This window comes from Tachypleus tridentatus, chromosome 10, assembly GCF_004210375.1.
Source record: "Tachypleus tridentatus isolate NWPU-2018 chromosome 10, ASM421037v1, whole genome shotgun sequence".
In the NCBI taxonomy this organism is placed as follows: Eukaryota; Metazoa; Arthropoda; class Merostomata; order Xiphosura; family Limulidae; genus Tachypleus; species Tachypleus tridentatus.
In genome coordinates this window covers 184,708,339-184,852,517 of record NC_134834.1, presented here as the reverse complement: position 1 = coordinate 184,852,517, position 144,179 = coordinate 184,708,339, and the positions used below count along the sequence as shown (strand labels likewise).

General features: G+C 35.0%; 3 protein-coding genes across 16 annotated transcripts in view; 1 reads left to right on the top strand and 2 right to left on the bottom strand.

Moving 5' to 3' along the window:
* The window catches only part of LOC143231107 (uncharacterized), a 58,131-nt gene extending 28,335 nt beyond the window's left edge, over nucleotides 1–29,796 (bottom strand). Inside the window, exons 1-5 of one of the 11 annotated variants that reach the window (XM_076465684.1) lie at nucleotides 29,440–29,796; nucleotides 27,509–27,705; nucleotides 24,636–24,890; nucleotides 11,963–12,091; nucleotides 7,736–7,861 (exon numbers count right to left, since the gene is read on the bottom strand). The gene's annotated coding sequence lies outside the window, so the exon portion shown is untranslated. Of the gene's footprint in view, nucleotides 1–5,990; nucleotides 6,117–6,537; nucleotides 6,618–7,735; nucleotides 7,862–11,962; nucleotides 12,092–16,616; nucleotides 16,766–24,635; nucleotides 25,208–27,508; nucleotides 27,706–29,439 lie in introns of those variants that run through there. The other 10 variants (XM_076465686.1, XM_076465683.1, XM_076465685.1 and 7 more) reach the window with 10 other exon arrangements.
* Nucleotides 29,797–33,368: 3,572 nt separating this feature from the next.
* On the top strand, nucleotides 33,369–54,368 carry LOC143228601 (tubulin-specific chaperone E-like). Its single transcript, XM_076459827.1, has 13 exons — nucleotides 33,369–33,606; nucleotides 40,905–41,021; nucleotides 42,465–42,555; nucleotides 42,802–42,993; nucleotides 44,893–45,081; nucleotides 45,519–45,621; nucleotides 46,145–46,320; nucleotides 46,466–46,595; nucleotides 47,951–48,138; nucleotides 49,580–49,725; nucleotides 50,067–50,126; nucleotides 51,682–51,773; nucleotides 54,276–54,368. Exons 2-13 carry the CDS (start codon nucleotides 40,925–40,927, stop codon nucleotides 54,366–54,368), a joined length of 1,557 nt encoding a protein of 518 aa, XP_076315942.1. The 5' UTR covers nucleotides 33,369–33,606; nucleotides 40,905–40,924.
* Nucleotides 54,369–65,902: 11,534 nt separating this feature from the next.
* On the bottom strand, nucleotides 65,903–127,237 carry LOC143231106 (neuroglobin-like). Of its 4 annotated transcripts, none has more exons than XM_076465677.1 (5): nucleotides 127,134–127,237; nucleotides 124,815–125,815; nucleotides 79,569–79,847; nucleotides 72,397–72,628; nucleotides 65,903–68,718 (listed from the first exon to the last, which is right to left on the bottom strand). In XM_076465677.1, exons 3-5 carry the CDS (start codon nucleotides 79,772–79,774, stop codon nucleotides 68,539–68,541), a joined length of 618 nt encoding a protein of 205 aa, XP_076321792.1. In that variant the 5' UTR covers nucleotides 79,775–79,847; nucleotides 124,815–125,815; nucleotides 127,134–127,237; the 3' UTR covers nucleotides 65,903–68,538. The 4 variants fall into 4 exon arrangements, with proteins under 4 accessions (XP_076321792.1, XP_076321793.1, XP_076321795.1 ...); XM_076465678.1 differs by lacking the exon at nucleotides 127,134–127,237 and adding an exon at nucleotides 126,508–126,623; XM_076465680.1 differs by lacking the exon at nucleotides 124,815–125,815 and having other exon boundaries at nucleotides 127,134–127,157.
* Nucleotides 127,238–144,179: the final 16,942 nt, after the last annotated feature.

The following is a 144,179-nucleotide window of genomic DNA, read 5'->3' as shown; positions in this document are numbered from 1 at the left end:
TTTTACTTCCTGTTTGATAATCTATTGATTTCTTTTGTATATATAAAAACCTTTATGGCTTACTTTCAAAGTAACAATGAAATGTTGATTAAACTTATATGGTTACTAAACTTTAGTTTAATCAGCTTTGTAAATGTATACTTTATTCTCATACTAAGATCTCTCAGATGCTGAACAAAGTACGGTGCTACTGATCTAATGTCTTATCCAGAAAAATTTTAAAATAAAACTTTATGACAACAGGAAATCATGAACCATGATAGTTCTTCATAATAGGGTTCATAAAGTAATTTCATAAAAATTATAATAGAACATTTGGTCAAAAATAATTTCAAGAAGCAGACTTGTTCTTTAAACAACACTCAACACTTCAATTTCAATATCTAAAGTTGCTAAAATATTGATAATAGCAAAAAACTTTGATTTTTCCAACTGTTAAACAAAATACAAAATTCATCCAGAGATTCTTATTATGATTCACTCAGGAATTTCACAAAAACTGTAAAAGAATGTATGGGAAAAAGCACATTTGTTCTTGAAACAACAACTGAGACTTTCTATCTCAATGGCCAAAGCTTGTAAAATATCAATGACAGCAAAAAAGTTTATTTTCCCATTGTTCGACAACATTCGGTTCTTCTACATCAAACATTATTATTCATCATACTATTCTTGTTTCATAAACATACATAAAAAAGACTATGAATATTTTATTCAAAGATAGTAAACCTACTAAAAACTTCTGTACAGGTCATATGCCTTTTTTTTATAATGATTCTTGAAAAAGAAGGAGAGATTTTATCAGTTTTTATCATCGCTACTGGCCAAGTTTCTCTTTAAAGCCATTCAAGCATCAAAACCTACAATGAAAACAGCTAGGTATATTGCACCAAAATCTATGCACAGCTACTAAACAAACTCCTGCAAAGATTGTAGGATTATTTTAAAGTTGATTCTTGAAAGTCGAGATTTTCACTCATTAAACGTTTTTAAGTTTTCCCGTCACTAGGTGGGTTGAGGCTTTCGACTCGTAATCTCAAGGTCGCGGGTTCGAATCCCCGTCGCACCAAACATGCTCGCCCTTTCAGCCGTGGGGGCGTTACAAAGTTACGGTCAATCCCACTATTCGTTGGTAAAAGAGTAACTAGCCCAAGAGTTGACGGTGGGTGTTAATGATTAGCTGCCTTCCCTCTAGTCTTACGCTGCTAAATTAGGAGCGGCTAGCGCAGATAGCCTTTGAGTAGCTTTGCACGAAATTAAAACAAAAACAAAACCCTTCACTACCAACATACGCTCTTCAAAGGCGTTCCAGCATCGCAGAAACGTAGAAGCCATTTAAGCACCATTATATCAGTTATAAATGCTCCATTTTATACCAGTAAAAATACTTCGTTTTGTAAGACTAAACAATGTGTATATTTATAAGTATCTCCTGCCTTATTATTACTGATGACAATTTTACAAGCTACTGCAAACAAACAAAAAACGGCCATGAATATTTTACGGAAACCTCGATAATATTAATGAATGCAGTACTGAATGTATCATTGGACAATTTTAAAATTAATTTAAATGCCTTTTCTTCTCACCCTACAGAATTTCTCGTTTTGTTTGGAAATTTCGCACAAAGCTACTCGAGGGCTATCTATGCTAGCCGTCCCTAATTTAGCAGTGTAAGACTAGAGGGAAGGCAGCTAGTCATCACCACCCACCGCCAACTCTTGGGCTACTCTTTACCACGGCTGGGAGGGCGAGCATGTTTAGCGCGACGCGGGCGCGAACCCACGACCCTCGGATTACGAGTCGCACGCCTTACGCGCTAGGCCATGCCGGGCCAGAATTTCTCGATATCGTTCATTTTTCGCCATTAAAAAAAATCCGGTGTTTTACACATTAATTTGAAAATAATTTGAGCAACTTATAGCACATCAACTGGAAACTTCCACGTTAAGAATTCATCATTTCTCGAGTTAGATGATTCATTTTTCTCTATATATGTTTCTGCACTATTTCATTGATGTTTTCAACAGTAGACAATTATCATAGCAGATTCTTCACTCACGTGAGCGTTGATTTTCGTACTTCGGTGAAATTGTGAGTGGATACTTTTTTGTTGTTGTTGTTGTTGTTTCACAAGCTTGCAGTAAAATTGGCTGGGCATTTTGCACCAAAAATCTAGACAAATATATTACATGAAACGCTGCGTATGTCCAATTGATTTTTTTTTTCATTTAAAGTTGATATACACTGCTGGCCAAAATCTTAAGGTCAATGAACATAAAGAAAAAATATGAATTTTGCGTTGTTAGACTCAACCATTTATTTGAGCAGAGCTTCAAAAGATGAAAATAAGAAAAGTGAAAATAAAAACAAACTTTTTAGCATTTAATAGGTTAAATGCGAACACTATGAAATTAGCCCAAATACTAGCTGGTCAAAAGTTTAAGATTATACCTAAAAGAAATCCTAAACATGGTAGAAAATGCCCAACAGGATGTCTCAGTAGTGAGTTGCACAGTAGTCATTGCAAATAACTGCAAACATTCACTTTGGCATGATCGATATAAGAGTTTGCAGAAGGCTGGCTGGAATGTTATTCCAAGTGGTGAAGATGGCTTCACGAAGATCATGCACTGTTTGGAATTGACGTCCATTTCTATAGACTTCCCTTGCCATTTACCCCCAAACATTTTCAATGGGGTTCAGTTCGGGCGAATACGCTGGATAGTCTAAAAGAATCACGTTATCCGCCATGAAAAAGTCCTTTGTCCTGCGGGCATTGTGGATTACAGCGTTGTCCTGCTGAAAGATCCAATCATTTCCACACAAGGGACAGCCTTCAGCCAATAGGGATGCTCTCTCCAACATGCCAGTGTAGCCAGTTGCTCTTTGACGCTCCTGTATATCCTGAAGCAGTTCCCTTGTTCCATGGAAGGAAAAAGCATTCCAGATCATGATGGAACCTCCTCCACTGTGTCGTGTAGAAGATGTCTCCGGTAGGATATCCTTATCGTCCCAGTAACGTTGGAAGCCATCTGGACCATCCAGGTTAAATTTTTCTCATCAGAGAACAAAACCTTCGTCCACTTTTATACGTCACATGTCTGGTGCTTCTCAGCAAAGTTTAACCGAGCTGTTTCATGGTGTGGAAGGAGGTGTGGCCATTGAAGACGTTTACGGTTTTTAAAGCCTTTTTCTCGTAGATGCCGTCTTATTGTTCTTGAGCTGCATTCTGCGTCCGTTAGGGCCTTAATCTGGTTCGACGATCGGCTGGTATCTTGCCGGACAACCCGTCGAATCCTCCTGTTCAACGCCGTCGAAATTTTCTTGGGCCGACCACTTGAAATTCTCGTTCCGTATCCCTCAGGGTCTTTTAAGAAATTTGCAACAGCAGTTTTACTACGTCCAATCTCACCAGCGATGGTACGTTAAGAGAGACTTTGCTTTTGCAGCTCGACAATTCAAAATCTGTCAACTTTTTAGCCTTTGCCATGTTTTTACCCAATGTAACACAGGAGATGTCAGTGGGAGATATTGACAACGCTAATGCTTGAACACAAATGACTAAATTTCGTTACGTGTTTACCGATTAACGCTTTCTTTCAATATGGTCTTAAACTTTTACCAGCTAGTATTCAGGCTAATTTCATAGTGTTCACATTTTCCCTATTAAATGCTAAAAAGTTTGTTTTATTTTCCCATTTCTTATTTTCATCTTTCGAAGCTCTACTCCAATAAGTGGTTGAGTCTAACAACGCAAAATGCATATTTTTTCTTTATGTTCATTGGCCTTAAGATTTTGGCCAGCAGGGTATATGGCTATAAATACGAAATATATACATGTGTTGTTGTCAGCAGCTCCCTTGTACACGACGCTTGTTAACCACGTGTTTACATGAAACCTTATGCATAAAACCACCTGGCTCATTAAATAATGGTTAGGTAGGAAAACGTAATGTAGCAATGAACTGCATAAATGCGTGTAACATTCAAATGAATGCATATGTATGTAGCTTAAAATGTATTCTCCGTAAGTGAACATAAGAACTTAAGAAAACTAAAAAAAATTAAATTGTTGATTTAAAAAAGGGGAATAGAAACCGTAAAAAATTATAGAAATAAGGAAAACAATAACAGAGTTTACTACATTAAATAAAAACTTGATATCACACACAATTTTACTCTTCACTGGTACAGAAAAAAAGTTCTTGAAGATTACCCCATGAATCCCATGGTCACTGATACATAACTTATCAAATATATATATATATATCACTTATCAAAGCATAACTAAGATATGTCGCTTCTTGTTTGTTTGTTTTGAATTAAGCACAAAGCTTCACAATGGGCTACCTGTGATCTACCCACCACGGGTATCGAAACCCGGATTTTAGCGTTGGAAGGCCGCAGACATGCCGCTGAGCTACTAGGGGGCGATCTCGCTTCTACATTCTCTTTCATATAGAGATAAAATGGCAGTGTCAAGTTACATTCCTTGCAAAATACTGTAGATACAGTCATTCAGTGTCACAGATATGATTAAGTCATGTCATATAGATATGTAGGTTTGGTGACAATGTAGGATTACGTTGTCTCACTTGTACAGACTTTAACAACTAGATACAATTTATCATTATTAAAATATCATTTAGCAATGTCACTTCTACGTATTTTGCCATACAGATATGTACAGTCAATATTAAAAGGTATGACTAACTCATGTCAACTGCACATTTGCTTATGTGTATGTTTTTTAATCTCGCGCAAAACTATACGCGGTCTATGTGCGCTGGCCATCTCCAATTTAGCAGTGTAAGACTATAGGGAAGGCAGCTAGCTAGTCATCACCCTACACCGCCAACTCTCGAGCTACTCTTTTACCAACGATCAGTAACATTATAACGCCCCCAGTGTTGAAAAGGCGAGCATGTTTAGTGTGACGGGGATTCGAGCCCGCTACCCTCAGATTGCAAGTTGAGCGCCCTAACTACCTGGCCATGCGACACCTATCACTTGTACATACCGTCACGTAGATACGTACTGACAACATCAAAGTATAACTAGAGCATACTGCGTTATAGAGATATGTACTGTCAGTATTAAGTTTGTGATTAAATGGTGTTACATACTGTGAGATACATATATATGTATGTATGTATTGTGAATACTAAAGGTGTGGCTAAATTGTTTCACATACATACTGTTAGTAACCAAATATGATTAAAGTCGTGTCAGTTATATGTACTCTGCCAAGATTAATGCATTTATGACTAAATTTTGAAATATGGCACACATTATTCAAGGAAAGCAAGTAATACGTCACTAAGACCGTAAGCTTACGATCTTTGCTATCGAATACTCTCGTAAATAGTTTAAGACACACTTCATATGATTAGATGATACCTACATGTGACATATCATGCATACACGTACGAACCATTACCCTTTTATCAGTAACTTCAAACAATGGTTGTATGTTTGAACTATTACTTCAGCACTCACAGTGGATAAACACAAAGGTTATGAATGTTACAAGGTAACAGGTGTGTATGGATACATCACGTGCTCTTTTCTATACTGAAACATTCACACCTCTATACTTTTACAATGCAAAAAAACAGCAACAATATCCACTAAAGTAAATGTGTTACTTTGAAGAAATAAGCTACTACAAAATTAAAGCTCATTTTATAAATACATCACACACACACACACACACATATATATATATATACACAAACAGTCATATATAGAGACCATTCTATAGGCTAATTTGAATAAAAAGATCTAATAAACTACAGCAGCTACACAACACTTGTTATAATAAAATGTAACTAAAATCATGAAAAGTTCAGGTGATTACAAAAGCCAGTGATGTGAATAACTTATATCTATGAATATACCGCTATAATTAAAGGACTGAGTGGATATACAGTACAAAAAGATAATTAATAATTCTTATCATACGACGTTAGTATTAGGTCTGATACCTTATTTAGCAGTACCTTAGCCCTTTAGGAATTTTCTAGAATTAGAAGGGGCCAGCATGGCTAAGTGGTTATCGCGATCGACTCACAATCTAAGGGTCGAGGGTTCGAAGTCCTGTCACACCAAACACGTTTGTCCATTCAGTCGAAGAGGCGTTATAACTTTACGGTCAATCCTACTATTACGTGGTAAAAGAGTAGCCCAAGAGTTGACAGTGGGTGGTAATGACTAGCTGCCTTCCCTCTAGCTGCTAAATTAGGGACGGCTAGCGCAGATAGCCCTCGTGTAACTTTGCGTGAAATTCAAACCAATCCAAAAGAATGCGGAGAGTGTACTAATGGTAGTATTTTAACCATATCGTTTTCACCATATCTATCGCTAATGGCATATTTAAATAATACTAGTATACCTAATACAAATGTCCTGCGACAAGTATAATTAATTACAGCTATCCTTCGCCACCTTAGGAAAGGTATTCATACCATAAAAACTACTGGAAAAATAAAATAACCTGAAAACCGTTCGTTATTAAGAGTTACATATTCTTACGTACGGTTTCCCTCACAAGGCCTAACTGACACAATCGAAACAATGTCGAGGCGGTCTCGGTTCTCCGCTGTTTGTTGAGGTAGATACGACAGACACGTTTATATCTATATCTACGTGTTCTTTCATAATACACCATAGTTTATGAGATAAGCTGCTAATCACGACAATCGTGACTGATAGTAACTAAATGTACAACAATTTCAAAAATCTAAATCAAAACAAGACTGAAGTGCATTTCATAGAAGTCCTGATAAGACTACAGAATGATGGCTTGTTTTTCATAATGGATTTTACGTTTTATATATATATATATATATAACCTGTTAAGTACGCGATAAAGTGAGAAATCGGAGAAGTTTAAATCGTCAATACAAACAAGTTCACGTTTAATTTAACTATCATGAGAACATATCTGTCTTCTTCTAGAGCACTGCCGTGTGAGTGTAGGATATGTAACATCCCGAAAAAATGAAAGTTCCGCTTAAAGTATCCCACAGTCTACCAGTTTCGAGTTTGAGATAAGTAAATGAAATATTAGAACAGGCCTCTTAAAACAAAACTATTCAGGTAAAATATTCGTGACGAACAAAAACTAAACGTGTAGCACATCCTTCGAAACTTCATCCATTCTACCCGAGTTACTTTTGTAGATCAGCCCTCAGATACTTTCTCTTCAGGTGACGCTCTAATTTAGAAGTGAAAAACTAGAGAATGGACTTTTTTACCAATAAAAAGTGGAATTAAACATCACGTTACAACGCCACAAGAACTGAAAGAATAAGCACTTTCGGTGATAAAATTCGAACCCTCGACCCGCAGATTGCGAGTCAAGTGCCCCTCACCACCATGTCACCATTGTTTGTTCAGAAATATTTTTATTTATTATTATTTATATAAAACTCAATTTAAAGGTTATCAATGAACGAACGGACAAAAGGAAATAATTTAAATGGATAAGTGAGGTGATAAACTTTATCATTACATCGAGGTTAACTGTAGCTCTGAATAATTAGTAACCCTTTAGTAATTACTTCAATTTAGCGTAACATTTATTTTTGAGCTTATGAAATCCTGAAGTAAAACAATGACATACGTACACAACTGTCTCTTATACGAGTATCAAAGCGATTTGTTGGCCGGTAAGCTTAATAGTATCACAACTCTCAAGAATATAACCCAAAATTCTAGCTTTACGAACCTTCACGCTACTCGCTGAAACCCCAGGATGGAAGTATACGTTCTTTTTCTGAGACCAGAATGTTGTACTTGCTGTCGGCATCGCTACCGTCAGTTTGTGGATTAATCTTCAAGAAGTTACTGCCATCTAGTGAATATTTGATGTTACTTCCGAACAACGTGATCTTAAGATTTTGAACAATTACACATAATTTCGGGAAACATCTTTAAACTAAATACAGTGATTTCAAAAGAACTATGACACATTCTCCCTTGTGTAATGTGAAAACTGGTCGAGGTTTCCACTAAACATTCACATTAACCAGAAAAGTATAATGTTCTATGTTTCTAAGGAAAGAGTGCAAAATCGGCATGTTACGTCACTAGTTTGTTGAGATAGAGGGCTGCTGAATAGTTTTTTAAACAACCTTCATTAACATTTCAAAGCTTCAAACTACAAACAAATACATTTTCTTTAAAAGAAGTAAACTCTCGTGTCAAATAAATCTAGAGACCAGAAAACCAGAGATCTTTGAATAAACTTTGCAAATACAGAGATATTGGAGCCATAACTGTTCAGAATACACATCCATTACAGCTGTAACATTGACAATATCAAATAACAAGTAGATAGCAAAAACCAGTTCATATAATGATTTCTGAGTATGATTAATAAATATGTGCACGTTGATCATTGTTAGGTGTAACCTTGACGACAATAGCTTATGACAATACAACTTATAGGTATGTAAATACATTGCTGAACGTGTTATCCTGACAATATATTCTTATAACAAGTAAATTCATTCCTGGACGTGTTACCCTGAAGACGACAACAACTTATAGGTGTGTAAGTTCATTACTGAATGTATAACCTTGATGATAACAAATTAGAAGGGTGTAATCATTCCTGGACGTGTTACCCTGAAGACGACAACTTAGAGGTGTTCTTAAGTTCATTGATGGATGTGTAACCTTGACGTTTATATACATGAAAAGTTGTCTTTCACTGCGAGTGATAACCTAGATAATATCACACAGTTTTTAGAAATAATTGTAAATTACAGAGTAGTGCACTCCTCTGATCACACGGGCATAAAACTTCCCACGTGCGCTGGTTCACTTGTCGGTCACTGTAACGAAATATGCTTCCATTGGAATGACGTAGTAAGGGCGATGACTTCCTTTAATGCCATTAAGAAAAAATTTAGTTTTTACACGTAACGAGAATCACAAAAAACCAAACCTCAATTTTAAAATATCAAGGTAATAAATAAATAATAAAAAGTCAGTGTATTTATTTAGCTTTTGATATTTAAAATAATTCGAAACTACAATTGTTCGAGAAACTTCACTCCCGATCGAGCGTGTCTTTGTATGCAGTCAACTTTCAAAACTGTATGCTTTTTTTTTTTTCTCCAACGATTCATGTTCTTACTTCTACATAACGCCCCCAGTGACTCAGCGGCACGTCATCAGAATTTCAATGCTAAAAACCGGGTTTCGATACTCGTGGTGGGCGCAGCACAGATGGCCCATTGTGTAGCGACTCCGTCGACATTTTCACTGCCACGTGAATTTAGATTTTTTTTATCACTAAGAAGCTAGGATATCCTCATCAAACTTTCGAAAGTGTATCTAGAGTCAGGTTAAAATTTGACGAAATATTAAAACACGTCTTTATTATAATTATTATTGTGTATCAAAAACCTGACTTATTCAGTTGTCAATAAAAAAGTTAGGCTTAAATCCATTTAGAGGAGCCACTGCACCAAATTAATTCTCTAGTCACTTCTGAGTTAGAACGACCAGACGTCCCGGGTTTTGGTAGTTTGTCGTCCCAACATCCCAAGAACTTTTCTCAGGACATACAGAACGTCTCAGTTTTATGATAAAGGGCTGTTGTTGTTGGGCTACCTGTGCTCTACCCACTACGAGTATCGAAGTCCGGTTTTAGCGTTGTAAGTCCGCAGACATATCGCTAAGCCGCTATTGGAGCTCTTATGATAAAAACATTAAACTATTTGTCATATCGAATCACAAATGTAATAGGCCTACTTGACTTGATTATTATTGTAGTTTATAGTTCCCTGTCGCCAAACCCTCTCGAAAGATCCGTTCTATACTTGGTGAGAAACCCAGGTCTGAATGTGAAGACAGTTAGTTGCTCATGGTCAAAACACATTTTTATATAATATGTACTGAATTTTATGACTGTTTATTGAAAAATAGAACTTCTACGTTCCATTTATTCTTCACAAAAAATATGACTAAAGGCTCTTAAGGTAATGTTAATCCTAAATGTATTATGTTAGAAAATATTATGGATTATTAAATAAATCCGAATATGAAGATGAAATGGATAGATAATTGAGGATTTCTTGGATATATAATTTTACAATTTTTTCTCATTTCTTTTGTGCCTATCATAAAAAAGGCATTTGAAATTATTTCAAAATGACGTCAGTGTTAATATATTCTGAAATACTGTAGAACATTTCAATAAATTTAAAGTAAATTAATCAAAGTTATTTCAAATTTGTAACAACCATTTTGAAATTAGGGGCAAGGGCTTGGTTTGGAAACTTGTCACCCTACGCTGAGTCGTGTCTTCTTTCCTTTTATCGCTACCAATTTCTTCTTCCTAGTTCTCAATGGTTTCACTTTTGTTGTACTTACAAGTCACAGCCGCTACATGTTCCTCAGTCCACTCTGATACTAGTGTCCAGTCTTTACCTTGAAAGAGGTAGCAACCCGAAAGCCTAGGAACAAGTTTAACCTTCTATTTACATTCACAAACAGATGTGATAGATGTAAGTTGAATTTCTTGTCTTTTCGTTCTTACAACAATACTGAATACTTCAACCGTATACCCATCAGTGTAAAATTTAGTTTGTGATTCAATGGCCTTTAAAAACATCTACTTCTGGTAATGCAAACAACAATCAGATTAAAGAATTTCCATTCATATCAGTCAAATCACTAGACATAAGTGTCACTGAGCATACTTCAACTGTCTTCTTGTTGACAAGACTTTGCACCAATCAGTACTCCTAGTTCAAGAAGGAATTCGACAGGTGGGAATGTAAATAAAACAACAACAACAACAAAATTTATTTTGGAATTCACGAAAAAATTTCAAAATTCGCTTTTGCTGAAACTAAGAGGTTTCAACTCGAACAGAAAACTCAGCTCAACTGTGGCGTCTTTTAGTCTCCCTCTACTCCTGAGGTTACATTACATGAAGGAAGTCCACAGTGCAGTAGCTGCTGGTGGACTGTTAACTAATTGCCGCCACTCCAATCTGTCACTTCAGAATTACGTAATGCTATGCGCATAGTCCTTTGTCTAGTTTTCCGCGACATTCTGTAAACAAACAAACGCGTTTACATGGCCGGATGTCTTATCCGGGCTCGTTCAGAAGTCAATGGGACTATGTTTGTTATGTCAAAATTGGGTTAGATAATTAACTAAAGAATTTGTCCTTATACGCCACTTGACAGTTGGTTTGATATTTCTTCAAGTAACATCAGATTTCACTGGATGCCTTCGGCATTCTTGCAGTTTTTATGGCTCTTTAGTAAGACAAAACAATATAACTGAACCGGCTACAATGAAACAAGATCTTAGGTTGAAATGAATAATCGATCAATGAACAGACTGGTGTGAATTTGTTTGTTTGTTGTGAAGCACAAGGCTGCACATGGATCGAGCCCCGAATTTTAGGATTGTAATCCCTCAAGCTTACCAAGATACTCTAGGGAAAAAAAAAGTTCACGCCCTTCTAAATAATTCTCAGTGAATCATCTGTTCTTTCTGGTGTAATTTAACCATTCCTCAACACAGGGATCGAACTCCGAATTTTCGCAATTTAATCCCTTAAGCTTACTGGGAGAAAGCTAGTGTTCAAATGTTTTTGTACATCGGAATGTAAGGGAAAAAATTGACAGTTATTAAATGACAAACTTGAGGTTGTATAGTAGTTTATAAGACGATTAGAATTATTCTGAACAAGTAAAAATCAAAACTAAGATCATGGCAGGACACCGTGAAGCTGCCAACTAAACAGATGTTTCAGCCAAATAATCTGCCACAATTCGAAACCACAACTATTTATTTATCATTATTATTTTTAATTTTAGGTAAATTCTGACTTCACTAGATGGCGTGTCACTCTTAACAATTTTAGTTAACATCAATATATTCAAAGTAAACGAAGTTTGACAATGAAAAGGGTTACAATACTTACTATAAATAACAGTTTGGTCTGTTTGAAATTAAGCCCAAAGCTATACAACGGGCTATCTGTGTCCAACCCACCACGAGTATCGAAACACACTTTCTAGAGTTACAAGTCCGCAGACATACTGCTGTACCACTAAAGCAAAATAAATAAATTACATCAATCCTAAGTGAATAACTACAATACACTGCTATAATAACAATAATTTAATAAAAACCACAACAATGTAAACATTAAATGAATAACAAACAAAATATTGTACATATTAGAAAATGTGCAATTTAAGTGAAGCCTGAATGTTGTTTTATGTGGATGGTTTGTTTAATCAGTAATTCCAGATCAGTGTTGGCCTTACAAAGGATATTAATTAAAAGTTGATAACTCATGTTCGTTTCCCATTTCTACACATATTGGAGTATAGAGGAAACGCATGAGTTGCTCTGACTTTTTTGTGTTTTAATGGAAACTTTTGTGTGTCACTGCTCTATCTTTTAGGTGTTTTGGTGTTTGAATAAATTATCGTTAACGTAACAATGTATTTTAGTCACTTACACATGAAATCATATCATGTATACCTTTGGTTTAGATACTAAACATGGAATGTTTATCTGTGTCCCTTTCTGTTTAAAAATAACGTTGTTCATCTTAAGTACCGCTGTCCTTTCTGTTTGTTTGTTTTTGAATTTCGCACAAAGCTACTCGAGGGCTATCTGCGCTAGCCGTCCCTAAGTTAGCAGTGTAAGACTAGAGGGAAGGCAGCTAGTCATCACCACCCACCGCCAACTCTTGGGCTACTCTTTTACCAACGAATAGTGGGATTGATCGTAACTTTATAACGCCCCTACGGCTGAAAGGGCGAGCATGTTTGGCGCGACGGGGATGCGAACCCGCGACCCTCAGATTACGAGTCACATGCCGGGCCGGCTGTCCTTTCTATTGCAAGCAGTTAATTTATAAATTTATTTATTTATTTTTATTTTAGGAAAATTCTAACTTTACGAAATAGCGAGTCACTCTTAATTTTTTTTTACAAAATACTCAAAAATGCATAGGTTTACAGTAAAAGACATATACATAGTTGTTGTTGTTGTTTTCAATTAAGCACAAAGCTACACAATGGGCTATTTGTGCTTTGCCCACCACGGGTATCGAAACCCGATTTTTAGCGTTGTAAGTCCACAGACATACCGCTGAGCCACTGGGGGGCCATACACATAGTAAACCCCTGTCTAATTATTTGTCATTATATTTTTATTTTAGGAAAAGTCTAACTTCACGAGATGGCGCGTCACCGTTAAACTTTTTATAAACTAATACTCAAATGTATAGGTTTTTAGTAAAATAACAAAGTTTGTTTGTAATTACGTACAAAGCTGCACAATGAGCTACCTGGGCTCTGCTCACCACGAGTTTCGAAATCCATTTTCCACTGGGGTGAGTCCGCAGGCATGCCGTTGTGCCACTGGAGGGCGTATACACAAAGTAAATCAACGCCTATTTATTTATCATTATTTCTAATTTTTTTATAAAGAACTTCCACTTTAATAACAACTCTATAAATAACAATTAAATGTGAAATTTCAATTGTCGTTACTAATCTGAATTTCTGTTAGTTTATCTTGTGATAAATACATAATTGATAGTAATATTATTAACATTAATTATACAAATACATATGACTCTACAATTTCAGAGAAGGCACTTTATAAATTTAAAACGTTTCCAGTCTGAAATAATGGCACTTTGATATTTCAATAATTTTGTTTATATGTTGTTAAGTTCAAAACTACATACTGAGCTATCTGTACTGTGCTCATCACCGGTATCGAAACCTGGTGTTTAGGGTTATACAACTTCGTACTTACCAGTAATCCACTTTGGAACTATTTTTACAATAATTTAATATATTTATTACACTACTGTCAAATTATGGTGGTTAGCTAGAGAATAGTAATTCTAGAATGTTACTACGTTACTTGCACTAATTACTTCATCCAGTTTTGGCATGACAAACATGCAATAACATTGACTTCTGGATGATCCCGGATCAGATATCTGACCACGTACACAAGTTTGTTTGTTTTCAGAATGTTGGGGAAAGTTAGACAAAGGGCTAGTCGTACGTAGTTCTAAAGTGACGGATTACAGTGGAGACAACTAGTTAGTTACACGAATGATTTTATAGAAGATATAAAAGTAAAAACCATGACACATCAGTGATTCAGAAGTTTCTCGTATTTCCGAGTCTTTCTCCACCCTTTACTCAGTGTTTCGTGCAGAAAACATTGTCACAACTGGTTGAAAAAATAACTTCAGACTCAGCGGGACAGTCTGACTTCAGACTCAGTGGTAAAGCCTCCATCAAAGACGAAAGCATGCCTTTAATGTTAATATCAATACGTGTAGTTCTTGTACATAAATTCCAAATACCCACAAATTCATACTAAGAATCATAGAAACAGCCCCCGAAACAAACATCATAATTATAAAAGTATGGGTCCTCAGTCGCTCCGTCACACTCGACTTTTCTGAATTTCGTGAGTTACACTCTCCAATTCAACTTTTTCTTCTTTAAATCTCCCCATTTTAATTGAATTCAATCGCTAACATAGGTGCAAATAACTCCTAAATGTTGGCACTTTTCCTGCTATAGTATATAAAAGCCTGTCGAGAAGGAACTTCCCAGGACCAGATCAGACATGGCGTTGTGTGTGTGTGATACCACATTGTTATCACGTCAAGCCAGATAGGATCTGAATAAAAAAAAATGGAAAGTCTCCCGTAGTCGAAAACATGGAAGTGCATTCGTACCCTATCCACACTTTCAAAAAAATATGTTAAGCATTTGTGCAAATTTGTGCTTAGAAATTATTACAAAAAATCCTTTGTTAACACAAAAGGTTGATACCAATTATCTGTAGGGAAGAGAACTACCTTTCTTCAGAAGAGGAACATGTGTGTATGTAAACATATGGTCATCGTATGTTTTAATCTTTCATCCAAAGACACTAATATGTAACATTTGTGCTCAGTTATATGTAATGGGAAAACTTTGGTTTGTTTGGAAGTTCGTGCAGGGCTACACGAGGGCTATCTGAACTACCAATCAATCTCTAATTTAGCAGTAAAGGAACAGAGAAAAGGCATTAGTCCTCACCACCCACCGCCAACTCTTGAGCTACTCCCTTACCCACGAATGGATTGACCGTAGTACCATTATTTCGCCCCACGCCTCAAAGGACGAGCATGTTCAGTGGGACGGGTGTTGGAACCTGCAGTCAGTCTGCGACCCGAACGCCCTAATCAACTGGTCATCTGGGAAATGATATTTCTCATTTCTTTTATTAATGTCCTTTGTGTATTACCAGTTTTGTGTAGAACAGTTTTGTTTTTCACTGGTCTTCCGTCAATTTTGACGGGTTTTTGCGTTTGTACATAATATTATTATACAATTACATATAACGTTTGGTTAGACAGGCAGAACAAGCTTCACAAAGGTGAATTACATTTTTAAACTTCGTGTTTATTACATATGATAGCTTTACAAATGAAATACTAATTTAAAAAAATTAACCAATTCCTTGAACGGCCATTGACCTATCTAGAACTAATCAATGGGAAAAAACTCGTAACTTCTCTCGTTTTAGGGAGGTTTAATTTCCAATCACATGATGAGCAACACACACTAATTTGACCCCACTTACTTTTACTGTGGTTCACTTATTTACTTTATTAGTTATTTAAACGATGACCCCTTACAGCATATGCACAAAATACCACATCCATTGTCCTCGCGGACTGTTTGTTGAATTTCGAGGGTAATTTTAACTGGTCGTCTCTAATTTTGAATTTGTAAAACATAGGAAAAGCAGCTAGTCATCACTACCCATTGTCAACTCTTGGGCTACACTTTTTACCAAAGGTACAAGCTGAAAGGGTAAGAATGACATATTCAAGGACCGAGCCATCCTCGAGGAAGACACTTATTTCAAAGTTTTAATTTGACTTTTATCACTTGAATTTGCAGAATTCTAATTTGATTTTTATCACTTGAATTTGCAGAAGTGTGAGAAACGTATTTTACTTACCAGAAAATACAGAATCTGACAAGCAGACATGAAATACAGACAAGTGTTATATCATTACCACCTTCTCTGGAAATCTTCGTAAACATGTCGTGTGTAAAAACAAGCTCTATTTCTCGTGTTATGGGCAACACGTGATAAGTTTCGATTACCAGTAGTTCAAGAAAATCTGTACGAGGTGGAGGGAGGTGTATTTTGTTTATTTGTTTCACAATTTAGCACAAAACTACACAATTTTGAGCTAACCCACTAGAGGGAAGGCAGCTAATAAATAAAAACCATCGCCAACTTTATTCATCTATTCACGTCTGATGAAATAGCAGAATTTCATCATTACTCTTACAGCGAATCCGCGACCTCAAACCATAAATCCTTGGATTTACCGCTCGGGCTTGTTAATCTCTAGGCAACGTCCAGCTCTTAAGATAGTGGATTATAGACAATAAGCCCCGACAGGTGTCAAAAATAACGTTACTAGTTATGACAGATACGCATGCTCCACTTGACAAGTCGTCACGTAATGAACAGTAAGACTGTATACCAGATGAGGACTGTCAATTTTTATTTATACTTACCTGGTGTCAAGGCAAGTACGATTCACCAGAAGCCAAGTCAGTGTACCATAGTCAGTTCTTGTTCGTTCTCTACACTAACAAGTTAGTACCACAGCTTCGAACCGCCACACGTGCTATGAAGCGTTGTAGAACCACATCCGTCTGGTGTCCACTGTTTGTACTATTTCATGCATAGTTTCAGCATAGTGGCTCATCCGCATAAAATGCTAATAATTAGAGAAAAACAGTGTTGCCACGTGACTACGAGGCCGAAGGTCAACGCATACGATAGCATTTTGATAAAATTCCGCGCAGTCAGAGGGTGTGACGAAAGGAGAGAGATAAAACTGTTTTTATACAGTCCTCGAATTCCTCAGTGCTTATCGTAAACATCACAAATGTGACGTAACACAGCTTAATGTTTTCAATTCGGAGACACTAACTCGTAGCCCGTAACACAGGGGGTCATGGTCGTCCCATACCCGATGATAGAGTCGGTAGGAAGACACAATTGTGTGAAAGTACTTTCCACTCACTCCTGGAGATAGTCTCAAACAATAAAGAATGGCTTCCGAGGACGTAGTTTCCGTTACTGTTATTTTTTCCGCGTTTATTTCTGTCTTCCCGATAAATACCACAGTCTTTGTTCGTTTGTTTCGAATATTCGCGCAAAGCTTTACGAGGATCATCTGTGCTATCCATCCTTAATTATGAACTAAAGGAACAAAGTCAACTGACCAACAGTACTCGCTGCCATCTCCTAGGCTACTCTAATCGAAGTGGGATTTCATTGTCGCACTCCAAACACACCCACAACTCCAGAGTGCGGGTCGCGAACCATATACATGAGTGTGTGAAATACAGTTGAAACTAAAAGTATAGTGAGTGCGTTATTTTCAAAAGAACATACAATTTTCTTGCTATTAAATAACAAAAACTTTGAATTTTATCACCTCTCGTAAATTTCTGTAACAACTTTCACGGTTGGAAATAAGTAACTGTCAGATAATGCGTTCTAATATAACCGGGAAATACCTTTCTGTTACTTTTCGCAAAAAAAATGGACATAATGATTCCAAGATATATATACTACAATTCATAAAAAATGAACTACCTTCACATCGCATTGTCCGTTAAAAATATATATAATGGGTTTTAGAAATATTTTCCTATACAAATATCTTCAGAAAATAAACTTAATATATACATTCTTACACTACTGTTAGTGCCCGGCATGGCCAGGTGGTTAAGGCGGGTTCGAATCCCCGTTACACCAAACATGCTCGCCCTTTCAGCCGTGGGGCGTACATAGTATGACGGTCAATCTCATTATTCGTTAATAATAGAGTAGCCCAAGAGTTGGCGGTGGGTGGTGATGACTAGTTACCTTCGCTCTTGTCTTACACTGCAAAATTAGGGACGGCTAGTGCAGATACTCCTCGTGTAGTTTTGCGCGAAATTCCAAACCAAACTACTGTTCGTTTAAAATGGAATCTAATATGTAAAAGTAACATTTTCATATTACTGTCCGTTCAGAATGAGTCTAATATGTTCAGAAGATACATTACTATAGTCCTGTCAATAAAAAAAATGGAAACTAATTGCTCAGAAAAAAACATTCTGTAGTCCTGTCTTATAAAGGTATGAAACATAATGCACTCAAGAAATACTTTATTGTACTATTGTCCGTAACCAATGGAATAAAACGTGCCCAGAATATACATTCCTATACTATTGTTCGTAAATGAAGGGAATCTAATAACTTGCCTATCGAAGACAGTGTGTTGGTCACGTATTCTAATTTGATTCCAATAGTCACAGGTAGTATAGTCTTAGATACATGCTATCAGATGAATGGTAATAAGTTGAAATATAACTGGAGGTAGTTAGTATCCTGATGAAGCTTGCTACCATTAAAGTGTTTCTTTGTTAATATTATTCGTGTACTTGTGTGTTATTCTTTGCATTACAACTTGTACGGGATCTTTGCAAAACATATATAATACGTATGTACTTTAAAACCTTATTCTTACAAAGTTATAAAGAAATTGTGTCGTGAGTAAAGCCACCAGAGTGAGTCGACCGTAGGTCATTTACGGTCAGCGTACCAGACTGTAAATCTCAAGAACAATGGTTCACCTCTTGCTGTAAATTTGTTTGATGGATACGTTACAAGAGTTATAGTTGAATTCCACTCTTCAACTGCCCCAGGCCAAAGCTGATAGAGGATGCTGTTGCCTCGCTGTCTTCCATACAGTCCCTTGGCCACGTATGGCCAGGTAGTTAGGGCCCTCGACTCATAATCTGAGAGTCGCGGCTTCGAATCCCCGTCACACCAAATTTTGTTCGCCGTGGGGGCGTTATAAACTATTCGTTTGTAAAAGAGTAACCCAAGACTTGGGGGGGGGGTGATGATAACTAGCAGCCTTCTCTCTAGTTTTACACTGCTAAACTAGGAACGAATAGCGCAGATAGCCCTCGTGTAGCCTAGTTCAGTTTAAGAAAGTGTTTTTATTTCTTTTACCAAACATTGCGATAGTTCACCGAGCGATAGGCCTAACTTCACAAATACCTTCAGTAGTTTATTTGTTTACTTCTCCCGTGTCTATAATTTCCATGTATATGTTCCTTATACATTTTCGTATACAACTAACATTCAATTTCTCAAATTTATATTATTGCGATGGCTGGTAAGGTTTTAATATCCATCATACCAGCCATCTTGAGAATACATTTTTACTTCAAGTGGGTTTCTCGTGACTACAAATTTGTCAAATTTACTTGACTTATAACTGTAAATATTGTTCTAATAATGGTTAATATAGTAAAAATGCTGCTTTTCATGAATTCTGGGTCATTTCTCATACATAATACAACTTGTAAGTTCAGTGATAATAACGCCACCTGTTGCATTCAATAAATACACAGCTAGCAGTCAAGCGCAACTGAGGTATTAGCATGTTAAACTGTGGAGCCGGAATCCATGATTCGAATTCCATTTCTAATACCTAGAAAAACCGTACTCCTCAACTAGAGACCAAGGCTGCATTATAGATACAACTGCCAAACCCCACTATCCAGTCTGACAAGAACAGTTCAGTAGTTGGTGGTCAGTGCTATTAACGAACTTCAATCTATCGATTCGAAATTAAGTCCCGTTAGCGAAGACAGCTCTTAAGAAGCTTTGCGCAAAATCCATTAAACAAAAAATTACGAAATTAACACGACAAACATCCAAATATCAACATTCTACATCATTTCGTTCATGCAACAAGCACCTTTCTTCACACACAGATATATATATTGATAAAATGTTATTCTTTTATTGGGCAGATGCTTTCAAATTTTAACTGTAAGTTCAACCTACTGTGTAGAAAATGTCATGTAATGCACACGGATTTCCTGGTCATAGACTGTGAAGCTATTTGATGGTAGCCTAACCTCGAATCTAAGTCCATGCATGAAGTCAGTTCTCAATACAGATTCTACCTCGATATCAATCCCCCACACATCATGAAGCGTAGAGAAACTTCCTACAGTAAAGGTAATTTCCAACTTTCCTCTTGATGGAAAGTTATATCAACTCGCTGTTTGCATCAATACATCTTTCTTCATCTATTGAGGCAATGGCTCACCTTTCATGACCAAGTTTGGTCAAACTATTGTAACTATAGAATTAGTGTTAATCAACATTGTACAAGATACATCAATACATCTTTCTTCATCTATTGAGGCAATGGCTCACCTTTCATGACCAAATTTGGTCAAACTACTGTAATTGTAGAATTAGTGTTAATCAGCATTGAACAAGCTACATGAATACATCTTTCTTGTCTGTTGAGGCAATGGCTCACCTTTCATGACCAAGTTTGGTCAAACTATTGTAACTGTAGAATCAGTGTTAATCAGCATTCTACAAGACTTCAAGTCAACAAACCCATAGTTTCGTGAACCCGTTTCTTTAAATAACAGAGGGAGTATTCTCGGCTAAAACAATATCTGATTGGCTCTTTGTTGCTTCCTTGATCTGGTTGTGTTCGAACCCATGTCCTTAGGGTGTTTTTCTTAATATATTAACAACTATTGATTCTTCACATTTTTGGCTGTAATGATTAAGTTTCTGACATCTATAATAGTTCCCTTTTATTGACATTCTTTGGAGGACGTAGTTGTTCCATAATGCTTTTTCACTAGAAGGCATTGTTATTTCGTAATGCCTTTTTATTAATTCCCGGCAATATAGCTTTTCAAGTTACACTTGTAACCTCTATTATTATATGGTTAATTTCCTTTATTTTGTGTAACTAGCTGTCTAATTAATTCTATCAGTTCTTCTAGAGGCAGTAAATATTTCATTGCAACCCAATAGGTTGATACAATAATATCTAGATGGTGAATTAAGTTGTTTAGTTGCAACTCTAATGGATTCAAGGTCCATCACCAACTGGAGAGTTTCCTTTAAAAATATAGCCTACTTGCTTCAATGTAATTCTTATTCTTATATTCGCGTCAGCTATGACATCTGTGAATTAGCCGTGTATCGATGAATCCTTTATTTCACATAGAGCATCTAGACAAGATGACTGGGCAAGCCTTTCCAAATATTTTGTAAGTTTGTATAATATATCTTTTTTTTTTTTTACTCTTTACCAGGTTTCAGAAATTTGTTGCTCTGGATCATTCCTTCTCGTGTGGCACTCTAACCTGCTGGATAGGCAGTTATCAATATTTGATAGTTGTTACAGCTGTCAACTGGAAGGCTACTTAAAACACTGGTATGATTAACTGGGCAGAAAAATTGATAGTTGATTATTCATTAACCCAACGCATCCACTCTACATATTACTTAGAACTAAATCTAACATGCCTATCATGGTACCTTCTATAATAATAAGTATGTTTCTCAATTGGGCAATGTTGTTGAAACAGCCAGCTAGATTTTGGAACTGGATTTAGTAGTAGTATGATTGGACTAGTCCTGAAAAGTCTTATAATAACAAACAGCACAGCTGTAATGTTAATATGTGTACATCAAATAGATTGTTCCTATTTAATATTTTGTAGTGAAAGGTTTTTGAAGTTGGAAATCTTAAGAAGATGCAGAAACAGATGTGTTTTTTTTTATCTTTACATTTACCAATTCATTTTTCCAATGTTTTATTATGTCACTGATGTTATTTTATACCTCTATACTGAACTTCTTCGATTTTGTTATTACAAACCTTTTTTGTATTTTTCAATCTTGTGGTTGTAATCTCTTTGTGTATATATATATATATATCTCAAAGAGTTCATTTGTAGTCTTCAATCCCTTCTTTTTAATTAACCCTTTTCTTAAACGTCTGTATTTCTTCTGACCTTCTTTTAATTGTTTTATCATGAATAGTTAAGCTTTAATTTCATTTCATGATCAGATTGTCATTTTGAAATTTAGACAAAGTTCTGTTTTATTCTAATCACAACAATTCGGGCCTGGCATGGCCAAGCGCGTAAGGCGTGCGACTCGTAATCCGAGGATCGCGGGTTCGCGCCCGCGTCGCGCTAAATATGCTCGCCTTCCCAGCCGTGGGGGTGTATAATGTGACGGTCAATCCCACTGTTCGTTGGTAAAAGAGTAGCCCAAGAGTTGGCGGTGGGTGGTGATGACTAGCTGCCTTCCCTCTAGTCTTACACTGCTAAATTAGGGACGGCTAGCACAGATAGCCCTCGTGTAGCTTTGTGCGAAATTCCAAAATAAACAAACACAACAATTCTATTTCTGACATCAGTGTTACAACATATTCTATCGTTTTCTGGGTCGTTTTTTTATTATTTAGTAAAAAAAATAATGGCATATACGGTCCCCATAATGATAAAAACTATATTAATAATTCAGTAACGTTTGTAAAGGCCACATTCACTTACAGGCCTAATTTCATAAATAAATTTTTCAGCATAAGTTCCGCAACTAGATGTAGGCCTAACTTTAAATACAATGTTTCAATATAAACTGCGAGACAGATAAGTAGAAAACTCACTGAGTAATGGAATAGCAGAATAGATGCAAGAATTCTCACTGTTAAAACGGAATAAATTTTCTGACGGTGTACTAACTCACTGATCACTCAATAACTTTTCGTTAAATCATTATTTCACTTATTTTCATATTTATAATCTAAACTTATTTCAATTGTTTGACTCATATATCTTATAGTATTTAATTATTAAAAGCAATACACTATTTAAACCACAATTACGCATTATTGTGAAAACGGAAAACAAAATATATTTATTTTGCAATAATAAATGACTAGTTTAAATAGTGTATTACTTTACCCTCATTTATACAAATTACAAATCTTCTACAATCTAAATGATTATATCACAATCGTCATCAGCTCCCTCAATGAAGATAGGTTTCGATACACGTGCTGGGCAGAGCACAGATAGTCCACTGTGTAGCTTTTTGCTTAACAAACCAAACTAAACTCTCAATGAAATATCTAAATTAATATCTTAAAAATACAGTTCACAGCATTATATACCGCAATACAGCATACACTCCACGTGGTCTTTGAATAAATGTTTACGTTACATGCCTGTGGTTGGGGCACTCGACTCGCAGTCTTAGGGTAGCGGGTTTGAATCCCTATTCCACCAAACATACCAGCCCTATCAGCCGTGGGGCGTCGGTAAAGAGTAGCCTAAAAGTTTACGATCAGTGGTGACGATTTGCTGCCTTACCTCTTATATTTTACTGTTAAATCAGAGAAGGCCGGGGAACCTTTGTTTGTAATCACAACACATACTGTACTCAATACATTTTATAATCTGCTTTACTAATAAAACGTTTAGTTTTGTTTTTGAAAAAACAAATAAATTACTAGTAATCTAGTGTCCTCAACAAACAAAATGAAAAATACAGGATTTAATATTCGTGTGGTTATGACATCTGACACTAACAATGTTAGAAGATAAGTTTTGTAATGAAAGTGTTAGTAGACGTTTATTAAAATAACTGATAAACAGAATAATACTTTGGTATTTTTACTGACCTGGATTAATAAGCACCAGGTTCGCCTATATAGCATACTTCTGAAAAGCAAACAAACTTTATAACACTATTTTCGCAGCTAAATGTATTAGTATAGAGTCCACACGCCATAATTTCACCATATTTTAATGTCACAACATATTATAACAGTTATGATTTTAAACCAACCGTGACCTTCAAACTTGACTAATTACAATGTGTGTTTTTATCGTGTAAAATTAATAAATGACTATCATTCCATAGTGTTTACCTATGCAGTACTAGGCCTACAGTATTATCAACAGGGGACACACTATGCATAAATAATTTCCGCCTCAGTGTCTGAAGTTAAATATTCAAATTATCTTTATCTTTTATTTAAAAAAAATATTTTACATGAAAATCCTGTTTTCTAACCTATCAACACGCCAAGCAAGCCAGTTAAACATGTATTTATTTAGGCCACGTTCCACAATCTGCTTTTTAACAACTACTTATTATTATTATTTATGCCAACACGAGTTTTAAGCTATACACGTGGAACTGTCGATTTTACTAAACATTCTGTGGAGTTGAAACACAACTTCGGTACAGTTTCTCTAAGTCTAATTTTTTATTTGAAAATTCTGTGATATGCCTAAAACTTAAACACTCATGTTTGTACGAAATGAAAATGATAAACACTTATTTTAGCTAGACTAGAATTTCATTTATAATATTTGTATAGGTTTACTGAAATTCACTAAAATTTACTACTTACGTCTTTCTTACTCATAAATCTAAATCTCAGTCAATACGTCCCGCCAGGGGACTGACAACGACCTATCGAAACTAATTTATTTTACAGTAGGTCTATAACTTTTACGATATACTATTTACACTTTATATTACCTTCACACTCTATAGGCCTACAACTGATATTAGCAAATTAATGACAATAAGTTACTTATTTGTTAAAATAGAACCCACGAACCAATCATTAATTGATATATTAATCTAAACAGGATATTACCAGAAACAACACCTACCAGTATCTAATAATTCAAAGCAAGATGTGAACCATCCAAGGCAGGAGAAGCTTAATGTTTGAACTCACATTCCACAAGTGTGGACTAACTCTGGGAGCCCACAGCTAAGTAAGTGCCAAGTACGCCAAAATTCCTGGAAACAACCTTGAAGAGATGCTTCTGTTGTAGGCTATAATCTGACAATCCTTTTCTAACACTTGTTTATGTCGCGAGTTTCCTCAACCAGGATGATAGACGTCTGGAATTTCCACCTGGCTTTAGAAGAGTGAAATTAGTTTGACACATACCCACACATCCTTGCGTCATCTGGGTCACAAACTTTTGAGTGACTGTGTGTATGAACATTAAACACGCATGTCAATACTGACTTACTTAAAGTTAATGATATAGTGTTAGGTTTTTGTTTGTTTGTTTTGCATACAGTAACTACAAAATACGCTTGCATGGCTTGTTTAATGTTTCCCGTAGTTATGATGGAGCACTGACATTAAGCACGGCTGTTCAAGTCCAGCGATACAGAAATAGCTAATGACAGTTATAGAATGTAGACGCAACACAGAATTTCAGATTCCTTCCTTACATGACCTTCGTAGAATGATGATTACATTCCCGTAGGCACACTTTTTACCCTGCTAAATAAGCCTGTCCCGCCCTAGGCAAATTCTGGTGCTGGCCACAGGCATGTACAAGAAAAGTATGCTAGTAGTAACAAAAGGGGTAAAATAATTTACTAAGCAAACGAATCTCAAGAACAGAAGTTAAGTTTAGTTGTAGTAAATGGGAAAACTGACGAATTCACACTAATGTTGCGTTTTGTCCTAATAATTGTAATTTCTATTTAACATATGAACGTACAATTGTAAAATTAAAACACAAAATGTCCACTTAACGATTATATATATATATATATATACATAAAGAAACGTTTTCTGGTATTCTCCGATTGAGTTTTCATTGTTAAGTGATTGTTTCCTGTGATTAAGAGTTTAAAATGAAAGTACTATAAGTCAGGCAGTAAATTGGCGCGTGAAGTTTTGCGAAGTAAAATAACATTAGTGTGTACTAATAATTAGACAACTATATACTATAAAAAACAGGAGTGCCTTTTAGTAGATTGAAGAATAGCTGCCACTGTGTAGTTTTATGTTTACAATGTCTTTTCAATTCTACATATTCAGTTGTTGTTGGTTTTTTTGTTTTGTTTTTGGAGGGGGGACATGAACAGGTTCGATTTTGAAACGCGACAAAACTTTAAGGACTTTCCCGAACTTGGTAGACCAGGCGTAGCTGAATGACTAGCGTGTTGAACGACTCAGTTATTAATGTAGTGATTTTTGTACAGTTTTATTTATCCCTACTTTGTTTATGTAGTTTTTGTCATTGTCATCTGTACATCATACACTTTGTTATTTCTTTATTACTTGTTATATTTTGACTTAAATAATTTGGTTTAATTCACAAACGTTTGCAATCATGTTCACGACATCGTTTTTGTTTCTTTCTTTCAATTTGAAATTTGTATGACTTTAAATAAAATGATATAATTTAACAGGTATGACAATTTATTATATATTAATTTTTTTCCGATATAGATAGCGTTTAAGCCAACTGAAAGCTTTTTTTCCCCCCGAAAGTGATTTCAGTTGGCTTAGAGTTATCTTAAAGTGTTCACACATTAATGACTTATTGTGTCATTGTTCAACTTAAGACACTGTTTTAAATGGTCGAATCACAGATCCTTAATACTTAACTGTAGACTAAAGAAAAAATAACCATTCGGTTACATCTACAGAAATTACTTTTAACCACATAGCGGGATTAATTTCACTCACATAACATTAATCCCAATCCCACTATTTGTTGGTAAAAGAGTTGCCCAATAGTTGGCGGTTAGTGGTGATGACTAGCTACTTTCCATTTAGTCTTACACTGCTAAATTAGAGACGGCTAGCACAGATAGCCCTCGTATAACTTTACACGAAATTCTGAAAACAAACACTCTTATAACACATTCATAGTCGAACATAGCGAAGTATGTTTGACGGCACCGTGTCTAACACACCAAATCCTCTAGACAATTCGATACTCTAACCACTAGGTTACGCTCTCGCTCGTCTATAAGTTAAATGGCATAATATTATGTATAGTTACGCGCTGCTAACAAGTAAATAAGTATCAGTTTGTTTGTTTTCTTATGCAAAGCCACATTGGGCCATTTGCTTAGTCTACCGAGGGGAATAGAACCCCTGATTTTAAGCGTTGTAAATCTGAAGACTTAGAGCTGTACCAGGACTTTTTTTATTAAACACAAAGCTATACAATGGCATATCTGTACTATTCCCACTAGAAATACCAAAGTCGGTTTTAGGGTTTTAAGCCTTAAGGCTTATCACTGAACCACAGGGAGCACAAGCATTTATATTGACAAAGAATTCGAACCCCATTTACAAATACTAATCGTATGAGTAGTTTCTCACTTCACCAGTTTGAAACAACTGAATATCTGTTAAGTAGTCCGCTTTGTATCTTAATAAATTTGTTTTATGAATAGTCTTAGCAAACATTAATGGTTTGGTTTGAATTTAACGCAAAGCTACTTGAGGGCTATCTGCGCTAGCCGTCCCTAATTTAGCAGTGTAAGACTAGAGGAAAGGCAGCTAGTTATCACTACCCACCGCCAACTGTTGGGCTACTCTTTTATCAACGAACAGTGGGATTGACCGTAACATTATAACGCCTCCACAGCTGAAAAGACGAACATGTTTGATGTGACTGTGATTCGACAAAAGTATATGCCTATATAATTTAAAATGTTTACTAGTATTATAACTTTATGAAAATATGTTTTTAAACAGAATAGGCTTAGTACTTACCTTCCCCTTTTTAGTGGCTCATTGTTAAGCCTGCGTGTTCACAACTCTAAAAACATGGTTTTGATACCCGTGGTGAATAGCGCACATCAACCAACATTATCCCCTTGTGGGTTAGCGAAACATTTCCGGACTTACAATGCTAAAATTCGGGATTCGATTTCCCGCGATGGCCAGAACTTTGTGCTAAAAATGATCATCTTAAAATAAGAAATATCCATGAGGCTGTTGATTCATTAGTCTATAAGAATTATCTTTATCGAGTCAATTTCAGTGCTTTAGATTCGTTTATTGACAATAAGCACCAAATAAAATATTTATCGTTTACGTAGCTTCACATCGTTAATTTAAAAAACAAGCAAACTATATTTAGTCGTCCAATTGTAGATGAAAATATGTAAAATTTATCTCGGCAAGAACGTGAAATTACAGTATGACGTATGTATGCTTGTCTGTCCAGCACACTGTAGAACGTTCCGTTACTTTGTACTGAGAAACGGGACAGACTCTGTCCGTTCAGTAAGCGAGAAGGTTATGATTGTGCTAAGATAATGTTTTCTTATTAAGCTAGCTGCACTTAAATATGGTGTCTCGTGGAATTGATGTTTATTAGTATTTCAAAAGGGGTTTACCTCGCCACCTCCCCATCCCCTCACAATGTCTCTACGAGAAGATTAGAGAAAGACAGACAATGCTACGGTTAAGGTAAGGGTTGCCAAGAGCAGAAGAGGAAGCCAGCGTCGAATGACAGTTTCAGAGGGGAACCAATAATGGTGGATGTAATTTTTATTTTGTTTTTTTTTTCTTGAAGGTGTGTTTTCTTATAGCAAAGTCACATCGGGGAATCGAACCCTAATTCTAGCCCCGTAAATCTAAAGACTTACCGCTGTCCCAAAGGGAGGGGGGGGAGATAGGGCTTTCCTTGAAGGTGTTGTTTGTTTTGTATTGGAATTAAGCACGAAGCTACACAATGGGCTATTTGCGCTCTGCCCACTACAAGTATCGAAACCCGATTTCTAATGGTGTGAGTCCGCAAATATACCGCTATGCCCCTGGGGGCTTCTTTGAAAGAGGACGTATAAGGACCTGTCTTGGAGTCCAAATTGCTCCTTGTTGTACGTATATTAATACATGTTCATTGCAGTAGGAAGCAAAATTGAGTAATCAAGCCATTGCCATTTGTAAGGGGGTCTGGGACATGACCCTCGGAATCGTTTTGAAAATTTAACGTTATGAGATTGAATCCCGAGCCATTTTAACTAAAAGTACTGCACATACACAACATAATGCATTTAATTTAAAAAAGCAAGTTTAAACGTGAGTTGTAGCTATACATGTCGTCAGGCCACGGCCAAACTGACATTACCCTTTGTTATGCTAGTTCCGACATAATGGTAACAGGTAAGTACAAATACGCTGAGAAAACACAAAGACTTACACTTCTTGTACAATCGCCGTGATGAAATAATAATCAGTGATGTCGAGAAAACCCACTTGTAGAGAAATATATATGAATTATACGTATATATGCAATAAATATATATTTCTCTACAAGTGGGTTTTCTCGACATCACTGATTATTATTTCATCACGGCGATTGTACGAGAAATGTAAGTCTTTGTGTTTTTCTCAGTGTATTTGTACTTATCTGTTACCATTATGTCTGAACTAGCATAACATGTGGTCAGCTTCCGGTTAGTTACCTCTGACATTACCTTTTGCTACCACCCTAGGCCTAATGCTTTGCATAGAAAGTCTGATATATGTTAAATTAACAAGATGTTACCTGGGTGACGCGTACAGTGAGCACCTGTAGTTGTTAGGCAAAATACAATTTTTGATAAAATAACACTGTGAAAAGAAAGGAGGATTTGAGTAGTTTATAACCTATTACACTACTGTTGTTTAACATGTTAGTACCTACTTGTACGTACCTAATAAGCCTATAGAAATGCCTCCGCAACTCTTTTAAATATTCTGCAGCATTTATACGTGCAAGTCACGTGCTTCGCTCGATGTTCGGCGAGAAGTGAACATGTAACGCAGACTTACTCCAAAATTTGTAGTTTACATGCCTGAAGATTAGCCTAAAAGTAAAACAGTCACATATCTTCAGAGTTTCACAGTGTTAAAATAAATAACTTATTAAGTTTTACTTTGGTTCACAAACAGAAAAATGTTCCTAAAATTCAGTCGCTACAACGAAGCAGTTACACTTCAACTCAACGACGTCACATCCTGTTTTCATAAATGCACGAACACTGTTTCCCGTGGAGGTTTTTATGCCATATAATGGCTACAGCGGTAAGCTGTAAACTAAGTGGCGGAGTTTTTACTTTCTGACCTCTATGAGCGACGGAACTAATTCAGTCATACCGAATTAGCTCGAGTTTAGTGAGTTTGGTTTTTGGACTATGTAGATTATAAATTCGTAACTCTAAAGTAACTTAATAAATGAACTCGCTAACATTAGGGTAGCAATAAGGACAATTAACAACCACCCTCGATGTTGGTTCAGACATCTTTATAATTCCTTCTGTACAGGAAATGTACAAAATTCAGAATAAATTTTATGATTTGTAGTGTAAAAAACTCTTTGGAAAGAAAAAAATATTAGTATATATACTTCATGCCTGAAAACGAAAGTCGGAATAAATTCCAAATGTTATCCTCTACACTTGTGTTTCTACAACAGGGAGTTGTCGTCCATTCAACTAAGTTTCACCATTAACATTCTACTAGAATAATGTATCAATGAGTGATATGTATAATATACATATCATGGTAATTCAGGTGAAATGTTTGAACTATCAGAAATACCTTTTGAATAACAGGAGATTCGGTAAGTTAATGTTAAGTAAAATAACGAAACTAGACAAAAAGTGGTACACAATATGTATAATCTTTATAACATATCAAACATCTGTTTGTTTTAATGCAAAGCCACATTCGGCTATCTGCTGTCCACTATGGGAGTTCAACTAGAATTTGAGCGTTTTGAGTCTGTAAACTTACAGTTGCCCTACCGGGAGAGGGGGAGGGTATACTAAACATTAGCACAGTACGTGCACTTGCAGCTTGCTTACACCAGACATCACTGACTACTGACAATAAGGTTCTAGTGGACAGTATTCAATGACGTTCTTTACTAATCTGCCAAATCCAAGGTTTCTTAGGTTCAAAGTAACATCGTATGTATCCAGCACGAAATGTAGTATCACGTGACTGGTCATTCACATTACATATAGGTGTGGCCATAATCTCTAGATATTATAAGAATAACTACTGAAGAATATTGCTGTCGACATCCATACACAAGATCGCATTAACACTGTTCTCCACGGGCGGTAACAGGTATTACTGACTTCCAGAATAACTACAAAACAAGGTTTACTTAATAAAAGAGCCATGTAATATTTTAGTTGACACGTATTATGTGAAACCAGCACATGCTGAACAAACAATAATTTCAAAACCCGCTATAATATTATAAAGAAATACAAACATATAATACACTCAAATGCTTTTATTGAGATTTTTATCACCTAAGTTTACCACTTTTTGAACAACATCCTAAGGGCCAAAAACTACAACAAAAATTAAATAATTTGATTTGTCTTAATTTTAAACGCGCAGGAGGTTTGGATCATTACAGATTGTAAGAGAATACACCTGTCATAAAGCGCCATTTTAGCGTAAGCATGCTCATTTTTGTGTTGTGATATTATTTTAAAGATATGATAATATAACACACTTCTCACTATGTTGATTATTCATGCCTAGTTCTTGGCACTTAAAACTCATAGACTGATATTTTCATAATCTTCGGTTTCGTTAGTATAACCGAACATGATATGGTTATAAAACTTTCAGAATTAGCAAGCTGCACAATATTTTGGTCAAAGACAAACCTCCATAAATCTATATCAAATAAAAATGGAGAAGACTCTTTATTTTTTAATCGATTTGTTTTACTTGTTTGTTTTGTTTTCTAATTTTGCGTAAAGCTACACAAGAGCTATCTGCTCTAGCCGTCCCTATTTTAGCAGTGTAAGACTAGAGGGAAGGCAGCTAGTTATTACCACCCACCGCCAATTCTTGGGCTATTCTTTTATCATCGAATAGCGGGATTGACCGTAACATTATAACGTTCCCACGGCTGAAAGGGCGAGTATGTTTGGTGTGACTGTGATCCGAACCCGTGTCCCTCAGATTACGAGTCGAGAGCCTTAATCACCTAATCATGCTAGGCCTTTTTCTTTTCTAATCGAAACAAAGAACATTTATTTTTACTATTATTTTGGATCATGACTAGAAGGTATAAAAAGAAGAAAATACGTGTATAATAAATTAATAACTTGATTACTATGCCAGTCAATTTTCTTTGACTTTATTTATTTATACGTATGTTATCTGACAGATAAAAATATCATATTCTTCCATGAAGACCACAAAGGATTTTGTGATATATGTTACTAGCGTCATCTATTGAATTGTTCAGAAATTTATGACATGAAAATAGCCGTATACTTCCATTCAATACCTGTACTTGTTTATTTGTTGTCAATTAAGCCCTAAGCAACAGAATGATCTATCTATTTGCGTTTTACCCACCATGGGTATCAAAACCAAATTTTTAGTGTAATAAGCTGTTAGATGTACACGACTGCTTCAGTTTAAATTTAATGCGAGAGTTATGATTTAAATAGTTTATGTAGCGCGAATGTTAAACTTCGTTATTTTTAGATGCGATAATTTATTGAAAGTTTGTTCACATAACTGTTTAAGAATCATACGTTTTATATCTCAATAGTTATAAACTGGTAATTTTTATATTATTGTGCTATGTTAACAGGAACTTCTGGATTTTTCTCGTTGTTTCAGTTGAAGTTTTTTTGAAGCACGATATCTAGTAGTGTGTGAAACATTTTATACCTTTGTCGGGGTATAAATATACGTCGAAAATTTAGTTTGATAGATAAATCTAAGCTGCTTGATTATGAGTTTAGCCATAAAGAGAATATAGTGTCGATTTTTAAATTGAATTATAATAACATAGCAGAGAATAATAATTTTTCTCAGTTGTGTTCTAAAGTAATTGAACAGGGTTTGTAGACCTTGACGAAACATATACAATCATATAAAGCTCTGGATACAACTGTGGTAACCAACAGTGTGACGAACATTTGTACAAACGACTTATTTTAACATATTATTGTAAAACAAGTGGATTGTGTGCTGTTTGTTTATTGTTGAACTTTATCACCAACAAGTCACAAACATTTACTGTAAATATATATATATATTAAAATCATTGCTAAAACCTGCAATTTCTTACAGAATTTTTCGGTAAGCGTGAACGTCCATAGGGAGGGGTAAAATGAAGCATTTGCTCATAATATTTCGCAAAAAAAAGTTGCATGTATTATGATGTAAACTTAAATTTTATTAAAACTCTAAATTTGTCTTTGCATTTAATCACATCACGTAGCACATACATTATTTTAGTCTGTTGACTTACACTGTATAAACTGTCCCCTTCTGTGAGCGTTCATACCAATTAGTCATTCATTATAATTAAAAATGAAATAGCACCAATATTTATATAATGCGCAATAAACATAGCTACATTTTATTTAATACAGGCCAAAGAACTAAGCTTATTTGTATTTATCACAATGCAACTAAGACTAATTTTGATCTACTACCTAGAGTGATCGCAATTAGTTAGCAATGCTCTACCACCCACCATCTATACTAAGAAGTTAACTATCACTCTTCTAGCAAAACCACAACTTAAAATACTGGGAATATTTTGTTTGAATACAAAAATTTAAACTCAAAATCCAAAACCTCTACCAGAGGGCGAAACCGCGCCCTCTTTGTGACGCAGTGTTACATAGACTTTTTGTAGCTTCGATTTACCAAAAGAGTAATTTAAGCTATCAGTTTGAGAAATCAAAATAACGTATTAATAATGTTAACAAATTATTATTGTATTTAAAAATAAAATTTCGCTGTGAGGTGTGATTTTTCATAATTGTTATCGGTTTCTGACAATCTTTACTGGATAAGGGTTAAAGTTTTTATCCAGTTTTTATGTAAGCATATATATCACTGCTCATTGACAGTGTCCTTTGTTGTTAAAAAATTAACGTTATTTTTTATTAATTAATTTTTTTTCGATTAGTAATATAATTCAGTCTTTTAGGATTTTGGATGAAATTAGCTTTTTATGTCAGTATCTTCTGTGTACGTATGTTAATACTCAGCAAATTATATTACAAATATAAGCAACTAACACCCACAACTTGCAAATACTGGTGACGTAAATTGTAACCCACTTCCTAATATGAACTAAGTATTACACCGATGTTTATCTCTTTTGCAGCATCAAAACAGATACTGTTTTGAGATCATTATTAAAAGAAATATATTTTAAATTTTACTGTTCCGTGATATATATAAAATCTTAATCACATGATTTGATATAAAATATCTTAAAAAGTTATTTTTTTCAAGCGTTTGGCTTTATATATGAAATGACTATATATAGGCTTGCTTCCACCTGAATATTTAATTTACTATGTGAACTGGTTCTACCTTAGGTGAAGTTCTATAAAGGGGATTTTGAGTCTGCGAAGTCTAAAAATATCTGTCAAGTCTGTTTGATTGACTTATAGATTAGCAGGTAAATATGCTAAACCAAGTTTATTAGTTCTTTGGATGCTGTAACAGCACTATTTATGCGTGAAGATATATTAATGTCGTATATCACAGCTGCTTTTAATATATAATTCGGAAACTTACCACGCCATCTTTTGCAGTTGATAACAAACGTTTGTGTAAATAAGTATGTTAATTAGCTTAAGATAGGCTTTACACTTTATTTATAATTATTAAGTAGTTTTAATTTGCACTCAAAATTAAGTCTTGATACATTTATAAGCCTTTCTTTGAAAATAAATGTTTTTCTGAGCTTACATTAATTCTTATTTCGTTGAATTGGACGGAAAACAGCGAATTAGCACGAAACGTGATAAGGTACGACTAATGGCAATACTAGCAATTGTAAACTCAGTCAGTAATGCAAATAGTATTAAAGGGACGAGGTTTAACTTTAGGGTTAAGGCTTTTTTAGGCCTACTTCTGTTTTTTCGAAATTAATATTTTCGGACTTATCTCTACGTAGCTCTGGTGAGAAATACTGAGTTTTAAACACTTCTTATTTTAAATTTTTAAAAGGATGATAATGATACTTTACAAAATAATTTAGATTATTTGATGATATGAATGAATAAGTGACATATGACTTACGATATTTTAACCATTGGCGTTATGTAAGTTAATACATGTGAAATATCAGATTTGAATTTTAACCATGGGTAGTTTTATGAGAATAATTTAAGAGTTGTGGAAGAAAATGATCTCTGTTTTCTATTTGATCAGTCTTTTAAGCAATCCAAATGTCTAAATAATGTGCTGTTGCTGTTGGCAGGACAAATTACTAAAACTATGAAAGTAAAAATGAAATAGATTTTGATGTTATATCTACAAAAATACTGAATACAGCTTACATGTCTAAAGAGGTTATAATATCATTAGTTAGGTCACATTTTGAACATTTCAGGATGCTTTACTAAGTAGAACATTGGATTGTTGGAAAGTGATCAAAGGGCTGCTAAGATACCTGGAATGGAAAGGTTATCATACAAAGACAGGTTAAGACTTATGAAATTGTTTTCTCTTTAAAAAAAAAGAGATAGTGGGGATCTGAATTAGGTGTTTATAAGATTATTAAAGGAATTGATAGTGTAAATCTGTCAGTTTTTCTTTTTTTGTATTTAATGGTGAGAATGGTAGGGCTAGGGGATGCAAATATAATTTTTGGCAAGATAGTTTTATTTTTCTGAGAAGGTAGTTGTGCTTATATGTGAAAACAAAATTGTTAAAACTGACCAAACAAGTGATAACCAACTGCAGACTACTGACAGATCTGTTTAGTTGTAAGACCAGTAACTATTCTAATTCTCTTCTTCACTCATTCACTTTTTCCATGTAACTTGTTTCCAGTTGGTAAGATTTAAATGTTTGGTCAGTGAATATTTCTTCTTTAGAGATAAGTAAGAGCTTAGCATGGTGACACGAATAGTTTTGTGTGATAAATAGGAAGAGAATTAGAAAAGTGTTATTGATGTTAAATTTATCCAATAATAGCTTACAGTTGATGGAAGGTTGCTTGGTCAACATTGTTTTTTGTGGATCCATTTTAGAAACACGTAATTTGTACATTTTGGTTTATACTATAAAGTATAGCTTGAAAATTATGTTTTAACTAGTCTGGTTACTGTGCTCACATTTATTTAGTAATTTTTGTTTAGAGTTGGTTGTGACTTTACAACTCACTAGTAGTACTACAAGTGCAATAGAACTGGCAATAGGTTTATATTTTGCTTTAATTTTTGGTTAATGTTGATTGGTTGTAAGTAATGATATAACAAAATTCTGACTTTAAAAGTTATATATAATTATTACAGAGACCACATCTGACGTGTTTTATATTAGACATTACAGGAGATTTGTGTGTTTTTATTCACTAGAATATAATGAGTCAAGTTAAGTAGGTTTTCACCTTTTACTAATATATCTTGAATTAGAACATCACTTTAGATTGTTGTTATGGAATTTCTTTGAATGTTAACAGTGATAGAATATAATTGTTTATAAATGTGATTAAATTAAAAGTATTGTGTTGAAAGAAAAAAAAATAGTCAGTTCAATTAATAAAATATCAAGTAATTTGTCATGTATTTCTAATTCATAAGATTTCTTAACATATACGAAAAGTTTTTTCCAAAATAACAGTAAGAAGCATAGCCACTTGCTATGTCATAAGTGTTAAACCTTACTTGGTAAGATAATTCATATTTATATATAAGTTACAAAATAGTGTGGATAAAAGAGTTTGTACATTTTGAATATAAGTATATTTAAATGAATATTAAGAAATGATTAATCTATAATAGAAACATAAATAATCATGTCTTTTCATACAGGTGATAACAACACAGTTGTCATTACAATTAATGTTGATTGGTTAGTTTAATATTTAGAGAGTGCAACATTTAAAGCTGAATTTATATATTTTTTCAAAATATGCATTGGTTTTGTATTTTCTGGCTTGTGAAATGAAAATTAAACAACAAAAAAGTTTATCATCCATTTGATTGACTTTAACTATAGAATTAGTGATTGGTCAAATGTAAACAATATTAGCATTTTAAAGAAATTTTTCTAAATTATTTATGTTCTAAATTACTTGGAGTTCATATTGTGTTGGTTAATGGAGCCCTTAATAAAATAATTCACACAATAAGATTTAGAAACTATAAATATTGTAGTCAATCTCATTAATTGTATTATTGTTTCCTGGGTATTATAAGTAGATAATGAATGTTATACCAAGCAAACACTAAAAATCACTCAAACAAAATACAGTATGTGGACCTCCCCAGTATTGAACAGTATATTATTAACTTATGATCAAAGCATATTACTAACCTTAGATTATAATACCTTGATTTGTCAATACATTATTCTTACTGGTAGTGATTAGTTTGTTCATAACATTTCATGTACTTTGGCTGATTTGAGACATTTAGGTTAGTCATTGTTATTCATTAACTATTGGTGATGCTTGATGTCAGATATGAAAAGTGTTGGTAAGAGTTTTAGTGCAATATTGTTATGTGTTTAGAAGCAATAATAACAAGCCTAAAACATAATGTTTATGACATACAAACAAATGCTAACAAATAGAAACACAAATGTTTGTGTGCATCCTTGGCAATGAACATATTAATCTGTATGCTAAGATAACAGTGCAGAATAATCCTCATAATAAATATGCAGTGAAACTGATATTAAAGAAGGAATAGAACTTACTAGAAAAACATGACAAAAACAAAACTAGTTTGTTTCACATACAATAACTAATTTCTTGGTCCCTGTATATTGGTGTTACACTGATACATTCCTCCCTAACATGTAGTGACGAATTGAAAACTTATTAAATGGCTGTGGCAATGCAACTAAAGTATCTTGACATGCAAGTTAAATTACTAGATGTTACTGTTTGAATACAGAGCCTGGTAGTAGAATGGTACGGTATAATGAAATTTGTACTGTCTTTATGGCAGTAACCATGGTTTACGTAGGTATTTAAATACAAGGAATATGGAGAAATATCACCAACTTGAGGAAAGTTCACTCAGAAAACAGAATTAAGACTCAAACTTTTAATAATAAAATCAAACATATTTGTTAATTTAATTTCTCCATAGTAATTCAGCTTATTTAATATTACTTAACTGGTTAGAATAGCTTGGTAATGAACTATGGGCCTCTTATCTATACAACTCATTCTAATATCTGTATGAAGGAAGTAAATATACAACAAGGCAAACTGATGAGAAAACATAACTAGGCTGGGTCAGTTACTGGTAAACCTCTGATTGAGAAATGCTTGTCAAAATCTTTATCATGTGCTTCATTTTTGTTATAATAGTTTTGAATTAAGTGTTAAGCAGTCAATTGTAGTTCCAAATTGACCAGAGTGGTGTAGAATCAATATCGGATTGATTCTTGTTGGTCACTTGTTTGTAGTTACAAATTCTAGTTCTCTTTTAATGTCTTCTTATGTTCTACATCCACATAGCTGATTTTCTGTGATTGAATTATGAGATTTTGCTGTTATCTAGTATCACAATATACAGAAATATGATTTTTTTTATTATTAATGGCAACAGAAAGTCTGGCCCGGTAATGAGTATCTTTTCACATATTCTCTATTCTCAGATAATTTAAAACTTTCAGTATCATACCTTCAGTTAAGTAATTACCGTGTTTCTCCGAAAATAAGACGGGGCTTATATTAATTTTCACTCCAAAATATGACACTAGGGCTTATTTTCGGGGGATGTCTTATTTTGATATATTAAAAAAATGAAGTTACAAAGTAAAACTATTAACCTAACTGATTAATACTTAAACAAACTAATTAACTAACTATTAAACTAATTAATAAATTAATTTTTTTTATTTCTTTCCTCTTCCTGCCACTCTTAACTAGGGCTTATTTTAAGGGTAGGGCTTATATTAAAACTATCCCCAAAAATCACACTAGGTCTTATTATCGGAGAAACACGGTATCTGTTCATTGTGAAACAATTATTGTGTAGTATTTGGTAAAATACATATTATTTTAATGGTACTTGCAATTAGTAACTTCTGAGTTCCTTTAATTAGAATAAGAACATTGTTATTACTGTCAAAATTACTTATTATTAACTTTAGTCAATCTTTTATATTTGAATTTACTTTGTAACCTAACTTCCAAGCTGGTAGTTGAGAGATTAAGTAGTACAATAGATGTATCATATTATCGTTTTTAATGAACTTGCAAACAATACTTCAGTGTTAAAACAGTAGAAGCATGAAAAAAATTGAGTGGATGGTGAAATTTTGTAGAACTTTTATTTATTATCTTCAGGTGAAAATGTTGTATTAGTGTTAATATAGTATGGAGAAACAAAGTCCTTTTGAAATTAGTTCAAATGTTGTATTAGTGTTAATATAGTATGGAGAAATAAAGTCCTTTTGAAATTAGTTCAAATGTTGTATTAGTGTTAATATAGTACGGAGAAACAAAGTCCTTTTGAAATTAGTTCAAATGTTGTATTAGTGTTAATATAGTATGGAGAAACAAAGTCCTTTTGAAATTAGTTCAAATGTTGTATTAGTGTTAATATAGTATGGAGAAACAAAGTCCTTTTGAAATTAGTTCAAATGTTGTATTAGTGTTAATATAGTATGGAGAAACAAAGTCCTTTTGAAATTAGTTCAAATGTTGTATTAGTGTTAATATAGTATGGAGAAACAAAGTCCTTTTGAAATTAGTTCAAATGTTGTATTAGTGTTAATATAGTATGGAGAAACAAAGTCCTTTTGAAATTAGTTCAAATGTTGTATTAGTGTTAATATAGTATGGAGAAACAAAGTCCTTTTGAAATTAGTTCAAATGTTGTATTAGTGTTAATATAGTATGGAGAAACAAAGTCCTTTTGAAATTAGTTCAAATGTTGTATTAGTGTTAATATAGTATGGAGAAACAAAGTCCTTTTGAAATTAGTTCAAATGTTGTATTAGTGTTAATATAGTATGGAGAAACAAAGTCCTTTTGAAATTAGTTCAAATGTTGTATTAGTGTTAATATAGTATGGAGAAACAAAGTCCTTTTGAAATTAGTTCAAATGTTGTATTAGTGTTAATATAGTATGGAGAAACAAAGTCCTTTTGAAATTAGTTCAAATGTTGTATTAGTGTTAATATAGTACGGAGAAATAAAGTCCTTTTGAAATTAGTTCAAATGTTGTATTAGTGTTAATATAGTACGGAGAAACAAAGTCCTTTTGAAATTAGTTCAAATGTTGTATTAGTGTTAATATAGTATAGAGAAACAAAGTCCTTTTGAAATTAGTTCAAATGTTGTATTAGTGTTAATATAGTATGGAGAAACAAAGTCCTTTTGAAATTAGTTCAAATGTTGTATTAGTGTTAATATAGTATGGAGAAACAAAGTCCTTTTGAAATTAGTTCAAATGTTGTATTAGTGTTAATATAGTATGGAGAAACAAAGTCCTTTTGAAATTAGTTCAAATGTTGTATTAGTGTTAATATAGTATGGAGAAACAAAGTCCTTTTGAAATTAGTTCAAATGTTGTATTAGTGTTAATATAGTATGGAGAAACAAAGTCCTTTTGAAATTAGTTCAAATGTTGTATTAGTGTTAATATAGTATGGAGAAACAAAGTCCTTTTGAAATTAGTTCAAATGTTGTATTAGTGTTAATATAGTATGGAGAAACAAAGTCCTTTTGAAATTAGTTCAAATGCTCAATTGGCTCTAATTGTAAAGTTAGATAGAAGAAATAACAACAGGGAAGCATAGGTTAGCACTTTGAGTTTTCTTTTCAGATCACATTTTGTAGTGTTTATTTATAAGTTCTTGTTTTAAAGGTCTGTAATTAAATTTTCCATTTCCTGATAATAGTGACTTTTATGTTTTAAGGTTATGTTTGGTGGTGTTTTCTACCATAAAAACATCTTGTTTATGAAGATAATGTAATTCTAAAATAGTTGGTGACTGTTAATATGACAAAGTAAGACTTTTTTTTTAATATTTTGCTCTTGAAACTTTAATGTTCACATGTGATATACTTATGTTTGTGTATCATGAATCAATCTTTACAAGTGTGCATGGAAACATATTGAATATGCTGTGAGATTAACTAAGAAAACTGGAACTTATTATTATAATATGTTATTTTAAATGTTTTCAGGGGAGAATAATCTGCCAGAAATGAAGGAAGTATTTACTGTTCGACCAGGATCTAGAGTTCTCTGTGATGGGGAATTTGCAACAGTTCGTTACGTGGGAGAACTTCCACATATTCTTGGTCAGTTGCACCTTTAAAGATTCTTATCTAGCTTTTCAAACTGAATAAATACTTTTTTTTTAACTCTTCAGAACAGAATAGTTGACTATTCAGTTAACTTCATGAAGTTTACAGTTTAAGAGGTTGTCTAAATTCACTTGTTCAATGTCCAGGACTAGCAAGTTGTGTGTTTGGACTACTATGAATTACATGCGTGCTAACCCAAGGCTGCTGTAATTCTTCTTGAATGAGATCTGAAGACCCATGCAAAATACAAATCTCTATTTCATTATTACAATTTATAAAGGTCTATGTTGTTTTATCTTTCAAATTTCTTTAATATCTACTGCCCTTGAAATCTTTTTGAGATCAGTATTTTTGAGATAAGTTTAATATGATAAACACATGCTTAACTCAGTTAGACAAGTAAATTAAAATTTAGGCCTGGCATGGCCGAGCGCGTAAGGCGTGCGACTCGTAATCCGAGGGTCGCGGGTTCGTGCCCGCGTTACGCTAAACATGCTCGCCCTCCCAGCTGTGGGGTGTATAATGTGACGGTCAATCCCACTATTCGTTGGTAAAGAGTAGCCCAAGAGTTGGCGGTGGGTGGTGATGACTAGCTGCCTTCCCTCTAGTCTTACACTGCTAAATTAGGGACGGCTAGCACAGATAGCCCTCGAGTAGCTTTGTGCGAAATTCCAAAACAAACAAACAAACAAATTAAAATTTACATCTGTTTAGTTTTATATTCATAATACTTTTTAAGTTCTGTAAGTATTTTTCAATGGGATTAGAATAGTTGTATGTTAATGCCAAGTTTTAATGATACAAGATTAAACCAGGTTTTCAGTACAATGACCACTTTGAACTCCATAGTCCTTTTCCTAAGTGTCACAGGATAGGGCAAGTTCTAAATTTTGGACTGCTATGGATTGTTTTGAATCTTTCATGTATTCTTGTTATACTATTTCAGAAGTTATTGGTTTGAATGTAGGTATATATATTGAAGCAAAACAAAATTTCATCTTTTTGTTTTTTCCAGCTGTTCTTGGGATTTTCCTAGAAAGTAAACCTTTAACATTCTTGTAACATTTTAATAAAGTGTGTGGTTTTTTTTCTTTGTTCATGACAATATTCTTTTTTTAGAAGTCATACTTTTATTTTCTATTAATGAATGTTTACTGAAAATATATCCAGTAAATTATCTTACATTTTTAAATTACTAAACATACTCAAAATAGTTTTAAAATAAATTACATTGTTAGCATACACATAACATTTCAAAGAGTTGACATACCAAGAGTGAAGAAAAATGAATTTAAAAATGTGTTCTGTCTGTTGCTTTTTACAGATTTGATATTGATAACTGAATTGTTAGCTTGAAAAAAATTTATACTTATGAAATAAATTATTTGTAACATTTTGTTATTTGAACTTATGTTTCATAGATGTCTTTTATTACAGGTAATGACATTTGGTATGGTGTTGAATGGGATAACGTGTGCCGTGGGAGACATAACGGCACACACCATGGAGTTAAATATTTCGATACAAGGTATTTAGTAGTTGGTTATAAGGTAAAGTAATTAATTAAAAATACGGGGATTACTTATTGCATAGTATCAACACATATAAGGTAAAATAAATGTACAAAAATTACTAATGATTCAACCTGTCTATATCAACTTGAGAGAAGTAGTTAATATCCTTTGTACAAAGTGGAATACTGTACTTCTTAATGCACTTATCTGTTTGTTAATACTGTACTTTGTAATGCACTTATCTATTTGTTTACATATAGCCACCCAACTTCAGGTTCTTTTATCCGGCCTCAAAAGGCTGACTTGGGAAGAACATGTCTTGAAGCCATTGTAGAGCGTTACAGGAAGGAGGAAAACCTCTTGGATGTAGATGTAATGCGACTACCACAAAAAGCTGGAAGAGACAGAGTCATAGAGTTGGTTGGAGCAGAAAAAGTTGGACAGAAACAAAGGTAGATGTCATAAGTGACAAGTAAAGCTGTGTTTATAAGATAAAGAAAGTTGACAAGAAACAAATGTTTACAAAACATCAGCATTTAAATCTGTGACTATCAGGCAGAAATAAAATGAATTAAGATAATAAGTTGATTTTAAAAGAAAGTTTCTCTTTGATTAATTTATATTTTAAATAGTGGTTTTAGTAAAAAAAGATAAAACCAAAAATAAGAAGGATATGATTGAAATGGATTTATAAATACCTACTGTTATGCAATTATTTGAAGTGAATAAGTTATTTTAACTGGAATATAGAAGTAAACAGAATGGTGATACAATAAAGCAAACTCAACAAAACTGGATGGCTAGAGAATTGATTGGCTGTTAATTTCAAAGTGTTAGACATTATAGTATGAACTTTCAAAATTCTATAGTAAGATAAGCTACAAAGACATAATTAAGTAAGTGACATTTTCAAGACATTGTTTTGAATTTGTGATAGGATGGGCATTTGTTTTCAGACATGAACTGGTCATTATGTGTTTCATGGTACATGGTATTATAAAGTGAAAAATTTAAGACTAAAAACTATTTAGAAAGTAGCTGGATGAACTAAGGCAGATACTGCAGTGAAACATTGTACCTCCGTATGGTCATTCAGGAATGTTCTTTGTCATAAGAATAACTAATGTAATGAAAGCCATTATTTAAAAGTCATTCTCAGTTGTTCATGATATGGTTTAATATTGTTCAGTGTGGCTTAATGTTTTATATTTAATTCATGAAGGATGACAAAGACTTGAGTGGTTCATCAAAATAGATAGCATTAATTTTACTCTTAATGAAAGGTTGTGTAATGTTGAGATTACTTAATTATTATTTGCAGGTAAAGTCAGCATAAAATACAACCAAAATATGATGTGTTCATAAAAACCAAAATTCATGGTTGTTTCACAAAAGAGTAGTTGTTTGTGTTGCCAGTGGATTAAGTGCATCACACAGCAACATGAAATATTGATTGTAGTGAAACTTGTTAGGACATAACATTTCATCATGTTACAACTTTCTTTTCACCAAAGGTAAGATAGAAAATATAATCTGTAATGAAGAGGCCTAATGCATTCTTTAACTTGCCAAACACTCTTGTGGATTACAATTTTACCAATTCATAGTTCATCAACACAGCTTGAACCAGTGAACCAAAGGATTATAGTTCAACGTATATTGATTATATGCATTTTAATATGTGGTGAGTGAGCCAGTGAACTAGAGGATTATACTTCAACCTCTTATATTGATTATATGCATATTAATATGGGGTTATTGAGCCCCTTTAAACTTGCTATATACTGTATTTTTGGCTTATAAGACACTATTTTTGTTTCAAAAAGGTTCTAAAAATTATTCTGTGTGACATGCTAGATACACTAGTCAATTTATAACAGATAATAATAACCCCAAGATAATTAGAGTCAGTGTAGGCAGGAAGTTCACCTGGTTCTTCAATGCTTAGCACTGTTTCTGAGTTCTCATGAACCATACTGTCTACAAAATTTACTATATGCAATGTGCAACACTTTTTTTTAGCTGTTATTTGGATAAACATTAAATGATTTTATACACTTAAAGTTTTTTCCATAAATATTCTTTGCTAAAGTATTGGTTTGTCTTATATACCTGTGCATCTTGTATGCTGTTAAAATAGGATAGTTACACATTGTATTTTGTATTTTATCTTCAGTGAAAAGAACTCAGTGATCAGTAAATATCTGGTTCACAGTATAATATAGAATAATAAATTAGGTGCAAGGCTGTAATATTATTCACATGCCTAAATTAATTTAGGTTAATATCTGTTGAGTTAAAAAAGGACTCATAAACACTGTAAATATTATAACATTTCTGTGTTTCTTCAGTCATTTAGACAAGTTGGAGGAAGTGGTGCTACGTGACATGAGAGTCAATGGTGCAGGCCAGCCTGGAGAATTACAAACTCTCATTCCATCAGTGACAGTTCTGGATCTTTCACGTAACCTCTTATCTTTTTGGTCGGAGGTTGCTCGGATTGCTGAACAACTACCGTGTCTCAGAGAATTGAATGTGAGGTAATTTGTTAAAGGCACAAGAAGTTGTGAGGCCAGAACTTTAGTACAGTTAATGTACATTAGTAGCAGTTCAATACAGGCCTACCTTCACTAATTTTATTACTGACAGTGTATTCTGTGCTCTTGGTGTGTTTTGGTTATCATAATGTACATTATAATGATTACTAATCCTTGAGGTAATTGTATCTGTTTAAAATCAACAGCTGAAGAAATGTCATAAGTTTTGTTTAAAAAAACAACAACATATATTCCCTAAACAGAATTTGTGGTACAACTCTAATTTGTAAAGTTCGTAACTTTTACTTACTTGCATGTATGAAACTATTTCAGTGCCCTCCAGAATCAAATTATTTAAAGTCTTATACATAACATAGGTTTAAGACTGTTCTGTAAAGATTCATATTTTAATTGTCATGTACTTCTGTTTTCTTTTTCAGTGAAAACTTGATTCCAGTTCCAGAACACTCAGAAGACTTACAGCCAAGTTTTCGTACTCTAAAAACATTGGTTTTGAACAAGATGAGCTACAGCTGGGAACAGGTAATATTCCTTGGGCTTTTAAATCAATAATTATAGTATTGAAACATGCTTATCTGAGCTACAGCTGGGAACAGGTAATGTTCCTTGTGTTTCCAAATTGATAATTATATTATTGAAACATGCTTATCTGAGCTACAGCTGGGAACAGGTAATGTTCCTTGTGTTTCCAAATTGATAATTATATTATTGAAACATGCTTATCTGAGCTACAGCTGGGAACAGGTAATGTTCCTTGTGTTATTAAATTGATAATTATATTATTTCAACTTGCTTATCTGAGCTGCAAGGGAGAACAGATAATGTTCCTTTTGTTTTTAAATCAATAATTATGGTATTTAAACTTTCTTATCTGAGCTACAAGGGGCAGCAGATAGTGTTTTTTGTGTTTTTAAATCAATAATTATGGTATTTAAACTTGCTTATCTGAGCTACAAGGGGGAATAGATAGTGTTCCTTGCGTTTTTAAATCAATAATTTTAGTATTTAAACTTGCTTGTCTGAAATCATTATTTTTATTTTACAGGTACTTACTTGTTCCAAAATGTGGCCACAAATCGAACGTTTGGAACTGTGGAAAAATGAAATCTCCTTATTATTTACTCCTGATTCAAGTACTTTACAATCTCTGAAGTATCTGAGCCTTGAAGATAATCCTTTGTATTCTTGGCAAGAAGTTTGTAAGTTAGGAAACCTACCCAGGTTTGTTGATCGTAAATGTTTCATTTCTTAATAAATATTTAAGAATAGTGTTCTTTTGTGAAAGCAAACAAAAATCATGTTATATGTTACTTTAAAGTGTAGTTTTATTTGTGTTGTTTTTTATATTCATTTGTTCTATATTTAGACTTGAAGTTTTGTGTCTGGGAAATACTACACTTTCAAACATCCAGTTTCCTGGAGTTAAACCTAACCAGAAAACAGATCTTTTTCCAGCTCTTCATTGTCTGATGATCACGCACAACAGAATAACTCAGGTGGAGTTGGTCTTTTAGTTTAACTTCTCTTTTCAAAGTTGGTGGAAAATGTACATATTAAAATGTCTTGGGATAACACTGTACCAGTGGCACCTGACTGTGTCACTTTAACCCAGGTTTTACAAGTGTTATTTTGGGATAAAAAAGATTCATTTACAGATATTTATTTTTAGCCCAAACTTTGAAAGAGATTTATGTGAATGTTTTATCATAATCAGAAATATATTAATTTGATAAAAGTGCAAAATATAGCTTGAAAGTAAAAGATGAGTCTTAGTAAGTAGTCTGAGCCGTTTTTCATTTTTTCGTGTGTTGTTAGTTACAGATTGGGTTAATATTTCATTATAATTTTAACACCACTGATAAAGACATAGAGGTTTTATCTGCACAGACTGTTTATATTCAGTATGTTTTATTGAAGCCTGACTGAACATATGAAGTTACTGTGGTATATGAAATGAAACTTCTTGTAAAATTAAATTTTGTTTCATTCTCCTGAAGGACTTTTTTATAACTTACAATTTCTGTAAAATATTTTTGCACTGTGGTGTTTTTATTAAGTACACCAAGTGGAGCTGAACCAAACTAATTAAAAATCCCAAAGGCAGATGATGTTTTAATTGTTTTTCTATAATATTTATTAAAGTTATTTAGATCCCAGCATCATAAGCATAGCTTATCACAAGTTTATATTTAGTAAAAAAAAAAAATCTAAGTTGTTAATGTGGAACATTTAAGGTTCATATTACATGCAAACCATTCGTATCAAATCAATAATATTCTTAAATTCTATTGGAAACACTCGTGAGGAAATATAAAGTGTAAAACAGTTTTCTAGTTTGTGAAACAACACAGAAATATACTATAATTTCCATTGTATTATCCTCCACGGCTGAAACTTGTGTTCAAGAATCTGAGAGTTCACTGCTTTATCAGGTTTTAATGTTCTGACTGTTTTCAGTTGGTTTACATTGTTCTGCATACTTAAATCTAGACAAAGATTAATATACATGTTTTTAAACTGAATTTAATTTTTTTTCAACACTGAAAACAAATTGAAGGTTGTGGCCAGATGAAACTCTGTTTGAACTTGTGTCTATCTAATTTGATGAAGAAGCATTATGAAAGAAAAGTCAAAGTGCTATAGTAGCATGCTACAATTTCTGTTTGAAAAGTGTCATTAAATGTAAGTGTTTATAAAGAAACTGAAGTACAGTACAGCTTTACTGAATGTTTCATTTAACCTGGATTATTTCTGTCAGCTTACTAGAGCAGTGTATAACATTTCAGAAATTGGATATATTGTGTGAGAGAATTTTCATTTTAAAACCTAATTACATTTTTACATTGTGTAGTGGAAAGACATAGCTGAATTAAACAAACTTGTACATTTGAGAGAACTGAGAATTTCTCATAATCCAGTGATGACAGAATTTACCCCAGAAACTTGTCGACAGTTGGTCATAGCAAAATTGGACTGTTTACAGCGGCTAAACAGAGAAGAGGTAAGGAGAAAAAAAATTTTAGGATTAGTTGACTTAGAGTAGATATGTCTTATGTAAATTTTGATTTAATAAAATAAGAATAGAAACATATCGGAAATAAAATATAAAGTCAATCATTACAATGATAATAAGTTTTTAAAAACTTTTGGTTGTAAAGCAAATGATGTCCAATAAATAGATATTTGATAATACCATGTGTAACTTTTAAACTGCTGTTTATAGGTGACTGAGACAAGAAAGACGTGGTGCTGAATTGGATTACTTAAAACGATACTGGCAAAGTTGGCTCCAGAATGGAGGACATTCTGATTTACAGAAAGCTAAACCTACTTTTGACTTCATAGCAGAACACCCCAGGTTTACTAAGTTAACTGAAAGTAAGTTATCTGTTCCAAATCCACAGAAGGTTTTCAGAAAATTGGCAAATAAGACCTGTTTATCAGGACTTGTTATTATGTGAACCAGAAAAAATGATAATGAAACAAACAAATAAATAAATTATTACTTTATATGTTTAATAATTGTCAATTATACTTTAATTTACTAAACATAAAGGATCTGTTAATTCAAATGCAAACTGTATTTAAACATTATTCAAGACAGATGTGAGACTTTAGTGTCAATGTATGCTATAAATTTTGTTGCTGTGAATAAGACTGTTAGAATGTCATTACTTTCTTATTGGTAACATGTTTTTCTGGTTTATTTTTTTTAGACAAAAATTTTTTTTTGTTTTTTAATGCATCTAGTCTATGGACCACTAGAAGAATCAGAGGTTCGACAACAACATTCATGTCTCAGGAACAGTTTGATCAGTATCCTTTATTAAACATTTATATTTCCTGTACAGTAAGATTTATAGAAACTTTATAACCACTTTACTTAGATATGTCAAACATTGAGAACAGTGAAAAAATACATTTAAATTTAGTTTTGTTCAAAACAAATCTAATTTACTGTCATATAAAAAATAATTGTTTTAACTCCAGAAAGTTGACATGATGGGTCTCTGTGTCTGGTTGAGGTTAATTAGTAAATGAAGAAATACTTTAAGGATAATATCTAAGTGTGTTTTTTGAGATTTATATTGTTTAAAGGATTTTAGAATCTGTAGAAATGTGTTCATGTTTAATATATCTGGATGTTTCAAATGTGAGCTACATTTACAAATGTAGTAAAGAATGCAGCTATTTTTTAAAAATATGTAAATTCATTTAACGTGGAGGTCAAGGTATACAGGGTGGCCCACAAATATGTATACAGTTGATAATTTATTTAACATGGAATTATAGGAAAGTTAATCCCACCAGTGTTCAAATTGGAACCTGTTGCATTCACACAACTCTGAGTCTGCCTGTCACACTTATGCAAACTTTCTGACATGTAGTTGTCTGTCCATCAAGTTCTATAAATGTGTCTTTCATTTTATCAGCATTTCATTATTTCTTGCTGTACACTTTGTTCTTGAATACTTCACAGAAGAAAAAGTCTGTACAGGTACAACGTGGTGACCATGGAGGCATCTTGTTTGTGCCTCTGTGACCTATCCACCTCCAAAGGAAATTTTTATCAAGACAGTGGTAGATCTCATGAGCAAAATGGGATGGTGCCCCATCGTTTTGAAAGTAGAGCTCTTAGGGTTGTCTGGCTGTAAATATAATTCTGGAATGATGCAACTGTATACATATGTTGGGACTACTCTGTATATTAACTAAGGAATAAGTTTGTAGACATGAGTACAAAAACAAGTGTAGCTACATTTTATCTTATGTTAAATTGATTAAATCCATAAAAATCTGAGTAGAATATGTTCAACATCATTTTATGAAATTTACAGGAGATGTTGTCAGATTTTTAAAGCATACAAGAAGATGTCACCAGATTTTTAAATGTATAGGTAACATCTAAAGCTTAATCATAAATAGAAATGCAACTAACAAATTGTTGGCCTTAATACAATTTTTAGCTGTTGAGATCTGTACCCCTAATGATCCTAGCTTCTCACCAGTGATTAAAAAACTTCCATGTAAGTCTCTTTATTTGCATTTACACAGTCAAATTGTTTAAAGACCTTTTTCTTATAAGAACCAAAGGTAAAAGATTCATAGAAATTCTTCATATAAAGGTATAACTGAAATAAAATAGTTTTTAGTAAAGGTTTTCTGTTTTTTGGTTGGAATTAAGCACAAAGCTACACAATGGGCTGTCTGTTCTCTGCCAACCACCAATATTTAAAACCATGTTTCTAGCAGCGTGAGTCTGCAGACATACTGCTATGCCACTGGGGGGACAAGTAAAGGTTCTTGTGGTGTATAGCAGCAGGTAGTTAGTGTTGTAATGCCATTGACATGCTAATCACTTACAAACTGTCAATTGTCAGTGACATCCATGAGTTTTACTTTAATCAATTTGTTAACCTTTTCTTACATATAAATACAAAATATGTGAATGCATGTATAAACAAAATTTGTGTATGAAAATATTTTATAATATACAGTACCATGTTCCATATTTTATAATATACAGTACCATGTTCCATATTTTATAGTATACAGTACCATGTTCCATGTTTTATAGTATACAGTACCATGTTCCATGTTTTATAGTATACAGTACCATGTTCCATGTTTTATAGTATACAGTACCATGTTCCATGTTTTATAATATACAGTACCATGTTTCATGTTTTATAATATACAGTACCATGTTTCATGTTTTATAATATACAGTACCATGTTCCATGTTTTATAATATACAGTACCATGTTTCATATTTTATAGTATTTAAAATATTAAATTGAGATTTAATGAAATTTTAACCTTTTGTGTTTTTAAACTTAATTTTGTCTGTTAAAGATGGGTGTTAGTATAAATGCCATTCTCTACCTGCCATTGAAAAAGACGCATTTTGTAAATGGTCAGTCAACAATTTGTCTTTGTGGAAAGTGATTTATAGAAGAAATTCCTCAAAATTTCTTGAAATTACCAGTTCATATGTTAGCTGACCTGTTATTTTGATCATTGGGACATGAGTTAAAATGGTAAAATTTTGGAAAGATCAGGTGTTCACTGGTTGTCCTTGCAGTAACTAATGTGGATATTTAGTGTCCCAGAATGGTTTAAAATGCATCAAAGTGCATATAGATCACTTTTGTTTCAAGAGGCCTAGGTGAATTTCTGTGTTATGAACTAGGACAGAGATAAAAATCTCTTAAAGGCAGCATGTTTACTAAGAGAATTTGTGCCTCACCCATCCCATTTTGGGGGCCATGCTGAATCCTTCTTCTGGTCTGATGTAATCAAAGGCTTAGCATGAATCACAGAATATAATCTGGAAGCCAAGAGAAGCAGCAGAAGTTATGTAAAGAAACCTCCATGTAAACCAAGCTTGGTTTAAATCCTTTAGTAGGATCATTTTGAATTGTAATAGAACAAAAGTCATATATTCATTGTTAATCTATAATTTAGTGAATTCTAAATCATTGTACAGATTATAAATGTCATTTTCAGTGCTTAGGTTTAAAACATTGCAAACTATAGAATTCCTTCAAGTTGCTAAATAATTATTTTCTTTTTTTACAGCCACAATGACTGTTGGGAAGGTTAAAGCTTTGGTGAAACGGATGTATAATGTTGGTGTTCATGAAATGAGCTTAGGCTGTGTCAGCAGTCAGGTATTTTATCTCATTATTCATTGTATAAGACAGCTGAAACTAAACATCCATCGCCTAGTACTTGAAAAACAACCACAACTTTAGTCTTTAAAGTTCTATTTAGTAAATAAAGTTTTATAAATTTGCAACTATAAAACAAACAAATTACTCAATCTTCTTTCTAGAATGACTGCAGAATGCAGAAAAAATTACTTATCATAAGTAGTCTCAGGCTAATAACAGTTTAAACCTTTTCCATTTAATTATTACTTGATTGCTCATTTAACTATAGCTGACTATTAAACTTACATAACAAAGCTATAAATAAACCAGCAAATATATAGCTTGAGTAACAATAAACAAAGTATTAAATTATGTAACATAAGAGAAGCATATCTTGCTCAGAAGTATGGTTAATGAAACAGTTTTTAATTTAAGTTTTAGTTTCTTAATTTTAAAAGGAAGTATTCAAATTAATTTTCAATATTTACTTTTCTGTACCACATGATACTCGCTCATTCCAAATTGCCAATTTGAAATATTCATATTACCCCTGTATAATGCCCTTAGCTTAACATAAATTATGTATTCATACTCTGGATATTTTTAAGGCGAAACATAATTTTATAGTGTCCTGTCGTCTTACCTTGTGGAGATATAAACCATGCTATGCCCTCTTATATCGCATCCTTTTATGCTAAATCAATTTATCAATTACCACATCCGACTGACTCATTCTCGTAACATGTTTTAAATAATTTGGCCTACAGATAACATTTTAAAAATAATTGGAGTTACACATGACATATTTTAAATCATTTGTCCTGCACGATGTGTTTTAACTTGTTTTGCTCACACGTGTTTTAACCCTTTTGCTATGGTTCACAGGTCAAAGGTCATGTCACTGCATTTGTTGACTTTGTTCAAAATTTTATTGAACTACTATTTTATGAATTTATGTCAGTAAGTTTGGAATCAACTTGTAGATTGTACTTCAAAATTTATTATATTTGAGTTAATTTAAAAATAAATATTAAAAGAACACATTTAAATACAGGTTTTAGTGAGTCACATGATATGTTGAATGCAGCACTTTTTAAAATTAGATGTTTGTGATGTCAAGATACTAAGTCTATAGTATCATACAAATTCGGAACTCAAATTACTAATACTGAAAAGCTAGAATATGTTATAAGTTCCTCATATTTTTTTATTTTTCTGAGATATGATTTATGTACTGAATCAAACAATGTGGTTCTTTTCAACTTTTTCCAGTTTTTTAAACAGTTCCTTATATACTTTTAACTACTTTACTACAAGTCTATTAGATTTTGTGAAGCTACACATTGTATCAAAAGCTATAGTGCATGAACTTAGCATGTTCAGATGTATAGATGAACCAGTGTATGTTATATTGAGCCCGTAGTGAAAGGGTTAACTTATTTGGCTCACACATGACATGTTTTAAATCAGTTGGCCTACAGATGACATCTTTTGAATCTTTTGGCTTACAGATGATGTTTTAAATCATTTGATTTACAGATTCATTGTTGATATTGCTGAAATCACCTTGATCAGATAAGAACATTATTTTAATTCACTTATAGCTTAGTTAGAAAGTAACTTAATAGCATATTTTTGTGATAAGTAAATATTATTGTTCATTACTACCATTGTTACCAAAAATAGACTTGAGTTTTGTTGGAGGCTGAAAAACAAGAAACAAGTACTACATTTCTTGGTTTTTGTGATTTATTTATTGTTATAAAAGTAAGTAAAATGCAAACTTACAAACTCGTTAGGTTAGACAAGAGAACATAAATAAAATCATTTTTCAGCAAGATATGCATGTGAGCTACTTCACATAAATTAATAAATTGTAACTCAAGCTCGATTCTTTACAGCTTTGTTACACAGGTTTATTAGTTAGACAGGGTCCAAAGAGTTATAAAACAATAACACTAAATGAAAATAGTTATAAACTGTTATTAGCCTGAGACTATTTAGGATAAATATCTATAATTTTCTCTTACTGCCTGCTGTTATTCTAGAAGACCAGGTAATTTACACTGTATATATATATTTGTAGTCACAAGATTGGTCAAATGAACAGAATGCTCTTAGTGTTAAGGTAGAGACTCGTTTAGTTTTCATTTAGGAGGTTCTAGAGATTTTCAAAGAACTGTAAGATGAAAAATTTTTTTTTTCTCTTAATATGAATATCCAGTAGTGCTCAGACAAGTCAGAGTGAGTCAGACTGAACAAAATATATTCACAGACAAATCTTTAGTAGAAATACCTTCCTAAAATTACCAGTATTTTGTTACTAAAAGCTTACCAAATACCAGGAAGATACAAAAAGTAAATTTGGGTTATAGTAAATGTGCTTTATCCAGTGGCTCGATTTGATGTGTGTAAGGTTAAAATCATTGTCACATTTATTCGTAAGGCTATTGTCACATTACTAGAATTTTGCTTCACAGTGATATCTACATGTAACTTAGTTTAAAATTTGTTTTTCAGGCAGCAAACATGGAGATAGAATTGGACAATGATTTGCGTCAGTTGTCTTTTTACTCTGTTGGTAATGGGGATCGTCTCTGTGTTTACTGGTGAAAACTTCCCCTGCCCAATACTATGAGAGGGAACTTTCACTTTTATGTTAAATTTTACTAATCATCTGATGTTTTAGAGATGCTTTGTTACTTAAAAATGATAGAGGGCAAAGACAGCAGTGTTGTTTATGATTGCCGAGTAAATATTATGTTCAATTGAAAAGTATTTGAAAAATAAAATTATTTTACACAGCTCATGACATGAGGTTCTTGTGTTAATTATCAGAATTCAATGTGTTACATATTATAATTTATTTTGGATGAGTTTCACATTTATTATATTACTTGCATTAGATATTACAATTTCAAAGAGACAAATTTTAATTTTAATTTAGAAGTTAATTGAATCTCTATGTATCACATTTAGGATATTTGCCAAGAAGATTGATACACAGTTTTCTTTAACACAGATCTATTTTGATATACAAACAACAATACAACTTATAATAGTGATTATTACAAGTAGTTAATACAGGTAAGTAGTTATATACAATAATTTTGTAAATTTGCAGACAATACTGAGTTTTCTATCCAGTGTGTAACTGAATATTTTATCGATGGTCCAGGTACATGTCGAGCTAATTCTCAGTTGATATTGTTACACCTTACTGAAGCTAGCTAGCTTGGTTGGCCTCATGTTGCTGATCTTTTACCAATGAAGGTAATTAATGTCATAAGTTAATTTCAGTGAAGTTGAATGATTAGTAATTTTCAAAATCTACAATTGTTCCTCGTCCAGTTCTGCAGTTTTCTGATCAATGAGTGTTAATTGCAATTATAGCTTGTTAGGCCTATAATATACTGAATTCAGTTGACCAGTAATAATCTGTCTCTTGGAATGATGATTTATATAGTTTAAGACAAGATTCTTGAAAGTTCAACAACATATAAAAATGCATAAACCACATATTGTTGACTTTGCTATTGAGCATCGATACAAATTTATAGAACAGGCAGGACTTGATTAATACACATCCAGTAGTATACGTCACATGCATCAAACTGAAACACACATAGGTATTAAAATAAACATAACAGTTAAATCCATTACAACTTTTACCCACAAGTATAACAGAAACATAAGTTAAATGAAGTGCAGAAGATTTGTTAAATGTTAACTATTGGGTAATAATAACTAACTATTAGCTTGGCTTTAGGTAGATTAAACAATTTTACTGTGACTAGGATAGATATTTGATAATATTATAGGTGAAAACTTGGAAAAATCTCCGGTTTTGTTTAGGCCTTTTTTTTTCTTCTGTCCAAATCATAGTTAAAAAATTATAATATCAAAATTTCCCATTTTGTCTTTTAAATCCATTTCGAAGAGTAGAAAAAACAATGTTATAAACTAATTTTTGTAACTGTTATTTTAATGTACTTTAGTATAAATAGGTTTATTGAAGTTAATGCAGTGTATAAAAACTGAACAATTTAAGTTTCTACTGTAATGTTTAAGCCCCCTTATAAAACTTATTGCTATTGAGTAGAAATTTACTTTAAATTACTTTTTAACAGCAATTATGCCCAAGAAACTGCCATAAAATGTCTTATGAGAAACAAAAATTACAAAGGCAAATGATTTTTTCTTTCTTTACTATTGTATCATCATTGTTCAACAGAGTTAACTATGTGACATTCCTAACAATAAAAACATTCTTTTAAAGCATTCTTGTATTTCTTTTATTTGAATTTAATACTTTTGTTTGATTCTTATGAAGTTTAATAATAAATGATTTTCACAGAAAGCTTGTAGAAAAGACAAATGAAAATATAGAAAGTTTTTGTTTTTACTGGAAGATTGTAGAAAAGAAGGGAATAGAAAAGTAGAAATCTTAAGTGATTTTCTCTGGTTTGTTATAAAGAAGGATTTGTTCAAGTAGAATGTTTGATTTTCACTAAAACATTTTAGAGAAAAACGAATTAGAAAAGTAGAAATCTTAAGTGATTTTCTCTGGTTTGTTATAAAGAAGGATTTGTTCAAGTAGAAAGTTTGATTTTCACTAAAACATTTTAGAGAAAAACTAATTAGAAAAGTAGAAATCTTAAGTGATTTGTTATAAAGAAGGATTTGTTCAAGTAGAAAGTTTGATTTTCACTAAAACATTTTAGAGAAAAACTAATTAGAAAAGTAGAAATCTTAAGTGATTTTCTCTGGTTTGTTATAAAGAAGGATTTGTTCAAGTAGAAAGTTTGATTTTCACTAAAACATTTTAGAGAAAAACTAATTAGAAAAGTAGAAATCTTAAGTGATTTTCTCTGGTTTGTTATAAAGAAGGATTTGTTCAAGTAGAAAGTTTGATTTTCACTAAAACATTTTAGAGAAAACTAATTAGAAAAGTAGAAATCTTAAGTGATTTGTTATAAAGAAGGATTTGTTCAAGTAGAAAGTTTGATTTTCACTAAAACATTTTAGAGAAAACTAATTAGAAAAGTAGAAATCTTAAGTGATTTGTTATAAAGAAGGATTTGTTCAAGTAGAAAGTTTGATTTTCACTAAAACATTTTAGAGAAAACTAATTAGAAAAGTAGAAATCTTAAGTGATTTGTTATAAAGAAGGATTTGTTCAAGTAGAAAGTTTGATTTTCACTAAAACATTTTAGAGAAAAACTAATTAGAAAAGTAGAAATCTTAAGTGATTTGTTATAAAGAAGGATTTGTTCAAGTAGAAAGTTTGATTTTCACTAAAACATTTTAGAGAAAAACTAATTAGAAAAGTAGAAATCTTAAGTGATTTTCTCTGGTTTGTTATAAAGAAGGATTTGTTCAAGTAGAAAGTTTGATTTTCACTAAAACATTTTAGAGAAAACTAATTAGAAAAGTAGAAATCTTAAGTGATTTTCTCTGGTTTGTTATAAAGAAGGATTTGTTCAAGTAGAAAGTTTGATTTTCACTAAAACATTTTAGAGAAAACGAATTAGAAAAGTAGAAATCTTAAGTGATTTTCTCTGGTTTGTTATAAAGAAGGATTTGTTCAAGTAGAAAGTTTGATTTTCACTAAAACATTTTAGAGTAAAAAACGAATTAGAAAAGTAGAAATCTTAAGTGATTTTCTCTGGTTTGTTATAAAGAAGGATTTGTTCAAGTAGAAAGGTTTGATTTTCACTAAAACATTTTAGAGAAAAACGAATTAGAAAAGTAGAAATCTTAAGTGATTTTCTCTGGTTTGTTATAAAGAAGGATTTGTTCAAGTAGAAAGGTTTGATTTTCACTAAAACATTTTAGAGAAAAACGAATTAGAAAAGTAGAAATCTTAAGTGATTTTCTCTGGTTTGTTATAAAGAAGGATTTGTTCAAGTAGAAAGGTTTGATTTTCACTAAAACATTTTAGAGAAAAACGAATTAGAAAAGTAGAAATCTTAAGTGATTTTCTCTGGTTTGTTATAAAGAAGGATTTGTTCAAGTAGAAAGTTTGATTTTCACTAAAACATTTTAGAGAAAAACGAATTAGAAAAGTAGAAAAATTGAGTGATTTTCTCTGGTTTGTTATAAAGAAGGATTTGTTCAAGTAGAAAGTTTGATTTTCACTAAAACATTTTAGAGAAAAACGAATTAGAAAAGTAGAAATCTTAAGTGATTTTCTCTGGTTTGTTATAAAGAAGGATTTGTTCAAGTAGAAAGTTTGATTTTCACTAAAACATTTTAGAGAAAAACGAATTAGAAAAGTAGAAAAATTGAGTGATTTTCTCTGGTTTGTTATAAAGAAGGATTTGTTCAAGTAGAAAGTTTGATTTTCACTAAAACATTTTAGAGAAAAACGAATTAGAAAAGTAGAAATCTTGAGTGATTTTCTCTGGTTTGTTATAAAGAAGGATTTGTTCAAGTAGAAAGTTTGATTTTCACTAAAACATTTTAGAGAAAACGAATTAGAAAAGTAGAAATCTTAAGTGATTTTCTCTGGTTTGTTATAAAGAAGGATTTGTTCAAGTAGAAAGTTTGATTTTCACTAAAACATTTTAGAGAAAAACTAATTAGAAAAGTAGAAATCTTAAGTGATTTTCTCTGGTTTGTTATAAAGAAGGATTTGTTCAAGTAGAAAGTTTGATTTTCACTAAAACATTTTAGAGAAAAACTAAATAGAAAAGTAGAAATCTTAAGTGATTTTCTCTGGTTTGTTATAAAGAAGGATTTGTTCAAGTAGAAAGTTTGATTTTCACTAAAACATTTTAGAGAAAAACTAATTAGAAAAGTAGAAATCTTAAGTGATTTTCTCTGGTTTGTTATAAAGAAGGATTTGTTCAAGTAGAAAGTTTGATTTTCACTAAAACATTTTAGAGAAAACTAATTAGAAAAGTAGAAATCTTAAGTGATTTTCTCTGGTTTGGTATAAAGAAGGATTTGTTCAAGTAGAAAGTTTGATTTTCACTAAAACATTTTAGAGAAAAACTAAATAGAAAAGTAGAAATCTTAAGTGATTTTCTCTGGTTTGTTATAAAGAAGGATTTGTTCAAGTAGAAAGTTTGATTTTCACTAAAACATTTTAGAGAAAAACGAATTTAGAAAAGTAGAAATCTTAAGTGATTTTCTCTGGTTTGTTATAAAGAAGGATTTGTTCAAGTAGAAAGTTTGATTTTCACTAAAACATTTTAGAGAAAACGAATTAGAAAAGTAGAAATCTTAAGTGATTTTCTCTGGTTTGTTATAAAGAAGGATTTGTTCAAGTAGAAAGTTTGATTTTCACTAAAACATTTTAGAGAAAACGAATTAGAAAAGTAGAAATCTTAAGTGATTTTCTCTGGTTTGTTATAAAGAAGGATTTGTTCAAGTAGAAAGTTTGATTTTCACTAAAACATTTTAGAGAAAACGAATTGGAAAAGTAGAAATCTTAAGTGATTTTCTCTGGTTTGTTATAAAGAAGGATTTGTTCAAGTAGAAAGTTTGATTTTCACTAAAACATTTTAGAGAAAAACTAATTAGAAAAGTAGAAATCTTAAGTGATTTTCTCTGGTTTGTTATAAAGAAGGATTTGTTCAAGTAGAAAGTTTAATTTTCACTAAACCATTTTAGAGAAAACGAATTTAGAAAAGTAGAAATCTTAAGTGATTTTCTGGTTTGTTATAAAGAAGGATTTGTTCAAGTAGAAAGTTTGATTTTCACTAAAACATTTTAGAGAAAACGAATTAGAAAAGTAGAAATCTTAAGTGATTTTCTCTGGTTTGTTATAAAGAAGGATTTGTTCAAGTAGAAAGTTTGATTTTCACTAAAACATTTTAGAGAAAACGAATTAGAAAAGTAGAAATCTTAAGTGATTTTCTCTGGTTTGTTATAAAGAAGGATTTGTTCAAGTAGAAAGTTTAATTTTCACTAAACCATTTTAGAGAAAAACGAATTAGAAAAGTAGAAATCTTAAGTGATTTTCTCTGGTTTGTTATAAAGAAGGATTTGTTCAAGTAGAAAGTTTGATTTTCACTAAAACATTTTAGAGAAAAACGAATTAGAAAAGTAGAAATCTTAAGTGATTTTCTCTGGTTTGTTATAAAGAAGGATTTGTTCAAGTAGAAAGTTTGATTTTCACTAAAACATTTTAGAGAAAAACTAATTAGAAAAGTAGAAATCTTAAGTGATTTTCTCTGGTTTGTTATAAAGAAGGATTTGTTCAAGTAGAAAGTTTAATTTTCACTAAACCATTTTAGAGAAAAACGAATTAGAAAAGTAGAAATCTTAAGTGATTTTCTCTGGTTTGTTATAAAGAAGGATTTGTTCAACTAGAAAGTTTGATTTTCACTAAAACATTTTAGAGAAAAACGAATTAGAAAAGTAGAAATCTTAAGTGATTTTCTCTGGTTTGTTATAAAGAAGGATTTGTTCAAGTAGAAAGTTTGATTTTCACTAAAACATTTTAGAGAAAAACTAAATAGAAAAGTAGAAATCTTAAGTGATTTTCTCTGGTTTGTTATAAAGAAGGATTTGTTCAAGTAGAAAGTTTGATTTTCACTAAAACATTTTAGAGAAAAACGAATTAGAAAAGTAGAAATCTTAAGTGATTTTCTCTGGTTTGGTATAAAGAAGGATTTGTTCAAGTAGAAAGTTTGATTTTCACTAAAACATTTTAGAGAAAAACTAATTAGAAAAGTAGAAATCTTAAGTGATTTTCTCTGGTTTGTTATAAAGAAGGATTTGTTCAAGTAGAAAGTAAAAATTGAGTTATTTTTTTCTGGACTGCTGCAAAAAGAAAGGATTTAGTCAAAGTTTTTCCAGGATGGCTATTAAAAGTAAAGGTTTTGTCAGACAAAATTTGGGTGATCTTTGGAAGTACACAAGTTGGAAAAAGCATCTATTTGAGAAAACTGGATGATTTCATAAGAAATATAATATCCAGATGGACAATTGATACTCTTCTGTGTTAATTTAGTAAATTGTGTTGTTTTTTGAAAGTTTCTGGGAGGAAATATACTAAACCAGTGAGTGCAAGTTTACAATAACTTGCATAAAAGCTGAGTTTTATTCTGGTTTTTTAAGACTATTTTAATTTTTCTCAGAACATTTTGTTAGAATAATATTTTGCTACTCATCCATAGTTTTCATTGTAACATTAGACTTTTGTTACACTGATTACTTTTAAGTTGAAAAAAAAAAGTTCATTTTGGTATTTTCAACTTGAATGGGTTTTAATGTGTCAACAAAAACATGCAATGACCATTAAACATTTTGTACAGTAACATGCTTTTAGTTTAGTGAAGTTTTCTTAGAATCTATCTTTGGTCTATGCCATTAATTAGTTGTTATTTTTCCATTCTAATGCAATAAGACTCTCTAACCTCTCATCTTTCAGTGTGAAATGATAATGTGGTTTTTGTAAAACTAAGTGTGCTGAAGGTTTATTACAGGATCTGTTAATAGCATTGGTACTCTCCATGTACAGGTGACAAATTAGTTTTTTTTTTCTAGTGATGAAAGTACTTGCTTCACAATTTGATCTAGGGTGGTTATTCTGAACTTGACAGGTTGCCATAACCATATCTCAGAGACTAAGACTGGGAGAACTTGTTCTGTAACTCAAACTGAGATAAAGTATGAAAGGAATAAAACCTGCATCAAGTCATATCTTAATTGTAGCTCCAAGAATTTGTTGTCCACTCACCTCAAAGCCAAGATGGAAATGAACTCGATAAGTATCCTTAGTGATGCTGTATTATAACATGATTGTTATCTGATCAGTTTCATGGTGAACCACATGTACCAAGGTCTCCACCCTGTCTCTGTTATTACTGTAGTATTGTTCTACAGGTCCATGGTGAATGGTAGGATGCACATTCCCTGTACCACAGTCTAAATCCTATCTTTATTATAACTGTAGTACATTCTTCAGGTCAATGGTGAACCATATGCACCAAGGTCTCTACCGTGTCTCTGTTATTAATGTAATGTTCTCCAGGTCCATGGTGAATGGTAGGATCTACATTCCCACTACCAAAGTTTCCACCCTATCTCTGTTATTACTGTAGTACCATTCTTCAGGGTATGGTGAAGGGTAGGATCTACATCACCTGTACCAAGTTCTCCACCTTATCTCTGTTGTTACTGTAGTACTGTTCTACAGGTCCATCGTGAAGGGTATGATCTATATCACGTGTACAAAGGTCTCCACCCTGTCTCTATTATTTCTGTAGTATTGTTCTGCAGGTCCATGGTGAAGAGTGTGATCTATATTACCTGTACCAAGGTCTCTACCCTATCTCTGTTTTGTACCAAAAGGCAAGGTGAGAGTTGGGTTGGAAAACAATGAATTTTTATGTATAATGTAACTTGTAAACATTACAACACAACTTACCTAAACCAGTTCTAAAATGTCACATCTTGGCTCCTTTGGGTCATTTTATTCCTTACTGTTCCAACCGGAACCAGACAAAGGAGATTTTGTTGATGTTGGGTTTGATGCTGTGGTTAAGTCGTCAATTTGTATGATATATAAGTAATAAAAACGCTACGTAATTGCTGTAAAGTTTGTCATTGTATTTTTTTCCGTAGGCGTCGTGGAAATATTTCTTACAAAGTAAACTCTTGTACCTTATTTTAGTATTTCTGTTACTTTTGAATTGTTTAGTTAGCATCATAATTGTCAGTGGAGTTAAGTAATGGATGTACCAATAATCTTTAATTAATTATGAAAGAAAATTTCTCTTCTTTAAATATAATTTTAAAAAAAACGCCCATAAAAACAGCAAGACACAAAATGTGAAAGCTTCATGCTAAATTTGACGAAGATCTATTAACGGGGCGAAGTAATGGTTAACAAACAAAACCGGAAAAACACCAATGTATCAACACCTTACGAAATATTTACACGAACATACAACAGACATTAATATTATGCTTGTATAGATGGCGTCAGTGTATTAGATCCGCGTGAAACGTATTCATGATGTATCTGCACCCTGACAATGGAGAAAAACAAGGTTCTCCGTGACGGGAAGTGGAGGCAAAACTATTGCAAATCTACGTTACACGGGATAAAACTTTTCGCGAAGTTGGTTGTTGCACATCACATAATAGAAAGGTTTTTCCAGTATCATATTTCCATTATAACATGATGATTTCAACTCATTAAAAGTTAATACAGCTCGTGCATCACGTAGTCAGCTGGAAAGTAATTCAGGTGTATAAATCTTATAATAAAATATTTCCTCTTTGTTAAAACCTGTGAAAATATGAATAATACGATTTTGCTCTGTTGGTTGGTAATGTACTCGATCGATCTAAGAATGTATTATGAAACACTCAAGAATCAAATGGGTATATAATAAATTTTAAACTGGACAGTATTTTTGGATTTTTCCTTTTACCTCTACTACCACTCCCACTTAGTGGTACAGCGGTAAGTCTTTACTTTTAAGCGTGATAAGTCTACAGACAGCCTGTTGTGCAGCTTTGTGTTTAACAACAAACGAACAAACTATATTGTGATTCATCAGCATGTGAAGACAAACGGATAATTGGTCAGTCTAGCAGCAACCGCCCATCAAAATGGCTTTGCTGAGGTTTTTAGAACCGAATAACAAGATTTCCTATCGCTTTTCTAATACAACTAAGGGTATAAAGTGTAATTAGCAGTATTGATCTCTAACTTAGACCCGCCGATACGCAGCCCGGCATGCCAAAGATTGGGTCCAGACGTTATTTTATTTGTAAAGTCACTTATAGTTGTTGATTCTCTTTTGATAGAATAAATAGCCCATCAAATAATAATTCAAGTCCTTTTTGTATAAATATATGCAATAGGAGTTAAAAGCTCGTTTTGACATTTGAAAACTTGATAAATTAAGTATTTGTAAGGGAATATATTTCATTAAATGAAGCATTATGTTTTGTGTTAAAACACATTTATGTTTTCTTTATTTTACATGAAATCATTATATTAGTCATATGCCTTTGTATGCAACTCAAAACTAAGTTTTCTTTCGATGGTTATTAAGAGCCCCTAATTTTATTGTTGTAGACTCTCCAGTTAACTTACTGGAGACCTTCAACGTAAAATATTGTTCAATGAATAACTTTTTTTTTTTTTCATTTCTCTATTATTACTGCCATCAAAATTCAACATTTATTGTCACGGGACATTCCGAGTTTCAATGCTCTGTAATAATCATATCTTTAAGTATAACTTATTACTTTTGCATAACTATAATTTTATAGGCAAGCCTAAACTCCACTAAAAGTGGTGAGGAAGCTACTGGTCTAAATAATTTTTAAAAAATCCAAAAACGGCAATATTTAAAGTTGGCAAATTTTGATTTCTAATTTAATTCCTACCTGAGCGTCCAATACTGTGGGTCGAAGTTGTGTCTAAACTACATGATTTTATACTTATATAGTTTCGAGTCATCACAAGGTAAAACTGGGTTATTCAAACATCAAAACATGCATACGTAAAAGTTGCTGTTGTATGTTTTAAATTATATTTCAACACAGTCTTTTTTGCTGTCCATTTTTCACTTTATTGTTCCGTTAGAGATATTTCCCATTCACTTTCTTTTATCATAATCCTCTGAACTTCAAGTATATTATCTGGGAGTTTTGACTTTATCTGCATGTACAATTTTTACATCGCACTTTTGTTCCTTTGTTGTTAAGTTATATAAAGGTATCGAAACTCGATTTTTAGCATTATACGCCCTCGGTGGGAGCTGGAACTTTTAATAATGAAAATCTTGATTTGTTTATTAATTAGTTAAGCTGAAATTTTCAATGTTATCCAGACAAATTACATGTATGTATATACGGGTGTGTGTATGTATTTTAGAACATCATATCCTCCGTGTATTTGAAAAAAAAGAAAGAAAAAAAGTAGCTACAATAATGCCTTCGTTGTCCTAAGCCTAAATATTTGAAAATTTCGTAAAAGTTATTTAAAGAAATCAAATGAGTTTACAGCACATATTGAGCATGTCAGATTATCATATTTTCAACGCTAAAATGCTATTTGTTTTTTGACGTCTAAAAGATGCTACATGGACTGCAGACTCGCACTGCTAGAAACTAGGTTTCAATACCCGTGGTAGGTAGAGCACATATAGTCCATTGTGTAACTGTGCTTAATTCCAAATAAACAAAATGTTAGGAATATGAATAGTAAATATGTATACAAGTCTATTCTATATGTCTTAAACAGTAAATAGTAGAAAAAATATAATAATTATTTTTTAATTATTATTTTCAAGAGTACTTAACAGGAAAATTATTTTTTGTCATTCCTAAAATTTCACATTGATGCCTTTATCGATTCTTCAGTCTTTGTACGTATTGTATCGTCAGTCTAAGAAAAAAAAATGCTTATTTTCGTGAAAGAAAAATAGGACTCGTCAGTCGACTGCCTGAAATAATTATTTCGAAGACAGGAGTTTTAACACACAGATGTTTGAGTATATATATATATTTGTTGTTTTGAGAAGGGTTTTTTAACACAACAAGCTAATCGGTGCAGCTTGCTTAGGGGGCTAGGCTGTAGCAATGTATTTATTTAAATTCCTTTTGGGTTCCGCCATATGAGGAACCCATCGGCGTGTTTCTTCGTCGTACCTACGTTAAATACACCATTACATTAGTTATTATTCGGCTTGAGCGAGTGTGTGTGTGTGTGTGTGTATATATCATATCGAATAAACTGTTTTAAATTGAAAATCTCTTCTTTGATACTGATTATAGAAACTACAACTGGCAAAAATCGCCCACTTCGTTAGCGGTCTTTCATTGCAATCAGTAAAACAACAACATATGCTGGCATCCAGCGGTAAAACGCCCGAGGCTAATTATAGCACTCGAACACTTGTTACGCTGGATTCCTCACTGCATATAAACCCAAATCTTTGTCACAAATGCGTTGCAGTCAGATAAACGCAATGCAACTTTCCTTAGTGAAAAAAACACAAGGAATGACAAAATACGGTATTATAAACGGCCAACTAGACAATCACATGACATATACCCTCTGATTCGAGAGATTAGGTTGGCTGCACATTTTCTATTTATTCATCACCAGTTTAGAAAAATGAACGTTTCAACCGCCCTCTATTTATAATAAAATAAATCTGGGTACCTGCATCCAGAGCCTGATTTTATTCTTAAAAGCCATTTTACATTTATAAAATGTTGATTGTATTCTAGCATCACTTATACAGATTGTAACTAAACACGGGTGTGCAAAATCCGATAATACTGGATATATACATTTTTTAATTGAGGCGATATAGAAACATAATGGCTACAGTATATTGTAATGTTATTTACATTATGGATCTCTGTTGCTTAAATAAATTCACACTTTCAAGTTTGTTATTATTTATTTTAATACATGTAGAAAATATTCATTTTTTAATTCACGTACTTACACACTAAAAAAAAAAAAAAGAGACAAATAGCGGGATCATGGATTTCTCCAGTTATGTAAGTTTCTTTACTCAGATGGTGCTTTCTGGTTTTAGAATATTGGAGAAATCTGGCGTAAATAGTATTTTGAAGTCATGCAATTTTAGAAACATCTCAATGACAAGTGAAAAATATTTTACGAAAAATAAAAAAACAAATGATCATAACTGTGTTTTTGGCTTCTTATTTTTTTAAATGGAAGGTCAGAGGTTGTTAATACAATTTTAAAACGTGTTGTTGCAGGGCATTCGAAGACAAAAAATGTAGGCCTACTGGAGAGCCGGAATAGGAACTTTGAGCTATATTTATATTTTTAACCATTAGAAAACGTAAGTCGTCCAATTGTTATATCAATATTATAAAATATTACTACAAATACATTTTCACAGAATAGATAATAAATACTACCCTAACACAAAGTGTATTTAAGTATTCTGTGGTTAAAAAACTCGACAGATACCAACACTAGGGAAATTATGAACAACTAAGAAGCACGTCTTTAAAGTATGGAATTATGTACTTCACGACTATAAACAGCGTATCTAGACATACAGTTTGCAAGTACGTTTTTCGGAAAGTTAGCAACAATTTATCTAGTTTCTTTTAACCAAAAGTTGAAATGCCAACGACACGGACACAATGACTGAAGTAGTTGTCAAAGTATTTCCAATTAATAAAACAAATGTTATTGTGAATGTAGATGCATCATTATTTGTTCATAACTGTCACCCAAATTCAAGACGGCCTGTCTTCGTACAGCTCGTAACATCCACCGGATTTACTAGAAGGAAGACAACAAGTCAACAGCAGCACCGTTAATTATTGGGGCTGTTGTTGTCCTGATCGAGTAATGGGACTTTACGTCACTCTTGTAGAGTATCTAAGATTTCAAAATAGATGCTGCATTTCTGTGGGAACACATCGCGAACTCATGATCCTCAAACTTACAGTGTGGGTACGTTAACCACTTGGCCGTGTGGATAAACGAGTTACGAAAATCTGAAGATGTTTCTGGGAATTGTTCACGTACACTTAATGTTTTAGATGAAGAAATGCTGTAAGGTCAGTAATAGTAGATTAGAATAAAGCCATGCTTTAAGGTCAGTAATAGGAGGTTAGGGCGAAGGTATGCTTTAAGGTAAGTAATAGTAGAGTGGATGAAGGCATGCTTTAAGATCAGCAATAATAAGTTAGCATGAATACAAGCTTTATGTGGTCAGTAGAAATAACTTAGGGTACGGGAAATCTAATTTCTGTGGTTAGTAACACGAGGTTAGCGTAGGTGATTGTAAAATAGTTTAAATAGATAATTTAAGATTTTGGATAGCTAATGTAAGTCCGGGTTGACGGTTTCCAAGATGTATATTTCCGTTAAGTGAAAGTCGGACAGTTTTAAGTTTGGTACCAAGTTTCTTTTATTTGAAGTAAGCCTTGTTTCTGTGTTCGTTTGTATTTTTCTATTATGAAGGTTTTCGGTTTCACTTTGACGAAAGAAATGGGGAATTAACTTAAAGCTACATCATGCAACTAGAAGATATCCACGATCCCCACTCCTATAAAAAATAGTAAATGTACTATCTATCAATATTCGGAAATAATACAAGTATAATTTGCTATCTAGTTTATTTTAAATACAATCTATACATGTATCCAGTTAGAAAATAATTCGTTTTAAATGGCACTCAACCATTTTATGATCAAAACTCCCTCTGTAGAACTTAGTGTTCCCGATTCCGAAATGTTTTTTCCAGCCATGATAAAAGCTGTCAGCATTAAAACGAACAATCGAACGTTTTCACGTGCAATTCAGACTTCGAAGCACATCGACGACACAAAGCACCAATATAATAGATGAATTCTTTGTCTTCATATTGAAATCAACCTTAGAAAATTTGAACACACGTTCCTTCTTGAATATTGCATCCGTTGAGCTAATCATACCTTATCGTGCTTTTAGTTTTGACACAGCACCAACTTTTATACAACCCTATATTAAACTTGAAACTTAGTACCAGTTTCTTCTGAACACGCCACAATCATGGCACTTGTACACGGGAAAGAAACAGGCCAATAGTAAACATTTACTTGTGAAAGGTTACTCTATCTTCCCAGAAGCCTATTTATAAATCTACGTATCTTACATAAATCAGAAAACACTGCACGTTATTTTCATGTAAACTATATGATGAAACTGTAAGTGGACCCACGAACTTCAAGTTACCATGGAGACGTATCTTGCTAAAAGTCAAGTTATCACATGTTCCAGATGATCATGGATAAGATTGTTTGTTGCTCCCTCTGTTCACCATCAAAGACTGTCAGTTAAGGTATCATACTGTTGAGTTGTTCCACCATCTGATAAATCAAAACCTTCGCTCAATGTCTCGAGGATAAAACGAATAGTGATTTTGTAGATGTTTTCCATGTTTTCGGTGTAACGATCTCCGAGAGTTTCCTTGACAGCCGTCAGGAAAGGATCCTCTATGTTCTGAAATAAAACAGATGTTTCAATTATATCCAGAAACTTATTCTGTCATTCTTTATGCTTGTTTCTACTAAAAATAAAAGGTGCCTTATACAAAAGGGTGACGCTACATTCTGATCCTGGTGTCAAAAAAGGGGGTTGATTACACTGTATAATGAAATGGCTTATAGAATTTTGCGCAAAACTACACGAGGGATATCCGCGCTACTTGTCCATAATTAAGCAGTGTAAGACCAGAAGGAAGACAACTAGCCATCATCACCCACTGCCAACTCTTAGGCTACTCTTTTACCAACGAATAGTGGGATTGACAATCACATAACAACGCCTCCGCGGCTGCAATAGAGAGCGTGTTTGGTGTGACGAGAATGCAAATCCACGACCCTCAAATTACGAGTCTACCGCCCTAACCACCCGTCAATGCCGACCCCTCGCTGCGGGCTGTACGTCTAGGTTCTATATATTTGGTCATCTTTGCGATTCGGGTAAAGTTTTAATTTTGAGTTGCTGTCTGGAATAATCAGTCTTCAGCGTCCTCAGCCCAAAACGGCTACCCTTAAAAATGCAGATTGATTAATTCTTATGACTCTCCTCTAAGTGTGAAGTACGTGTGGTAGCATCCCGTCTTAAATCTGAGGCTCGAATCCCATATTCAATACTCTCATGTGTTAGACCATAAACCTCGTTCTCAGCGAATTTCCGGTTGTTAAGAAACACGAGTTATAAAGTGTAGGTTCGTAGCCAGATACACGTGCGATATTTTAAATGAATTACAGACGAGGATGGCGAAATCCATAGAATGGAACCTCCTCCATGAAGCGGCAAAATAATTTTTACCGAGGAATTTGCTCGGGGCGGAAAAAAGGCTCCAAAATTACTCCCCAGAACTCCCCCCTCCCTCAACCACAAAGTGAACGCCATAGTCATGAATGGAATTCTCCTATGCAAAAAGCAATTATAACAAAATTAGGCTTATTTACTTTTACTGTTAACAAAATAATGAAGGAATTGAAGTTAACTTAAGGTCACTATCTTACAGCCACATCTCGGAAATCAGCAAAAAGAAAGATGGCCGAAAAACAACAAACCCACTAGACCTGCCCAATCATTGGAGGGATACATCTTCAACAAGCTTTCATGCTTCTGGTTTGCTGAAAGTGGTCCTGAAAGCTGATGAGCACATTACAGAGAACCTGTTGAGAAGCATATAGTTGAAAAAACACTCATGTTTCCAGAAACGTATTACAATAGAAGATGCGGGGTCGATCAACTGTGTACTTTGTTTGTTTGTTTGGAATTTCGCACAAAGCTACTCGAGGGCTATCTGTGCTAGCCGTCCCTAATTTAGCAGTGTAAGACTAGAGGGAAGGCAGCTAGTCATCACCACCCACCGCCAACTCTTGGGCTACTCTTTTTACCAACGAAAAGTGGGATTGACCGTCACATTATACGCCCCCACGGCTGGGAGGGCGAGCATGTTTAGCGCGACGCGGGCGCGAACCCGCGACCCTCGGATTACGAGTCGCACGCCTTACGCGCTTGGCCATCAACTGTGTACTATCATGGCCATGTTAACATTTCTAGATACATGTAGGAGCAGTCAAAATGAAACTATTCAACAAATACAATAAACAATATGTTGTACCTGAAATCTAAAGTAATGAAAGATCAAGTGAACCGGTTTCTCAGGTTTCCATCTTCGGACCTCATTAACTCAGCATGAGTATGGATTGGATCATTTTAAAATTTACCGGAAATCGATTGTGAAGACCTTCAAACAACAGTATAACAGATAAAACGTTTGTTATCAATACAAGAACAGTTTACCTATGTTAAAACCTGTGAAAGTTGTTTCATATGACATCTTAAAAGCTGAAAGAATAGAATGTGAAAAAGTGGCACTCTTTCAGTCACGTACCCTCACGTACCACGCAGTTGAAACTACTGAATTGAAAATGAAGCTAAACCCTAACATTAGATGTAATATTCAAGGAAGATAAGGGATCGTTTGGTCCATCCAGGTCAGTGGTTCCCAAACTCTTTTAGTCTGAGATCGCTCCCCCACAACTTATAATTTTAGCATGGTGATTAAAAAACAGTGGCAATTAATTCAACAAAAAAACGTTTCATGGCTTCCATTGTGGGAAACACTGATATACAGGTCATCCCATTTACTGTACTAAACAGTAAAATGAAAATACGTAAAAAGTTAGCCCTTATCATTCAAATAGCTATAAAGCTTTCACTTAAGCTTATTCCAGTCACCAAATCTGAAGGTAAGCTATTAGCCTACGCCGTAAGAAAAATAAAGTTCTCTTTGCTGAAGAAGACTTCTTCCCTGTCAAACTTTGCATCCCCTAGTACTACTGTTCTCAGTGTTAAGACTGATTAAAAATGATGCAACAACACTATCAGTTCCCCTAACACTCTTAAACACCAATTCAGATCCCCTTAACTCTTCTTTTTACAAGAGATAACAATTATAGAGATATTAACCTATTCTCATAACAATTTTTTTTTTTTATAACGAGTATCATCCCAAAAGTCCTCATCCAAACCCTTTCCAACAATTTGATGTCTTTTTGAAAGAAAGGAGCAAAACAGAACAGAAAATTTCAAATGGATCTTATCAATAGTCACTTCAAGTACTTCATAACCTATTTACACTTGTATTCAATATTTCTGGAGATACAATCTAAAATCCTATTTGTCCTACCACTGGCAGCATCCCATTGCTCGGCAGGCTTCAAAGATTGGCTAAGGCCACTTTTCTTCTATAACACTGTTAGTAATTATATTTGCATTTCAACTTGGGATATCACACAAGTATTGCGTTCTATTTAAGTAAAAACAGCCTGCAATTTATTCAATGGACACACCAAATAACCCACGTCTTTTTGTACGACAGTAGCATCACCTTTACAACCAGCAAATCCCAAAACTTTGTCCTCAGTAAATTTAAATAAATCACTTGACCATTTCTTCCTCTGTGTCGTTGTTATAAATCAAAAAGCAAGTGTTCTAACACTGAGCTCAGAATTATTTAGTCAGACTATTTCTTACAATTCTCTGATTTCTTCTTTCTAATCAGTTTTCTGTCCATTGAGCCGATATATTCCACAAATATGTAAAGATACCTTTTTAATGAGCTCTTTATTTGGCATCTTGTCAAATGCTTTCTGAAAATTAGTTACAATCTCCAAATCTACGTTTACCTTATCATTAACCTCTTCAAATAATGTTAAAATATTAGTAAAGCATGACTGTTCCCCTACTGAAACCTTGCTGGTTAATAAACAAAATTTTAAAGTTTTTTTTTACAAAACTTAATATCAAGTTAACCGTGTAACATCATATATCTGGTTACAAAAAACAAACAGTGGTGACCAAACTCCACAACAATAAATTATTATATCATAATATATTCAGAATATTCTAACCCAAAATAAAGGAGAAAGAAAAGATAGAAATGTTACAAGTAAGAAATATGGTGCAACACTCTCAACACCAGCATCCTCGTCTGCTACACAGCTGGGACTACTGAAATTAAAAACAAGCACATTTTCACACGGCTGAAACTCTTTAAAGTAAGAAGGTACCATAACACTTCCACACCAGCGTCGTCTGCTACACAACTAAACCTATTTATGTTCATCTTTATTTGATCCACTAAAATAATACCCAGAAATATTCCTTCTTGAATCCAGATATCTTCCTATGGAAATTTCCCACAGAGTGCAAGTAGTCTATGAAATAATCCACTTTGTCCATGGATCGAATTGCTTCGTCCAATGTCGTCATAACGATAGACGCATGTTGAGCTAGTTCTGTACTCTCCATCCTAGACTCCTGTGTTTTAAGATACTGGAACTTCTCAAACAAGGTGATTAAATCTTCGTTTTCTTCAAACAATCTGAAATAATCAGTTACATAGAGAGGGTAAAAAAAATGACTATGAAAACTTGATATGAGAATATGCGACGCATTGTTGCCTGCCAAGAAATGTTACCAGTTGTTAAAAATAGTTTCTAGCCATATTGCATACTATACGTTGGTGATATAATCAATACATAACAGCACTGTAAGTAATACCATGAAAAACAAAAGTTTAAATAAATAAACCACAAAGTTACTGACTCAAACAGTAGTTTTTTAATAAACTGAAATAATAATGACTAAATGAATCTCAACGTTCTGTTCATGGTTTAAAAAAAAACAAACAGTTGTGACTACGCAAGTTTAACGTAGCGATAAATTGTTACATCATTATATACGCAGAGCATTCTATCTAGAAATGAATGAGATAAATAATAGAGTTTACTATGTGGTTAAAGCATGAATAATTTGTAAAGATTACGTGTTGTGTGTAGAGGTTACATGTTACGAAAAGCTTTTGTAACGGATTTATTAGTACGTGTTTAACGTTAACATACATAATATAATAAATCGGAAACTCGTCCGAGATTAATTATAGTTCGTAACATAATAAATTGGGGGCGTGTTCAGGATTTGAATCGGAGATGGAATTCCTCCTAAATTCAAATCATAATTAAATTTATATTTCAAACAAGATTTGATCATGTCCGATTATCAAGGTTTACTTGAATCACCCTTCCACGAACAACTAAAAAAAATATAATGATAGTGAATTGCTCGAAATCGTCAAAAGCTCAGAATTAGAAGTTACAAAATCTATGAGAAAAATGAACTAAAAAGTGTACTAGTCGATGACGGTTTGTTGTTTGACGAAGCATTAATGGAATACTCCAGTGTCTCAACTAGCCAATCAGATTTAAGTAACAAAGATAGGTTAAAAATCCAGTCAAAACTCGAGTTTGAACAAGCCCGCATTGACGCTGAAAAAGAACACACACGTATCGAAGTTCAAAGAGAAAGTAAACGTTTCGAGGTTGAACAGGCCCGTTTCGAAGCTGAGAATGAAATTAGGCTGAAAGAAATAGAACTTAGAGTAAACCAAGGCAACAAGACAACTTTGAACTCAGCTGATACATGCTAAAGTACTTCTGGTTAACGAAAATAATAATAAACAACATATTGAAGTTGCTGAAACCATAGAATGGCCCATCGAAATATGGTCATTACTACAGTGTTTTCACTGGTAAATCACAAGAAACTTATGCTGCCCTCTCTCTAGAAGACTGTACAGATAAGATTAAAACTGCTATTCTCAAAGCATAGAAATTAGTACCAGAGGCTTACTGCCAAAACTTAAGGTTATCGCAAGCGAGATAATCAAACTTGTATAAAATTCGCCCAGGAAAGAGGTTTATTTTGATCAACGGTCTAATTCTGTATATACTGGTAACTGTTTCAACAAACTAAGACAATTATATCTAATTGAGAAATTTAAACGCTCTATAAATGACGACCTCAAATTTTACTTGGATGAAAAGAAAGTTGAAAGACTACAGGAAGCAGCTGTTTTTTCCGATAATTGCACTAACACATAAAACCACTTTTCATAAAAATAAATTCCGGGCAGCTCAGCAAAAAACCTGTACTTTATCAGTCCACTAAAGTTTAGTTTGTGTGCGCGTTTCTTTTATAGCAAAGCCACATTGGGCTATCTGCTGAGTCTACCGAGGGGAATCGAACCCTTGATTTTAGCGTTGTAAATATGTAGACTTACCGCTCGACTAGCGGGGGCCACTAAAGTTGAGGATTTTTATTAAAAGATCCAGCTTCTCTAGTGCGAAATCATGTTACAGATGGAATAAAACTTCATCAAAACCATGAAGGCCTGTCTTCCACTTTTGTAAGAAACCTAGTTTTGTCCGACTGTTGGTGTTTGAAAGAGGAAAAAGTAAGAGGAAACACCTAGTGTGTCTGTGTCCACATATGGATATAGTTCCACCATATCACCCGATGTTGTTTATTTGGCCACTGGTAAAAAGGCTGATGTAGTTAGGGAGGAATTTAGACCTTTTGTGTCTGTTGATTCTGTGTCTTTGACATAGAACACTGCTAATCCCACACCCATTTTACGTGATACTGGGGCGACTCAATCATTATTGTTAGAAGGTATACAACCTTTAGACTCGCATTCTGCCACTGGTGAGTCTGTTGCTCAAGGTATTGAGTCAGGCTTGGTTAAATATTCATCTTCATAAAATTTATCTTCAGATCTCGTTAGTTTCGGGACCAGTTATGGAGTAAGACATACTCTGCCAATTAAGTGTGTTGAGAAACGATTTGGTTGACGAAAAGTTGTTGCATAAACAAAAATGGTTAACGAGCCAATTACTGTTTGATATCAGGATGTTGTTGTCACTATTGAAAACCTAGACGTGTGTAGGTGTGCTTCCCTCGTGTGCTATGACTCGAGCGAAGAAATCAAGCCCAAAATAACTGATAGACATATCTTCAGAGGACGATATTACAGATTTGTCTCGGACATTTTTTTAATCCAATAGGGATCTTGTGAATAATTGTCATACTGACAATTCACTGGTGAGTGACAATAATGAATGTGAGGGATTTGGATCACTTTGTGAAGATCCGTTTGCTAGAAGTAAACTGATCGATGAGCAAGATGATCCACACATATTTTCATTATTTAGATGTACACTTCTTCCATCTGCCAAAAATGAAGCGGAGAAAGTTCCAAAAATGACTACTTTTCCAAACATGGTGTGCTTATGATTAAATGTAGACCACCAATGTACCAGCTTCAGAGGACTAGGGTGTAGTTTATCAAATCGTTGTTCCAAAAGTACATCGTTCTGAAATATTAAAAGTTGACCATGAACTCTGCGCTAACCGTCCCTAATTTTGCAGTGTAAGACAAGAGGGAAGGCATCTGAGCAAAACTAATGCTTCTTTTGCTTATAAACTTGCCTAAATATATACATGTTTATAGAGTAAATCAACATTTCTCTATTTCAAAGCATTTTCAAAGTAAGTGACTTTCCAAGACAAGCGTACAAATCAAATGAACCTCATCACTAATTATTTCACAGAAATCTTCCATCTGGGGTCCCAAGGATCCCTTTCTTGTAACAAAAGGATAGTAGTGTATACATTAAAACAAACGATACACTACATTGGACACTGAATATAATTTGAGTGTATGTTGGTAAAGGTCTCGATAATTAACAAAATATATTTTTGAGTCGGGTACACGTGCGCCCTACGGTTGGTACTACTGGTGCACAAAAACAGCTTATGGAAAGGAAACAATATACTCGTATTTAAAAAAGGTTAAATATCATAAATATAAGTAGAGATTGATATACACGTAACGTCGCTAGCTAGAGTAATATAAAACTTTTAATGTTGCAAAACGTATCGAAACAAGAAAGCCTACAGTATGAAAGCAGTCACTTGAAATTAATGTTTTTTTATTCCTATTTTTGGCTCACTGAATTACACGGATTTGTGAACATAGGGATAAATAGGTTACTCAGCTTTTGTGGTTTTGACTGTCTTCTTTAAATACTTTTTGTAGCAATAAAACTTTATTAGTTAGCTAATACTAATAGTTAGCTGGGTTACTTATATATCAATCCCTACTCACACATATATTTATTTATTATACTTGTACATACTTTAAAACTATTAGCCTACCTAGAAAGATAAGGCGGAACGCCACCTATCTTCAAAACTGAAATGTTACAAAAATAAACAATTTTCTCCATCTGTATTAACGACTACTAAACAGTCTAAAACACGCGAGCTATAATGGTGGAAGACAAAGAGCACTAAGTACCGACACCAAAGAAACAGTTGGAATTAAAAGAGCCTTCAGTTTCACACATTTCAAGTAGCGGGCCTTTACCAACTAGAAATGTTTCAGCTTTATTTCCATTACAAGCTTGTTGTTTTTCTTTTAAGTGTGCTATTTTGCTTAAGCATTGACGAAAATAAACGTTGCGCAGATGGCTTCAGGTAATAAAACGTAACAACATGATGTAAGCTAGACTTACGATAAGACTATGCAAGTACAACTCAGTGATCATTGAGTTGAGCATGACGTGTGTTGGATGGCGGGAGATATTTCGTTGACAAATTGCATATAATATCTTAGATAAAACCATAGAAACAGCATCGGATATACAAGAGATTTTTGTTTTTTGAATTTCACGAAAAGCTACACAAGGGCTATCTGCGCTAGCCGTCCCTAATTTAGCAGTGTAAGACCAGAGGGGCGGCAGCTAGTCATCACCACCCACCACCACCTCCTGGGCTACTCATTTACCAACGAATAGTGGGATTGACCGTCACATTATAATGCCCCATGCTGAAAGGGCGAGCATGTTTGGTGTGACGGAGATTCTAACCCGATACAAGAGAGAAATTTACTTCTGGGAAGGCTTTTTTTTTCTCTCTCTCTCAAACATTTAACAACTTGCTTTTCAGTTCTAATGTTTTATTATTCGTATATAATCGAAAACATCTTTATAATTACATAAGTTGGCACTTAATAATTTTAACCTACGCCAGTTACATGCAAAATGTGTGTAATTTTTATGTAATTCAGTCCATTTTGTAGTTTTGTGCTTAACTACAAACAAACAGTCCAATTTATAACCAATATAAACTAAAACAGTATTCATGAGGTGCCGTGAAAAATACTGATTTTTCCATTTTCGCCAATAATACTTTTTCAAAATAAATGGGAGATTTGTGTCGTAAAATATGACATCATTACAAGAACTACCAACCCAAGAAAACCGATTGTTTCAGAACAGTTTATGTCCCAGATTTATAATTTTGTAGATCAATGAAATTCCGAAGACCGAATAAAAGTTCCAATAACACTTGGCGTGTTTAAAAGGACACGCAATAACTCAATCATGGAGTTACACATAGTTCAACTTCTGACGCTTTGATTCTGGTTCAGACGTTGTAGGTCTACTTTGTTTTTTGGCAACGTTCGAACATTAGTAGATGCCCTATCAAAATGATTCTTAAATCTATCGAAATACTACTAAGCGTCTCGTATCTTTTCTTTCCTAGAAAATCCGACAAGTTAAACAGAATCGACTGACGCAACAGAAACATCGATAAGTTGAAACATGTTTATAATGTTGATTTTTAGAAAGTGATTTATCGACATATACCTTCTCATTAGTAACAGCCATTCGGTCTAGTAAAAGGTATGTGAAACGCTTTATTTTTTATCCATGGAAAATATTGAAATGTTAATTTACTCCATTATTAAAAACGATTTTCATTTTAGTACAGTATTATATGGTAAACGTGGTTGTTTCAAAAAACATTATAATAAAATACAGCATCAAAATTAAAGGTAAACTGACGTAAATATCACCATTCGTTTGTGTGTGTAGCCTATATTAAAGCCAGTGTGTGTCACTTCATACCTGATTTATCAAAACTGGATGAGCCATGAAAGCCAACATGAATTTATCCAGATAGAACGGTTACTGTTTGCCCATTACGATTTTAGTGAAAGGAGTGTAAGGGTACCGTAAGGTGAGTGTGTTAAATGAAACCTTATACGTGTAATGAGCGTTAGTACACTAAGCTTAACATATAGACGTAATGTGGGATCACCTAGCCTAGAACCAAGTACATAAAATTTATCATGAATGTAAACATATCGATTCAATTTCAAGTTTAAATCGTTTCTGAATTAAGCTATTTGTTATATCACCAACGTTTATTATACAAAAAACCTCTTTAATCAACGGAGACTAAATTAAAAAAAAATCAAATATTTTTCACTTTTATTGTCTATACATTTCACTTTATACTTTCAGTACATAGACTGACAACAATATTACGTTATACTTTTGTTGCTAAGCCATTGTTAGAACGTAAGGTTAATACAGACTTTTTATATACCAGAAGTTGTTACTCTTACTGATGTTTACCAATAAATATTTTACGAAATCTCCACGAATTCTTTTCGTCAATGATTTAAATTTTGATTATGTAACAAAGTAATTTACTGATTTTTAACTGCCTCGACTTCACTTTTCTGTCTCTTTATTGGGCAAGCTTGATTTCACAAAATATTTATTTTAGTTAACTATGAAATATGAGATTAGGATACACCATGGAGTGTGGGTGGTAGTACATGCACCGTCAATTTTCGCGGGCGATACGCTAGTGTATAATTCATTGTAGTGCTTCATTCATGCAAGTTTTTATTTTTTATGTATATACAGAATATATTAACTTTACGGCTTGCTTGAATAACGAATTTCCAATTGGCTAATGTAGTCACCTAAGTCACTCCACTCCATCTCGTTGCCTAATAGTAACACCAATAACGTTTTAATTTAAAAACGTATTCTGAAATAGAATGTTCTTTATACAACACTGTAATGATTAAAATACTTAAATAAAGAAAAGTAAAATACTGTTTATGTAATATAAAGGGTAGAAGACAAATCTTTTGAGATACTTAAATATGGAGCACCAACAGAAAGTTACGATATTAGGCTTAGCTAGTTGAATGCGACCAACATTAGGCCTAGTTAGTTAGACTCGCCAACAAATATGAGGCTTAGTTAATTGAAATACCCAACGTGAGCACCCGCAAGAATGGGAAAGAGGGGGCATTTTCCCCTTAAATATAATAAAAAATTGCCCGAATTATGATGAAAACTTTACATCACAGTTAAACTAAATATTTTTAGTAATTTTTGCTAAACTGTAAACTTGTGTATGCGTTTAAACATACAATATTTTAGTCCGTTGATTTGCATGTTTTACTCCATCCATACATACACAAAAATATTTATTGTGGATACCCATGCTAATTCATACGATACAACATATTATAGTTATCCCACTCGTTAGTCATTACAATCTGAAAGAAGAAATCTGAAACCCATTATACCTGACTGGACAACTCAACTTACTTGATGAACATAATAATGCCTGTTGGCTCCATTGCACGTGCAATTCCCTTCCATGATTTAGAAATGTTGAACCTCTGCTTCGCCGTGAGAGGGAGTCTTGGATCAGGAGGAGCAGGAACCGGAGGATCATCCAAGCGATCACAAGTGGAATCATCTTGGGTTTTCCAAACAATCGCCTGTAGTCCTTTAGTGACAGTTCCCCCCATGATAACTCCTTTTTTTTCTTCTTACTGGCCAATACCCATTCCCTTACACAAGTCCAGTTAGCTCAGTAAGATCCTATAAGTACGAGATAGAATTATGTTTAAGCATTTTTTTTATCGTAATAATTGGTTTCTTCGTATTTTATAACTACTTCTCATAGGATGAGGTTTCAAGTATGATTCTTTAAATGTGCATCTTTAGATGAGGTTTCGCTTTTATCCAATTATACCCTCCCTCCCATTGGCTTAGAGATAAGTATAAAGGCTTATAACGCCAAAAATCCAAGCTTCGGTGATGGGCAAAACACTGATAGCATCTCGTGTAGCTTTATGGAAATTGTGATATTTTTATCGCTAAGCATAAATCACACTTTACGCAACAGTAAAAGTACTGTGAAAAGACGTTCCTGAATGCCACGTAACATGTTTCACCTTATTTTAACAAGGTATACAAAATACTTTGAACATTTCTCATACATGTCACTTTTCTTGAGAAATGTCTTGGATAAGTTTGGAAGAGAGGTCACACTGGTCACTTGGAAGACTGATCGAAAGTACTTGTATTTATGGTAAAGCAACTGAGACTGTGTGTTGCTGTCCGTAATGTTGGCCTACTATAAAGCCAACCAAATCAGAAGTACCCTACCACCCACAATGAGGGTCTGACGTCTGACTGCCTCTCTTATAATGCACTCGCTGTTTAAAGTATGGGAAATATTTTTTTAGTCTCTTCTCATCAGCTCCAAATCTACAACACCACACTGCCCACTTGTACTCTGGGAGGAAAGATTGGTTTGGTTTGTTTTGAATTTTGCGCAAAGCTACACAAGGGCTATCTGCGCTAGCCGTCCCTATAAATTAGGGTAAGACTAGAGAGAAAGCAGCTAGTCATCTCCATCCCCAGTCATCCCCACGGCTGAAAGGGCGAGCATGTTTGGTGCGACTGGGATTCGAACCCGCGACTCTCAGATTACGAGTCGAACGCCTTAACCACCTGGCCATGCCGGGTCGGAAGAAAAGATGGTGGAAGTATGAAATTTATGCGGTATTAAAAGTATGTATTAAGAAGAGATATTACTTAACCCAACTTGCATCGAAATTTATTACCAGAAGAATCTTGAAGAAGTTATCAGAGACAGAAAAGCCTATACCAAGGCCAGTGACAAAATCTTAGCGTGCAACAGCAGTGGAAGTAACAGAATTAAAATAATAGTGTTCACATTAGACGCCTATAAGAAAGAAAAGGTATTAATGTTAAAGTATGCAATAAATAAATAATTATATAAAAAATTAGCTGTGGTACCCGTCCCATGGGTAAAGGTTAAAACACCCATAAAAACTGCAAAATGCAAAACTAAAAAGTTGTGTGTATTTCCCTATTATGGAGTTATTGAACATTCAACCAACACCAATTTTGATGAAAATCTATCCATACTCTGCAAAGTATATGCATGGACAGATAATAGACTGCTATTATATTTATAAAGATATAAAAACAAATGATAGGTTTGTTTGGTTTTGAATTTCGCACAAAGCTACGCGAGGGCTATCTGTGCTGGCCGTCCCTAATTTTGGCAGTGTAAGACTAGATGGAAGGTAGCTAATCGTCACTACCAATCGCCAACTCTTTACCAATAAATAGTGGGATTGACCGTCACATTATAGCACTCCCACGGCTGAAAGGGCGGGCATGTTTGGTGTAACGGGGATTCGAACTCGCGACCCTCAGATTACGAGTCGAGTGCCTTAATCAACGTGGCCATGCAGGGCCCGCCTTCTAATGTATGAGGAAAACGTTTCACATTTCATCAATTCTAACACACACAAATCCGTCTGGGGACTTGATAGGGATCGTCTGAAATGTAATAATATGGATATTCTTTTCATTCTTCAGTTGTGCTACAGTTGAGTGGAAGTGTCGTGGAAGCAACTTATGTAAAGTTGACTTTTACCAGGAGACGTCGTTTTTTAATAGTGTTGTCTATCGTTCCCTGGAGCACGTCAACAGCTTTTTGCCCTATCTTTAGCATTCTTAGAGTCTCATCTGTTACAAAATGCCATACTTTGCTTACAAAGGCTGGAATGTTGGTTTTTTTGTTTTTTTCTTACGTAGCTACTCGAGAGCTATTCTGTGCTAGCCGACCCTAATTTAGCAGTGTAAGACTAGAGGGAAGGCAGCTAGTCATCACCACCCACCGCCAACTCTTGGGCTACTCTTTTACCAACGAATTGTTGACCGTAACATTACAACGCCCACACGGCTGAAAGGGCAAGCATATTTGGTGTGTCGGAGATTCGAATCCGTGACCCTTAGATTACGAGTCGAACGCCTTAACCCACCTGGCCATGCCGGGCCCAAATGATAGGTAATATTTATTAATAATAAAATAAATTAAAAATTATTACTGCAGGCGGCTGCTTGCCACCTTGTGTTTCATGTTTTGGAGTTAGGGGCTATACAATGCCACCTGCACTACGCACGAGCTTAGCCTTCTCTAATTTTGAACTGATGACTTAAGAGAAAAGCAGCTAATAAACAGCATCCACCGCCACTTCTTGAGATACTTTAATCTATTAGAACAGTGGAATTGGACCATCACTATTATTTCTCATCCAGAGCTTCGAGGCAACATAACGCGTTTTTGTGGTTAAGGGTTGCGGATAGAAAACCTTCAATCTAAGCACACTAACTACTATCCCAAGCCAGAGCCTGTAAAGTTAGAAGACTTGATCAGTGTCTAATAACACAAGTGAAATATATGCTTCATTCAATATTAGCGATACACCTTTGGAGTGATGACATGGCCTGGTTAGGACGCTCGACTCGCAGTCTCCTGTTCGCGGGATCGAAACCCGTCGACAAATACGCTTCCTCCTTCAGTCGTTGTGGCAGTTATACGCGAGAGTCAGTACCAACATTTACTAGTACAAAGTAACCCAAGAGATGGCAGAAGATACTGTGAACTAGTTGTTTTCCCTCTAATGCCGTACTTTCCAAACTTTTTTTTTAAATAGCGACACACCCTAAGTGGCTCAGCATGGCCAGGTGGTTAAGGCGCTCGAATCGTAATCCGAGGGTCGCGGGTTCGAATACCCGTCACACCAAACATACTCGTCCTTTCAGCCTTGGAGGCGTTATAATGTGACGGTCAATCCCACTATTCGTTAGTAAAAGAGCAAGTAGCCAAAAGTTGGCGGTGGATGGTGATGACTAGCTGCCTTCTTTCTAGTCTTACACTGCTAAATTAGGGACGGCTAGCGAAGATAACCCTCGTGTAGCTTTGAGCGAAATTACAAAACAAACAAACACACCCTACGTACGTATTAAAAATAATTCGATGCCAGCAGAGACGAATATAAACTGGGGCGTCAGGGATCTCCAGTTTACCTGTTATCACACAAAGCTGTGCTGGCGATCCCAAAGAAGAAATATTAAATATAAAACATTAAATAATTATTTAAGTGCGACATCAGAGAGTAAATTTTAAATTATTTTATGTTACTGAATTCTGTAGCAGCTATAAATAAAAATAACTTAAAAACATTTTATGTAATTTCCGAAAACATAGCAACACCCCTCAAGACACGGCGCGGCATACTTGCAATGAACTGCTTTGATGTATCACTAGACATTAGGGACGGTTAGTGCAGATAGCCATCGAGTAACTTTACAAGTGACAGGAGTAACAGTTTTTCTTTTTCTTTTTGTTCAACTTATACGATTCCAAATTATTACTACTTTAACATTATATTTATTCCATTATCACACATGCAGTAACTTCGTGCACAAACAAGTTAAGAATGATACGTGATCACCTTGTAAAATATTTCGAGCATGCGCAGTCACATATTACGATTCTGGATGGAAAACTAATAAAATCATATTTACAAGCATCCTTCTAACTCAAATTTTAGATTAAAAGATACTTTGATGAAGTTCCAACCACAATCTGACACTTCCTTGAAGTAAACAAATATTACAGCAATTATATGTAAAAAAACAACAACTCTCGTACGTCACCTACTGTTTACCATAAAAACAATACTCCTCTGTTGGTACAAGTAAATCTTTAGATGCACTTTATAAAAACTAAACAATCTTTTATAACAATCATTATCGTATTTTACTTTCTTAATCTAGTTGGTATCACTGACGTTATTGTTCATGTCAAGGGTAAGATAAATAGATCACTGCTATGTCTGTCTTATCCCAGTCGGTCTGATAAGCGTTGAAATTGGAGGAAAGAAAATTAAATATTACAAATATAGTGTGGCTAACGTGTTATTTTACATTCATCTTAGCTCTTAGAATCGGTCAAGATACTTGCATTTATCTACTGAAGGCGACTGTGATTATTAATCGGCGAGTTTTGGCTGAATAAATAATCCAATTCTGAACCCCAAGGTGTCTTAATCCATTTTTTTGTAAGAATCACGTGTATAAAACAAAACGTCTAATTGTCTCGATTCATTTTATAAGTATCACGTATCTTACTCCGATTTTCTAGCTTACTAACCTACTTATTTGCATATATTTGGGTTTCTAAATCTCCAAGCACAATAATGTGAAAGTGTTAACGCACATTCTGATATACCACTCGTTTTCTTCAACAACGTTGTTGTCTACACGTGTTAGATTGTAGGGTCGTGTACTTAGTGTATAGAACAGAATCCCGAGACGACTGCTCATTTCTCTAAGATAAGCAAGTGCTAAGGCCTTACCCTCGATCCACGTGGTTTGATAATTTAATTTTTACACGCCTTAATTTTCTGAAAGGAAAACCATGATCTAGTCCCAACTTTTAGAAATTGAGTAGGCGCGAATGTTTATACTGATGCTACGTGGATAGGTTAAAGCGGGAAAAGTTTGGTCTACACGTGTCAACTGCGAGGTTTCTCACACTTCACACACCGACTGTTGATGAGCTCTCCACTGCTGCTAACAAATCAAGGCCAGATGTTTAATTAAACAGTACATTACTATGTTATGTTTCTGTCGTCACTTCAGTAACAAAAATACTAAAATTGTTTTTTACCCTAAAGAGTTTCTAACTGATACGGGATGAAACAACTAATCTCTGGAGAGAAAAATTACTCCTGTCGGAAGATCTCTACACTACCAAGTGAGAAGCTAATCATTGTTTTATTCACTAATTTAGTTATTTATATAATTATTTTTAATTTACACGTCAACACATATCGCTCAACCACACATTTTGATCGCTTTGCTTCCCATTTTATTATAAGATTAGATTGTTTTCAAATTAAGCACAAAGCTACACAAAAAGGTTATGTGTGCTATGCCCACCACGGGTATCGAAACCTGATTTCTTGCGGTTCGAGTTTGCAGACATACCATTGTACCACTGGGGACGTTGTAAGATTGAAACATAGATAACGCTAGCTAAAGGCACAACCGTAGAGGACCAATAAAAATAAAGGGTCCCAGCATAGCCAGGTGGTTAAGGCGCTTGACTTGTAATCTGAGGGTCGCGGGTTCGAATCTCCATCACACCAAACATACTCGCCCTTTCAGTCATGGGAGCGTTATAATGGGACAGTCAACCCCCTATTCGCTGGTAAAAAGAGTAGCCCAAGAGCTGACGGTGGGTTTTAAGAGCACAATTAAAAATATGCACTCTAGTGACACAGCAATAAATATGTAGGATTATAGCCCTAAAGACCAGGTTTTAACAACCCTGCTGGGCAAAGTACAGATAGCCCATTCTGTAGAAATTATGTTTGTGTGTCGTTCTAGTCAGGACATAATTTTGATTGATGATTATATTATATAAACGAAAGAACACACTTTGTGACTTTAATTTTTTTAAAGTATTTCATGTAACATAATAACAGTAGAAAAGATTTACTTACGTTTGTGAAAATAATTTATACTCCTGCACAGAGCAGAAGGTTTATAACTATGAAACTACAACAGTAAGTAACGCACGTTCATGACACCACGGCTACCAACTTCAACGTACGAATGTTATCCATACTGTATTGATGTGCCCTTATGGCCAACCATCCCAGTTCTCTATTGCACAAACACACCAGCACGTTTATTTAATGTATTCACACTGTACCATAAAAACGTTTAGTAAGACATCAATACAAATAACATACCTCAATTGGACTAGTAATGGTGCTGTTGCGAGACTGGTCAGTTGATGTCATGTTCCAAGTGATCCGTAGTCGGACTGGTAATGGTGCTGTTGCGAGATTGATCAGTTGATGTCACGTTCCAAGTGATTTACAGTCGGACTGGTAATGATATTGTTAGATTGGTCAGTTGATGTCACATACCAAGTGATTCACAGTCAGACTGGTAATGATATTGTTAGATTGGTCAGTTGATGTCATGTACCAAGTGATCCACAGCCGGACTGGTAATGATATTGTTAGATTGGTCAGTTGATGTCATGTACCAAGTGATCCACAGTTGGACTGGTAATGATGCAAGATTGGTCAGTTGATGTCACTTATGAGATGATGTCCATCAAGCTGTACCCTTTCGTAAATTCTACTAGTTTCAAACACTAAAGAAAGGTTTCACAACTTAGATCATTTAGCGAGTCTCAGCTTACCCTTTGTGAATTAATTCACCCAATTCTTATCCTTCAACTGGAAGTTATAACACGTGTCATTACTTCTTTGGAATACAAAAACATTTTAACTTCAAAGTATACAAGTAACACATGTGGTGCTACGACATCTAGTCACAGAGACCTGTGTGAACAAGAAAAAGTCACCAGGCTGTCTCTACATCATGTAAACAAGACTTCCCCACAACAAAAAATTGCACTGAGGGCAAAACTGACATTAGGCTGAAAGGGTCTGAAAAAATGAAAACTCGTTGCTCTCGTATTTCATGTGCAACTTAGAAATAAATCCACAAACCACTATATCTTTCAGTGAGGGTAAAGAGTTTCCGGAGCAGAATGACTCTAAGTTTGCTGCGGGTTTGTTTGTTTCTAAAGCTGAACTTAATTTTGAAATGACTGGAAACCACACAACAATGAACACCGCCAACTCTTGGGCAATTTAACAAGTGGAATTTACCGTAAACCCATACGTCGACCGTCATTCCAAAGCGCAAACTGTATTTTACATCAACGGGGCTCGACCTCCGAACCATCGGATTCACATTAAATACACATACACTTATCCCAGTTTACATTATAGGAAGACCAATTATTATTTGATTTAGAAAGAAGAACAAATGCTGCACGAAAACATAATTCGTGATAATATATTACATAAAATTGTCCCGATTTCTTTAGGAATACCTTACCTACCACAGTAGCGTTTTCAGTACTCAGATTACGAAATGTATTACGTAATGAATTTTGGAAAGTTTTTTTTTTTTTCCTCTACTTCGTATAAAATCAAAACCTCTTAACAAGAACGTAGTGAACACTTCCCCAAAAATAAAGTGTCAAACTACAAACTGAGCAATTTGATATGTTCAAATATATCTTAAAATATCGATTTTCGAGAAACATTTCGGCGTTATAAAAGAAACACGAATTTGTGAGATGACGTTGATAGTGTTGTTTACGGTGTTGATATTTTCCTTCGCAATTTTTAATTTGTAAAAAACATTTTTCTGAAGTAGTGTTATTATTATCTTATTTCTACGGAATGACTGATGAATAACTGCTATTATTAACAATGGTCTACGAAATGATTGATGAATAATTATTATTATTAACAATGGTCTACGGAATGATTGATGAATAACTACTATTATTAACAATGGTCTACGGAATGGCTGATGAATAATTACTATTATTAACAGTAAGCTACAGAATGACTAATGAAGAGTTACAATTTATAACACTAGAGTACAGAATTAATGATAGTTTAACGTGATGACGAGAAACAATTGAAGTGAAAATGTATCTATATAACTATTCAATTACAACTGTTTAATTTGTCCTATCTTTGTCTATTTACACTCTGTGCCTGCATTTTTATAAAATACCATCCCACCCCTATTATCTTTCCATTGTTTTTGAAAGCTCGATATCAGCCATCCTTACATTTAGTTCCTTGTTTGAAATTTTTTTACTTGCTTTAAGACCACCGCTGAGCCACCAGAGGGCAAAATGACGAGTGAATAATTATTACATTTTGAAAAGTTTTGAAGCTTGAAATATACTGGTAGTAACACCATAACTATTAACACAACTTGAATTGTGTTCTATTCTGCAAATTGTTAGCGCTTTTACAGATCATTATCCACATTTCAAACATCCCTTCTTTTTTTCCTACTCTACAATTTACGACATTAATGTAAGTTTAGTTTCATACGCAACATGAGTGTTACTCTAGGCTCGGCTCTCGATGTTGAAAAAGGCCAGATGCGTTTATAGGCCACTTTAAGCGTTATTTATTATACACTACAGGAATTATCTCACAAGCCTTCATGTGTAGAAAAAAGAATTATGAGACTGTTATGAGCCTAAAGAATGTGTTTTACGTCACTTTGGTTACGAAGGTTTTCTTAACGATGTACGCACACAACTCAGATTCTCAGATCATACAGTCTTAACAATGTAATCTTTAGTTCTGACGTAACTGATTAAATATCAAGTTCCACACACGTCAACTTTAAGAGTAAATTGTGGATTTTAAAAAAAAATCAAACGTACGGTTTTGCTTCCCATTTGCATGTTTGTTTGCACGTACGCGTGCTTTTCTGTGTGAATTTTCATACGCGGTCCCACTAGAGAGCTTTTCTATTATCCAATAAGAACTTACAAGTGATCAAACAAAAATGAACATTCATAAAGGCTGATAGAACAAAAAAAACAATGGTATCAGCTTAATTCTTATTAACTTTAATAACTTTAGAAATTCTTTAAAAAAAAGTTTGAAAAGTTAGAAATTCAACTAGATTATCTCACTATATAACTCTATACAACTTTGTATGATTTTTGTTTGTAGTTAAGCACATAGAGACATTTGTGCTCTACTCACCGCGGGTCTCAAAACTCGGTTTGTAGAGTTGCAAGTCCACAGACATACCAGTGTACCACTGGGGGTATAATCTTAGACTCATACATTTGGTGGAGAACGAAGTTTAAAGTGAATAGTAGAAACACATGAAGAACTGTAAACATCTTTGATAAACGTTTGGAAATTAACCGTATTCTATCTTCTTAAAATCTATAAAAATAAAACACTGAGAAGTCTTTAGTATAATTACAGTTAACATTATTTAAAATTTATAGAACAAATTATTGTATTTTTTCCTGGCAATTTTTCTAAAAGATTGCTTAATTCGTCATTTTCACAAATTTGTTGAAGATGGAATACGACTGATTTCGAAACGTTTATCAAAGACGTTTACAGTTGTTGGCATGGCTCTACTATTCATTATCAGACAGTTTATTATATAGAAAATGTTCAAAATAACTGACAATCTAAAGCAATCTTAAAATCAATGTCGAACAAAACCACAGAAAAAACTAAGGGAAAGAAACAGAAGCGCATCATGCTATCTGTTGCAAGCTAGTCGTCTTTGTTAGAGATGTTACCATTACTATCTGTTGCAAGCGAGTTAGTTGTCTTTGTTAGAGATGTTACCATTACTATCTGTCGCAAGCGAGTTGTCTTTGTTAGAGATGCTACCATTACTATCTGTCGCAAGCGAGTTGTCTTTGTTAGAGATGCTACCATTACTATCTGTCGCAAGCGAGTTGTCTTTGTTAGAGATGCTACCATTACTATCTGTTTGTCTTTGTTAGAGATGCTACCATTACTATCTGTCGCAAGCGAGTTGTCTTTGTTAGAGATGCTACCATTACTATCTGTCGCATTGTCTTTGTTAGAGATGCTACCATTACTATCTGTCGCAAGCGAGTTGTCTTTGTTAGAGATGCTACCATTACTATCTGTCGCAAGCGAGTTGTCTTTGTTAGAGATGCTACCATTACTATCTGTCGCAAGCGAGTTGTCTTTGTTAGAGATGTTACTATTACTTGAAGATGTTTGTTTGTTCAAATATAGACTGAATAAATGAAACAAAATTTGCAACAAACATCGGATTTTTATATACACGCTACGTCAGTGATATGAATTACTGAAATCCATTCGAAAGAGGTTTTACAATCGAATGTGTGCAATACTTCGTGTGTGTCGTTGGTTGTGGCTCTCAAACCGTAACACACGTTAGCGGAAGTGTGTATACACATGGAATAATGGCAAAAGCATTTCCGGATTTTTTAATGTTTTTTGCAACGTATGACGCCACATACAGTTTATGGTGTTACTTCAAAATGACCGTTCCAGTTATTAGAATAATATTCTTCTAAAATAGAAGTAACTACAACAACAGAAAAAAAAACCCAGCAGAAAACATTATGTTACCAACAGTTTATTGAAGCAATCCGTCTCCGATATAAACAAGTCTATCTCGTTGCACTAGATATCCACAATTTCCGCTTCAATTTTCGACACAGCTTCCAGACGTGGTAATACAACACAAGACACAAGCTGTGTACAATTCGTTACATTAGGTGTTCACAATGTCCACCACCATTCTCGGTTGCGGCTTCCAGACGTAGTAATACAACACAAGACACCAGCTGTGTACAATCCGTTACATTAGGTGTTCACTTCTAGACGTGTCAACAGCCAACCACATTCTTACATTAGGTGTTCACAATGTCCGCCACCATTCTCGGTTGCAGCTTCTAGACGTGGTAGTACAACAGAGGACACCAACTGTGTACATTTCGTTACATTAGGTGTTCACAATGTCCGCAGCTTCTAGACGTGGTAGTACAACAGAGGACACCAACTGTGTACATTTCGTTACATTAGGTGTTCACAATGTCCGCCACCATTCTCATTTGCAGCTTCCAGACGTGGTAGTACAACAGAGGACACCAACTGTGTACATTTCGTTACATTAGGTGTTCACAATGTCCGCCACCATTCTCATTTGCAGCTTCCAGATGTGGTAGTACAACTCAGGACACCAGTTGTGTATAACTCGTCATACTGGTTACCAGCGATGTGAAACTTAAGTGCTATGGATGACAAGAACTGGACTATAAATGCTGTTTTTTTAAATTAACAGCTATCTGTGGATGGTCACGGTACAATAAAATTTTACATGATTTATGTGTAACCACCACTGTCATCAAATCTCATACTGGTGGTTACACATGCGCGAGTCCCCTACCGATGATTCGTTCAACAGAACGTTGTAATTTTGGCTCTTCTCAGCGCTGATGGCATATGGTGGTGCATCAACTTCTACTACTGCAGATCCTGATAGTGGTGTAAAGACCACAAATTTTGTTTCTTTACATGCAGAAGAAATAACGTCACATACCATAAGTGACTTCCCAAGTGACAACAATCTGCCAATTTTGAAAATGCGTTCCCCACGACCATTTGTATGCGCATATGCGTTTCCACTAACATATGTGTCAAACTTTGAAAGTTCTAAGATTAAAGTACCTTTATAGTCACACTGGTTGCGTAACATTGTATAACTGGTTGTGCATCAGTATGGAAGTTCCATTTGTGTAGCTGAGCAACAGAAACCTGAATGTAGTTTGAGTGTCAGATGATTCTTTCTCGTGTCCTGTTACCAAAAAAGCATCATCGCGCACTGCATTTTTAAGTCCTGGATGTGTTATAAAAATCAGTCAAATCCCACTATTCAATTAGGTCATTCAACGAGATGGCAGCGGGTGCTGCTAAGTTTTGTTTGTTTGTTTTGGAATTTCGCACAAAGCTACTCGAGGGCTATCTGTGCTAGCCGTCCCTAATTTAGCAGTGTAAGACTAGAGGGAAGGCAGCTAGTCATCACCACCCACCGCCAACCCTTGGGCTACTCTTTTACCAACGAATAGTGGGATTGACCATCACATTATACGCCCCCACGGCTGGGAAGGCGAGCATGTTTAGCACGACGCGGGCGCGAACCCGCGATCCTCGGATTACGAGTCGCACGCCTTACGCGCTTGGCTGCTGACTAAGTGCCTTCCCTTTCACCTACGAGTTAAAATTACAGACGAATAGCGCGTTCATTCCTTTTGTAGTTTTGTGCGAATGTCCAAAACAAAATAAAAGCATGCTCAAAAACAGCCAGAGCGTTACGTCACTTGGACAAACAGAAGAACAGTCCCAGCATGCATCACCCGGACAAAGAGCTGAACAGGCAGAAGTTGGTACATCCGATAAGCACCTAAGGAACTGGAACTTCCCAAAACGATAAGCTTTAAGCTTCAATAATGATTATTACAGAAACGATGACCATATATAAAAAGTTACCCTTTTGACCGATCGTTTAAACCAGGGATTCCCAAACATTTTAGACCTGCGGAGCTTCACATCAGAAAGAAACACTAAAAATAGAAAACAATCGGTCACTAGCACAAGATAATTTATATTCTAAAAGCTTGAAGTAATCTTTAATAAATATCAATATTTAAAAGAAAAATGTTTACTTCTACTTATTCAAAATTTTCTGCTTGCAAAATTTAAAATCAGTAAAAATATTTATTTATTAGTGGCTCGGATGGGCTTGCTTTTGTTCACAAAGTAGTTCAATATTTGGAGTTATGGTTGTTACCTGCAAGTGTAAATCATCTTCAGTATTTAACCTGTTTCTAAATTTGAGCTTTGTCGCTGTATACAGTGGAAATGTTTGTTCACAAAGATATGTTGTTTGGAAATACAAAAATTTGTAAAGCTCTGTTACTTATTTCAGGGTACTTCATGGCCATTTAAATCCCAAATTGTGTAATTTCTTCCTGCTGAAATTTTGTTTTATGGTGTAATCAGTTGATATTTCTATAAACTGTTCTGTATCTTTCAAAGGCAAATCTTTGGTACTTGCAGAGTCAAAGGGATTTTGAATCCACAGTAATTTTTCTAAGTGAGGAGGGAAGAACTCCCCCGATAGTTGTAAACAAATCAGATATGTGCTGCAAGACAAACCTTTGCATCTTCGCTTAAGGAAATTTCATAAGTAAAAAATCACCGAGATTTTTGAATCAGTCAAGTTCTTCCGTAAGTATAAATTTACCCCAAAATTTTAGTTTACCTTGAAGCACTTCATTTTACTCTTAGCTTTGAAGTGCGTTACTCTGGTACCCTGCATTGTAGCATTCACTTCATTTAGATAGGCAAATACGTCCGAAAGGTAAGCCACTTTCTGTATCCAGCATTGGTCCTTTAATTTGTATGCAAGTTCAAAATGGGATTCAGATACAACAAAACCTATCTCCTCATACAGTTCATAAGACCGAACAAGTACTTTTCCCCGAGAAAATCATCGGACTTTAGTATGAAGCAGCAAATGTTTATGCAAACTTCCCATATCCTCAGAGAATAAACTGAAGATTCTCGTATTGAGCGGTGTTGATTTTATAAAATTAACTATTCTTATGACATCACTCAATACCTCTTTTAAGTCTTCTGGTGTTCACTTCATTACAAGTGCATGACGATGAAGACAACAGTGGATACTCTCGATGTCCAGGTTTTTCTTTTTTATGCGTGCCACTGCACCTGAAAATTTTCCAGTCATAGTTGCAGCCTCATCAGTGCAAATACTGAGCAAAGCTGCCATTGCATCTCATGATCTTCTATAAATAAGTCGATCAGTTTAAATATTTCTTCGCCTGTTGTTTGAGTAGGCAAAGGGTTGTAAATTAGTGCCTTCTTCAAAACTAGCTTCGTGAATATAGCGAACAAATACAAGCAACATCGCATAACCTGCGACATCTGTTGATTCATCCATCTGAAGCGGAAAAGTTGGACTCACTTTTACTCGCCTTATTCTGACATATCCTTGATTCTTCGAAAAACCGAGTTGTCAGAAAGGGACACAGAGTTAATGTTTCTAAGAAATTTCTCATCAATCATGCACTCTACCAAAACGTTTGCGCATGGTTTTATCAAATCTTCTGCAATCGTATGAGGTTCACTTGCTTTTGCAATACGGTAACTAGCACGATATGAAGCAAAAAGAGCACTTTTGTTGTCCTCATGGACAATCGAACGAAATGTAGCTTTCCTTGTATTTAATTGCAAACACTTTCTTTTGAAATATTAGGATGTTGGATTTTTTAATTGGGAGTGTTTGGTTTCTGGTTGCCGTTTTAACTTTGCTGGATATAAACTAGTGTTATTCAACACTGTTCAACACACAACACACCAGGTCCATTACTTGTCCATGTAAAACCATAGTCAATAAAACTTCCATCGTACTTTCTTTTATTTCTTGTTTCAGTACTTCTTGCATCATCTTGTGTTAAAGTGCTTGCACACGACGATAACGCCGATGAAATTGTATTAAGCTTAGGAAGATTTTTATTTGCATCAAATTTATATCATATTCAGCCACATATCCATTATAAGGATGACAACTAAATTATTAATTTGTCTACAAACGTATTCTTATATCTTTGGCAATTCAAAAGTATTTTCATGTACACAAAATAGCTTCTTAACGAAAAACTCGTTCAAGCACTTGAGTTTTATCGTCATACAGTGACATGCTGACCTAAGATCAATGTTTATCATAAAGTCGGAAATAAAGATTTGTGGAAAAAAAAGGGCTAGGTCACTAGGATATATTTTTCTGGAGGAAAATGGTAATATACTATTTTTTTAAGCAGAAAATATTAAGCCAAATCTGATGTGCGTCTAAATCTCGAATGAAATGAAACATGACGTCATAGAGCTCACTGGTACCAAATTTGTCGAATTAAACTACAATGAATCTAACCTAACAATTACCAATTATAATTGTCATAAATATAATTACACTTCATATAAATATAGTTTGAAGTTGAAACAATTGAAACTGCATCTAAATGCATCACATTATTTCAAATTTGGACAACTTTCAGCTAAGAAGTCATGTTTTATTTCGTTCGAGATTTAGCCGCTAATCCAGATCTGGCTTTTAAAAGACAGTTGGCATCACTAGCCAAGGTTGACCGATGTTTCATACGAAATTTAATAGGCTGTCTTGCATCTCCAATGACGTATGAGATCTTGATATGGTGCCATATCTACTAGCAACCGGTGGTGCTGCTGTCGAAGTTAATCGAGATCGTGACACTTTCACTATGAGAACTTCAACTAAGCTAAATAAAATCGTCTGGCGTAAGACAGAATAAAATATTAAAAGGCCCAACACTCGCAAAATGTATCATATTAAAGATATATTTTACTTTTTTGTTTAGCGTATTCTGATTCAACTTTATAGTTTTCGGAAAAAAATATTAACGTTCTAAATTTCCTAGCGGAGTCCCAGATAACTATGGTGGAGCCCAATGGCTCTACGGAGCATAATTTGAAAAACTATGGTTTAAACTATCACATTCAGTACCGTGATGTCTTCATAGCCGACAGTGAAGGTCTGTTTTGGAACAAACACCCAGATCAAGAAGTAATAGTTTATTTTAGTTCCTTCCCCATGTCTACACCGTAGCTTCTCTGTTGTATTTTTTTCAGAAACAAGCAAAAGTACTCGTCCTCAGTGGCTGAAAAAGTGATAGTTTTGTTTGTCAAAAATTACTGTATTGGTCACTTTGGCCTCAAAATGACCTCTGAGGCTGCGGCCACATAACCCAAGTTACTTCCCCACAGAGTTATATATTAACCTGAGTTTGGAGTTTGTAGATTTAAATATGTGGCCGCACATAACAAAGAGACCCACAGAGAAAGAGGTCTGCGCTTATAATATGTATACAAATAGGTTGTTATAAATAAAAACAAGTCCAAACATTAGTCAGAGATTTGGGTTTGTTTAACGCAGATCTTCCTTTTTGTTTTCGTGTATTTTACTTAACGCTTCAACATAATATTATATAGATAAAAATAAAATAAAATCACATATTTACTTAATACATTAAGTAATTATGAATATAATGAAAATGGACTGAACAATGTAACTGACCTTAACTGACCTGTCTGAAACTATCGCTCTTATTTCTTTAACGTTGTAATCAACTTGGAGCTGATTAATATTCCCATAAAAACTTTTAATTATCCTGAAACCTGACGCTCGAGTTTCTATAATCATCTAATTACTTAATACCAAAATTTGACATTTAAGTTTCTATAACATTCTGGCCAGCACTCAATAGTCAAAACATTGTTTATACCATACGTTGGAGAGGTTTCAGTTTCAGTTGATACAGTATGTACATTCTAACACAAAATAACAGTTTGTTGGTGGTGTAAACCCTGAACCTTGATCATATACTCGAAATATAGTGTAGAACAAATATCTAAGTAGCCTCTCTACTGACATTTTTTCATTATCTGTTTTTAAGCGTTTATGGTTTTCAAACAAGACTTATCGTGAAAAAAATGTTTAATATTCTTCATTTTTAACGTCTTGCACTTCTAGATTTTTTTTCAATTTGTTGAAGCGAGATGCCTTTAATACAAAATGTCAAACATACACCTACTTCCTGATATACTTTGCTGGTTATTGAACGATAGTTTCCCTTTTCAGAGGTTTTCTTACACTTCGTCTGAAATCTTAAAGGAAATTAATAAAAAAAAAACACGTTAAAATCAGTTCAACATCATGTGACTGTGGATTGTGAACCTTAAGGTTAAACAACGGAAACAAATTACGAAAATATTTGATATACCATGTTAGTAAACTAGTCAATGTCAATACTACCCACTCAACCCTGATGTGGCTCATTGGTACAATCTGGTTTGGTTTGTTTGGTTTTGAATTTCGCGCAAAGCTACACGAGGGCTATTTGTGTTAGCTGTCCCTAATTTAGCAGTGTAACACTAGAAGGAAGGCAGCTAGTCATCAACACCCACTGCCAACGTTTGAGCTACTCTTTTTACCAACGAATAGTGGGATTGACCGTAACATTATAACGCCTCCACGGCTGAAAGGACGAGCATGTTTGGTGTGACGGGGATTCGAATCCGCGACCCTCGGATTACAAGTCAAGTGCTTTAACCCATCTATCATAGTGAACAATTACGTTTTTTTCGTTATAATATTCAATACAAAAAAACTTAAAGTAAAAAAAGCACTCATTTTCAGTGCAAAATATACAATTAGTAATTAATTATACCTTTCTATTTTTCTTACCTTTTCAGTGTATCTAGTACAGTACAAGTAGAACAAAAATATATTTAAAAACTTGTGTTTCAAGTTTTCTAACATGATAGACAAATTCGTGAAAGCTGGTGATAAAGGCAAAAAAACACATTGAAAACAATTTCTTCTGTATCTTCCAGCATGGTTTGGATTGTTATATCCAAAACACTGTCAATGTTAATAATCACATACATCCGTGATCTACATACTGAGAAAAGCTGGATAGTGATGTCAATAGTCGCATAAACCCATCAATTATATATCAAGAAAAACTGGATCATGGTTCTAAGAATTACATGCATCCATGATCTAGTCAGTAAAAAACAACAACAAAAACACGTCATCTATCATCTAGATATCAAACAAAACATTACGTCATGTTGTAGATAACAACTGTCATAAATGATCTTGTTTGGCAAAAAATGCGCTTCTCATATAGGGGTTAGCAATGAAGGAATCTCAGGACAAGGCTGGATATCGAGGAACACAAGTACCGAGTTGGGTAGTGACGACCCAAGTTCAGGGTTGAGTATTTTCAACCAAAGTCACTCGTATTCTATCAGAAGTTCAACTAACAAATATTCTTACCACACTTTTAGACCTAGCATGGCCAGGTGGTAAGAGGCCTCGGCTCAAAACCTTTTGCAAGTCCGAATCCCCATTCCACCGAGCATGCTCACGTGAGGGTGTTATAAAGTCACGATCAATCCCACTATTTTTGGTAAAAGAATAGCTCAAGAGTTGGCTGTGGATGGTGATGACTAGCTGCCTTCCCTATACTTTTACAGTGTTGAATTAGGACGGCTAGCGCGCACAGATCTCGTGTAGCTTCACACTAAACTTAGAAAAAACAAATAACCATCACTATTTAATCCCCTCGGTGGACTCAGCAGATAGTCCAATGTGGCTTTGCTATAAGAAAAAACACACACTGCTAAATTGCGGAGAGATAGAGTAGCTAGCTGTACGTGAAATTCAAACAAACATAAAACCATTTGTCTCACCTTCTACATAATGTTTAAAACGAACTAGCCTGGTGACCATCTTTAACCAGTAAAATCTTCCAGGTCGCATATTTTTGAGCCCGATTGATTGAAACAAGTCTTGTTTCTGTGGTTACAGTGATGACAGGAGGCTGTTCACGAGCATTTTCGACCCTGCTACCAAGGGCGACTTTTTTTTTTTTTTATGTTCGCTAACTCGATGATGAAAGCTTCTGTACGAGTCAGTACCAGAACCAAATCGATCGACCTAGTTTATTAACCATTCGAAATGAAATAACATACGCAAAGCCACTATTAATGTTATTGTCTAAGCTAATAGCTCATCTTGAATTTCGTAAGCATCCATCCATAGCTGACTGATTTAATCATTCGTGAAAAAGGTTATATAGCTATAGGCGATCTAATCAATTAGTTATGTAGGAATTAATTATATCTCACATAGCTAACCTCTTGTACCGTGCGTGCAAGTAATAATCGAGAAATGAAACTCGTGATGTATGGTTACACTCGACTAACCCAGAGTGGGGATGCAGATAGTTTACATAAGAGATTTATTTTTCATCAGCTAAATATAAAAACAGACTAATTCTCTAACAAAAGACTGACAGCCATCGATGTTATTTAAACACCATGATCGTATTATAGCTACGAATTATTTCAACGTTAATGGAACAGCTATTTAAATTGCTGAAGGCCGGGCGTGGCCAGGTTGGTTAAGGCGTTCGACTCGTAATCCGAAGGTCGCGGGTTCGAATCCTCGTCGCAAACATGTGCTCGCCCTTTCAGCCGTGACGGTCAATTCGTTGATAAAGAGTAGCCCACGAGGTGGCGGTGGGTGGTGATGACTAGCTGCCTTCCCTCTAGCCTTATACTGCTAAATTAGGGACGGCTAGCGCAGATAGCTCTCGTGTAGCTTTGCGCGAAATTAAAAAAAACAAAACAATTCGCTGAATTCGGGAAAATTTATATATCCGATTCTTGGAAACACTCTTCTACAGAGATGGAAAACATTGACAGTGAAGTGTAAGTATATCATTTTTTCTTTTTTTCTCTACAAATAAATTAGACATGTATCTTTAACGATACTAATACGTTGTGCGAGATAAAATATCTGACACATCACAAAAAAAACAATAAAACGCGAGTGTTTTTAGAAGCTAGAAACTTTTTGATCTTCAGAAGCGAAGGAAGAAAAGCTGCCTTTCGAAACCACACGGGTTTTCCAAGTTTCGTGTTTAGTTACCCTTGAAATTGTATATTCTATCTATGAACAAAAAATGTATTAATACATCGAACAAAATGTTAAAATTAAATGTCATGTTTTAATAACACCCTATTTTGTCCACTATGACAGTTTGGAAATCATTTCCATTACAATGATTTATTATTTGCTTTTTTTTTCGCAACTCAACATCAATATCGAAAAACTTATGTATGAGACGACTTGTTACGATCAGTGTTTAAAGTTAGGCTTAATAAATCAATTAAATTTATATTTAACTACATGCGATCACTTGATCTATATTTCAAGCTAAGTTTAATAAATTAATCTAAATTTATGGCATAGGAGTTCATCTTTAAGGTGTTACAAAACCAATCCTCAAAATTGGTAGGTTTTAGGAGACTAAAAATCTGCCTTCCTAATGTATATATAGTATCATTACGAGCAGGCGATTTCAAACTGAAAATTATAAACAACTTTCATGAAAGTTTTAATACATTCTTAAGCCTAATCCTTAGAGATTTTACGTTGCAGACATTCTTAGCACGTACGTATCTCCTGCACCCTTAGACATAATACCAACATTAAAACAAGCACCACTGTCCTGAGGCCAAGGCCTTAAGAACTTCAGATGTTTCAATTCATAACACAAGTCTAATTCTTAAAGATATTAGTCGTTTCAATATTCTTGACACGAGTCTATCCCCAGCATTATCAGGTCTAATATTTACAACGTTAAATATAGCCCCACCATCTTTAGGCCAAGTTCTTAAAAATACTAGAAGTTTCAAATTTTATGACATTGGGTCTAGATCTGCGTACAATAGGGATTTTGTTTTGAATTTCCCGTAAAGCTACAGGAGGACTATCTGCGCTAGCCGACCCTAATTTAGCAGTGTAAGACTAGAGGGAAGGGAGACAGTCATCACTAGTTTTAATTCTTTTTTCTGTTAATCCTATACGGATTCAACAGAGATCTGGACTTTTCAGAGATCACTCTCCGATATATCTAACACTCCCCGTTTGTAGTTTGTTATTGTAAATGCAGTTTGTATACATCAGCCTGTCTCAGTATCATCTTAATATATTGGTGTGTATTTCTTATAGCAAAGCCACAACGGACTATCTGCTGTGTCTACTGACGGGAATCGAATCTCTGATTTTAGCTTTGTAAATCCGCATACTTACCGCTGTCCTAGCGGGGGACTTGTTTTTGCATCCATTCTCCCACCAACTGACATCAGATCTCTTACTCCAATTGCGGGGTCGCAGCCCGAAATCTGAATGAATCTACTTGTATAGGATGTTCATAATTAGCTTAAAACATATCCTCCTATCCTTCTACAAATCTCCTTAAATATGGTCTTCCTATAGATCCAGATATTTGGCATTTATTTTCATTGATCTAAAGGATTTGCTTCTATTACTTTTCAGTTAATTCACTGTGTTTATGAACAAGTTTAAATATCTTTACCATACTGTTTTGCGATGCAAGAAAGATTTCTTGTCAACAACTCATCCATCATTCTGCACTAAAGGTATGGAGTTTGTGAATAACTCTGGTGACTGATAGTTCTTGTATTAAACTCCTGATTTCTGCCACTTAAGGATTTAATCATCTTGTCCAGTTTATGTGGATCACACACCATTTCTTGTCCGATTTTCAACTAGTCCATTTATGTTTATTGATCATTTTATAGACTGCACGTCTATAAAACTCAGTTTTTTGAGCAATATCACGCTGGCTATGATTTCGAAAGTGTTTTTAAAGATGGTCCCCTGGTTAAAATCGTGGAATTTTAACGTATAACGAATGGTTATTCGTGACTGAAGCTGGTGAGTAGAACACATAAAACTTACTTTGTAACTTGGTACTTTACAAGAAAGAAAAACTATTTTTTTTACTCAGTTCGTACGCAATGTAATCTAAAGTAATCAAATATAAAATTGTTTTTTGTTTTTTTTTTATTTCGCACAAAGCTATACGAGGGCTATCTACGCTAGCCGTCCCTAATGTAGCAGTATAAGACTAGAGGGAAGGCAGCTTGTCAACACCACTCGCCGCGAACTCTTGGGCTACTTTTTTTTTCAAACGAATAGTGGTACTGACCGTCACATTATAACGCCCCCACGGCTGAAAGTACGAGTAAGTGGGGGTGCTACTGGGATTCGAACCCCTGATCCTCAGATTGCGAGTCGAGTGCCTTAACCACCTGGCCATGCTGGGCCCCTGTGTACTGTAATTAAACGTAGTGGTTTCTCTTCACTTGTACGCTTACTAGAGATTTGTTTAACTCTACAAAACAAGACTTCTGCTACTTGTAATAGTGTACAGTTTTAATTGTTATGTTCTATCAAAGTTAGTATGTTTTCTTATAGCAACGCTGCGTTGAGTCCACCGAGGGGAATAGAATCCCTAATGTTAGCAGTTTAAGTTCGTAGACCTACCACTGTACCAGCGGTGGACCTATTAAAAGTGCCACAGGTAACTCAGCGGCACGTCTGAAGGCTTATAACGAAGAGTTTCGATACCCGCGCTGGACATAGCGCAGATGGCTCATTGTGTAGTCTTTCGTTTATCAGCAAACAAAATACTGAAAGTAGTAAATCCTAAATATGTACATTTCAAGACGGCTGGTATGGATATTAAAACTTTTATCAAAATAAAGTAGAGAAGAACGTTTCGACCTTCTTGGGTCATCTTCAGGTTAACACTTTACTCATACCAGCCGTCTTGAGATACATTTTTACTTCAAGTAGTTTTATGGTCATCACGAATAACAACCAAGTTCTCCGTTAAACTGGAAGCCCAAGTTTGAACCTGGGTCGATATACTGCGTATTATGGTTGTCCGCATTTTTCTGCTGTTAGTGTCGTATTAAATCAAACCTCCATTTATTGAAGTACCACACGTCAGACCCATTGTTAAAGTTGAGCCTGATAATAAAATAAGGGAAAAACCTTTTAATTTTGTTTTCAAGGTTGAGTAATGCTTTTTATTTTTTGTCTTTTTATATATTTCTCAACACTAGTAGATGGGATGATCAAGTCTATTGTTAAACAATACAGTAACAATATAATATACGGTAACGTATTACAATGACAGCGAGCCATCTGCGAATCGGAAGGTCCAAGGTTCGCACTGCAAAGCCCTTAAACATGCTCCACACTCTCACTTGTGTGTGCTTCATGAAAGTGACAGTAAATCCTGTTATTCAAAAGACGGACAAAGTCCTTGTAATGGTGGGTGTAGCTAACTGGTTGTTTCCCTCTGGTCAGCAATGAAATATTATGAACTGCTATACCAGCATCCTAGGGTCTCTGTTTGGCTTGATCGCTTAGACCACGTACACGTAACATACCGTTCAGTTGTAAACATCAATACTTCATATACTAATCACAACTATTGTCAGTTTTCGTAATAACATCAAACACGCTGTAAACAGCACAGTACTAGACTAATAAGTGAAACCTCATTTTACTGTGGTCGTTGTCGTTTTAATCTACAGTAAAGTTTAGTATACCGTAATACAATACACTTAATCAAATAAATTGTAAACAGAACAATGATATTTAATTGTGATGTTTTACACTAATAATCTAACATTTCAATAAACACTCTACCAAACAATGATCTCATTGTTTCAAATATATGGTTACAATTTCAGACGATCGTGATTCTTTAACAACACTTAATCCACTTTAAGACTAGACTCTGGTATCATGTTTTGTTATTATGCTAATAGTCGAGTCACTCGATACCTCAAGTACAATTTTATGGGCTATTACTCACGTAAACAGTGTACGGTTCATAGTACTCATGAGATTTATTACTTCCTACAAAAAAAAAAATGTCGTTTCGACATCAACATATCAAAACCTATCCATCATAAACTGGTACCAAACACTGAAACAAAGCTTTTAATCGTATTTTTAACAATGACAACTAAAAACAAAGCTCGCGTTATTATTCAAAGCATCGAAGTTTAAAAAAAACAACTTAGCTAATGAAATACAAGTGAAAAGATACTACATATTTTAGTCGATTATAGCTGAAGTAATTCAAATGAATATTAACTTGTTTGTTTGGTTTTTTGAATTTCGCACAAAGCTACCCGAGAGTTATCTGTGCTAGCCGTCCCTAATTTAGCAGTGTAAGACTAGAGGGAAGGCAGCTAGTCATCACCACCCACCGCCAACTCTTGGGCTACTCTTTTTACCAACGAATAGTGGGATTGATCGTAACATTATAACGCCTCCACGGCTGAAAGGGCGAACATGTTTGGCGCGAGGTGGATGCGAACCCGTGACCAATACGAGTCGCACGCCTTAACGCGCTTGGCCATGCCGGGCCTGAATATTAACATTTGATAAAGTTCACATATAAATAGCACCCTTGGTTCTATGGTGTCTGCTAAACACAGTCAGGGACGCGTTGACAGCCAAACAACACTCACGTTATGAATCAGATTAAACAAGTGGATTATAAATACAACCAATTTTGATGTTATTAAATTAGAACAGATTTTTACCGTAAGAAAAGCAAAACAAGATGCATTTTATTTGTAATTTTAAAACCAATTATCTATTTATTTACTTATATTCATCATTATGACGGAACAGAATTTCAAAGCTAGAGGGCACTGCTCCGAAAAGACACACTAATGCGTTCATAGCAATAAACGAGTCAAAGGCTACAAAGTTACGCCCTTTAATTAATTATTTAATGGAATCTGTGTATTTTTTTTAATTCACACCCGTCATGTTTTTAGTGTTTATTTATATAAGCTAGGCATTACCTAGTACATGGCTGCAGCCTAATGTGCGAGATAACCCTTCTATTCTCTCCGACCAGATGGAAATCAATTTTAACTCACTTTTTAAAAGTATTCTAACCGCTCTCCATTCGTTAAAATATATCCTTATCACTTATCGAAGGTGTCGTCACGTAAAAAGGTTTCGTTTATTTGTTTGTAAAGCCACTTGAGCAGTGCTTCAGAGATGCCAACTATTTCAAATGGCTGAGCGTAATGATTATAGACAGAGCCCTTTATCACTTGCGGCTACTAGGCCTGACCAATGTCTAAGCTGTTTATTATTACTATTATTATTATAACTTATTATTTATTACTGCTATACATTGCTCATTTATGACTGTGCTTTGTGTATTTAATAAATAAAAAAAATATGAAATTATGTCTTTAGTTCAGAGTAACAAACATACTGGTAAAACATTGAATATGCACGAACAGTAAGCAGAAAAAGCCTTTGTGTAAGAACAAGTTCATATCATGTCTATGACACTTATTGTAATAGTTTTGTAGATGTTGCAGCCTATGCTTTCATAAGAATCTCTCGAAATGGTTGGGAGTTATGACAACATTGTCCATTTGACTGCATACACATCTTGTGTGTTATAATACTACTCAAAACTGAGGTGCTCAAGTTTGGTCTGAACTTGCTTTTGTTTTTAGTCACTAAACTAAATATCCTTTCACTGTCAGCATTAGAATGGAAGATTGTAAGAATTCCAAGCATAACCCTACACAGAATATCATACTTCTGGTTGCCATTTCCATCCTTAACTGTAGACAGCTGAACCCAAAACTTATCAACATTCAACTGAAGGACAGTTTCTGAGAAAGTATCAATTTGATAGTTCAAATATTGCCCTTCCAATTTGTGAATAGTGTCGTGCTCATGTGTATTGACAAGGACAGGATACCTGTCTGTGAAGAAGCGTAGAGAAGAGAAATCTTTGCTGACTTTCAGTTTTGGATCAGCAACCTCTGCATCAATCAGAAGTTCATCATTTAGAGGGAAATGTTTCATCATGTAATTTGTAGCTGCAATATAGTATTTCTTGACACTGGTGTAGACGCTGATCAGGTCCAGGCCCTTTTCATATTTAACAATGTATTCCTTGGCAGCATTTCCAATAGAAACTGCCTCAGATTTGTGTAAGGATTCATTGTTGAAGTCAATGTTGCTTCAAGATATTCTGGCTTGATGTATCTGACAAGTATATTTTTAACTTGTGTAATCAGAGTTCTATGCATAATGTGTATGCAAGATTCTTCTCTTTGCAATATCAAATTGGCTTGCTCAAATAGAGGAATTGCAGACTGAAGAAAAAAGACAAAATAACATTCATTTTGTTGTCCAAGAAAACGGTTAACTTATCTAACTTGCTATGCGCATAACTTTTCTTGGTTACTTCCTTGCTAGCTTTCATTTTCTTCTCTTTTTTCATTGATTGTCTCTTCTTTAGTTCAAGGTCAGACTGCCTAAACATATATTGAGTTATATCAAATGTTTCTTTGTCTCCTCTTGGAGACTGTTGACTTGTGTCCCTGTGTGGCTGAGAGGATATCCTGACTGTTAAAGTCTTGCTGCCTGACTGAGCTGCACGTTTAGATCCTTTTGAATCTCATTTTTCCATTTCACAGTGAAAATACTTCTACAACTGCTTCCACACGTCCAATATTCTGTTCAGGCACACCCCTAAGTGATAGCCATCTTGTGTTAACAAGCTGTAGAATTTTTCTTGTTTCTTTGTCATACAATTCTTGAAACTCTTTGAAATGTTGTTTTCTGCTAGCACTTTTGTGCAGAAAATAGTAGATATCTGTCAATATATCAGAAACTGGATAGGGCAGTTCTCTGGAAGCTTTCTGGGCAGCAATATTCATGAGGTGACAGACACAGCCCATGAAGTAAATGCTAGGCTGTCATCTTGAGATGTGTCCCATCATACCTTTACCTATACCAGACATAACTGAGGCATTGTCTGAAGAAAAACTAAGACAGTTTTCCCACGGAATTTTCCTCTTTGTTAGTTCTTGGTCCAAAAGCTTGAAAATATTCTCTCCCGTTGAAGCTTCTTTCCATTCCACCATTGTCAAAAGAGAACAAAATTTCTCCAAGCAAAGGGTCAAGATATACAACCAATGGATACAGTTTTGAGTCATCCATGTCTGTGGATCCATCTGTGGCTAAACTGTAAACTGTTAGTAAGTATGCTTGAAATCATTTTGTCATCTTCACAACCCAACATTTGTACAATGGCTGTAGTTTTGGTTCTAGCATAACCTTTTTTTTTTTTTTTTTTTTGCTATATCAGAGTCTGGGAATATTTTCCTGAACAGATGTCCTGCATGATCAGCTATAGCTAGAGGTAAATTATGAGCAATGACAAATTGCGTGAACATCACTTCTGCATTTATGGTTTCATATTCTGAATTCTTACTCATAAATGTCATTATCTGCATTGTTTTTGTCTTCGCTTCAGCCTTTTGTTGGTGAGATGCCGATTTTGTATGTCTGGAACAATCGTTTATCCTGCCATGCGCCACAGAAAAATCGACATGACAAATTGTACAAAACGCATGACTATCACTGACTTTTGATGCGATGACTGGATATTTTGCACTATACTCTTTCCTAAATTTTTGATTCACAGTTTTAGTCATTTTAGATTTGCCAGAAACAAGACAATCTGGTGAACGAGGCTTCTTTTTTCCCCATCTTGTGAACGATCGCATTGGTGTTTCTATGTCGCTAAGAAAACGAGAGAAATACCTATCTACGCGAGCGCTGATTGGCTGACAAGCACTGATGACGTAACTATGGATTCCCCCATGTACCCAGTATGGAGAAGCATTGCACTCAAACTATTGGTAGACGTCGGAGATACAAATTTTTATTATTTCAAGCACAAATACGATTATCGAAAGTAGCCATTTGGACTATGTCTTTTATTTATTATCAAAATTTATTTGTATCTCACTAGAAACTTTCTTTTCACCCCTTTTAAGCCCTGGAGGAACAACTTATCACTTTATTGTATAGGCCTATATAATATATAATTTGGGAGTTGCAACAAGTCGTAATATTTGTCTGTATGAGGGTAGTCATAACCTATACACCAAAATCGTAACAATTACGCTCAAATCGTAATGGTGTTGACATCTCTGGTGCTTGCGCCAGTCGTCCCTGATTTTGAAACGTTTGTTTTGTTTGTTTAACTGCACACAAACCTACTCGACGACTATAAGTACTAACTGGTCCTAATGTTATAAGTGATAGACAGCAGAGAAGGAAGGCAGTCAGCAACATCCATTGCCAACTCTTGATGTACTATTTTACCAATGAAAAGTGGGATTGACTGACACATTATAAAACTCCCATACAACTGAAAAGGCAAACGCGTTCGACGACGGGATTCGAATAATCGTGAAGTGCAAGACTAAACGAAATGCAGCCAGTCAAAACCAACTACCGCCGACGTTTGGGCTGCTCACGTTAGACCAGACTGTGGGGTTTCACACCCACTATTACAATGCAGTCACAGCCGTAACGTGTGAAGCGCGATCTACATTTTAATTTTTCAGGGTAACGGGACACGGACCATAGAAAATACAAGTTCACAGTTCCAAAAACCCAAGGTCTAAAAAAAGCAGTAAAACGATCATATCTCTCACTCACTGGGCTCAATGCAACACTTCTTATACCTCTGACCACATACAATTAAAGTATACAATGGAATAGAACACTTTCAATTGAAGAATGGTGCCCGAAATGGCCAGGTGGTTAAGGCGCTCGACTCGTAATCCGAGGGTTGCGGGTTCGAATCCCCGTCACACCAAATACGTTCGCCCTTTCAGCTGCGGGGACGTTATAACGTTACAGTCAATCCCACTATTTGCGCTATTCGTCCCTAATTTAGAAGTGCAAGACTAGAGGGAAGGCAGCTTGTCACCACCACCCACCGCTAACTCTTGGGCTACTCTTTTACCAACAAATAGTGGGATTTCCGCGTATTCAAAACAACCAAAAATGATTGAAGACATACTTCAAATAGCGATTGTGGAACAACTTTTAGAGAAAACTCGGGAATATAACAGTTATACAATAATGTGATCCCTGTTAATGTACCTGTTCTACTGGTGATTGAAGTGTGAACATTTATTTCGCTTCTCTTTCTTCATCGGGTTTTTGGTCTTAATGACCAGAGGTCAGGTTTATTTGGACCTCTTCCTCAAAGAACTTTTATTTAAAAAAAAATTGGCAAAGAGACTCTCAGGTTACGAGCCTAATGCATTAACCCACCTGGCCATGCCCAGCCACAAGACTAAACGAAACTGTTGTATTTACATATTGATAACGTGTAATAAATACATATATTTAAACAAAATATCATAACATTTTTTTAGAGAGCGTTCACAACAATGAAACAAGTAATAACATTACTTGAAATAAACATAAAATACGTATTAATTTACAGATAGTGGCAATATAAATACATTGTTTTTTTGTAACCACAAACCTACATAATGGGCTAAAAAACACAGTAGAAAAGACCACAAGGTGTGTAAAAATAACTGAAAACATTCAAAAATGTTAAAAACACACGTCTGCCCGAAACGTTTAAATGAAAATGTTTTTTGCTATAGACGTGTGTTTTGACATTTATGCAATTAGTTATCCGTATTGTACTCATTACGACTATCGAAACCTGATTTCTTTAGTTAGAAGCTTTCGGTTTAGAGCTGAGCCACTAGGGGTCAAGTGTTATTCATTCAGTTTTCTTACGGAAAGTTTATTTTCAGTAATAGCTTTTGATTTATTCGTTCTTTTTTTCAAATAATAAAGAAAAAGAAAGTGATGCAAAGGTCTTTCAAAAAGTTTCGTAAAAGTCAAATTTCCCCGAGTTTGAAAAAAAAAAAAACGAAAGAAAGAAACCCGTTAAAATCTGGTAGAACTGCAAACTGTTTTCGCAAATAAGAAAACTATTAGCACATAAAACGAAATTTGCCACTCATAAAAAGATCTACAGAATGAAAGGACCCCATATAAAAGTAAACATGGACAAAATGGTGGGGGGTACCCATTGAAGGAAGCTTCCCAACATATCCACACGATCAAAAGAGTAATTACACATGCCTAGTGTACAAACATCACAAACTTGTTTGTAACATATGGAGAAAATACATTATCGTTCGTTCTCCGAAAATGATGGTTCATACTTTAGTAATTGAAATCAATAATGTGGGTAAATTATAGGCACTATAGTTTGACAGCAAGACTGCTTATAAAGACATGTAGTAATAGCTATACACACACACACACTGAATTGTAGCCTAGCGTTTATGCGTAGTTACACACACACACACACACTGAAATGTAGCCTAGCGTTTAGCGCGTAGTTACACACACACACTGAAATGTAGCCTAGCGTTTAGCGCGTAGTTACACACACACACTGAAATGTAGCCTAGCGTTTAGCGCGTAGTTACACACACACTGAAATGTAGCCTAGCGTTTAGCGCGTAGTTACACACACACACTGAAATGTAGCCTAGCGTTTAGCGCGTAGTTACACACACACCGAAATGTAGCCTGGCGTTTAGCGCGTAGTTACACACACACTGAAATGTAGCCTGGCGTTTACGTAGTTTACACACACCGCTGAATGTAGCCCTGGCGTTTAGCGCGTGGTTACACACACACACTGAAATGTAGCCTGGCGTTTGGCGCGTAGTTACCACCTGCCACACTGAAATGTAGCCTAGCGTTTAGCGCGTGGTTACACACACACACACACGAAATGTAGCCTGGCGTTTAGCGCGTGGTTACACACACACACACTGAATGTAGCCTGGCGTTTAGCGCGTGGTTACACACACACTGAAATGTAGCCTGGCGTTTAGCGCGTGGTTACACACTGCACACACTGAAATGTAGCCTGGCGTTTAGCGCGTAGTTACACCACAATACCACACACTGAAATGTAGCCTGGCGTTTAGCGCGTAGTTACACGCACACACACACACTGAAATGTAGCCTGGCGTTTAGCGCGTGGTTACACGCACACACTGAATGTAGCCTGGCGTTTAGCGCGTGGTTACCACGCACACACTGAATGTAGCCTGGCGTTTAGCGCGTGGTTACACACACACACTGAAATGTAGCCTGGCGTTTAGCGCGTAGTTACACACACACACTGAAATGTAGCCTGGCGGTTTAGCGTAGTTACCACACACACACACTGAATGTAGCCTAGCGTTTAGCGCGTAGTTACACACACACACTGAAATGTAGCCTGGCGTTTAGCGCGTAGTTACACACGCACACACTGAAATGTAGCCTGGCGTTTAGCGCGTAGTTACACACACACACACTGAATGTAGCCCTGGCGTTTAGCGCGTAGTTACACGCACACACTGAATGTAGCCTAGCGTTTAGCGCGTAGTTACACACACACACACACTGAAATGTAGCCTAGCGTTTAGCGTGTAGTTACACACACACACACACTGAAATGTAGCCTAGCGTTTAGCGCGTAGTTACACACGCACACACTGAAATGTAGCCTAGCGTTTAGCGCGTAGTTACACACACACACACTGAAATGTAGCCTAGCGTTTAGCGCGTAGTTACACACACACACTGAAATGTAGCCTAGCGTTTAGCGCGTAGTTACACACGCACACTGAAATGTAGCCTAGCGTTTAGCGCGTAGTTACACATGCACACACACACACACAGAAATGTGATCTAGCATTGTGGCCTGGTGATTAATGTACAGGTTTCATTCAACATCTGAACAGGAAGTATCATAAGCCATATTAATAACGTATTAGATGTAATACTAAAGGAAAAACGTCTTCAAACAATATATATAGTGATATTATTACCCCAGATTTAGCTTTACAACGTTCTGAAAACGAAAAAAAATCACTAGTTTCCTAATTAATTAGTTACATTGGTGGAACTTGATCGGTTTTACTTATGTCAGCAGCATAGAGAACTTCAGTAAATGTTGTAATGTTTAACATACAAGGTCCCTTCATCTAGTAGGTATTCTGATACACTGTATATCCTACAGATAGTATGTACTTAATACACCATATACTACATGGCGAACATATTTCGGGAACCTTCCGAGCTATTTACTTGTTACTATCTTAGTTAACCTTTTAACAAAGAATTATTCTGTCGTTCCAAATATTCATTCTGTCCTGTCTGATACAAGATAAAAGCAAGTTGTTGCATAATAGTGTTTTGAATTAAAGCTGCTAAGAGTATCTTCTTCTGACGATAAAGTATTACAATAAAAGCAACTATAGTTTCATTGTCACGAACCCTTGTTTTATTAATGTCTCAACATTCTGACAGCTGGTTAGGGTTAATATAGAGAAACTATCGTGGGGTAAAAACAGACAGACCAGTTCACTAACTTAGCTGGTCTACGACATTTAAAATATTTTTCTGTGACTGGTTTAACTGAAATAAAACTTCATATTTGGGAACATATTTCGATATCTTGCGTCGTTTAAATTGAAGTATGTTTTCTTGTAGCAAAGCCACATTGAGCTATCTGTTGGGTCCACCGAGGGGAATCGAACCCCTGAATTTCGCGTTGTAAATCCTTAGACTTACCGCTGTACCAGCAGAGGACCTAAATTAAAGTAAAGGATATTTCAACAAACAGAATGGAACATGGAATCTTTTTAAATTGGATGTTAAGATTTTTTTTAAATTTTATGTAAAAGGTAGTCGAGAGCTACCTATGGTTGATTGATTGATTTAGTGTTTTATGGCACAAAGCAGCGAGGCTATCTGCGCCAGACATTCGGTAAGAATGTAAAAAAAAAAATAAATGTAGTAATAGACATAAATGGAAATGAAGGTAAAACAAAAAAGTATAAAACCAATGTTGACACCTAGTCTACAATGTTAAGATAGAAGGCAGAGTATAAGAAGTTGTAAGGTATTTACTCTAGCAAAAAGGTAATGATCATAACCCGCCAGGAAGATTAACAGGTAAGTTCAAGAACCACTGTCAGTCACCTGAAGTTGGTCTTTCCAGTCCTGGTTCCGGGTTAAGAGTCAATATAGCCAGTACTAAAAAGTAAAGTAGTAAAAGTGTGAAATGATATGCAGCAAAAGTATAACAACAACTCGCCAGGACGACTAACGAGTAGTTACAACGGATAGTTCAAACAGTAGCGTTAGACATCTGAAATTGGCCTTTCCAGTCCTGGTGTCGAGTTATTTAATGTTCTGGCCATTGTCCAATGTCAAATTGAATGAGAGAGATTAAAAACTGTAAAAAAGGAACCACAATTAAAAAGGTGTAATGAATAAATATGCAACACTTAAATGAGATTAAAAAGATTAATGGCCATTAAAAAATTAAAAACATTATCAAGGTGGACAGAGTCACCATCACCAATAACTCTGTCCAATGTTACAGACTGACCCTGGGAAAAAATATGTTTAAAATATTGCCGTCGAGAATTGTAGTTTGTAGTTGCCGCTCAATATATCTCATGTTTGACGACTGACATGAGGTGTGAAAGTCGTCGACATACAGCCCATTCGCAACAGTGAGAGGGAGTTGTTCAGTGATGGCATTTATCTTTATACTGAAGAGTAACACTCAATACACAGCTTTGAGGGACTCGAAGTTCCTGTACAAAAGAACGGGAAAGTGTCGAACCATACGAACTTGGAATCTCCTGTCCATTAAAATTTTTTTAATAAACATGAGTAGATGGCCACGTAACCCATATGTATGGAGGTCTCGCAAAACGCCATACCTCCATGTTGTGTCGTAATGTTGTTTTGACATTCTCTATGTCAAAGAATATTGATACAAGATGTTGGCGGTTGAGAAAGGCTTCTCTGATAGATGTTTCAAGACAAATTAGGTGGTCTGTGGTGGAGTGCTGTCGACGGAACCCACACTTGGTGAGCGAGAGGAGGTTGTTTGATTCAAGGAACCAAACAAGACGAGCATTAACCATCCTTTCTAATGTCTTACAGAGACAGCTTGTCAAAGCAATTGGACGGTAGTTTGAAGGAATCTTGGGATCTTTCCCTGGCTTAGAGAAAGGTAAAATAATAGCCTGACGCCAGGCATCAGGAAAAACATTCTCCTGCCAGATCCGGTTGAAAACAATCAGAAGGACATCAAGAAAAGCAGGAGATAGATGGTGCAGCATGTCATAATGAATATCATCAGGTCCAACAGACGTACTAGCAGACCGATGAAGGGCCATTTTTTAGTTCCACCAGGGTAAAGGTACAATTATAGTCAAAGAAACAGTTCGAAAGGAAAGAGGTGATCGCTCTGCCCGAGTCTTGATGGCCAGGAAGGTGGAGGAACAAGCAGAAATGCTAGATACCCGGCAAAAGCTTTCACCTAGAGTGTTAGCGATGTTCCGAACATCAGTCACCTCCTGACCATCAGAGAGTAAGATCGAGAGGGGGACAGAATTGTAGTGCCCATTAACCTTTCGAATCCTGTCCCATATGATTTGGAACTGGTGGTAGAAGATATGCTGGTTGTGAACTTAATCCAAGATTCCTTCTGGCTTTGACGTCTTACCCACCTAGCATGTGCACGGGCCCGTTGGAAAGCAACCCGGTTTGAAAGTGTGGGATACCTACGAAAAGTATCCCAGGCCCGCTTTTGAGCCTTCCGTGCTAAGTGGCAAGCAGGATTCCACCACGTACGAGGACACCGTGGAAAACGTGTCGAGGTTTTAGGAATACACTGAGCAGCTGCATGTGTAATACAGTCAGTTACCGCTGCTACACAGTCGTCTATTGATGGCTGATTTACGATGGCAGGATCAAGTTCTGCGAGAGCAGTGAAAGTGGACCAGTCTGCCTGATCCAGCTTCCACCGGGGGCATCGACCACGGCCATTCTCTCTCAAAAGGATCGGAAAATGATCACTGTCTAGTGGATTACTGTCAACCCTCCATGAAAAATGGGAGAATAATGAAGGGGAGCAAACAGAGATCAATAGCGGTAAAGGACTGACTAGGTGCATGAAAGCAAGTGGAAGAACCAGAATTGAAAAGAGACAGATTGTGATCAGAGAGCATCCGCTCTACAGATCGGCCCCTCCCATCAATAATAGCACTTCCCCAGAGGGGATGATGTCCATTAAAATCCCCTAGGATTAGAAATGGAGATGGCAACTGTTCAATGAGAGCATCAAGATCTGATTGATCATATGTCTCTCCAAGAGACAGGTACAGAGAACAAACAATGATGGTATGACCCAAGGAAACACGGATGGCTACAGCCTCCAAAGGTGTGTTGAGTGACAAAGACAGGGTGGGCAAATGTTGATCAACCAACAGTGCCACCCCTCCATGTACTCGACCATCACACAACCTGTCATTTCTGTACAGAGAAAACTGCCGAATGGAGACAGTATCAGCAGTGTTGAGAAATGTTTCTTGTAAAGAAAGACAAACAGGATGGTATGAAGCAATCAGCGTTTTGATATCATCCAGATTAGAACGTAAACCTCGACAGTTCCATTGTATCAAGGTGGCCATTTTTAAGAACGGGTAGGTGAAGTGGCTGAAGAACCCTTTGGTTTACGACCACGTCTTTTTCTTTACTGTCTTTAGTCGGAGGAGGTCTATCAACCTCCATGGATCCTGCTCTGGGTCGGGTGGGCAGGTTTTTGTTATTGGAAGGGGAATCCAGTGACTGAGGACGCGAACGAATAATTGTTTTGTCTCTTGTGGTGGGAGAAAAAGATGTATCAGAAGTAATGCCTGTATTTGAAACTGAAGGACGGCGATCTTGAGGTTTGTTGGAAGGTATGGGAGGAACAGAGATGGGTGTGGAAGTCGATTCATCAACCTTTTTAACCATGGAGGCACAGAGAGATCTGTCTGCACTCCCACTGTAGTTGTGGAATGAAGTACAGCAGCATATGTCTGAGATGAAGTGGTGGACAGCAATTTTCGTCCCTCAGGATAAGTAATGAGTCGTTTTCAAATGCTGCACCTCTTTTCCTCCAACCATTTTGGGCAAGAACGAAAGTCGGAACGGTGAGAACCATTGCCATTGACACAATGTGGGTCCATTTCACACTCATAGGCATAGTGGTCCTTGCCACCACAACGAGCACCTGTCAGGGAACCACGATATGACGTCTTTGAGTGACCGAACCTCTGACACTGGAAACATCAGAGAGGGTTTGGAATGTATGGCCGTACCCTGCAATTAAGATAACCTGTCTTGATGGTGGCAGGTGCACGTGGTGATGTAAATGTCAAAACGAGGATATTTGTCGGCAGTGTAACTCCATCATTGAGAATGGAGATGCGCCTCACTGCAGAAACTCCTTGAGTGGAAAGACCAGCGAGAATCTCTGACTCGGGAACGTTCTTCAAATTCCTTTCAACAATAACTCTTCGTGAAGAATTCAAGGTAGCATGGGGCGTAACCTCAATAGGTATATCCCCAATTGCCTTTGAATTCAAGAGGAGTTCACTGTGTTGGGATGTGGATGTTTCAACCAATATGTCACCAGATCGAAGTTTCTTTACTGACTTTGGAGAGCCAGCAAGTCCCTCTATTCCCTTTTGAATAAAAAAAGGGGACATTTGCCCTAAAGGTTTTTCCGAAAGAGAATGTAATATAAGAAAATGAGGTACGTGTGTTACTGATGTTGAAGATTGCTGTTCTGAGTATTCAAGACGTGGTCGCTTACCCAATGACTGTTTATTTTACAATTTTATTTAAATTTTTTGGAGGATCCATAGGAAAAGGAAAAAATTTCGGTACCCTCTGATCCCACCCACCATGGAACCCTACAAGGGGACGCACTACAAAGTCATTCAAGGACAATGCAGCAACGCCAGGGTTTCGTGAGCACTATACCCAAACACCAGCATCAGGCACAATGTCCACAACACCCGTTGAGAACTTCAAACACTGGTACTTGGTTGACTCTAGCCCAAGTGGACCAGCCGATTGACCCAAGGGGGGCCACCCAAAGGCCGCCCGTCTACAGGAATTCGAGGCCAAAGTGGTGTGTTAGGGTTGGACCCCTCAACCACCAGGATCCTCTCCACCCCTTCACGGGTCGCCACGCACGGCAAACACGTGGGTGGATGTTTAGATCCCAGAGAAGGTAACCAGATAGAACAATACCTTCCCTGGGAGGTCCCCTCACCACGTACAGGAATCCACACCGAGGGGCTACCTATGGTAGCTACCCGCAATTTACCAGTGAGAGGGTAGAGAGGAGGCAATTGGTCACCACCCACCGCCAACTTTTGGGCTACTCTTCTTCCAATGAACAGCAGGATTAACCATCACTTTCCAGTGTTCCCATGGATGAAAATGTAAGCATGTTCAGTGACGGAGATTCGAACTCCCAGCCATAGGGCATTACATGACAGTCAATCCCACTGTTTGTTGGTAAGAGTAACCTAAGAGATGGCGGTGGATGATGATAACTTGCTACCTTTCCTCTAGTCTCTCACTGCTAAATTAGGGTTGGCTGGCGCAGATTACTCTCGTGTAGCTTTGCGCGAAATTCAAACCAAATATTAAAGTCTAACGAGAAGTTTGATATCAAGGAAGCAGGCGACAGTGCATTCTTTTGTTATTAAAGCTGTTTATTATTGTTTCGGTTAATCTAATTAAATGATCTGTAAAGTTCATACATAATTACTCAAATACACAAACAATACCAGATAGACTTCTACAGAAAACAATAAAATATTTTGATAGAAATTGGCGAAAAAATGAGTTGTTATGCGAACTAGACAGATATTGTATATATAATGAAGAGAGACCTAAACATCTTTAAGATAAAATCAAATTTAAAATAATAATAATAAAATAGTGCTAAAATAAAACAGGCCACTACGTTCTCGACTTATTAAAACAATTTTAAAAAATGAAAGAATATAAATGACATTGCCCTGAAAAGGACCAGATTTAAAGTTATGATATTACTTCAGCCATTCCGTATTTACTCTAAATGTATTAATCAGGCCATTCCAACTAAGTAATGGAAGGAGGAAGAGGTCTAGTGTACCTGCTTCTCCTGGGTATACAAATATATATACCCAAACATCTAGAGAGAGGAGTTTGAACACATGTCGTGATATAAAGTTACATTACTATCTGTTGCACTTCCGTTGTACATTTATTTTGGTGCCTACTCTTGTTTCTGTATAGTTTTTTTTTTTTTGCATGTGACGTATATTCTTGACTTTATATTGTGCAAGTCCCGCATGTTCTCAAAATTTGTAGAAAGTTCTTGTACGTAAGAATCAACAGTGTACGAGGTGTGTTTATAATAATAGTGACTCACAGTATTATTACAACCTAACTTTGGTGAATGTTCTACAGTCTCGTGTGACTGATATACAAAACAACCGACGCGCCGAGAAACAAAAGTATTATTTAATGGACAGTTACAGTCAGTACACTATTGGCCTAGGAAGCTATAATTGTGATTATTAATCGGAAAACTACAAAATGTTACAAAGAACGTAATAGATTTCGAACATTACTTAACATTTCAACCTCAGTTAATTGCTTTGGGCCTTCGAATTTCTACGAGGACATTACATATCTTCGCTGGTAAAAACAGTCGTGAGAGGCCAATCAGGCTAGCTTAAGCGGAGTGTAACAATATCAACTCAGAATTAGCTCTACATGTACCTGGACCGTCGATAAAATATTCAGTTTTAGACTAGATAGAAGACTCAGTATCGTCTGCAAGTTTGTAAAACCATCATTTGTAATAACTATTAGTTATAATAGTTATTATAAATGATATTGTTTTTATGTTTGTATATTGGAATATACAAAATCATTCATAATTTATAAATCACACATTCGAGATGCATAGTTTGTTTGCGGTTAGCCATGAAGTTACAGAAGAGCTATCCTTGGATATCGAAAGTCAGTTTTCAGTGTTAAAAACCTTTAGACTAACCTCTGTACCACTAGTGGAGGGCTGAGACGAATATTTGTAATATATAAACAAGTGCGCAGTGTTGTTCTCATTAGCTTGTTATTATAATAAAATATTTAGTTTTAAAGTCGTGATAGGAAACAAAGTTTATATTATATATTTCTCCATAGGATTTACCTGTGGAGAATAGAACAACCACCTTAAAGTTATCTGGATCTTTATAATTTACGTCGATATGTACATTCCACCTATCTGAACATGCTATTAAAAATAGACCCCCGGCTATGGAGTAATTACATTACTAGCTGACTACTATGAGCGTGGGAAATAGAGGGATCAAATCCAAACAAACTCTCCCAAGTCGCTCCTCTGAGAAACCATTATGGCACATGCCAGATTTTGCGACAATCCGTTTAGCAGTTTGCCAGTTTTTGTTGTTGTTTTTTAAATGTCGCGCAAAGCTACACGAGGGATATCTGCGCTAGCCGTCCCTAATTTGGCAGTGTAAGACCAGAGGGAGGGCGGCTAGTCGTCATCACCATCCACCGACAACGCTTGGGCTACTCTTACGGACGAATAGTGGGATTGAAAGTAACATTATAATGTCCCCACGGCTGAAAGGGCGAGCATGTTTAAAATAAGAACAATTCAAGAAACCTCAAGTATTTGTACGACTGCCAAAAAGTGAAAGAACACAAGTGAAATTACACGTAAGCCTTGGATAACAACATAATAATTCGCTATAAGTGACAGTAATTAAAGTATTACTTTCACTACCAGTTGGTAAAAGCATATTTATTTATTCATCTTTGTCTTTCACCGCTTTAGTACAACCTATTATGTAGCCATCTGCATAAGCAACGCTCATCTGACTAGTTCTAAGGGGACATTCATCTCACGGAATACAAGACACGCAAACATGGTATCAATCTGAACATTCGCTGATAGTCCCCACTCCTCCACCGCCCCCTGGCGCCTCACCGGCCAAGGTCGTTTTCATCACACATGAAGAATCTCCGTAAACATGCTCCACTGTTACCAAACGCTGAATATTCTGCTCCAACAAACAGCTATAGCCTGGTTTCAGTTTTGTTTTTACTTTCAGTTCGTTATTTAAGCAGACCAAAATATCTCAAAGTGATGATAAATGTTTATCTACGCCAGTTCCGTTGGTGGGTTTTTTGTTGTTTTTCTTTCCCCTTTACATTTGATTACCGTATCTTAAAATCAAGGTTAACTTTATACAAAAAACCAAACAAACAAACAAAAAAAACATCACAGAAACAAATTAATTTTTTCTTCAAATTTCAAACTAGTTAACCAAGGTCGTTCTATAATGACGAGTTTAGACTTATTTTAGGTACAAACTCGGCTAGGAACTTTGATATTTTATCTCAAACAATAATTAAACATATACAGATGTGTAATAAATTAAAAAGGTTTCATCCAATACAGAAGCACGTTTGGATTTAAAAAGGTTTCATCCAATACAGAAGCACGTTTGGATTTAAAATGTTTCATCCAATACACAACATTTATCGGATTTCAAATCTTTTACTTTGCAAAATGTCTACTTAAATCAAACTAAAAATACAAAAAATCGTCGTCTCATGTTTTCACAGTGTTCGTTTATTTATCGAGCGATGTTCAAAGCTACCTAAGGGATAGCTATTCCTAATTTTTAAGTGGCAAACTAAAGGAAAGACAATCAGTAACACCACCCATCGCTAGCTCTTGGTTTGTTTGTTTGTTGAATTCCACGCAAAGCTACTCAAGAGCTATCTGCGCTAGCCGTCCCTAATTTAGCAGTGTAAGACTAGAGGGAAGCCACCTAGTCATCACCCACCGCCAACTCTTGGGCTACTCTTTACCAACGAATAGTGGGATTGATCGTAACATATAACGCCCCTACAGCTGAAAGGGCGAACACGTTTGGTGTGATTGGCCGCTAGCTCTTGGACCATCACATTATAACTGTTTAAAGCCCAAGAGTATTCGATGACGGGTTCGAACTCGCGATCTACAGATTGCAACTTAGGTGCACTAACTGCCAGACTACACCAAGCCCGTCCTTTCGTAAAGATTAATTTTAACCTACACTTAAAATAAGCAGTATAAAAAACAATAATTAATTTTATATTTCAAACATCTGACGGTAGGACGCGCATATCTAACCGTTCTCAACGAGCACAGTCAACGTGTTTCTGTTGATAACACATTAAAATTTGTCTTTGTACCAAAAATGTTGCATGGTAATTTTATAACGTTTGGGCAAAATGGCTATATAAAAGCTTAGTTAATACGATTTGCTTTGCGTTGTAACAACGGGATAGCGGGTAATTACTACTTATTGAAGAAATGTTGAAATTATAATGAAACTATCAGTGACTGCACACTGCTATTTTCAGAAGACGTTTAATGAGAGATTAAATAGAAGTGTAGCGTCTCGCGACGCACTTATCCGAGTTAAGAATTGCTATAAATAACATGTATTGATCCGTTATATACTAATAACGTCACGTACAGAAATGCTTGGTTCCTCGCATTCAGTTACAACACAGAGTGGCTTTGTATTTTTATTTAATACTTAAGAACGGAAGTAATTATCTTGTTGCCCTAGGTTTCGAATGTCCATGGTTTTGAATACCATCTTTGTTGCACAAGTATTTGACAAAATTTATGATGTCTCCACATACAATTACTAAAATGCTGTATTACGAGTCCTACTTGTATCAAGAAATACACGTGAAAATCAAGGAAGAAAAAAGTCCTTAAGCACTCCATACACTTCAGATACTAAGACTAAAAATATAGTGTAATAAAAATAGCGCCCCCTATAGTATATATCTTTTGTTGCACAGTGTGACAGTAAAGGAAAGTATGCTTAATTGAAATCGCCGTTTACACCGCATGGATCAGACCCTGCCATTGTTATAAAATTAGGGTTATCACCGGCGGACTGAGCATGCGCATTTTAAGTGCTCGATTCAGTGCTGCGTTTTCATACACAAGGAGCACTACTTTTGTTGCATCCTGTAGAAGGAACACAAACTATGTAGCAAATTGGTTTATGGATTTCATTTTACTTAAATCCTATCAACAAAACCAAAATAAAAGCAACATACTTACACATCTTGCTACTGAAAGAAACCTTATGTAGTTAGGTATATAAATATAGCAGTGCTGTTTGTTAAATGTCCAATGTTACTTCACCACATTTGATACGGAGGCTCGTTAGGTCTGTGAGAAGTACATACACATTTCCAGCTTTGCGGTATTTACCACCACTTCATCCCATGTCGATGGACCTTTACCACATTTGTCATGAAGGTTTATTGAGTCCATGGGGAGATGCATACAAACTTGTAGTTTCCTATTTTACGTATTAAAGTTTTTATGCATTTTTTAAAAAATGCAAAGGAAGCAAATACAACAGAAATTACACAAGTGAAAACGAGCATGTTAGTGTTTGAATACAATAAATAAACTATCTTGAAATACCAAAATTACCAAAATTTATTATTTTTCTTCAAAACAAAGCTTTGTACGTACTGTCATTTACGGTTTGTATTTCAGTGAAACGCTCAAAAATAAAACTATATAGTGAAACGATCAGTGTCCAGTTAAAGAAAAATACTGTAGTGTTTTTTAGGTCCTTTATTTCTATTAAAATATGTTATACCTACAGGACTGAAGTAATCAGTGACAGTGTTAGTTTTTGTTTTAAATCAGTTTATAAAGTTTTATTGGATGATAAACTAAAAGTTTTGAAAGATCTCATTTCTCGTACTATTATCGTGCCATTTTATACACCCCCCCCCCACGGAGTCAGCGGTAAGTTACGGACTTGCATGCTAAAATCCGGGATTCAAGTCCAGGCAGAGGACTTTGGGCGAGTAACCCATTGGGTATTTTGCATCAAAAAAGTAAATTCTGGCAGGTATTTTGATTTAAACAAAATCAAAACTTTACGAGTCTATTACGATAATTATAAGATCGACGTTTCGTGTCACGTGAGAGCTTGACGTCGCAGGAAATTACCCGTAATTGCAGTGAGACGTAATAATCACAGTCGGAGGTAGTTTCCATAACAATGAGGTAAGTTGATGATGGCAGACTTCAAGCCACGTAGTTGTATCAAGACAGTCAAAATAATGATTTTATGGTCTTAGTAACATTTGCTCTGGTACCAAAACGGTGGAAATACTGAGTGGCTTTATTTACTTCCTATACACATTATAAAGTAAATAGATGTAAGATCTTTTAAGTACGGCCCAGCATGGCCAGGTGGTTAAGGTACTATACTCGTAACCTGAGGATCGTGGGTTCGAATCTCCCTCACACTAAACATGTTCGCCCCCCTTTTAAGCCGTGGGAGAATTATAAAGTTACGATCAATCCCACTATTCGTTGGTAAAAGCCCAAGAAGTGGCGGTGGGTGGTGATGACTAGCTGCCTTCCCTCTAGTCTTACACTGCTAAATTAGAATTAGGGACGGCTAGCACAGATAGCTATCGTGTAGCTTTGCGCGAATTTCAAAAACAAACACTTTTGAACACTCAATAGATTACAATGAGTTTCTCTATTCACACAGCCTGAGAAAACACTTGTGAACAAAGATGGATATAAATATCTGGATTATTAAAGTTTCCTTTAAAACAATACTTTATTAATTTATTCGTTTTTTCGCTTATTGAGAATGAAACTAGTATGTGTTATTGTTCCCATGGTTACAAAATAAACGGAAAGTCAGCGTCAGTTATAATTTCCCCATTATTTTTATGGAGATTTGGTAACCTCAGAGGAAAGATAACCGACACTAGCTTTTATATAGATTTGCTAACCATGGGAACGATAACAGACACCAATTTTCTACAATTTGGCAAGTCAGAGTCATTTACTGTTCTCCTGTAGTTACCAATTCTACATAACAAGTAGTACAAGTTAACATTTCTCGTGATTACCAAAGTTGAGAAACATTAATGGGAGTTATTATCACAGCCTAGAAATCGATTCAAAATACAGAACTAATCTCATAGAAATAAATCCTAGAACAGAATTCGAATGTCATGATTTAGACACAAGACTTCTCTCCACAATGATGTAACAGACTTTTTACAAGCAAGTTAATAACATCTGTTGTTTGTGTTGAAGCACAACGCTGAACAGCTGGATAATTTTACCGTGTCTACTGCGGAGATTAAACCATGAAATTTAGCGTTATAGAACACATAACTTGTTGCTGTGTGGTAAAGTGTTGCAGCTGCGTTTGTTTGCTTTCAACACAAAGATAAGCATTGGAGTATCTGTTTGTTTATCCATCATGGGGGAAACAAACTTCGGAATCCAGTGTTGAAGGTCAAATTTACCACTGACCCACAGGGATGAGAGAATGGACCAGAACGCTTCCTCCATAATGTCAAACGAACTGCAGAGAAAGTGACCGCGGAAAATTTCAGACATTTAAGAACGTTGTAGGCGAAACGTAAAACAGTAAATGTAGATGAATCAGTAAAGAAACTGTAAACCAGAACAACAGTTTAAGGTAAAACAATTTTCAAAGGATATATTTACAATTGTAACAACTTAGGGTTACTTACACAAAAGAAATACTAAAACATCAGTTACCTGTATAAAAAAAAAAAGCTATCATCATAAAGAATAATTTGTAGGCATAAAATTAACGATTGAAATATTTGTTTATCGATTATGATTATTAAACAGTCAATACGTTTTAAAATAATTATGAAAAAAAAAAACAATTTCACTGAAAATGTAAAATTAAAATATCACCGTTAAAACGAAACGTTGCAAGACGGTAAAACTATTAAGCGTGCCTAGGACAATTATGGTACTCAACGTAATGATACAAGATGTTAAAGATGAGTTATTAATGGTATTACCAATATAATCGAACAGAGTAAAAGATAATAATGTAACGGTAATACCAGATGTTACAACCTGGTTACAATAACTGTGGTAATACTTAAATATAACACACTTCTGTAAACACAACAGAATATTAGAAAGTCTCGGAATAACGGACTAGATTTTTAAGTATAACAAAATAACCTCTAACAAATGAGTTTTTTAACCGAGTAGAGATTTCAGTCTTCTAATTTCAGATTCTTTAAGTAGAAATAATATGTACAGTAGTCTAAGAGACTTCACGTGGAATTCACGAACAATGCATTTTTAAATAGGCAAGCTTCAAGCCAAATGCGGCTAAGAAAAAAACAAAACAAATCAATGCAAAGCTATTGTAGACACGGGTATAGGAAGGACATTGTAATAGGCCACATCCGTGTATCTTAAACTATTAAAAGCGTTCATCTCTCTACCGTGCTATTGTAATTTATATGTTCACGAATCAACAGACGGCTTCAATAAACACTGTATTCATAAATATGCAGGATTTCTCCTACAGACAACCAACCAATGGATCTCTTCCTCATTCTCTTGTGACAAATAGGTTTCATTTATGATTAGAAAACTAATGCTGGCATCGTGGGTCTATCTTTTGTAGATATATGTAACATCTAATAATAAAGTTGGCGGATTTTTATCAGCCTAGATCCACCTGCATCTGTCGTCCTCTTGTAACTAATACATAATAACTAATTATGCAACTGATTTTTGTTAGCCTAGACTTGCCTGTATCTATCTGTTCTTCTACTGACATGCACCAGATATAATGACAGGATTTGTTAATTTTTCCTTTTAGATTAGTAAACTTGCGACTGTTTCCCATAAAATCTATTTAAATTTCACGTTTTGTGTTAAAAAGAACTAAACAATGTATGATGGCACGAGCGTTCGCATATATTAGAAGTGATAAAAACGAGATAAGTAATAGTTATCATTGTATTGATGCTAGAGGTACCTACTAAGCCTGAAAACTAGTTAGTTTACGTTAGCTAAAATACTTTATATCTTACCGTATTCCGACAGATAAAGTTAAGAGTGAAAACTACTTTCCATTAACTTCAAACAGTACACATAAAGATGAAATATTCGACTGAATACGGTAACCACCAGTCTCTGCGTGTTATGGAAACCGATCGAATTCATTGGTCGGCCACTTTCATTGTTTGCGTCATGGTTCAGTCTACTCTTAAAAAGGGGTTGTAAATATTGTACGCCAACCGGTTTTCTGTTACGTTTTAAAAGTTCGTTGTTCCTGTCATATACGGGACGGGGGGAAGTGACTTTAATTTAATGTTTCCAGCACTCGAACTATAAAATTTATTTCCTGGTCTACAAGTTATAGCCCACTTTGGTCGTAAAAAATAAGTGACTAGATGCACGTATACTTGGTTTATTCTACCACCATCTCACACATTGTGGTTCGTTTCACCCCCAACAGACGCCAGATTCTTTTTTTTTCTTTTTTGTTTTAACATCACGTGATACGTTCCGGTCTGCTTCACTTGTAAATAAAGGGGTGACAAGTACAGCTAGGCTGGGTAGTTATAACAACATCATGCGACATTTTTGTAGCCAACTTTACTCGAAAAACATTGGGATATCGTACTTAAGCTAGGCTATTTAGTATTATAACATCACGTGACACGTCACGGTATTGGTAATATTTAACGATATTATTCTAAAAGTCGATAATGAATAAATTGTTAAGATAATGTTAAATAAAATGACGAACAAAGTTGAATACAACATTTCTATATTTGGTTAGACCGGAACATCCGAGATAATCCCGTACTGTGTTTTATAATACAACTATCCTGCATGAAGTCAGGCTTGAATTAGCGTTGTTATTGTACAACAATATTAGAGTTAAACAGCTGAAACAATATTCTTGTGATTCACGATATTGTAATAGTTCAGGACATTGCTGGATATGTTAATCACACCATGGTCCTTGTGATAAAGTTCTTATCGCCGACTCGTTGAGGTACGTCAACAACCAAAACTCACCAATCTGAAAATAAATATATTGAAACCAATATAAACAACATAACATGTTTTAAAAAACAAGAAGAAATAAATGCATCGTAACATGCGCTTTAAGTTTTTAAAACAGACGATTGAATTAAAATTTTCATCAAATGTAACAAATGAATTTTTCGTTGCAAATATAATTTAAGATTTAACACGTCCTTCAAGAACCAAGAGGTGTTTTTACACCAAGATTTGTCGAGTATTAAAAGTAGTCTCCATCCGGAAACTCCCAGGGAGGGTAGTTTTGGACGTATCTTTTCGAGACAAGTTTGTCGTTTCTTAATCGATAAATTTGCAAGATAAATACAGTATCCTCAAGTCTCTATACTAGTCTACATCTGGATGTAAATATCAACTAGTCTACCATCTGGATATCAATAAAACTACATTCTTGACACCATTAAGCAAGTATCTACTATCACCTTTTATGTTTGTCTTTCAACTGAGATTCTAAGGAGGTATATTTATCAAGGTCTGGCCATGCTGATTGAATAATCAATAAAAAGTGATGCGCTAATGTATTAACTAAGAGACAAACTCGGTGATTATAAAAGAAGAAAACTGGTGAATTAGTCAATAATTCGAAGGCGTTGATAATTAATCAACAAGCCAGTTAAACATCAGTTAAAATAAATATCACAATATCCATAATCAAATATACTCATTACTTACACAGAGCACGAGTACAAAACTCATTTGAAGTAATATAACTAAATATTACCAATACCACGACGTTTTACGTGATGTTAGAATACTAAATAGTCTAGCTTAATCAGGACACCCCTTTTACGAATGCATATATACACACACACACAAGTGAAGCAGGTCGTGAAGTATCCAAGCCGCTTTTCTTGGATGACAACACTTGTTTTACTCTGATATCCCTCAAGGTATTGCCCTTGGTACGTATTGTAATGACCCATTTGTCTCTTGCTTTAATACGTTGAGTCCTATCAATCATTTCCGCTCGTATTGGTATTTCGATTTGGATTAATGACCGGAGAGTATAACCATACCAGAAGTAATAATCGGTGATATAGAGAAAATACGCTTCTAGAGAAAAATGTATATGCATATCAGAAGTAATTCTATACCCCCACCCCAACTCCCCAAGATATGCTTTCCCTTCACGAGTTTCAACACCAATTCTTCCGGGGTGGTCACTTTCCACTCTCCTAGTTATTCATGCGCCTTCACCTATGCAATGTGGAATGTGAGCTCCGGCTGAAATGGGGGTAAATCAGTTTCGGAAACTAATATTTTCTTACACTGAAAATGTATTTCCGATAGGTACTTACCTCCTTTTTACCACTTCCTGGCGCTGGTGTATGTCACGTTTTACTGCTAATTCTCGAAAGTGATGTTTTTTCTAGAGTAGTAGTGCTTCGCCTGTGTATAGATGAGGCAACATGATTGGTGGAGAATGATCACATGATTAGTACGTGTTCAAATTATCTCGTGGTGTAAATTGAAGGATATAAAAGTCTCGTGCACAAACTTCTAGCACTATTGATAAGATCTAAAATATATCGATACTGAAAATTGTTGTAGAAATAAACAACAAATAAACCTACTTGTAAATAAAATAATAATAAATAGATTTTACAAGAAGAAGAAAAAAACGATTTTGAATCGATAATATACATTAAAATTAAAACCCGATTTGATCGTTTGTTTCTTTACAAAAATATGCACAATGGGCTGTCTGTGATAAGCCTTCAATCTTGCCATCGAGCCACCGGCGAGAGTATTACTGCAGGAATATATAAAAAAAAGAAACAAAAACCCGAGTCTCTGGAAGTATTTTTACAATCATTAATCTTTTAGACTCGTAGCAATTCTGAAAAATAATGAGCATTTCAAGACGGAAAAGGGAAGGGAAAATTGTTGAGATCGGAAATTGGGAACCTATAAACAGTCATTCAGGAAATCCAAAATTCTTAGAACGATTACTGAACTTTCAAAATACGCAAAGATGAGAGGAAACTTGTAACCGATTTAAGTCAGAGTTTCAAGGAAAATAAATATAAAGCTCGAGTTTGTTAAGACAACTTTGGAAAGTGGGCTTTATAAGTATGGAGTAATGACTTCTTAATCTGTTATTAAACTTCTGGAATTAAATGAAAATTAAGGAAGACCACAAAATGATTTCAGATAAATATCAGGATATTTTAAGTTCTAAAAACTAGACTTTAGTCGTTGAATCTTGTATTCTGTATAAATTGATATTTCATAGGTTGGTCTTCTAATATACCGGCATGGCCAGGTGGTTAGGGCGCTCGACTCCTAATCCGACGGTTACTGGTTCGAATCCCGTCGCACCAAAAACATGCTCGCCCTTTCAGCCATTGGGGCGTTATAATATGACGGTCACTCACACTATTCGTTGGTTAAAGAGTAGCCAAAGAGTTGGCGGTGGGTGGTGATGAGTAGCTGCCTTCCCTCTAGTCTTGTATATAAATTAGGGACGGCTAGCGTAGATAGCCCTCATGTAGCTTTGCGCGAAATGCAAAACAAACCAACCTTATAAGAGGAAAGACTGAGGAAAACGGTATCCCTCCATCCAAGAAAAACTCGCTTCATTAATTCTGCTCAACACTTTACCTTGTTAGTGTGCAGATAAAGGCTTTCTTTAATCCACAAAAATACACAAAAACAAATATGTATCTATAGATAAAGTTATCATATTCTGTTCATCATTGTTAACTATTTTATCGTGTCATTTAATAGCGTTAACGTTTTCAAAAAATGTTATTTATTTATGAAATATTGTGTAATGATTTCGAAATACGTTGGTTGGTTTTGAATTTCGCGCATAGCTACACGAGGGCTATCTATTCTCACGGTTCCTAATTTAGGAACGTAAGACTAAAGGGAAGGCAGCTAGTCATCACCACCCACCTCCAGCTCTTGGGCTACCCTTTTACCACCGAATAGTGGGATTGACCGTCACATTATAACGCACCTGAGCCCCTCGGTTTACGAGTCGAGTGCCTTAACCACCTGGCCATGCTACGCCCTTCGCGATACATACGAACTCTTATAACATTTAAAAGAATCAAGGTAGATGGATAAATACGATTTTTGAAAAATTTTAATTCTAAGTTGACATAAATTTCAATGCATTGTAAGCCTTCAAACCGACCTTTCCACTGGAGGACGGTCTGTTATTTGATTCATTCCCTCCTGATTTATATATATATATATATATATAAATTCGATTCTGTTTCCCCATTAACATTAGTCTGTTTAAAATCATCATTTCGCACAAAATATTAATAAATTACTTGGTGTTTCAAAAATCCACAAATGAATTAACTTTAATTTAAAATTGGTAGTTGCTTTTCGGCTTTACGTTACAACTACAGCCTAAGTGACACTGCGTGAAATCCTTTCATTGTTAGTTGACCAATTTTGTAAATAAACCCTGAATATTCCATTTTGAACCGTTTCTCTTGTTTTCGATAACACTGTGTAACAAAATTATTACTTTTTCTTGTTCCTGGACAGAAAGTGTTATTTCCCATTTGCTTATGCCTAAAGTAAATGGAAGAGACCTGTTTTTCTTTTCAAACTTTGCTTTTGTGACCTGTAAGACTATATTTGGGGGGGCTATACGTGAAAGTGATTTACATTACAGTCGCAAATCTCGAAAAACTACTCACTTCTAAACATTTTTGTATATCTTTGGTATAAATACATGTAAATCTTGAATCATATGTTGTTTTATTCAGACCTTATGTAAATGAAAATGTGCAAATTTGCTCGTTTTTACATAGAAAATAGGTTACTTTCTAAATTTCATTATCCAGGTCACAAAAGCAAAGTTTGAAGGGAATAATGGTCATTTTCTGTACTTTTACAACATAAGCAATTAAGATATAACACATACTGTCCAGGAACAAAATTTGTGTTACATAGTGTTATAATAGCTTTTTATGACAATTTTTGCTTCATAATTTCAAAAATAATCTACTCGTAGAATGTAGACATCATTTTTTAACCTGATAAAGGTTGTCTAAATCTACGAAATGAGCGGTGACTTTTAAAAATATTAGATCGCATATTATATCAAACATATGTGAACACGTTTGATATATATTTCAGCTACCAGAGGGAGCTAAGCGACCGTGATTTACAGAATAAGCCACATTCCATGGTTATTTTAAATCACGCTTTATTGGCAGCATTTAACACTACCAACATAAATAACACACCACCTATTGTTAAACAGTGGTATTAACATTTCATTTCTTAAAATTTGTTCTTCTTTTCTGTCACTAAAATCCGATTTTATTCTTTAAAATAACTTTATTTATAATTATTTCAACTCCATGGTTGAAAATTTAAACTAAAAATTTGTGACATAAAAGCCCGAGTGTATCTCGCTTCCTTCCGACACCCCCACAAAAAACAACAACAAACAAACTAGTGCTGTTTGCTTCTTTCAGACGTTTCATGAAACGTTACACAGAGGGTCATCTACACAGTCCTTGTATATTTTCAGCTAACAAGCCAGAAGGAATGCAGCTTCTGAACGATACCCACTGCCAAGTTTGAGGTTACTCTTTTCTTAACGAATAGCATGATTCACATCCTCAGAGGGCGTGTCAACAACAACAGGACGCGAACCAAGAGTTCTCGGATTAACAGTCTGGACATGTTAAGCACTAGGCCACACCCGTCCTATCGTAGAATGTTTTAAGGCTTGTCGCGAGGGGGTAGGTGGTTTGATATAGAATTGGGATAACACTTGATACAAGATCACAAGCCATAAGCAATAAACTTCATTTTCCAAGTTTCTCTTTAAACATGCTACGAGTTTACTTACGAGTTAATTTATAGACAAAAGCTAGTCCATCGGTTCGTCGAATAACCTGAGCTAATTAGCTTAGTTTACGCAGTAAACAGGTGTTTCCCACAGTTTGAGAAAAGTCCTTGCAGCTGGTGAGTCATAAACGCTCACCATGTGTGTTATATACACATTAAACAACGATATACCTGTGGCAATGTTTACATCAGACTGTGTAGATCCGATAGAACCAGGTGGTTGAGGCGCTCGACTCGTAATTTGAGGGTCGCGGGTTCAAATCCCAGTCATACCACACATATTTGCCCTTTCAGCCGTGGAGACGTTATAATGTTCGGTCAATCCCACTATTCGTTGGTAAAAGAGTAACCCAAGAATTGGCAGTGGGTGGGGGTGACTACCTGCCTTCCCTCTAATCTTACACTGCTAAATTAGGGACGGTTGGCGCAGATAGCCCTCGTGTAGCTGTGTGCAAAATTCAAAATCAAAGAAACAAACCTAACTGTGTATTTTATTTAGTATGGAAGTGAGGACAGATTAACACGTTTCGCGTCATTGGCTTATTAGATGCAACATTTCTTAAACTGAAATGAAAATAGCTTTATTACGTCATTTCTCTTACTCGTCTGCCTGGTATAGGTTTTGTTCTATTAAATTTTTTCCAGATACCATTTTCCGATATGGCTGTTATATATAGTTTACTATTGTTTGTATTGCACATGACGTTAATGTTGTTCGTTCTTCAGATGTTGCCGTGTGCTATTATTTTAATACATACTGTATGGTCTGTACGTTGTAATGACAGCTGAAGTCGCTACTTTGTAATATTTCTTTAAGAGTTATTTCTGATTTTCCAACAGTGCTATCGGAGTCGTGAATTTATAAAAGTTTTCTGGTCCATCAGTATGACCTTATAATTTATATAGATGCATTCTGGTCCATGTATGTGATCTGTTAGATTATATAGACGTATTCTGGTCCCTTAGTGTGATCTGTTATCTTATATAGACGTATTCTGGTCCCTCAGTGTGATCTGTTATCTTATATAGACGTATTCTGGTCCCTCAGTGTGATCTGTTATCTTATATAGACGTATTCTGGTCCCTCAGTGTGATCTGTTATCTTATATAGACGTATTCTGGTCCCTCAGTGTGATCTGTTATCTTATATAGACGTATTCTGGTCCCTCAGTGTGATCTGTTATCTTATATAGACGTATTCTGGTCCCTCAGTGTGATCTGTTATCTTATATAGACGTATTCTGGTCCCTCAGTGTGATCTGTTATCTTATATAGACGTATTCTGGTCCCTCAGTGTGATCTGTTATCTTATATAGACGTATTCTGGTCCCTCAGTGTGATCTGTTATCTTATATAGACGTATTCTGATCCCTCAGTGTGATCTGTTATCTTATATAGACGTATTCTGATCCCTCAGTGTGATCTGTTATCTTATATAGACGTATTCTGATCCCTCAGTGTGATCTGTTATCTTATATAGACGTATTCTGGTCCCTCAGTGTGATCTGTTATCTTATATAGACGTATTCTGATCCCTCAGTGTGATCTGTTATCTTATATAGACGTATTCTGATCCCTCAGTGTGATCTGTTATCTTATATAGACGTATTCTGGTCCCTCAGTGTGATCTGCTATGTTATATAGACGTATTCTGGTCCCTTAGTGTGATCTGCTATGTTATATAGACGTATTCTGGTCCCTCAGTGTGATCTGTTATCTTATATAGACGTATTCTGGTCCCTTAGTGTGATCTGCTATGTTATATAGACGTATTCTGGTCCCTTAGTGTGATCTGCTATGTTATATAGACGTATTCTGGTCCCTTAGTGTGATCTGCTATGTTATATAGACGTATTCTGGTCCCTCAGTGTGATCTGCTATGTTATATAGACGTATTCTGGTCCCTTAGTGTGATCTGCTATGTTATATAGACGTATTCTGGTCCCTCAGTGTGATCTGCTATCTTATATAGATGTATTTTGGTCCCTCAGTGTGATCTGTTATCTTATATAGACGTATTCTGGTCCATGTATGTGATCTGTTAGATTATATAGACGTATTCTGGTCCCTTAGTGTGATCTGTTATCTTATATAGACGTATTCTGGTCCCTCAGTGTGATCTGTTATCTTATATAGACGTATTCTGGTCCCTCAGTGTGATCTGTTATCTTATATAGACGTATTCTGGTCCCTCAGTGTGATCTGTTATCTTATATAGACGTATTCTGGTCCCTCAGTGTGATCTGTTATCTTATATAGACGTATTCTGGTCCCTCAGTGTGATCTGTTATCTTATATAGACGTATTCTGGTCCCTCAGTGTGATCTGTTATCTTATATAGACGTATTCTGGTCCCTCAGTGTGATCTGTTATCTTATATAGACGTATTCTGGTCCTCAGTGTGATCTGTTATCTTATATAGACGTATTCTGGTCCCTCAGTGTGATCTGTTATCTTATATAGACGTATTCTGATCCCTCAGTGTGATCTGTTATCTTATATAGACGTATTCTGATCCCTCAGTGTGATCTGTTATCTTATATAGACGTATTCTGATCCCTCAGTGTGATCTGTTATCTTATATAGACGTATTCTGGTCCCTCAGTGTGATCTGTTATCTTATATAGACGTATTCTGATCCCTCAGTGTGATCTGTTATCTTATATAGACGTATTCTGATCCTCAGTGTGATCTGTTATCTTATATAGACGTATTCTGGTCCCTCAGTGTGATCTGCTATGTTATATAGACGTATTCTGGTCCCTTAGTGTGATCTGCTATGTTATATAGACGTATTCTGGTCCCTCAGTGTGATCTGTTATCTTATATAGACGTATTCTGGTCCCTTAGTGTGATCTGCTATGTTATATAGACGTATTCTGGTCCCTTAGTGTGATCTGCTATGTTATATAGACGTATTCTGGTCCCTTAGTGTGATCTGCTATGTTATATAGACGTATTCTGGTCCCTCAGTGTGATCTGCTATGTTATATAGACGTATTCTGGTCCCTTAGTGTGATCTGCTATGTTATATAGACGTATTCTGGTCCCTCAGTGTGATCTGCTATCTTATATAGATGTATTTTGGTCCCTCAGTGTGATCTGCTATGTTATATAGACGTATTCTGGTCCCTCAATGTGATCTGCTATCTTGTATAGACGTATTCTGGTCCCTTAGTGTGACCTGTTATATTGTATAGACGTATTCTGGTCCCTCAATGTGATCTGCTATCTTGTATAGACGTATTCTAGTCCCTCAGTGTGATCTGCTATGTTATGTAGACGTATTATGGTCGCTCAGTGTGATCTGCTATGTTATATAAACGTATTCTGGTCCCTCAGTGTTATCTGCTATGTTATATAGACGTATTCTAGCCTTCCCGTTGAAACATGATCTAACTATTACAGTAAATATCCTGCGTTTTGTTTTTCGTTGTTGATGGTCTATTTGTCGAAGCACAATAGAATAAAGGTCTTCCTCTGATGTCATTTTTAACTACAAAAGACATGGTGTTTAACTTCACATCATACTGATCTAAAGATAGAATGCACCCTACAAAGACCTGGAACTCAGTCAAGTAGATCTTAAAATAAATGTCAAGGTCATTTTATAAATTATAGCGACCTTTAAATGACACATGTCTTTCCTCATCTAGGCCCCGATAGTTTTGATACTTCTCTCAGGAATGTCGTGGTTTTAGTTATTTAAAAAAAAGGCTGAAATCTCTTCTGCGATTGGTTGTTCAGCCATTTGAACTGTGCAAACAGTTTATCGCTTGGTTTTAACGTTTGTAATTATTTTTCTTTGTAAAAAATGTGTATCTTTTTCACAAGACAGACATAAAGTTCGTCGTATATTTCTTCCTTGAAGAGGGGAAAAAAAAAACCGTTTGAGCTCTGTCCACCGGAGGTATAGAAACCCAACTATTGGGTTGAGGAATAATTCGTAAGCGTTTTTTCAAGTTAAAAAAATATATTCATAAATGAACGCTTTCGCAAAATATTTCATGTCATTTGGTAGATAATTTTTTGCTCTAATAGATGTTGTGTTTGATTTTCATATGTCTTTAATTTTTGCTTTCATTTTCAGCTCATTAAATGGAATGTCAAGTGGACAAAATCGAGCATTTTCGACACCATCTGCTTTTCGCATTTAATTTCTTGCAATTTCGTTTACAACAATGCATACTATATACCTAGGTATTACATGAAATAAAGTATCATAATAAATGTTTTGGGTGTAATGTGTTCATGCATTGAAGTATTGTATAGTCTTGCATGTAATGCTTGAATGAAATTATTTAAAAACGCTCACGAATTATTCCTCAACCTAATATTTAGCCCCTACATTTAGCGCTGCGTCTCTGGGTGTGAAAGTAAATATGCAATCTTATTTCATTCACAAGTACGTTTAAATATTAAAATACACGCATTATCCAATAGAGACGTGTACAAGTGAGTGCGCAGGGGGACGGATCCCCAGTAACCCTATGCTTACGTACCGAGTTTAGTGAGTGCAATGCTGTTTATTTCTATGCATGTGATAATGCATATGTTGATATGCTTTAAATATACATAATACGTTTGTGTTTAACACTCCGCCAACCCTCCAATAATCGTCAAATACACATTTCAACACATAATCCTGTATTTGTATCATTTGATACCAGCTGATAATACTTTGTGAAATACCAAACATGTTGGTACCAGTCCGTACACAATATCAGCTGGTAATACTTTGTGAAATAACAAACATGTTGGGCCTGGCATGGCCTAGCGCGTTAAGGCGTGCGCTTCGTAATCTGAGGGTCGCGGGTTCGCGCCAAACATGCTCGCCCTCCCAGCCGTGGGGGGCGTTATAATGTAACGGTCAATCCACTATTCGTTGGTAAAAGAGTAGCCCAAGAGTTGGCGGTGGGTGGTGATGACTAGCAGCCTTCCCTCTAGTCTTACACTGCTAAATTAGGGACGGCTAGCACAGATAGCCCTCGAGTAGCTTTGTGCGAAATTCCAAAAAACCAAACCAAACAAACATGTCGGTACCAGTCCGTACACAATACCAGCTGATAATACTTTATAAAACCTAACTTTCATTCAGATGTATTTTTGTGAGTTTTTGTTTCACGGAAAACGGAGCTCATTACTCACTGAAAACTCAGATTGTTAATGTTTATTGTTAGCAAAACCCTGGAGCTTCACTGGTTCAGGTCCGGGAGGCGATTAAATATAGAAAGAAAACATCAATAAGTTTGTGGAATGTAGAATTCGGTTTTGTAAAAACGACGAACACTTGTATGCCCAAAGAAACTCGATGGATTTCGTTCAAAATTGGTCAATCTTCCAAGTCCTTAAGAGCACAGTCATATGGTTTGTGTATCGTATTTTTACCATTTATTGTTGTTCGATAGTTTGTGAGATTGAACTCTGTTGGTCAGCGAACAGCATTGTCCATTATTTATCGGTAAAAATGTGGCCAAATGTTGTGGCTGTCTCATCAGAAAGATGTTTCTGTTGTGACAAGGTGTTAACATTCTTTATTCAGAGATGTGTTTCTGCTGTGACCAATGGTTTGATTGTCTCATCAGAGATGTGTTTCTGTTGTGACCAGTGATTTGGTTGTCTTATCAGATGTGTGTTTCTGTTGTGGTAAGATTTTGTGTGTTTCTCCCAAGATAGTTGTTTCAATCGTAATGTTTTACCACATTACAACCAAGTTTGAAAATGTGTTTATACTGTAATATTAGAAAGTAAGTCTGTGTTGAAATAGTGTTGGTACTTGTGCTACATAATCTACACGATATCTTTCAGTTCGTGTTTTCTGTAAGAAAGGTTTCGTCCTTCACAAAACTATAATTGTAATATAACATTCCTAATCTAGTTAACAAAAGTTAGTAAATTAGTTTTCTTTTGAAACATTACACAAATTTGTAGATTTCAATTATTCAAGAACAGTTAGATGAAACAATCAATGTTTTAGTCGAAGCCCCAGAGTCCGTGACGGAGACCTTGTAATAAATGGCTCAGAGAAAAATAAGGCAAAAATAATAAAAGTCACGTGCATCAAACAAACTTTATTAACGTTTTAACTGCAAATATTTTACACATTAACTTCAGTCTTTGTTTTAACGTCTTATGAAAAAAACAACAAAAGACAACAATAATGAAAAATTTAAAAGGTTACAAATAAAACAAGAGAAAAATAAAAACTGTAGTTGTTTTTCAAGAGTTTACCACGTCAGTTAATCTTTTTATAATCTCTGAAGCCAAACAGGATCATAACAGATCCACTAGACATGTTGAATATCGGTGACAATGTTTAATGTAAATATTTACACCAGATGAAGTTCATATAATCTTCTAGTTATCCTCTGTGTAATGCAATGTATAGTAGCAATTACTTTTGAATATTGCTTGTTGTAAGTGCGGATTGACTTAGAGACAACATGGCAGTTGGTGACTTAAGCAGATACAGGGGGACACTATAAACACCGTTACAAAGGTGCAGTACCAAGGGATTTTACTAGTAAAATATTTTTTATGTTACACCGTATCTTTTATTAATTGTTCCGTAATTGATAGTTAGCACGTAATAATCCTGGGAACGCGTAAATAGTATAATTTTGTTCTTTTTATGTATATAACGGGTCTCATTTTCAAGACCTGTAAAACATCGAGACCCAAATGGATCGAGACCTTCCCAAAGGTAGTTTCGAGATTTATAACACTGAAAACAATAGTTTAATAATTTAAAATTAATCAAGAACAGTTACATAAAACTATAGCTGAGTAATTTAAAATATATCAAGAACATTTAGACCAAACTACAGTTGAGTAATTTAATATTAATCAAGAACATATACATAAAACTATAGTTGAGTAATTTAAAATTAATAAAGAACAGTTAGATAAAACTACAGTTAATTAATTAATCAAGAACATATACATAAAACTATAGTTGAGTAATTTGAAATTAATAAAGAACAGTTAGATAAAACTACAGTTAATTAATTAATCAAGAACATATACATAAAACTATAGTTGAGTAATTTAAAATTAATAAAGAACAGTTAGATAAAACTACAGTTAATTAATTAATCAAGAACAGTCAGACAAAACAACGGTTAAATAACTTTAAATTAATCAACAACAGATACATAATACAATAGTTGAGTACTTAAAATTAGTCAATAGCAGTTGTATAAAACAATAATTGAATCATTTAAAGTTGATCAAGTACGGTCAGGTGAAACAACAGCTGAAAAATTTAAGATAGAGAACAGTTATACAAAATAACACTAGAGTAATTTCAAATTAATCAAGAACAATTAGGTAAAACTATAGTTGAATAATTTAAAGTTAATGAAGAACAGTCAAACCTTAAATCAATCCATCATGAATACCTAATATCCATAAATTACGATAGAGTACCAATTCACAACTTAAATCAATTTATCATGAAAACGTCTCAAGGCACAGCAAAATACTACAAAATTTCAACTCGCACCTATTTCTGCTCGTAGCAGAATGTGAAGTCACTTCTAAAATCCAACTGTCGTGGCAAAGTTTTAATAAAAATCTAGGAGCTACCAGTATCAATTTTAAAAATAGCAGAGAAAGAAAGGAAAGCTAACCAGTTCTCAAATGTTCTTGTAAAACTATGTGATGAAACACGTTTGATTTGTGGTGCTCCTAAAGGATCGTTAAAAAAAATAAGGCAGACGGTTGTTTTCAAACTATAAACCGTAGAGAATTTTCCAGAAAAGGAAGAAAAAACGCGGACTTACATTTTTCAAATGTAGTCTGTTACAGTAGAAAATTTATATCATACAATAATAATATGCAGATTGTAATTTTTTCGGTAAACACGAACTACAATGTAATAAATTGTTAGTTCGTGCTGCTTAAGTTAGTTTCATTTTGTTCTGTTAATACTTCGTTTGTATGTGGCGCTATCTTTTAAATAGAAACATAACGTTTGGAATTTATATGTCATTTTTAAACATTTGGTGGTCTTCTTGATGACGAAAAACCCACTTGAAATAAAAATGTATCTCAGAACGGGTGGTATGGGTATTAACACTTTTATTTATATTGCTCATCAATGAGATTTTTTCACCAACGAATAGTAGGATTGATCGTCACATTATAACGCCCCCACGGCTAAAAGAGCGAGCATGTTTGGTGCAACCCGGAATTGGAACCCGCGATCCTCAGATTACGAGTCGAACGCCTTAACCCACCTGAATTTTACTAGTGCTGGTGTTAATAGCAAGTTTGAGTTTCTACTTTCTTACTCTCAGACGGAGTTCTACGTGAAGACGAGAAACCCGCTTGAAGTAAAAATGTATCTCAAGACGGCTGGTATGGATTTTAAAACGTTTATTAAAATAAAGTACAGAACGACGTTTCGGCCTTCTTAGATCATCTTCAGGTTAACAAACAGATAACTTTAAAATATCACCCATTATGTGAAATCACTCACGCGGCAGCCATCTTCACGTTTTCTAACTTTTCTCTGACCGTACGTTTCTTTCACTTTACTTTGCTTCTTTAGTGTTTGTTTGTTTTTTATTTGCGCTCACGCACCACGTATACAAATACGTAGAATATGATCGCCAAATCATAATTCGAGCCTTGTACCTTTCATAGTTTGCTACGTTATCTATGAGGCGATATCTGGCTTTGAGACTGTTCCAAACCTTTCACAATAACAAAAATAGAACTATGATAAGGTCAATACATGTTTCTTACGTATGAAAACTGAGTGCAAGTCTAGTCTATCACTTCATAATTAGGGATGACATACAGCCCTCGAGTAGTTATGCTCGAAATTCAAAAAAAATATTCCATAGTTTTGTTTAGAATCTGCTGATTTAAATTTAACGGTAACAACAATATTGTCTCATTGTTTTTGCATAAATACGTAAAAGTTCATGTTTTCAGTCTACATTTCGTGAGCAATCATGCTAAGGTTAAACATTCCACAGTGATATTATTATGTTATTCCTACGTTATTCAATTACGTTTCTCAGGGTTCTATTACAGTGGTTGTTTGTTGCCCTTATTAATTATTGTGTGACGTAATCAGCAGTTATTTTTGTCCGATAACACACATCTTCGTTTCTATAACCTTTAAGAGTTATTTCCTATTCGGCTCACATTTATTGAGCTGATGTTATCTATGTTCGTGCACGAGTGGTATCAACTTAAAGCTTTTGCTCTTTCTCATATGTTGTTTATTCCGGTCCAGTTACCCTACTAGTGCGGACGTAGATGTGGAGAGAATTTGTTTCTTGAATTTCGCACAAAGCTACACGAGGGCTATCTGCGTTAGCCAGTCCTAATTTAGCAGTGTAAGACTAGAGGGTAGGCAGCTAGTCATTAACACCCACCGCCAACTTTTGGGCTACTCTTTTACCAAAGAACAGTGGGATTGACCGTACATTATAACGTCCCCACGGCTGGGAGGGCGAGCATGTTTGGCGCGATGGGGATGCGAACCCGCGACTCTCAGATTACGAGTCGCACGCCTTAACACGATTAGCCGTGCCGGGCCCATACATTCATTAAACGGTTGGTTTGATGTATAATACATAATAACGAATTTGACGAAATGTCATAACATTACCTAAATTAGTTTATGTTATCATATGGTAAAGTAAAACTCCATATATTCCTTCAAAAAATGTTGTAAGGCAACTTTGTTGTCTGTTGGTAGCAGAACTAAGACCAGTCCGGCCTTAAAGCGTCGATTCTTGGACTTTTTTTAAAGTGCTTCTGACTGTCTGGAATTGCATACAAACTTTCTTGGGAATGTTTACAGGTGTCCTCCAGTCAGTTTCTGGGGTCTAACACATTCTGGTTTATGTTGACAGGTGTCCTCCAGTCAGTTTCTGGGGTCTAACACATTCTGGTTTATGTTTACAGGTGTCCTCCAGTCAGTTTCTGGGGTCTAACACATTCTGGTTTATGTTTACAGGTGTCCTCCAGTCAGTTTCTGGGGTCTAACACATTCTGGTTTATGTTGATAGGTGTTCTCTAGTCAGTTTCTGGGGTCTAACACATACTGGTATATGTTTCTTACGTCTAACACACACTGGTATATGTTTCTCACTTCTGACACATACTGGTTTATGTTTCTCACATCTGACACATACTGATATATATTTCCCACTTCTGACACATACTGGTATATGTTTCTCACTTCTGGCACATATTGGTATATGTTTCTATCTTCTGACACATACTGACATATGTTTCTCACTTCTAACATATGCTGGTTTATGTTTCTCACTTCTGACACACACTGGTATATGTTTCTCACTTGTAACACATACTGATATATGTTTCTTACCTCTGACACATACTGGTATATGTTTCTCACTTCTGACACATACTGGTTTATGCTTCTCACTTCTGACACATACTGGTTTATGCTTCTCACTTCTGACACACACTGGTTTATGTTTCTCACTTGTGACACATACTGGTATATGTTTCTCACTTGTAACACATACTGATATATGTTTCTTACTTCTAACATATACTGGTACATGTTTCTCACTTCTAACATATACTGGTTTATGCTTCTCACTTCGACACACACTAGTTTATGTTTCTCACTTCCGACACACACTGGTTTATGTTTCTCACTTGTGACACATACTGGTTTATGTTTCTCACTTCTGACACATACTGGTTTATGTTTCTCACTTCTGACACATACTGGTATATGTTTCTCACTTCTGAGTCTTCTTATTTTGTTCACAGTTCTTTCAGTATTTACATCAGACCTCGTACTGTTTTTCCATACAGTAACTCAAAGGATGAAAATCCTGTACTCGCTTGTGATACTTTTCAGTAAGCAAATAATACTGCCTGTAGGAACTTGCCCCATTCACATGGTCTCTCCTGGCATACCCTTTTTAGCATGTTATTTAAAACTTAACTGAACATCTAAAAAAGTGCAGTACATCTGTGATTGTACAGGGTGGTAGAAAGTTGCTTAGAGCTGATATGTTTGCACACATCTTCCACCAATAATGATGTAAACTTGGTCTTTCTGCCGCTCAAAAATTCTTTTGGAAAGTCTTCCCTGCAGAACACTTCCAGGAAGGCTTATGCTACTCCCTTAATCTCTATTTTAGACATTGCAATGCCTTCTGGATAACGTGTCACATAGTCGACTTCTTTCAGAAATACCACTTGTCTTTGTTGGATACAGGTGCTAGTAGGCAAGCCAAGTCCATAGATACTCTGATCAATGACTTTTATGATAGGTTTGTTTGTTTTTGAATTTCACGTAAAGTTACACGAGGGCTATCTGCTCTAGCCGTCCCTAATTTAGCAGTGTAAGACTAGAGGGAAGGCAGCTAGCCATCATCACCCACCGACAACAGTTGGGCTACTCTTTTATGAAAGAATAGCGGAATTGACCATCACATTATAACGCCCCACGACTGAAAGGGTGAGTATATTTGGTGTGAAGGGGATTCGAACTGGCGGCACTCGGATTACGAATTGAGTGCCTTAACCACCTACCTGGCCATGCCAGATCGTTATGATAGATATTTCACCCAGTAGCACTTTGGTTACCTTCTTTCTAAATATTTGTACCCTATTGTATAAATAATAGCATCTCTTCTCTCTTTTTTGTGTTGAACGTTTGTAACTTTTGGTAGCACTCTACTCCTGGTTAAACATCCCCCGATTCTGACTTCAACTAGTTATTCTTGAACTTGCCAGTGATACCACTGCAATGGTCTTCCATATACTGTTCTGCCAAATTTATCGTCTTGTCCATATCTTTCAGTGTTCTCTGTATAAGGAACAATGACGTGGAACACGTGATTATGAATTCTGCATGTATTATTTGATCTGACAGTCCTTCAAAACACTCTTCACACTTGGAAATTTTAGTGAATTGTGAAGTATTGCCATAGACTTGTCACAAAGTCAGTTTCTCCAGTGTCAGGTTTGACTTCTCTGAACTTCTGGTAAAAACCTTCCTCAGTAACTCCATAACACTTCAGCAAGGCCATTTGTAACTTCTCATAATCAATAGTATTTGCTGGTGTCATGCCAACATAAATCTGTAGGCCTTTTCCTGCAAGAAGGGAGCTGAGACAAACTGCTCATTTACTTTTTCCCAATTCTGGCTTTAGGCAAATATTTCATACCTCTCCAAGAAAGCATACATGCCATCTTTTTGTACATCAGATTTAGGCAGCATAGGCCAGTTGGGTCTGACTACATTGGGTCCTTCATGTTTCTGTTGAATGAGCTTGAGAGTCTCAGTTTGTACTCTTATTTCCTCTACTTTCAGTATCTCATTTTATTCCCTCTCTCTTTATGTTCTTATTCTCTTTATTTTCTCTTCTCTGTTGATGCTTTTGTCTCTCTAGGTTTTGTTGTTTAACAAACTCTTATAGATCTCTACCTATGAGCTCAAGTCGTTCTCTCTCTCTATCCACTTTTCAACAGTAAACAAACAAAATTGTATAGCGTGGTTGAAATATTTTTGCCACCACTATAGCTGTTTGTATATGGGCCTACTTTGTTCGCTATTGTTTGCATCTACCGCCGTTTTCCACTGTAGAGTCCTGGATGGCTTACCAATGTTAGTTTTTTGACGTATGGATCGGATTCTTTACAGTTGATGTCTGTGACTTGCTGGCGATAAATTTCAGCAATAAACAAACAACACACAGTTCACTGGTTTTACAATAATATGTTATAAGAAGTCAAACTTATATAAAATGTTTATTACACTCTTTGCTATTGCAGCTGTATTCATAGCTTTAATGAATTGTCTCTTTTTTTTGTCAAAGTCTGCAAGGGCTGATTCAGTTACTTTAGAAAACAACTGAAAATAAAAATTATTTATTCTCTGCTCTGTTATTACAATACAATCTAGGATAACTTCACTTTAGAAATCCCCTCTATAAATTCTTTATAGCTAAACTCACAGTTACACAATCTAGATCAATAATTCTCAACCTGTTTGCCAAAGATTCAGACTACAAAAAGTTACTGTATCACACTGCAGTTCGATGGATTTCGAAAGGAAAGGTGTTAAAGCGTTTGTCCAACTAAAAACTAAAGTAATTTCTTTCTTGGAGATTGAGGAAGCAGGTTTTGAATTTTCATTTCATGATGAGATCTCGCGGCTGAAGGTTCAATTTCTCTTCGACTTGTTTGACAAATTAAATTCTCTGAATTTAAGTCTCCAAGAATCATCTGAAAACATTATTACTGCAACGTCTAAATTGAGGCCTTCGATGAAAAGGTGACGCTGTGGAAGAATAAGATCTCGAATGGAGTCCTTGATTGTTTTCCTTCTGTTAATGAATGTCCGTCAAAGAATAAAATTGTTCCTCAAATTTTGAACACATAAAGCGACCTACAGTCCGCACTAAAACATTACTTCCCCTCACTTGCTGTCGACGAATATAACTGGGTGGCCTATCCATTCGGAATAAACGAGACAACAAATCTTACAACTGAGGAGGAAG

Bases quoted from the DNA above. Each gene is read 5' to 3' on its own strand.
- LOC143231106 (XM_076465677.1), bottom strand. From the start codon at position 79,774: ATGGGGGGAACTGTCACTAAAGGACTACAGGCGATTGTTTGGAAAACC. The intron at 72,629-79,568 runs GTAAGTTGAGTT...TGATTATTTCAG, and splicing joins GGCATTATTATGTTCATCAA to ATTGTTTGAAGAAAACGAAG. The intron at 68,719-72,396 runs GTATTATTTTAG...GTTTTATTTCAG, and splicing joins TCAAGAAGGAATATTTCTGG to AACATAGAGGATCCTTTCCT.
- LOC143228601 (XM_076459827.1), top strand. From the start codon at position 40,925: ATGAAGGAAGTATTTACTGTTCGACCAGGATCTAGAGTTCTCTGTGAT. The intron at 45,082-45,518 runs GTAATTTGTTAA...TTTCTTTTTCAG, and splicing joins CTCAGAGAATTGAATGTGAG to TGAAAACTTGATTCCAGTTC. The intron at 45,622-46,144 runs GTAATATTCCTT...TTTATTTTACAG, and splicing joins TGAGCTACAGCTGGGAACAG to GTACTTACTTGTTCCAAAAT.